Source organism: Notolepis coatsorum (genome assembly GCF_963971535.1).
Source record: "Notolepis coatsorum genome assembly, chromosome: 14".
Classification (NCBI taxonomy): Eukaryota; Metazoa; Chordata; class Actinopteri; order Aulopiformes; family Paralepididae; genus Notolepis; species Notolepis coatsorum.
Genome location: NC_140178.1, coordinates 54099292 through 54243470, shown reverse-complemented (window position 1 = coordinate 54243470; position 144179 = coordinate 54099292). Strand labels below are relative to the sequence as shown.

Below are 144179 nucleotides of genomic sequence, written 5' to 3'. Positions count from 1 at the left end.
TTACATTGTGTTTGTGTGTCTCTTTAACAGTTTTTTTTATTGTGTGCCTCTATTTCCCCTCTTGCAGGTTTCACTTTTTCCTCACAATACACAGTCGACTCGTCTCAAGCTCTGCCCTTTTTTCTTGACCCTCCAATCACAAGCTTTGCTTTCCTCTGTCAAGCTAAGAGAGGGTGGAGCTTGAGATAGGTCGGTTTACCTGTCTGTGTCCATCCATCCTCTGTAACAATGCCTAATTTATACTCAAAAGTTGTGGTTGCGAAGATTGTGGGAGCCTGCCGTGCTCCCACAAGCCTACAAGCAAAAATTGTACCGCGTCAAACGGATGTGAGCTGGCGTGGACAGCACGGAACTGTGATTGGCCACTGCCATGGGCTGCATTCACATTTACATTTAGTCATTTAGCTGACACTTTTATCCAAAGCGACTTACAAGTTTTGTACAACAAGACAGCAGGAAGGGTACAAGTCTATCAGGCTGCGCCTGAAGTACTTCCATATTTACTATTTATCATCTCGGGGAGCTTGGTTGGAGCATTCCATTATCGATCAGGATTAACTACATTACAAACATGGACCAAATATAAGAGACTGTCTGAGAAAATATAGCCATTTGTAGAACACACCCACCGGCCTTTACTCTGTCTCTGTATTCGTCTCTTGTCGCTACACAGAAGCACATGAGAAGACATCTTAAATACCACCGTCCATTGCATGCACAGTCCCACACAATAGGCCCTTTTCACAGCAGAGATATTGACGTGTCATAGATGGGTGAAAACGGCTGTACTAATAACATTAAAGGTCCCATGCATTATAAATAGCCTTTTCCAGTGTTTAGCATAGTTTCCTAGCAATGGGGGATTATATCAATGTGGTCTGTGTCGTTAATGATCATATTGACTCATCAGTCTAGTCTCGAGTAGGGGTGGGACGATACATCGATCCAGCTCGATATATCGATCTATTATCAATAATCAGTCATATCCGCCCAGTAGTCTGAAACTCCGTGTAGACATTACAGCAGAGCAGGGCTACAGAGCGTCTATTTTGCGACCGATATAAGTGTGCAACGGGTCAAATGCATCTAACATGCTTTGCATCGTCGCCATTCCTTTATGCCCAAGTCGAACTTGTCAACAACTTAATTAACGTTACGTTGGCTGCTTAAGCTAACTAAGCTAAGCAGCTAACCCTGAGAGAGAACAGGAGAGAGGAGAGGGGAAGGAGGAGGGGCGGGGCAGTCTACCTGTCTGTGTGTGGGGACTGGGGAGGGGCATTCTGTGTGTGTGTGTGTTACTGAGGATGGACAGATAATGTTGATATTTAAACATGAATACATAATAAATGTATTCATGATCATCATGCAACATAAAACAATTGTAGGAACAGTTTGGGAGAGGAGGGGGTTTTAGCTTGCATGTTGTGAGTTCCAAAACATTTTACTTAAAGTTTAATGCTCAATATATAAAGGTCTATTTGTATTAAAAACAATAGATTGTTTTTCATTTAAATGTCTGGAAGAGCTCAAAAATAAAAACGTCAATTGATATTTCCGTAGACTTTTTAGTTGATCTAAATGTGACTGATTGCGTTAAATGGGCATATAATATCGCCTCATATCGATTGCAGGCACCTGAATCGAATCGTATTGTATCGTGGCAGACTTTGTGATATCGGCAAATATCGTATCGTTGTCCAAAGAATCGATATCGTATCGTGATGAAACTGGTGATTCCCACCCCTAGTCTCGAGTTCACGAGATCTTCCCTCACTCAACTAAGCCGTTCTGATTTGACAGTATTGCTGACGTGAATAAGGTACTGATTTGCAGTAACGCCCCCTCTATGGTTATATAGCGCATAGTGTAACCTGACACTTCCTCAAACGGGTTTTGACAGAGAGGCAGAGAATGAGAGAGAGAGATAGAGAGATAGAGAGAGAGGGACCGGTGGGACCGCGTGCAGGAGTGTGTGTAAAAATGTGTGTGCGCCGTCTCTCCCTCGTCTGCGCATTTACACACAAACTTTACTGCGTGTGTGTCTGGGACGCTTAATCATTTTAGGCAACCAGCTTGCGCCTAGCCACGCCCCCGCGGCGACGCGGGAGCGGCGGAGCTCTGCTGCGGCATTATGCAGCCGTAATCCCCCCTCTTTTAACATCGACGGTTAGCTCAACTGGTTCGCCGCCTTGCTGTGGATCCTGCGGTGCGTTGGTGACGAGTTCGAATCACTTCAATTTTTTTATTTATTTTTTTTAACGTGCATTCTTTCGCCGGTTAAGTTTAGGCATTCTTTCGGAGTTGGTTAAGGTTAGGGTTACGTTTAGGCATTGTTTCGGAGTTGGTTAGGGTTAAGTTTAGGCATTGTTTCGGAGTTTGTTAAGGTTAGAGTTGGTTAACACTTTCACTGCCACACACAAGATATCTCGGGTTTCCGATAGTTATGTTGAAAGCCACTCACGAGATTTCTCGGATTTTTTTTTTTAAGCGATCTGAAATCATATTGCATCACGCGAGTCTACCCGAGCGCCGCCGGCGATCAGATGTGGAAAAAAGCGCCCCCTATCGTCTCCCAGATGACATAAGGGATTTTGGAATGGCCTCAATGAAAATGGATGGGGGAAAAAATCCTGTACTCCACATTTTCCAGTCCACTGATGCAGCCGGGGTTACCACAGTTCATTCTGGAGCCTCTCAGCCCCGCGGAATCATGTACTGCACTGTACACACGTTGGATCCATACACTTATTGATTTTTTCGAATGGTGATCAGGAATTGGAATATACCAGTTGGATACCATCTGATGTCGGGTAAGGAATCTATGTTATCAGTGTTAGGATAATCAGACTAATTTTGATGAAGATATAGGCTGTTTTGTGAAATGGGCTCTTTCGGTTTCACTGTAAAAGTCCAAGAGGAAATGAACACAGCGATTATCCGTGCGCGGCTCGAATGTGCTTGCGTGCACGTATAATATTGATCATCTAGTGTTTATTTGAAAACGATTCATAAATAGGCAGACGAATATCAACGTTCTGGAATATTCCAGTAAAAGACGATTATCATAGAATGGTCTAGAATGAACTGTTTTTTTTACCTCAAAACGTGTGCTTTTCAAAATGCTCTCAAACGGAAATGAAGCGATAAAAAACCAATCTGCCTTGACAGCACTGACTGGAAAAGGATTCTTTGATAAGCGACGGGCAGATTAGACACATAGCCATAATTTAAAACATAGATTAGGCGATATTAAGCGTAACATTGGCGCCGATGGTGGCATTGAAGCGCTACCTCTGGCGCCACCTCGTGGCATTCAAAGTGTTAAGGTTAGGGTTAAGTTTAGGCATTGTTTCGGAGTTGGTTAAGGTTAGGGTTAAGTTTAGGCATTGTTTTGGAGTTGGTTAAGGTTAGGGTTAAGTTTAGGCATTGTTTCGGAGTTGGTTAAGGTTAGAGTTTGTCGCAGAGCATGGCAATAGAATGCAGCCTATTTCCGCACTGCCGCTCTCTCGCGCTGCCGCGGTCACATGGGCGTTGTGGTCAATCAGAGAAACGCTGAACACAAGTTGGTTGCCTAAAATGTTGACACATCTCTCCTCTCCCTCTCTCTCGCTTGCTCGTTCTCTCTCTCGCTCTCTCTCGTATGTATCACGCTGTGTGTGTGACTGTCACTCAAAGCGCTTATGGGCGGAGCCCATCCAATAACAGCCTGAAATCCTGAGGCTGAAAAATGATGCTTTTGAGTATTTGATTAGAAATGTAAAACAATGCATTTTTTGGAGAAAATAAAACGTACAGATGTGTTCCATAGACTCACAGGAAAAGTTGCCCAAATAGTCCAAGGAATAGCAATGCATGTCCCCTTTAACAATGGGTTTTTTTATTCAAGTGTGCCAGTGAGCCATGCCAGTTGAGCCAGCATGCACAATACTGGTTATTTTAAAGGAGACATGCTTTAGTCCTTTTGAACAAGTCTTAATAGGTCTTTGAGGTTCCCTTAACATGTCTTTGAAGTTTTTTGCTGAAAAAAACCCACTCCGATTATGCATTCTTATCTATACCGCTCTGTTTCAGTCCTGTTCTCAATGGGCTGTTTCTGTGCCTGTAACGAGCGTGCTGCTTTTGTCGTACAAATACAATAATTATTGTGCATCTAGCAGTGGTGCATGAGCCTGTACCATTGAATGAAATTCATATTCAACTTTCAGACTAGACGTCGCAGATCAAATATGACTCAAGTTCCAGCAATAGCATAGCAATACATTTTAGATTCAACTTTAGGTAGAAAAGAGAAGATTTACACACGAGCCGCCATCTTGTACACATGCATTTTATCAAGATATCTTCACATGCACGTTATTAACCACGCGATTGTGACTCCCATTCTGAATGGCTTGTTTCAAGGGTGAGGGTTTTTGTCCCAGCTTAACTGCAGAAAAGGCACAATGCACATATTTAAAATGTTCTCAGTGTTGGGACAACCCCTCATTCTGTAAAAACAGTGCAAAACACAGGAAAGTGCTATTTTCACAATAGGTCCCCTTTAATATAAATGTCCTCTCTACCTGTGTGTTGTAAGGTTACGAGCTGTCTAAGCTAGAGAGCACTGTGGGCTCCCCAGAGAAGCCTCTGTCTGACCTGGGCAAGCTGAGCTACCGCAGCTACTGGTCCTGGGTGCTACTGGAGATCCTGCGAGACTTCAGAGGCACGCTGTCCATCAAAGACCTCAGGTACACGCACACACTCTGTATCAGTAGGAAAAGATGGCAATGATGTTTAGAAAAATAGATATGAATGAAATCTAGAAAAGGGTAAATAAGAACACAAAATACATTCGAAAATAAAAGTACTAAATTATGCATAATATATTTGCATTTGCTAACCTAGTGTACAGGTAGCTACTGAAATGTATAGAGCAATGAGTGTGTGAGTGCTGGCTATTATCTTTTCTATGTGTTTTTGCACCTACTGGTGGCATTTTGAATTGAGCACCTCTAGTTTAAAATGTTGGGCCCTTGATAGACTCATCATGTCATGCTATTGTGAACCCTCCACCATACCCCCCTCCCTCGGGTAGATGCTAGATCTACATTTTTATAGGGGGTTGTCACTTCTTGGCCAAGCTGAAAAGCCACAACTTGTCATAATTCTCACTTTTTTTTTTAAACAATATGTTTAGTTCAAGTTTCAAGTTCAAGTTTCTTTAATAGTTGTCATACAGAAGTACAGAATACTTTTATACAAAATGCTTCTTACTGTTACGCTCCAGAGACTGTGCAAGACAAGATAAGTATGAAATAAAATAACATAGTATAGCATGTAAATTAGAAGTAAAAAATGAGGTCACAGTGTTCAGTATAGATTATGTACAATGTTGACGTATTGTTTTTTTTTTTTTTTTTCAGTTTTACAGCATCAGTTCAACAACCATACAAAAGGAAATGCTGCCAACTGCCCCCCCTCCCCGAGTTACAGAAAAATAGATACAAAATAAACCACCCCCCCCCTGAAAAAATAAATAAAAATCAATATAATAATAATAAAAAAAAAAAAAAACTCTAGGCCAGACCCCCCCCTCCCCTCCCCCAGACCAGGACCTCAACAAATTCATTTTTTCTTTTTTTCTTTTACACATTTTGAGAATTTAGTAAACCCAGTTACACCCGTCTTAACAGGTGCCCATACTTCTACACCAAACAAATAAATATCTAACGTTACATCTTTTCTCTTCAAAGAGCAACTAATAACATTTACAGTATCATTCATCATAATTCTCACCTTAAGTTGTTTATAAATCTATCCCTAACCTTAAACACACTATAAAAACTATAATAATAATTAACAAAAGAAATGTAAAAATGTTCTTCCGGGTTGTTAGATCTAGCATCTACCCTCTCCTTATCTCATTTCCAGCCAGATGACCAGCATCACCCAGATTGACATCATCAGCACGCTGCAGTCTCTCAACATGGTGAAGTACTGGAAAGGCCAGCACGTCATCTGTGTCACGCCCAAGCTGGTGGAGGAGCACCTCAAGAGTGCCCAGTACAAGAAGCCGCCAATCACAGGTACACTCAGAAACACCCTGCTGCTGGCAGGGGAAAGCCTGGTGTCTCTAAACAGGTACACTCAGAAACACCCCGCTGCTGGCAGGGGAAAGCCTGGTGTCTCTAAACAGGTACACTCAGAAACAGCCCGCTACTGGCAGGGGAAAGCCTGGTGTCTCTAAACAGGTACACTCAGAAACAGCCCGCTACTGGCAGGGGAAAGCCTGGTGTCTCTAAACAGGTACACTCAGAAACACCCCGCTGCTGGCAGGGGAATGCCTGGTGTCTCGAAACAAGAATGGGGTTTGATGGGCGGCTGGGTAGCGCAGTGGACTAGGCACTCCACAGAGACTCTGGGATCTAATCCAGCTGTCATCGGTACCTCTGGCTTGGTCAGTCGTCGCTACTAACACAATAGGCAGTGTTAACGGGTTGGGGTATAGGGATGGGTACTGAATCAGGTACTTTTAAGGGTACCGACTAGGGATGCTCCGATATTGGTATCGGCATACAGTTTATTAATTGAATGAATGAAGTTTATTTTCTGTCTTTGTTTACAACAAATCAAAAACACACTTGTGATCCTTTACAATTCTTAAAAAGAAAAAAATATTTTAACACATCCTGCGCCAAAAACGTCGTACAACGTGTTTCAAGGTCATGCTAATTCTTCCATTCCACGGCGTACGACGTTATTGAGATCATATTTCATTTTTTCGCCATGGTATTCAGAATGCCCTCACGGAGCCTGGTCTGATGCAGTGGGAGCCTGCACAGCTCTGCAACGCTTCAATACTGCCGCCTGGTGGATGATCGGCGAGTTACAACCGGAAATGGATCTCTGGTGATCTCGGTGCACCGGGCAAATGCGCTCACATATTGTTGCGGGACTCTAGACACACGTCATGTATATTGATCGCTGCCATAACTCAATAATCGATATGATTTGGGCGTTTATTATTATTATACAAACCGGAAATGGATCACGTCAAATAAGTGGGATCTTTTTCCTCCAGTCTCATTGGCGAACGGTAAGAGGACGCTGACGTCATTTTCAGCGTGAGTGTTTATTATTAATAATGCAAACTGCTCTGATCAATATATCACCCATACTACATAAAGCACTTACTGACGATCACGGAATTATAAACGACCCCCCCCCCCCCCGTTCATCCGTGCATGATCAGTCATAACGTTTAGGATCATGTACAGTTGAAATTTTTTATATAACGTGTATCGGCAACAAACTGCAGTTGATAATCTATATATGCGTTTATGCCTATAACTCACGTTCTAGGAATTACTGCAGAAAACGATAAAAACATATTTATATTCTAGACTGTATTTTCGTATGAATCTATGAATGAAAAAGTATAACGTTCCTACATCCTGAACGATAGATAATCGATGTTGAATGGGCCATAGTAATGTCAATTTAGCAATACAATTTAAAGTTATAGCCCTGCAAAGAAGGTGAACATCTCCATAGGCTTAGAGTGGTGGCAGAGAGTGGTATCAGACGGGCAAACTGCGTGGCAGTTAATGTGTTAATATAAATTAAAAAAAACATGGATTCAATTCTTTATTTTTTGAAGAAAAGAAAATTGACAATGGGTATCGTATCGGTATTGGCCGATACCCAAACCCAGGTATCGGTATCGGGACTGAAAAAGTCAGATCGGTGCATCCCTAGTACCGACCGAATCACGTCGGTACTACCGAGTACCGATTCACATGAGATCCGCCGGTGCCACATTTCGGTACTGTTGACGTCAACGTTTTGTTTACCGCGATACGAAACCTATTCAACAACAAAGCAGTCGGCAATGGCAAGCCGAAAACGGTTACAAGTGTGGTTACACTTTACAAAGCTAAATGCAGGCAACGCTCGCTGCAATATTATTATATATATATTAACACTATGGTCGCCAAAAACGCCGTACCACGTCATTCCCCGCCATGCTCATTCTGCCAAAGACACCGTACCACGTCTTTGATATCAATATTTCAAAAATCTGTGATCGAAATCATATTTCTCCCCCGGAGACTTGAGATCTACTGTTGATCCCCTCTCAACTCTCCAACGGTTCAAGAGCGCCATCTGGTGGCCGATCGGCGGATCGCCCAGAGCGGAAACAGGAAATGGAAGCTGGTGCTCATTCCAATTCGGTCCGATCACTCGCTAATAGTCCCAGGACTCGAGCTAGACACAACGGATAGCAATCCGTTACCAATAACTCGATAAACAACATGATTTGGACGTATATACTATTATACAACCTGGAAATGGATCGCATATTTCTACATCCCATAATAGGAATATTTCTGCTCCACGCTCATCGCCCAACGCTATGAGGAAGCTACGGTAAGATTCAGTGTTATTTTTTAACGTGTTCGATATAAACTGCTCTGATGATCATATCACCCACACTAGATGAATCATCTAACGTTGGCCACGGAATTATAAACGACCCCCCCCCCATCCGGTCAACATCAGATGATCAGTAGTAACTTCTAGAAGCACGTCCATTTGAATTTTTTTATCTCGCGCAGATTGCTATCAAACTGTATTTGATCATCAATATAATGCATTTAGGTCTATAAATCACGTTCTGGAGAAAGCTGCAGAAAACGATAAAAACATACTTATACTTTAGACCATATTTTAGTATGAATATGTGAATGAAAAAGTATAACGTTGCTACACCCTGAACAATAGATACTTGATGTTGAATGGGCCATAGTAATGTCAATTTAGCAATACAATTTAAAAAGTTATAGCCCTGCAAAGAAGGGGAACTTCTCCATAGACAAATAGAGCTGGCGGAGGATGGTATATTAAGAATATAAGCCTGGCGACTAAAGTGTTAACAAATTGTTCTAAATAAATAATAATGATGATAAATTATTTGAAGTTTGGAATTTCTTTTACAACTGAGGTAGGTAGATTACATTTTTAGAGACTAAAGTACCGAAAAAAGGTACCGTTATCGATTCACAGGTACCGGTATCGGTTCATGTGTAAGGTACCCAACCCTAGGTATGTGTCCTGGTTAGGGGTGTAAAGATGCATCGATTTATCGAAATGCATCGATTCTAATGTGTTAGAATCGATGCATAGATTTGAATATGTTAGAATCGATTATAATCTAAATTATTGTTTTTATTGACCTATAGTCCATTCATGCTGAGTGAATCAGTTCCCCCAGCCACATTTGTGTATTCAAAATGTTTTGGGGAATTAACTGTATAGAAAATTAATCGAATCGAATCGTGGTCAAATAAAGAGATTTCATGATGCATTGAATCGTTGCCTGAATAATCGTAATCGAAATTAATCGTTGTGAGGTCGCATCGTTACACCCCTAGTCCTGGTCGTTGTAAACGCCGACTCCTACTGGTTGGTCGGGCCGCCTGTTCAGCAGGGAGGGGATCTGGGGGAAATGGCGTGAACCTCTGCACAAGTTACGTTCCCCCAGTGAAACTCCTAGCTGTCCCCCCCCCCCCCCCACAAGCTGCCGCGCGGCACACCCGAGAGGGAAAAAAAGAAAGGAAGAGAGAGGGAGGGAGGGAGAGAGGGGGCCTTATCAATAACGGCCTGTCTGTTTTCTCTCTCTCTCTCTCTCTACCAGTCGCAGACTGTGTGGACTGACTGTCACTCAAAGTGCTTATGGGCGGAGCCAGGCTATAACAGCCTGAAATCTTGAGGCTGAAAAATGATTGTTTTGAGTACTTGAAATATAAAACAATGCATTTTTTTGAGAAAGAAAACCTTACAGATGTCTTCAATAGACTCACAGGAATTGTGTAAAGTTGCCCAAATAGTGCTAGGAATAGCAACGCATGTCCCCTTTAAAGAATGTGGTTTGAATGGGTTTGACAGGCTTAACACATTGGACGCCAGACCCGAGATAAGTTGGGTTAATCGCCATCGCTTGAGCGCCAAACCCGAGAAAAGTTATTTCTTTTATTAGCTATTTCCATTCATAATCCATCGAGGGAGCCTGATGTTATCATTGGGAATGGGTCTGAGATCGCAAACGTCCAATACCGCCACCTAACGCCTTGTGGCCGGTATTGCACATCCTTGGAATCTCTCTGGCTTGGCCTGTACGTCGATCTAAAAAGTCCGGTCCCGGTTTTCCGGGCAGGAGAAACGTTTATAACGCATGGATTGGGGAGAATCAAGCACCGCCGATTCATGTTTTTTGGTGGATTATGTTGGCAACGCGATCGACATCAATACTTGGAATGGCGATCAGATAATTGGATTATTTCGCCGCGATTGTACCATGTGTGCCGTGTCCCGTTGGCTGCGATCAAAGCACGGAAAGCACGGAGGGTCCTTTCGTGCATGCAACATGAAACATAATACCGATAATCTAGCGTTGATTTCAGAATTATTCAATAATCGGGCGAGAAATGGCACGATTTCTAATGAAATGCATTGAAGCGCTGTTTGCTGGAGTTTACTGGGATTACACAGGATCACTCTAGAACTACTCATATTCACCATGGTATAAAACAGAAATGTATGGATGAAAAAAAAAATTATCTGTTTTTTGTAGGGCTGTCTTAAATACTTCGAAGCTTGGGATTAGAATATGAAGATAAAATGCGAGTATTAAAAATATATATATGATTTTAATTTTTTTTTGCAAAATCAACTCTGCCTCTCTTTGTTAACTACAACAAGCAATGCTGTTTGTTATTTAAGATGAGGTCAGACTCGGCACCGACAGATTTGTGTTCATTGTGCTGCTTTTATAAAGCCTCAAATGACTGCTTACAATATTTCATGAAAGCAAAGTGTTTTGTTTGTCTAAGATTTAAAAAGGTTTAAACTTTACAGCACTGACAAAGTTGAACAAAGTGCTGTACAAGTCCCACAACATAAAACATTTTATTAAAATAAAAAATTTATGTTTATTTTATTTTATCTCGAAGCTTCGAATTAAAATCGAATCTCGGCCCCCGAAGCTTCGAATTCCAAAAAATAATTCGAAGGTCAGCCCTAGTTTTTTGCACGTTGACCGGAAGAAACTCTGACAATCGACGTGGTTATTAGATCCATAGCTATAATATTTAATATAGGTTTAGCACTGCAAACACCGGAACTTATTCCCATTGAACAGAGCGCTGGCACACAACGGCTCAACGCCCATAGCGACCCCTGGCGCTTAAAGTGTTAATTTATTTTCGGGGGCTTTTTTTAATTTATTTCAGGGGCACTGAATTTGTATGTGGCTGCGGCTCTCTTGGTGGCGCAAAGCACTGTATTTTTACAGTCTTCGTCCCGCCTACAAAAACACCCATGCAAACTGCTCCTCGCTCACTAGCCGTTTTTGCAGCCGGGGTCTCACGGCAATCTTTGCAATAATTGATGATCTGTTGACCGGCATCATCCTCCTCGACCCCTACCCAGTCTAATCCCCACGACTCCACCATACTCTGCTTTAAACATTTTTATTTGATGTCCTTCTTCGGTTCCTGGGGAATCTGCTACTCTTTTTGTTTCGTTTTGGTTATAACGTTAGTTAAAAAACGCTCTTGTTTTCCATCAAAGGCTGTTCGCCTAGCACGCTAATGTGAGATGGTGGGGAGTGACGTCGGCGTCTGATCAAACAGATTTAATAAACCACGTCTTTCACTTGCTGCTGTCAGTTAAATAAATTGTAATATACATTTTTTATACTATGTTTGATAACGTAAAGTTAACACATCCTGTGCCAAAAACGCGTTTACTCGTTATTGCCCGCCAATCTAATAACACCAACGACTTTACTCGTTTTTATGATCGTTATTTCCTTTATTCGCTATTGGCATTCATAATTCTTCCAGGAAGGCTCTGCGAGCCAGCTGGACTCTGGACTCTGATATTGCAACGCCTCAATACCGCCGCCTGGTGGATTTCGGGGCGAGTTGCACTCCACTCTAAACCGGATGTGACGCTCTGTGCATCGGGGAAAAATCTCCGGCAGAGCTATCTTGTTACGTGGATCCAGACAAACACCTTGAGTGCATTGGATCGCTTTCGAGACGCAAGAATCAATATGCTTTCGGCGTTTATTGCGTCGTACAAGCGTAAAATGGATCTAGCAGATCAAAATCAAATAATCTTTTTCTCCAGACTCATCGGCCACAGGTAAGAGGAATCTAACGTTAATTACAACTCGATTGTGCATTTATTTCATTGCAATCCATCCGATCAACGTATGATGTCGTACTAAAGAAAGCCGTTACTGACAATCAAGGAATCATAAACGACCCCCCCCCCCTTAACTTCACGCATGATGGAGCATAATGTATAGCGATCATATGCATTTGAATTTTTTAATATAGCGTGTATAAGGACGAAACGCCAATCGATTATGTATAATATGCGTCGGGCCTATAACTCGAGTTCTAGGAATTACTGCTCTACACAATAAAACATACTTATATTCAGGACGGTACTAACACAACAATGTATGAATGGAAAAATATAACGTTCCCACATCCGGAACGATAGATACCCGATGTTGAATGGGCCATAGTAATGTCGATATAGCTATAATATTAAAAAAGTTATAGCCCTGCAAAGAAGGTGAGCGACTCCATAGGGTTACAACACTGGCAGAGAGTGGTATAAGATGGGCAAACTGCGTGGCAGACAATGTGTTAACACTTTGAGTGCCAGCCATGAGATTCTCGTTAGTTCATGCCATGCGTTGAGTGCCAAGAACGAGAAATCTCGTTATTTAATCGTTGTTTTTTTATTATTGATTTCCATTCATTTTTCATCAATTTTGCCTCACGTTACCAGTGGGGATCTGTCTGAGCTTGAACAGGGAAAATACCGCCCCCTATAGTCTCTCCGGATGGTATTGCACCCATTGGATTGGACTGAATGAAATGGATGGGGGAAAAAATAGTCCGGAATCCACATTTTACTTGTCAGGCATGTAACCGGAGACTATCCCATTCATTGCCGAGCCGCAGAACAGCGTGGAATATGTGTTACCAGTACCCAGCGTTGGATCAATAAACGCGATCGATATTTGGAATGGCGATCAGGAATTGGATTAATCTTTTTGCAGAACATCTGATGTGAGGTAAGGAATTTATGTTACGAATCTTGGGTTAACACTTTGGCTGCCTAAGGTTAAATTCATGATATACCATAGATTGCCAGCGCTATTTGTCTATGGAGAAAGTCCCCTTCTTTGCAGGGCTATAACTTTTTAAATTCTATTGCTACATTGCCATTATTAGGGCCCATTCAAAGTCCTATATGTATTGTTCATTGTGTAGCAACGTTAAACTTTTTCATTCACATATTCATATGGTCTAATGTATAAGTATGTTTTCATCTCTTTCTGCAGCTTTCTCCAGAACGTGATATATAGCCCCAAATGCATTATATTGATGATGAAATACAGTTTGATGGCAATCAGCGCGATATAAAAAATTCCAACTAGACGTACTTCTAGAAGTTACTACACGTCATCTGATGTTGACCGGATGGGCGAGGGGGCGTTTATAATTCCGTGGGCAGCGTTATACCAATCATCTAATGTGGGTCAAATGTTGATAATAGCAGTTAGTATCGAAGACGGTAACGTTACACGCTGAAACTCACCCCAGTCTCCGCGCGCCGTTGGGCGATCATCGTCGAGTAGAAATCTTATCATTATGGGATATATTTTTACCCGGTCCATCTCCAGCTTGTATAATGGTATATACGTCCAAATCATGTTGTTTATCGAGTTATTGCCAATCGATCACCGTGTAGCGTGACGAGCCAGAGTCCCATGAACTATAGCGAGCGCCCGGAAGTACTACGGTCGTCATGACAACCTCTATTCAACATCCTGTTTGGCGATTGCGCCGATCGGCCACCTCCTGAACCGCCAGAGAGCTCAGTGGGTCCTGCTGGTGGATCTCAGGCCAGCGGAGGGGACATATGAATCCGATCGCAGATTTTTGAAATATTGATATAAGGACGCTGTACAGCGTCCCCCGGCAACTTGAGCATGGCCAGCAATGACGTCAAAACACGTTTCATGGCAGTCAAAGTGTTAATCAGATGTTCCTATCACCGTGTGTGTGTGTGTGTGTGTATGACGTTAGCGCTGAGCAAGTCACGAATAAGCGATTTTTCAGCCTGCTTTTGTATCGTGCATAAGGACACATATACTCTCGATAATCTAGCGTTTATTTGAAAACTATTCATAAATCAGCCGAAAAATGACAACGTGTTTTGTGTATTCCACTAAAGGGCGATTATCGGATTTCTCTGGAATTACTAGAAATCTCAAACTATACTCTTATTCAAAACGGTATAAAACGGAAATGTACCGATGAAAAAAAACAATCCGTTTCGTACATGACTGCAAGCAAGTCATTGATAAGCGAAGGGTGTATTAGACCCATAGCCATAATTTAAGATATAGTTTAAGCGTTCGCAAATTTCCTCGTCCTCCCATTGACTTCAGTGCTGAGCCGTACTGTATTGTACCCATTCTGCAATCTGTTAATAAAGTTTTCAATCAATCATGTGCAATAGTACATTAGGGCTGCAACTAATGACTAATTTGGTAGTCGACTAATCTGTAATCTGTAAGATATATATATATATAATTTTTTATTTTATTTTTTTTAAACTACCTATCTTTGTGAAAGTGGCTTCTCAGCTCTGGTCCAGCTGAAGACAGAGCAGAGGAACAGATTGGACATTGAGCATGACCTCAGAGTTGCTTGTCTACCATCACCCCAGACTTTGAGACTCTTGTCGGGACCAAACAACAACATCATAACATGATGATCCCATAGCAAATTAAAATAATGACTCATGAAACATTTGAATTTGGATCTTAAGCCACTTTAAATGAAAATGTATTTGAAGAACAATACAGCAATCACTCATAACAAGATAAATAAATTAAATAATACAAATTAAAGTGGAAGTGTACTTTAAATAACTAAAAAATAATAATAAAAAAGAAATAACTAGCAGCATCTGCCCCCAGAACCGCGGCTGATGGGGCTGTAACTTGGTCCAGGACCAGGAGGGTGACGTGGAACAGCTGTAAGGGGAGAGGGGGATGAGTCAGATCAGACAGACTTCTAGGTCTTTTGTTTGCTGTGTGTGAGAGGAGTCCGTGTGTATGTGTGTGTGTCTTACTCTGATCGCTGTGTGAGTGAGAGGAGTGCGTGTACTGTGTAATTTGTGACCCAGTCTGGTGATGATGCCTACAAGTCGCCAGGGTGAAATGACAGATAGACACAATCAAAATTTTTTTTTTTTTTGTGTTTTTTTGTGTTTTTTTATATATAACTACAGTTCGAGAGTTGAAGAACATATTTAGTACAACAGCGAACAGATATAATAACTCTAATTGTAAGAATTCTGTGTTTAAAAAAGGCTGTTTTGAAACACAGTTTGTGCTCTCCACAGAGGAGAGGTGGGGGCTGGTTTTATTTTTGCATCTGAATAGAGCTGCTTGTTGGGATTCAGATTCCCTGAGCCAGGTAAAGGCATTCACACAGAGAGAGTCATTAACGTTAACGATGGACGCATTCAGGTGAGGGTAGTTGTCCACGCCCCCCCCCCCTCAAACTAGCTGAAGTGTGAACATCTTTGAGAGACATTTTCTCCCCTTGAGTGTTTTAGACAACAGACTGAGTTACAAGATTTAAATGAATATATGATATTCAAAACATTCTCATATTTCAAAGTATGACACATCATTTGAAAGCTTACATTCTGTACTTTCACAATCTGGAAAAATCTGGAAAATGAAAATGGAGACATGTAGGCACAAACCCTGGACTCGGTCACATTTGTGTGTGTGTCTTACTCTGATCGCTGTGTGAGTGAGAGGTGTGTACTGTGTAATTTGTGTATGTGTGTGTGTTTTACTCTGATCGCTGTGTGTGAGTGAGAGGAGTGTGAATGTGTGTGTGTGTCTTACTCTGATCGCTGTGTGTGAGTGAGAGGAGTGTGTATGTGTGTGTGTCTTACTCTGATCGCTGTGTGTACTGTGAGTGAGAGGAGTATGTATGTGTGTGTCTTACTCTGATCGCTGTGTGTGAGTGAGAGGAGTGTGTATGTGTGTGTCTTACTCTGATCGCTGTGTGTGAGTGAGAGGAGTGCGTGTGTAATGTATTGTGTGTCTAGTCTGATCATCATCTCCTGCAGGGGAACAATGTTTTCAATGTCCAAAATTTGCTATGGGATCATCATGTTATGATGTTGTCTGGAACCCTGAGAAGCCACTCTCACAAAGATAGGTAGTGCACAAAAAAAAAAAAAAATTAAATAATTTTTTTTTAATGACTAATCGACGCAACAATTTCTCGTCGACGATTTTTTATAATCGACGTCGTCGATTATGTCGACTAATCGTTGCAGCCCTATAGTACATGCAGTACTGTACCACCAAAGTGACTGGCCACTTTGTGTGTATCTGCCTGTGCAACGGGAATGGGACACACATTTGTGCAATAGCACATACCACCAAAGTCACTGGTCCACTGTGTGCATGTGTGTATGTTCGTGTGCTAACTTCGCTAGCGTTATCAGCCGTCAATATAATAACGTTATCCGCTCAGTAACATTAGCTGCCTCGCCGGATTCCTCTTTCTCGTCTCTTTCGCTCAAAATAAAAATTAAAAGGCTTCTTGCCTGGCTGAATTTTTAGCGTTGTCTGAATATATAACTTGCCTATGGTACCGTGACTTTCTTTTCCAGCGTGTACTGTGTTCTCATTTCCTTTCTCTGTTTGAAAACAGTCGCGTTACCACAGGAAACTACTGTGATTGGAACTAGGGATGGGCATGAGTAATTGATTACGCGTCGTAGCTATGAAAAAAAACGATCTTAAATCATAATTTTTTTATGAAATAAATATATTTAAAATATATATATAATTTTTTTTTTACATATTTGTTTCACAGTAAGATTATAACTGTTTGTTGGTTTCCTTAAACATATACGTGAATGAAAAAAATTAAGTAAAAAAATATATATAATAATAATAATAATAAAATTTAAAAAATTTGAGTAATACACGATCACTCGAGTATAGCATGTGATCAATCGATCTGGATTCTTCTTAAAAATGCCCATCCCTAATTGGAACATTTATGCAGCTTGTGGAATGTTGGACTTGTAGTTTTTGAATGTTTAGCAGTGGAGCGAAAAAAGCACTGACTGTGAGGTTGTAATAATTTTTCCGGTTCGCACACACATATTTTTAGGGGCAAATGCGAGTGAAATTATATATATTATATATTATATATAATTAGTCAACTGTCCGGGGCTTTTCTTGCCCCCCTTAACTGATTTTCGAGGGCATTTGGTACATTTTCGAGGGCAATTTGCCCCAAGCCCTCGTTAACACATTCGGGGCCAGCCATTACATGGGCCCCACTCTAGGAAGGCCACCTTCCCATTACAAACATGTGGTGAATATGAGTGTTATTTCGGAATGATCTGGGATAATTCCTGCAAAGCTATTTATAAGGCGCTGAGCTAATAACGTTAAATCCATTGGTGTTTCGTCCCTACACACGCTAGAGTTAAAAATCCAAATACATATGATCGGTATTATGTTCCATCATGAATGCATGAAAGGGGGGTGGGGGGGTTGTTTGTGATTAATTGATTGCCAATAACGGCATTCGTTATTACCACAACATAGGCTGAGCAGGGGGATGGCTATGAAATTCTTGCACGATCAAATTGCTCTTACCTTTGGCCGGTTGGATTCCAATTTTTTTTTTCAATTATTTGATCGCCATCTGGTAGATCATATGTCCATTGGCCGATGCCATATTCCTTTACTGCGTAATGAATTCGGCGTCCCAAAAAGTATTCCATGCCATCTGGTGAAGCCCTCGCTTCAGGCTAACAGAAAAGTCCGCCCGGAACGTAAACAGTGTGACACCAGGTCTGCAACAAGGATTACTGCATTCTCGAGACAGCGCCAATAGGGAGGTGTAGTGGTTACGTCATTTTCGTTTTTTCCTGTTCCACTTAAAGGAAAACTCTAACATTTTGGGAAATTAGCTTATTTAACATCTTCCCTGGAGTTAGACAAGAAGATACATACCTTTTTTGTCTCTGTGCGTTTGGGAACAGTCGCTCCATTAGCGTAGCTTAGCTTCATCACTGGAAGTGGGGGAGGACAGGAGCCTGACGTTCCCTTACAGTGTATACAGTCACCAAATACACTCCAAATACAACTCCAAAACGTTCATGTAAACATGTTGTGACCTGTGTATTCACCACGTGGAGAAATAAAAAATAATTGAATTAGACAATTACGTTTTATAAGCAAATATACTCGGAACAATTTTTTGCCTAAGCACTCGTCTCTGCGCGCAGCCAGTTATTTCTACGTGAAGCCGTGTTTGTGGACATTCTCATTAACACTTTCTTCGCCAGGCTTATGTACATCATTATACCATCCTCTGCCAGCTCTATTTGTCTACGGAGAAGTTCCCCTTCTTTGCAGGGATATAACTTTTTAAATTGTATTGCTAAATTGACATTACTATGGCCCATTCAACATCAAGTATCTATTGTTCAGGGTGTAGCAACGTTATACTTTTTCATTCACATATTCATACTAAAATACGGTCTAAAGTATAAGTATGTTTTTATCGTTTTCTGCAGCTTTCTGCAGAACGTGATTTATAGCCCTAAATGCATTATATTGATGATTGTATACAGTTTGATAGCGATCGGCGCGAGATAAAAAATGTCAAATGGACGTGCTTCTAGAAGTTACTACTTATCATCTGATGTTGACCGGATGGGGGGGGGGGTCGTTTATAATTCCGTGGCCAACGTTAGATGATTCATCTAGTGTGGGTGATATGATCATTAGAGCAGTTTGTATCGAACACGTAAAAAAAAAAAACGCTGAAACTCACCGTAGCTTCCTCGTAGCGTTGGGCGATGAGCGTGGAGCAAAAATATTCCTATTATGGGATGTTGAAATATGCAATCCATCTCCAGGTTGTATAATAGTATATACGTCCAAATCATGTTGTTTATCGAGTTATTGGTAACGGATTGCTATCCATTGTGTCTAGCTCGAGTCCCGGGACTATTAGCGAGTGATCGGACCGAATTGGAATGAGCACCAGCTTCCGTTTCCGGTTTCCGGTTTGGGCAATCCGCCGATCGGCCACCAGATGGCGCTCTTGAACCGTTGGAGAGTTGAGAGGGGATCAACTGTAGATCTCAAGTCTCCGGGGGAGAAATATGATTGCGATCACAGATTTTTGAAATATTGATCTCAATGACGTGTTACGGCGTCATTGGCAGAATTAGCATGGCGGGGAATGACGAGTTTAGGCGTCCTTGGCAGAGAAAGTGTTAATTCAAAGGTCCGAACCGATTGAAGTTTATGGATACCATGACTTAAAATCCTCTTACCTTGACGATTAAAAGCCTCCCCAATTTAGAAAACAGTAATCCAATGGCTGGTATTGATAATATAATACTAACTACTGCACGCTCGGAGCTAACCGGAGCTAACACAGAACAGGATGGTAAAGCAAATATAATTACTTCCTTTTTGGGGTTTTCAAAATAAAAGTGCGACGTTTATAGCAGCGGAAAATGTTTATTTTGTACATTATCTAACGTTAACACGAACCTAAACTAACTTTAGGTTAGTTGTAACGTTAGTTTAGGTTCGTGTTAACGTTAGATAATGTACAAAATAAACGTTTTCCGCTGCTATAAACGTTGCACTTTTATTTTGAAAAACCCAGAAAGGAAGTCATTATATTTGCTTTACCATCCTGTTCTGTGTTAGCTCCGGTTAGCTCCGAGCGTGCAGTAGTTAGTATTATATTATCAATACCAGCCATTGGATTACTGTTTTCTAAATTGGGGAGGCTTTTAATCGTCAAGGTAAGAGGATTTTAAGTCATGGTATCCATAAACTTCAATCGTTCGGATCCTTTGAATTAATGAGAATGTCCACAAACACGGCTACACGTAGAAATAACTGGCTGCGCACAGAGACGAGTGCTTAGGCAAAAAATAGTTCAGAGTATATTTGCTTACAAAACGTAATTGTCTAATTCAATTATTTTTGATATCTCCACGTGGTAAATACACAGGTCACAACATGTTTACATGAACGTTTTGGAGTTGTATTTGGAGTGTATTTGGTGACTGTATACACTGTAAGGGAACGTCAGGCTCCTGTCCTCCCCCACTTCCAGTGATGAAGCTAAGCTACGCTAATGGAGCGACTGTTCCCAAAGCTAAATGCACGCACAGAGACAAAAAAGGTATGCATCTTCTTGTCTAACTCCAGGGAAGATGTTAAATAAGCTAATTTCCCAAAATGTTGGAGTTTTCCTTTAATACATTTCCCCATTGACCATTTCTAAATTGGCTCGTTTTAGATGAATAAAGCATTAACGTTGGCATGGTGTACCTTTCTGTGCGTATTCATCCACAATCTATAGCTCAACATGAAAATATTCGCAATTAATAACAACGTTTTTGTTCGCTGGGAAACTACACTGCTATTTGGCGCTGCTGACTGACGTCACCACAGCGTACCCCCTGCCTGTAGTCACAGACCTAGGATCAGATTTCCCTTACATTCCATAAGCTTAACAATTCGTACAATGGGAAAATAACTGACCCTGAATCTGTTGCTAGTATCTGTTTCACCCAACACCAGTTTATAGCCAACCACTATTTTCTTTTATATTTGTATTTATAATTTAAATCGTATAACGTTATTTCGCTGCATAGTAAATCACTGTAAATACTAATGTAAATCATTGTTTTGTTGTACATATTGTGTATAGTTTATAACGTTATTGTTTTTTACATAACGTTAGTAGCTAGCTAGCTTGCTAGCCGGCATTCCCGAAACTCGATTTAAAATGGTTCTCTCCTCTTTGTATACTTTTGTCCTCACAAACAAAGTATTCTGCCAGGGAACTTCAAGTTCAAGTTCTTTAATAGTTGTCATACAGAAGTACAGAATACTTTCATACAAAATGCTTCTTACTGTTACGCTCCAGAGACTGTGCTAGACAAGATAGTATCAAATAACATAATAACATAATATAGCATGAATTTAGAAGAAGAAAATGAGGTCACAGTGTTCGGTATAGACATATGTACAATGTTCTGAGTTACCATATAATATACAATACACAATACTATGCAGTGTACTAATGTACAGTACTATCTAGTGCAAAGCAGAAATGGGATGAGGTACAATTTTAGGTACAATTTACAGTAAGGTGTACGAGTTGTAGTGCAGTCCTTCATCCATAAATATAAAGTGTGGGGAGTGGGTGCTACAGTGTGTTTGTTTAAAGTGGGTGTGTGCTATAAAGTGTGTGGAGTGGGTGCTACAGTGTGTTTGTTTAAAGTGAGTGTGTGCGTGTGGATGTGTGTGCTATGTGTGTTTGGTGGTTGTTGTTGTGTAGTGTTCATTCATTGTTCGTTTAGCAGCCTGATGGCCTGGGGATAGAAGCTACTTCTGAGTCTTTCTGTGCTCGCCTTGAGACTCCTGTATCGCTTGCCTGACGGCAGCAGTTCAAAGAGGCAGTTGTTCGGGTGGCTCGAGTCCTTAATAATTCTCTTAGCCTTCCCCTTGCAACGCTTGTAGTAAATGTTCTGGAGGGTGGGGAGCCCCCCTCCAATTGTGCGTTCGGCTGAACGTGTCACTCTTTGTAGTCTGCTTTGGTCTTTTGCAGTGCTATTCCCAAACCAGGAGGTGATGTTGCCGGTCAAGATGCTCTCTATTGTACATGAGTAGAAGTTCTTAAGGATCTTCTGGCTGACTTGGAACTTCCTTAGGCGCCTGAGGAAGTAGAGGCGTTGTCGTGCCTTCTTCACCACACTGTTAATGTGTGTGGTCCATGTCAAGTCCTCGGATATGTAGGCTCCGAGGTACTTGAAGCTGTTGACTCTCTCAACCGGTGCCCCGTCGATGCTGAGGGGGCTGTAGTCCTTGACCCCCGACCTCCTGAAGTCCACAATCATCTCCTTTGTTTTGCTGACGTTCAGGGAGAGGCTGTTTTCCTGGCACCATCCCGCCAGGACCTTGACCTCTTCCAGGTAGGCCCTCTCGTCGTTGGCAGAGATCAGGCCCACCACCACTGTGTCGTCAGCAAATTTGACGATTGTATTGCTACTCCGCTGAGCCACACAGTCGTGTGTGTACAGGGAGTAGAGGAGGGGACTCAGAACACAGCCCTGGGGGGCCCCTATGTTGAGGGTGATGGATGAGGAGGTGCAGTTGCCTGCTCTCACCACCTGGGGTCTGCCAGTCAGGAAGTCCAAGACCCACTGGCAGAGGTCATAGCCCAAGCCCAGGTCCCTGAGCTTGGCTATGAGTATGGAGGGGACTATGGTATTGAATGCCGAGCTGTAGTCGATGAATAGCATTCTCACATAGTTCCCCTGCCTCTTGTCCAGGTGTGATGCTGCTGTGTGCAGCACATGGGATATGGCGTCCTCCGTGGACCTGTTGGGGCGGTATGCAAATTGCAGGGGGTCCATGTTGATGGGGAGGGAGGAGCAGATGTAGCCCTTTACTAGCTTCTCGAAGCACTTCATGGCTATGGAGGTGAGAGCTACAGGGCGGTAGTCGTTGAGGCAAGCAGGCTTGGATTTTTTGGGTACAGGGATAATAGTGGACTTCTTCAGGCAGGTGGGGATGACAGCCTGTTCTAAGGACAGGTTAAATATGTCAGTGAATACTGGGGCCAGTTGGTCGGCACAGACTTTTAGGACGCGGCCGGGGATGCCGTCTGGACCTGCTGCCTTCCTGATATTCACTTTTTTAAAGGTCCGCCTCACCTCATGCTCTGTTACCCTGAACACTGCGCCTCCATCAGCAGCCGACCCCCCCCCCCCCCATTGCCGAGGCTTGTGAGCTGGTGTTGTTATTACCAGCATCAAACCTCGCATAGAAGGTATTGAGGTCATTTGCTAAGGAGATGTCACTGTTCAGTTTGAGGGAGGCGCCTTTGTAGTCTGTCATCGTTTGGACTTATGGACACGACAGTAGTAGTAGTTATAACGGGTTTGAGCTTGTAACGTTAGCTATCGTGGTATCAAAGGGCCGTGACCTTGTAGCTAGCTAGCTTGCTAGCCAGCATGATGCGTGTGCAGTGCTTGCCCCACAGGTCTGAGAAGAGGACCTGCACATTTTACTCGATCCCGAAACTCCTCTACATGCCCCGGTTTTAAAATGGTTCACGAGTCACGACAGTAGACATAATGCTAACGTCTAGTACGTTTAGCGGGGAAACGTTAATGTTAGCTAGCTAGCTTGGTCAGCTGGCCGTGACAGGGATAAGGCGACAGCCTAACAGGCCAATAGCATAGCGTACTGAACAACAGGCTGCCTACTGGTAAATATAGTTCTTTTTTTACAACAAATTAAAAACCTTATAACTACCTTTTATTTCAACCAAAAATGCTTAAACAATAATGTTAGTGGTATAAGGGAACTCATTTTGTGCAAAAATGGAAAGCTTGCCAATGTTCATGCGGCAGAATTGTTACAATAGCCAATAATCCATTTTCCCAATGATAAATCCCTATACGGGTGGAACAACCAGTGACGTCAGACTACACCTCCCTATACCAGGATCTGGCCGGTACTGCACTTTCGGAGTCCCAATATGCCTTTTTCATGCAAAATACAGCTTGTGACGTGGAATAGGATATTAATATCAAATAAAAGAAAAAACGAGTTAAAAACGCATATATACGTTTTTGGCCGTCACGCGCTGGCTCCCAGTAACGTACGTGATTGGCCGGGAATGTGTTAATTTCTAACCCTGGCGTATGCCGTTGGTGACAATCGAAGCATAGAAACCCCCCCCACCCACCCTTTCATGCATGCATGATGAAACATAATACCGATAATATAGCGTTGATTTCAGATTGATTGTTGATCAACTAAACGCTGCTTAGCGACGTTTCCTGGGATTACACAGAATTACTCTAAACTATACTCATATTCACCACGGTATAAAACGGGAATGTATGGATGCATTTATTTTAATTTTTTTTCACAAATTGAACGAAATTGATACTCTATGTCAAATGGGCAATAGTTTTATATCCATAGCTATGATATTTAATATAGTTTTAGCCCTGCAAACACCGGCATGTATCCCCATTCATTAAATCGCTGGCCCACAGCGACCTCTGGCGCTAAATGTGTTATGGTAGATTAAAATAAATTCGATTAATTTGCAATTAATCGCGAGTTAACTCTTTGTCTTTGGGGTCATCTGGCCCATTTAGGAAATCCCTGAACATGATATTGCATTGGTTTGTGATAGATTATTAGTTACTGGGTATTTCAAAGTACCTCATATTTGGTACCATTTTGAAGCTAACAACTAGGGCTTTCCAATGATATAAAATAAGTGTATGATTATCATCATAATTTTTATTATTATGGTTCATATGTAGTTGCACTTGAACTTGTTGAAATTAAACTTGGAAGATAAAAATTAATTTTCAAGCACTTTCCTTGCTTATTTTAGATGTATGTGTAATGAATGTAATGTAGACAATCTTGTTGGCAATATAGAACAGCTGACATTAGAAATAGCATCTATTGTTCAAAAGTTATGAATTAATTAATGAAACTAGATTAGATTAAAAAAAAATATATATATTTTCTTTTTACATATTGTGATGGTAATTATAAAACGTTCATGTGTGTGTTAAAAATGTTCTTCGAACTTACCCCATTCTCTTCAGAGCCCTGTCTTCCTCCATACTCTCTGCCGCTCTAGACCCATCTTTCCTGGGTAGGGTGATAGCGTGAAGACCATGGCTCTCAGCTGATGTTGTTAGCCAACTCTAGCATGGGAGCTAGCGTCCAGCAGCTAGGGCTTGTCGTCAATTCTAGGTTGATAAAATGAAATATGTTACATATATGAATATGACCCACTAATGAATACACTAAATACAGCAATGTGGCTATTGTGGGGCGGCGTGGCTCAGGGGTAGAGCGGGTCGTCCAATGATCGAAGGGTTGGTGGTTCGAATCCCGCTCAAGCCCATGTCCATCCCACTGCCGTTGTGTCCTTGGGCAAGACACTTAACCTACTTGCCTCGTATGAATGTGTATGCATGTGAATGAATGTTGGTGGTGGTCGGAGGGGCCGTAGGCGATGATTATTCGCCACGCTTCCGTGAGTCTGCCTCAGGGCAGCTCTGGCTGCAATTGTAGCTTACCACCACCGGTATGACTGTGTATGAACGAATAATGGACTCTGTAAGCGCTCTGGGATCACTGGGGTGTCATGAAGAGCGCTATATAAATCCAATCCATTATTATTATTATTATTTGAAAACACTGCATTTGTGAAATAAATACGTCAATTGTGTCACGTGTTAGCTCAGCAGCTAACGCATGGTAGCCCGGGTGGAAATATTAGTACACAGCGGTACTTTTGAAAACAAGCTTTTTGAGTGGAAAATATGACCAGAATCTCTGGAAAAACATCTCACAAACACTATAGACGGTCATAAACATTAACGAATGCTATAATAAGTCCAACAAAATAGTATAAACAGTACTTACACTGTAGTTTCGAAATGCACAAACAAGCGCAGATTCCCCGGAGAAATTTATTCTTTGACCGAACGCTCTGGAAAAACCTATCAAAAAACTCGAACGCCGGCTTCGGGAGCCATATATATAGTCCCTCTAGGACCTGCAGACTAATACTTGCTGTGATGGTGGTGATGGGTCTTCCAAATATGGTGTAAAAAAATTGCCAGACGGGGCGGATCAGCATGACTACAGCGCCCTAGATCACGGCGCCGTGATGGGCGACCTGGAAGACGATCATCATGCGATTAATCAGATTAAATATTTTCGATTGACAGCACTAATATATACATGTAATGAAACATATATATATATATAGATATTTATACAAGCTAACAATGGTAAAAAAAACAATGGTAAAAAATTGCCAGACGGGGCGGATCAGCATGACTACAGCGCCCTAGATCACGGCGCCGTGATGGGCGACCTGGAAGACGATCATCATGCGATTAAGCAGCAGCACGCGGGCACAAGACATGCAGCTCAAGGCAACTGCGACAGGTGCGGCAACCAGCACGCCGAGAGTGATATGTGCGCAGCCAGACGTGCTGACTGTCGCAAGTGCGGTAAGAGGGGCCACTACGCTATTGTGTGTCGCACTCTACAAGTCAGTGATGTGTATGCAGAAGAGCAAACCGAACCTGATGATGATTATTTCTTGGGCTCTATCACTGTGCAGGACTCTAATAAGCCATGGCCAATAAAACTGCAACTCCGGGAAGGTGAGGTTGAGTTTAAGATAGACAGTGGAGCTGACACCAGTGTTATTTCTCAACACACCTATGACGCATTGGTGACAAGGCCGAAGCTGGTGTATACACATACTGTTTTGGATGATCCAGGGGGCAGACTAATTAACAAAGGCAAGTTCAAAACATTCACTTGTCACAAAGGGACAGAGTACTGCTTCGACATACATGTTGTGGAAGGTCCCACAGTCAACAACCTACTGAGCAGAGAAGTGTCAGTAGCCATGGGTCTCATACAGAGAATGGAAAATGTGACAAATGTGCCCAGTGAGGCAGTGGTACCCAGCGAGTCAGTGGGACTTTTAAAAACAACTCCAGTGAAAATAAAACTGAGGGAAGGTGCAGTACCCTACTCTGTCCACACATCTCGCAGAGTCTCTGTACCCTTACTCCCTAAAGTGAAGGAGGAGCTTCAGCGGATGGTCAAATGTGGAGTTATTGAGGAAATAACAGAACCAACTGAATGGTGTGCCCCGATGGTGGTTGTGCCACGAAAGAATGGTCGAGTGAGAATATGTGTGGGACTAAATCGCCTCAACGAAGCCGTGCAGAGAGAGAAGTATATCTTACCGACTCTAGATGATATACTCCCCAAGCTGGCCGGTTCAAGCATGTTCTCACTAAGGTACATAAGATTTTTTTTTAAATTAAAATAAATAGAGCTAAGGATAGAAAAAAAAAAGCATAGGAAAACTGAGGGAGATGTAGAGTGGACCCATAAATACTTGTAATAAGCATATATTATATGCATACATAGTAGCTATAGAATCAAGGTATATAAGAAAATTATAAAATGTAAGTAATAAATAGAACTAAGAACAAAGAGGCATATGTCAACTCAACTGAGGGAGATGTAGGGTGGATTCATCGCGTCTGACGTCTGAACCAGTTTGAGGATGAGTAGCCGCTGCAGTCGATGCTGTTAGCCATATCAAGGACGGCACAGGGATGGGGGCAGGAGAACCACTCGGAACAGATTGAAGTAGAGCGGGCATGGTTAGACATTGTTGATCGGAAAGAAGGCGGCATGAAGCGGATCCATGGCGCCAGTGGTGCTCATATCCAGTATGAGGTAGAACATTCACTGCAATCTGTATTATCGACACACTAACACTCGAGACATCCACTCAGAGAGACAGGGACAGCAATAAGCAGACAGTTTCAGAATATAAAAATATTAATATAATAAAATGTAATTATTAGTGCTGTCAATCTATTCAAATATTTAATCGCGATTAATCGCACGATTGTCCATAGTTAACTCGCGATTAATCGCAAATTAATAACTTTTTTTTGTATGGGTGCCGGAGGTTAAATTCATGCTATACCATGGGTTGCCAGCTCTATTTGTCTATGGATAAGTACCCCTTCTTTGCATGGCTATAACTTTTTAAATTCTATTGCTACATTGCCATTATTAGGGCCCATTCAAAGTCCTATATGTATTGTTCATTGTGTAGCAACGTTAAACTTTTTCATTCACATATTCATAGTAAAGTATGGTCTAATGTATAAGTATGTTTTCATCTCTTTCTGCAGCTTTCTCCAGAACGTGATCTATAGCCCCAAATGCATTATATTGATGATGAAATACAGTTTGATGGCAATCGGGGCGATATAAAAAATTTCAATTGGACGTACTTCTAGAATGATCTACGTATGATCTGATGATGACCGGATGGGCGGGGGATCGTTTATAATTCCGTGGGCAGCGTTATATCATTCATCTAGTGTGGGTCATATGTTCATCATAACAGTTTATATGGAACACGTTCAAGAATAACGCTGAATCTCACCGGATCTTCCTCGAGCCGTTGGACGATCAGCGTGGTGTAGACCGTTTTCGATTATGGGATGTTTATCCTGATGAACCATTTCCAGCTTGTATAATACTATATACGTCCAAATCATGTTGTTTATCGAGTTATTGGCAATGGATCGCTATTATATTGTGACGAGCCAGAGTCCCGGGACATGTACCGAGTGCCCGGAAGTAATATGGCCGACCAGCACAACCTCCACAGCACTTCCTGTTTGGCGATTGCGCCGATCGGCCACCAGATGGCGCTCCTGAAACGCCAGAGAGCTCAGTGGGTCCTCCTGGTGGATCTCAGGCCAGCGGAGGGGAAATATGAATCCGATCGCAGATCTTTTAAATATTGATATTAAAGACGCTGTAAAGCGTCCTTCGGCAACTTGAGCATGGCCGGGAATGACGCTGTAAAGTGTTAAACGGATCTTTTTCAAGTTCCAAGTTTTAATACTCTTATCAACATGAGAGTCAACAAATGCTTGCTTTATGCAGCCATTTAACACAAAAGGATGACCCTCATGCATTGCAAATTTGCATCAAATTCAAAACAGAGTGATGCACAAAATAACTTAAAAGAAAATAATAATTTAAAACAATGAATAAAGTGTGCATGAAATAATAGGGGAAAGAAAACGTTAGGAACTTGTTACATTCACCCACACAAGGGCTGAGTAATCACACACCCCCCCTCTCTCTCTCACACAGTCACACACACTCCCAGCTCTCTTTCTCTCTTGCCCCTTCCTCATTTCTCTCACCCCCCTCTCTCGATATCACACACACACACACACACACACACTTCAGAAACAAACATAGTATCAATGAGAGCATCAATTATACACCTGAGTGAAGTCTAGTAAAAAAAAAAAAATCCGTTTATTTTTTTTCTTAAAAGTTAATCGTGAGTTAAAAGAATAGTGGCGTTAATAGAATTTGGCGATAACGCGTTATTACCGTGTTAACTTTGACAGCCTTAGTAATTATTATTATTAAAAGCCAAAATAGGAGCAAGTAATGACACTCGCACGTCCACTTGACTTTGGCTGCCATGGGTTAAATTCATTATCAACCGTAGGTTGCCGGCTCTATTTGTCTATAGAGAAAGTCCCCTTCTTTGCATGGCTATAACTTTTTAAATTCTATTGCTACATTGCCATTATTAGGGCCCATTCAAAGTCCTATATGTATTGTTCATTGTGTAGCAACGTTAAACTTTTTCATTCACATATTCATAGTAAAGTATGGTCTAATGTATAAGTATGTTTTCATCTCTTTCTGCAGCTTTCTCCAGAACGTGATATATAGCCCCAAATGCATTATATTGATGATGAAATACAGTTTGATGGCAATCAGCGCGATATAAAAAATTCCAACTAGACGTACTTCTAGAAGTTACTACACGTCATCTGATGTTGACCGGATGGGCGAGGGGGCGTTTATAATTCCGTGGGCAGCGTTATACCAATCATCTAATGTGGGTCAAATGTTGATAAAAGCAGTTAGTATCGAAGATGGTAACGTTACACGCTGAAACTCACCCCAGTCTCCGCGCGCCGTTGGGCGATCATCGTCGAGTAGACATTTTATCATTATGGGATATATTATTACCCGGTCCATCTCCAGCTTGTATAATGGTATATACGTCCAAATCATGTTGTTTATCGAGTTATTGGCAATCGATCGCTATGTAGTGTGACGAGCTAGAGTGCCGGAACCTATACCGAGTGCCCGGAAGTATTACGGCCGACCAGCAAAACCTCTACTGCGCTTCCTGTTAAGCGGTTGCGCCGATCGCCCACCAGATGGCGCTCCTGAACCGCCAGAGAGCTCAGTGGGTCCTTCTGGTGGATCTCAGGCCAGCGGAGGGGAAATATGAATCCGATTCCAGATTTTTGAAATATTGATATTAAAGACGCTGTAAAGCGTCCTCGGCAACTTGAGCATGGCCGGGAATGACGCTGTAAAGCGTTTTTAGGCAGTCAAAGTGTTAAGAAGCTGTGTGTTCATCCCAGCCCTCATCGCTTTGCCAACTCCTACCTCTTAAACATAGAATGTAGCTTCATCTTCTCCCCCTGCAGGAGTCTTTTTCCACAGTGTTTTGTTTATACCCAGCTGCTCTGTATGTCTGTACGTGTGCAGTGTGCACACACCATGTGCATATGTTGTTGTCCTTTGAGACTGGTGTCCTAGTAACCTCTGTATCTCTGCCATCACACAAACATGTGTCCTAGGGTGTGTGTGAGTGTGAGTGAGTGTGAGTGAGTGTGAGCGAGAGATGGAGACGGATGGAGTGAGAGTGAGTGACATCTGAGTGACTTCTGTTCCCTGTCTCTTTTGCAGTGGACACAGTGTGTCTAAAGTGGGCACCACCCAAACACAAGCAGGCCAAGTTTTCCAAGAAATGAGAGGTGGAACTAATGACATCACGCCTGTCCATCAACAAATGTGTGCATGTCATTCGCCAGTATCCAGACTCCTCCCCCTGCCTTCATCCTCATTTGTGATGCTCTGGTGTTCAAAAGAGACAATGTACATTATTAGTGTCATTACTTTGTTTTTTTTTAATAAATAAGAATAGTGATTATTCATATCCGAGTTGTGTGATTACTGGTGTTACTTTGAAGGTTTTTATTTTCTGTCAGAATTAAATTCTCTACAATTCTCAAGCAGAGGATGTTTGCAAAAGGTTACCAATGGTATCATAGGAGAGTTATCTGTGTATTACTTTTCCGTTGCTTTTCTTAGCTCTGAAAAATAAATGATCATGGTATTTCCATCAAAACAAATCATGGAAATACCATCAGCATCATGGTTTAAATTGGATTATACCATTATTATTTTAGTACAAAAGTGGTACCATGACGATACATGGCCATGGTAAATTATTTATAAAATTGACATTTTCATCAAGCTACCATGATACATTTTGTAAGGGAAATATGTAAGAAATGGAGTAATGGTCTGCTAATGCCCTTTTGTAGAATAATAGTGTTCGTTGATGCAATGGAGAAATGCTGTCATCCTTGCAAAAAAATAATAATACGGGTGTTGACTATGCAGGCATTATCTAATTTTAAAGTGATATTTATTTATATGACGTGCTGCATGCAGGGGCGGCTACGTGGCGTAGTGGGCAAGGCGCTCGCCACGAATGCGGAGACGCTGGGCTCGCCTGTTCGAGCCCAGTGCTCCACATTGCTTTCAGTTTAGCTGGTCGTTCATACTAATACACATTGGCCGTATTAGGGGGTGGGAAACTGATGGGTGGGGATCGGGCGTTGTTGACAGCGACTCCTACAGGTCGGTTGGTGCGCCTGCGCAGTAGAATCAGGAAGTGTCGGGTGCAGCGTGAGCCTCCCACGCGTTACTCCTTGCCACTGAGAGATCGAGCTGCGCAGGTGAAAAGATGCGACTGCTGTTACCTCAAGTACCGGAGGGGATTTGTGCTATGTATGACTTAGTCCACATTGCAGCTGGCTTGTGGGAGGCAAGAAACAGCGTTCGTGACAGGGGAGGGTTGAATTGGATGATACGAAATTGGGATGGGAGAAAATATAGAAAATGGGAGAAAAAGTGGATAAAAAAAAATGACGTGCTGCATGCAGGATGAGAGAGCAGGAAGCACTGAACACCCAAGATGTATAGACTGTTTCACTGGAATTCTGGTAACGTTTGGATGTTCAAATGTATTTTTGTCCACTATTACATTAGCAAACATTGCAACATGATATAAACTTGGGTCCTTTTAGAATGTTATTGTCACTTTGAAATACTAGAGGGTTTTCTTCAACCCACAAACTGCACGAGGACGGAAGATGTGTTGCAGATGTTAACGTGTGAATGGCTGAATTAAACATAAGGCAAAAGAGTAGTTCCACTTTATGGGGGCATTTAGTATATTTTATTGTAAATAATTTACATCACGTGTTGATGTTTGGTTGTATTTCATTTATATATTTATTAGGGCTGTCAGTTTATCACGTTAATTAATTACACAGCAAATTATCGCGTTATGAAAATTAACTAAAAATGTATTACAAAAAAAAGTTTTTTTTTTTTTTTTTGTATCTCATTCATTCCATAAGAATGTAAAATACACATTTACAGACTCTTTTTTTTTAATATGGTCCATTTGCATGTTCTTGGTATCTGATTCTAGGGACATGAATCTCAGGGAATGTATTCCCAGTGTCAGAAATACTGTGGGCTAGAGCCACAAAGAATGGATTGCACAGTGCAAGTTGCACCCTTACTTACAATTCATTATGAATTGAAAATGGGGGACCCTGATGTAAACAAGACGAAAGTCTTTCTCTGGTCTGCATCCCCTTAACAATTGTGTGTATTGAGCCGTACTGTATTGTACCCATTCTGCAATCTGTTAATAACATTTTCATTCAATCAATCAATCTGCGCGGTGATTGATTGAATGAAAATTTTATTTTGAGTAAATTGTAATGAACCAAATGAGAATATCAATAAAAAAAATTTAATCTTTGACTGTGAATAACACCATGCTCAAATTGACCAGACCTGAAAAATCTAAACAAATTAATAGATGGAGATGATTAAACAGAAGGTTTTGTAGATACAGTACTGAATTCTGCCATCCGGACACATGCAATTTGAAATATGATTATAGAATATAGAATATCAGGCATAAAATGGTTATGCGATTAAAATGCGATTAATTAGATTAATTAATTACAAATCCTGTAATTAATTAGATTAATTTTTTTAATCGCCTGACAGCACTAATATTTATGTAATTTAGCACTGATCAGGTTTAGTGTGAGGTTACATATTCTGGTTTCTTAGTGATTTTTAAGGAGTTAATTGATGCATGTTCAGAGAAGGCCTGTGCACTTCTAAATGATACATTGATTTGTGTCAAAACATGCTAATACTTTTTTATATTAGTGGTGGGACTCGATTAAAAATGTTAACCGAATTAATTCGAGACTTTATAGTTAATTAATCTAAATCACATTTTAATCGCAATATTTAATGCGAAAAGCAAGATTTTTCAATTCAAATGAATTTTGGTATACGAGTGAATCAATGAATATACCTTATATACGTTTAAGCAGAAAAATCCTGTATTAGTTACTACACAGACAAACAGATCAATGCAATTTTTAACAAAGTGCAGCAATTTTAGGAGTTATATACAGCGCAATGGACCTTTTGTAAACTCAAGCACTTTCGAGGTAAAGGTAAAACACAGTACTTTCAAGTACATTTCAGAACAGTTGACCATTGGAAAAAAATTAAAAACCTCTTGATTGATCTCAATTTCTCGTATTTAATCTTTTTTTATGAACAAACCAGACTAAGAAAAAAGGTTATGTGATTTATTATACTTTATACTTATAGCACATGCATGAGTCTGGTCTCCTTAACACTTTGCCGCCCAACCACGAGTTAACTTGTGTTTCGATTCCACCCGTTGAGGACCAGAGCCACGAGTTAACTGTTATTGTTTTATTCCATATTAATAACGGTATTAACGTCGCCGATCGACTTGCAGGACCTACCCGCATATTTGATTTTCGACAGCTGGATTGGACATTGTTTTAAAACGCAACGTGATCGATCAGTGAAAATGGTTATTTGAACACACACTGTATTGCTAAACAATAATATTAATCGGCGTCCCCCGCCGCCCCCATTTCATCCATAGATGCTCTGTAATAGTCCGGATGCTACGCAGTTTGTTTTATTTCATTCGTATATATACAGCAGAAATGGCGTTTGATATAACCTGACTAGCCTTTAGCCTATTATCTAGCTCCCCAGAAAAAAGACGAGGCGAAAACCGTGATAAACCTTATATTTACGGCGCTATAAAATGACAACCAACCGATGGATTTCTATTTTCTTTAAGCCATTATGAAGGCACGGTTTATGCACTCAAGTGACAATGAGAATGGACAGATAGCAATACTATAAAGTATATATATAGCTGTTAGAAAGTACATCGGTTTGTTGACAACGCTCTGTCCTCTGGACTATAAATCGCCGCGGGACTTTGGTCGTCAATGTGTTAACATTCTTACACAATAAAGAAAAATCAGCATGCGATTAAATCCATAAATTTTTTTTAAACTTAATTCTTTCTGTAATTAATCTAAATTAATGCGATAAAGTCCCAGCCCTAATATGTATATGATCATCTCATGCATGTTTTAAAGCCTACTGATTGATTGCTTGATATATATTTTTGTAAGTGATTTTAATAAGTGATCATATATAGACCATGATGGCCACAAAAGAGAAATAAAAATAAAACAACAAGCTGTAAACAATGTACTTCAAAGAAACAAGAGCAATTCATACCAAAGGATATAGGATATAGTGTGTTTTGTCTCAAGTGCCATGCTTTCTCCAAAAATCCTGCAAAACTGAAAATCTCCACAAAAAAACAACTCAACATACAACTCTCAGACTTGATTGATTGAAAACTTTATTAACAGATTGCAGAATGGGTACAATACAGTACAGCTCAATACACACAATTGTTAAGGGGATGCAGACCAGAGAAAGACTTTCGTCTTGTTTACATCAGGGTCCCCCATTTTCAATTCATCAGGACTGCCAAAACAAATCCGGTTTACAAATTGAACTTTCTCAAATAAAACCCTCAAGTCGATGTACAAGCCTACTAGTGCACAACATACACCTTTAGATAAAAATTGTATAAATCTTCAGAATTCTTGAAGGAGGATTAAACATTGACATTGCAACATGTACTACATTTTTGCATCAGCTTTTTTGTGAATAATTTTCTTTTTAAGTCAGTTGGTGCTACAATGCAACACATTGCAACGCCAAATGTGTTTACATTCCATTGCCTGGTTTCTGCTCCTCCCAGTATATACTGCAGTGGTTCTCAAGTGGGGTCCAGGGGCCTGGAATGACATATCAAATGGGGGTCATTGGCCAATTACAAATTCATTTGGGGGTCCTTGACTTGAAAAGGGTTGAGAACCACTGGTCCACGACCACACCATTCAGACAGTTCATATTACTTCTTACATAATCGGTTATAAAAGAGTTTCCAACATAACCTCTCCATCCTGGAAGTATGCAAAACATTTCCTGGTTACATTTATGTGGGCATTAAGAGCTTTGTTTCCATTGGATATACAGTATAAAAAGATAATATACAGAGAAAAATATCATTTCCAAAGGTCTATATCCTTTTTTTTTTTTTTATAAAGTAATACTCAATCAATCAAACCTTTATTTATTCTCGAAAAGGACAATTGAGGTCACCCTCATTTTCAATGTTGTCGAGACATTTCAATGCATAATTTTTTTTTTACAATAATAACTATCTATATAGCACCCTTCACACATGGGCCGCAGCCCAAAGTGCCCCACAGCAAATAGCACAAAATGTATCAAATGCAGACATAAGAATAGGTATAAAAGACAATAAAAGTAGTGCAACGTAGAACGTGCAAACGTAAGAATATGCATAAAATACACCTATACTGTATGCATTAATAATGCAATGGAGAAATTGTCAGAGGGCCTCACTAAATTAACAATGGCGTTATGAGCTATGAAGGTGTTATAGTAAAGTGGTATTTATATGACGTCTGCTGCACGGGGTAAGAGTGCAGTACCATGTATTGGGTTTCACAGCAAGGGACCATTATGCTATAGACGCCCAGGAGACCTTCAGCCATTATGACCACACAAACAGCAATAATAACTAGTCTCAAAGGAACTGATTAAAGCATGTTTCGTTGAAGACGCACAGTTCTCAGTTCAGTGTAGTCGACCAGATCACATTGCACTGCTCACTATTCTGTCACAAAACCTGTTAATAACTATTAATACGTGGAAGTGCTGCGACTTGTTTTGTGAAATGTGTGAGAGAAGGGGGGGAGAGAGAGAGGCCAGGGGGTTGCCTCAAACGTCTTGGGTTCCTAGGATTAAATGGGGGAGGTTGTGAGAGGGAAAACCGAGCCTTCCGATTGGCTTATACAGCTCAGGTAGAGCTCAGGTAATTATGTACTCCTCCCTCTTTCTGGTTTGACCACATTTTCGTTCTTCCAACGGACTAAGTAGCGGAGCCTAAATGGATCTCCCTCTATTTTAACGTCATTTGGACTTAAGCCTGGACTTTCTTTTGCTGTTGAGAGAAAACATCTGCGTCTTGGAAGACAACTCAGGTATTTAAATCAAATGAACTCCATTCCGCATGAAAAAAATTCAAATTGTATGCACGACTTCCCCTTCTGAAAAACCAAGCAAATGTTTCCCCTTGTGCTTATCTTTTCGTTTTTGCATCTTATTATTTGGAAGCAGAATGCTGAATCCAGCCACATTCTTCATTGTTTTGGCAGCAACAAGTGAGTCTGCCTTTTGATAATGATGATGTTTGATGAAACTTTGTCTCTTGTAAATACAATATACAAACTATTTTATAATCACATTCTTTGCTCTCCATTAAGGTTTGCGGACATCGGAGGGACAAGGTAAAGTAAAATGTAGCTTAAAACATTTGAAAGAAGTCAGGCTGCATTGTTGTTGTTGCTATAAGCCTATGAACAAACAGAAAATGAGTGCTCTTGTGAAAGTTGTTTTTCGACCCCCCCCATACCTCCAGATAGTTAGTCACAAAACAATGCAAAGTCAATGGGGTCGAGCACCTTGGAGTACATTTCAGTGAGCCTGTACACAGTCAGGAGCCTGACCCCACTGACTTTGCATAGGTTGGTGGCCAACTAGCCAGAGCTAGTCAAAATGTCAACATATCCCTTCATACCCTCATGTAGCCCAAAGTCTTCCCCCACCCAGCCAGTCTCATGCCACACACACACACACACACCATTGTCCCTTTCAATGATGCATTGTATGCAGTGCTAACAGTAGGGGTTGGATGAGATTTAAAACTCCATTATAAGTGTTGTGAACTTACCTAACATCTAAAACCAATACAGTAGTGTGTGAAAACAGACATTACATTACAGTAGCGAGGCAAGTGGGAGGTTGTGTTTAGGATGCGTTTGTTCCAGTTGACTCCAACCTGTCCTTTACATATCCTCAGCATGTGGCCGAGCCCCCCTGGAGAACCGCATCGTGGGAGGAAGTGAGGCACATCAGGGGGCGTGGCCCTGGCAGGTGGACATCCAGATGGGGTCCAGTGGACATGTGTGTGGTGGTTCGCTCATCTCCAGGAACTGGCTGCTCTCAGCCGCCCACTGCTTCCTCAAGTAAGACTGACCCCACCAGCATGTCTCAGTTCAGTCAGTCTTTCTCTCTATATCTGTCTATCGTACATATGAAATACTAGTAAAGACTAGAAAAAGGTGAAAGATTCTGGTGCGGTTCTTCGATGTAGCTGTAATATCAACCTCCTGGGCTGCTGGGTAATCGGCTACAGGCAGCTGAGCCCAGACTGCGAATCCAAACTGGCCTCTGGGCTGATCGGGGAGCAGGCCTCTGGGACACGCATGCCAGAGCTGGGGACCGCCATTGTTGGGCCGTTCCTGGCCAGGACACCAGGGCTGGCTGGTCAGGCTGTTAGCTGCTAGAGCACAGAGGCTGGAGCTGGGAACTGCCGTCGGCCGAACTAAAGCCTCAGTCATGTTCTGTACCCGGTGTGAACATGCCGGCCGGTTCGAACGGAGCCCGGCCGGTGTGAAAGGCCTAATAATAGAGGGAGTTGGGCAGAACCAGCTGCTAGCTACTGGAGCGCAGTGCCCGGATGTTTGCCTCCTGGTGACCAGTGGCACGGAGGCTTGGCGTTTGCCTCTGGATGCCCTGGTTCGTTCGCCACCACTTGTGCGTCCAGTCTTCCTTCATGATCCCAGTTTTCCTTTCAGTCCACCAAGCCTCAGCCACTGATGTCTCCCAGCTGGCGAAAGAACAACTCCTCCTCAAAAAACGCTGGCGCATATTGCCAGCATGTGTGGCATTGGTTGAAGTGGGAGAAAAACAGAGGCTTTCGGTGACTAAACCGTCTTTCTGAAGAACAAAACGGCACGGAACAGAAACTCTCAGGTTAGCTCTGTTGATCAGTCTGTGAACAAGAACCCGAATGTAAACAGAGCTTAGCACACCTATGTACACCTGCTCTTTAACTAGGTGACTCAGGTCTGGCCTATGCCTCATTAGTGGGCACTGCAGTCACTTAACTCACCACTTAGCTCACTGCCAAGTTCCAACTGGTGGGCCTCTCCCACATGGTGATAACACAGCTGCCAGTTCATAATGGTGACTAAACTGTGCTTCTTCTGCTGTAATGGAGTGTAGGCGATTACAATCTTTTACACCGTTATTAGTTCATGCCATTATCTTAATTAATCATATACATATATTTATAAAGTGGGTAGCTCAAATCAAGCTGATTGGTTCATAGCTGTGGTATAATGAGCATATACCCACAGCTATAATTCTAATTCCTTTTCACAAGTCTATATCCTAACATTACTGTGGTGTGAGGATGGCTGTTTTAAGCAGCCACACCTGCCCTGGGTCAAGCTAATCAGACCTGGGAGCAGCTGTGGCTGCGTACTCCTGGAAAGCCACTTGTGCACACTGGTGGAGTGTGACACATAGTTCCTCAGTGGGTGCACAATAAATGACAACATACTGAATGTTTATAAATCATAATTATAAACAACAAAAAAGGGGGAAAAAGTGTCATTCATTTAAATTATAACGTTATTATTTACTAATAAAAACGACATTACATACTTTCATATTGCCATAGATTACTTGCTTCGCGTCGGGCCGAACTACACCCCTTAACTGTGATATAACCATATATCATGGCCTGTCATGAGCTATTGCTTACATACTGTATATATATAATATATACAAATGACTGGATTAATTTTTATTCCAGTTTTACAGATTGATGCAGTTAGATTTCTACATTCATGTTGATGCATCATGTTGTATGGATTCTTTTTCACACCCTGTTCTCTCTCCTGTCTTTATCTGCTTTATTTCTCTCTTGTCTTCCTCTCCTGTCTTCCTCTCCTGCCTTTCTCTAATGTTCCCCCAAGCCCGTCCGATGTCTCCCTCTACAGCGTCTACATCGGCCGCCACCAGCTAAACGGCTACAACCAGTACGAGAGCCACCGGTCGGTGGTGCGGGTGCTGGTGCCTGCTGCTTATGAGGACCCCCAGAGTGGCAGTGACCTGGCCCTGGTACAGCTGGCACAGCCGGTGGACTGGAGCGATTACGTGCAGCCCATCTGCCTGCCGGACGCTGATGTCTCTTTCCCTGGTGGCACCAAGTGTCATGTGACTGGCTGGGGTCACACACAGGAGGGGGGTGAGTGGGGGAAAACGTTGGGCTACATGAGGGGATATGTTGACATTTTGAATTTTAGTTACTTTTCCTCTTACTTTAAAAGGACAGTTTTGAGGCGGCTGGGTGGCGCAGCGGACATTGCACTCGTCACCAACACAAGAGACACCGGGTTCAAATCCGGCTGTCGGCGTTGCCTCCGGCTTGGGCCGGCCGTCATACTGGCTCAATTGGCAGAGTCAGCGGGTGGAAGTCGATGGGTGGTAATCTGGACGTTGTGGACAGCGACTCCTACAGGTCGGTTGGGGGACGCCTGCACAGCAGAGACAGGAAATAGCGGGGGTAGTGTGAGCCTCCCACACGTTACACCTCGCCGGTAGCAACGCAGAGAGCTGGGCTCGATACCAGCATATCCTGCGTTAGTGGCGAGCGCCTTGCCCACTGCGCCACTCAGCCGCCCATGATGCAAGGCTTCTATCCTCCCTACGACCGACCTGTGGGGGGCATATGCGAGCAACGTTCAAGACGGGGGAGGGGAGAATTGGAAACAGCGAAATTGGGATGGGAGAAAAATAGAAAATAATGAGAAAAAGTGGATTAAAAAAAAAGGATAGTTTTGATTTTTGGAACCCTAGCCCTATTGCTTTGGTAGAATCCTTTCTCAGCACAATCCAAGCTGCCTCATACTTTTTCATACTAGCTCTGGCTAGATAAGATAATATAAGATATTCCTTTATTGATCCCCTTGGGATGGAGTTGGCCACCAACCAATGCAAAGTAAATGGGTTGCGCTCCTGACTGTACAAGCTGACTGCGGCTCACTGAAATTTACTCCACGGTGCACACAATGTAGATTTCAGTGAGCCTCAGTCAGTTTGTACCTCATTGACTTTACATTGGTTTGTGGCTAACTATCCAGAGCTAGTATTCGGAACAACATGGATTGTGCTGGGAAAGGACTCTGGAATACTAATACTGCATTCGATTATAACTCGGGAGGTCGGCAATTAGGAAACTAGGAAAAGTCTAATAAAACGCTGTGTCAACTCGGAGTTCCTAGTTGCAAATTCGAGTGATTTCTCAACCCCCAGTTCAAACTTCAGCGTCATTTGATTACAACATGGCCACTCGCATCATATACATTTTAATGTTATTATTAGCCGTACATTTTTGGATTTATTTAGCAAATTTTCAAATATTATTAGCTGTTTTAAGAGTACATTTGTAAGTATATACAATTGCCTTTGAAGAAAAATATCACTACATTTACATTTAGTCATTTATCTGACTGTTTTATCCAAAGTGACTTACAAGTTCTGTACGACAAGTCAGCAGGAAGGGTACATCTCTTACAGCTGAGTAAAACGTCAAAATGTCCAAGTATCCCTTGAACCGTGACAATAAATAAAGATGGAGATTGATTGATAAAGATCAATATAGACCTGTTCACTGTATACGTCAGACTCGGTGTGTGTGCGCATCAAGGTGGCAAACGGGGACGTAATCCTGGTCAGAACAATGGGGCAGACTACAATAAATTTGTTAGCCATGCTAGCGATCTAAACAATCAATCCACACCAAAGCTAGATATGTAAAAGGTGAAATACTCACACTCATGCTGATTTGGCTAAATTACATCCAGCCGTTTTCGTTTTAAACAACTTTTAGTCAGGGGAGTGTCATGGTTTCTCCATATAGCCCCGTCATACTTTTTTAGCGCAGAAGCTCACGCAGGTAGGGGGCAACTTAGTCAGTTGGTATTACTGATTGGCTCGAACATGGTATGTTTGTATACAGCGAACAGGTATATTGCCTGTCAGCTTTTTATCTGACAAAATACTCAGACTGGAGGCAAATCAGCTGACATGCAAAGTCAACTGCATGCACACCATGTAGAGATAATAATTGCCTGGACCTGAATCTTGGTCTTTACCCATTGAAGTTCCTTTGATTTGTACTCTCTTAACTCTTATAATGAATGGTAATAAATCATGTTCCTCTTGAAGGGTGGAGACAGATAGTGAAGGTACACGGTGAACCTTTTTGTTTCATTTTTGCTTTTTTCACCTACAATTTCCACACTTTACAGTTCCAGACCTGAACACCACATGTGTAATATACATGTGTGTGGGGGAGGGGATTTGCTACAGTATGTTGGATAGAAAAGGACACTGCCAAGTGAATACACACACACTATTGGTAGGTGAACTCAAACTGTACAATCACAGATGTACAATCTCTTTAGCCTTCAAGCATACACACTGTTCTGTGCATCACCCTACCCACAGCCGTAAAATAATGTGAATCCCTACCTACCTTCAAAACCGCCCTCAAAGAGCACGGGAGGCTGCAATTCCAAACTGGCCCCCGTAAATGTCTCGTGGTTAGTTTTAGTTAACTTCAAGCATCCGATTATAACGCTCTCCTGTTTCTCTCCACACGACACCTCGTCCACCCTGGAATACAGTGCCTCTGGCAGGGGCGGGATCTCTACGGGAGGTGGAGGTGCCAATCATCGAGCAGACTTCCTGTCGCAGGATGTATCAGGCTCAGTCGTTTGACTCTGAGACGGTGGACATCCTGTCTGACATGATCTGTGCAGGCTACCAGGAGGGAGGCAAGGACTCATGTCAGGTAGGTCCTGCTTATTGCACATGCACACACACACACACACACACACACACACACACACACACACACACACACACACACACACACACACACACACACACACACACACACACACACACACACACACACACACACACACACTGAAATGAACATGAGGGAAGATTGTGGAAGGTTCTTCCTAGTAGAAGAGTCAGTATGCCTGTCATTTATCTATTGATCCTTTTTTTCGTCAACGTCATGTTATAGGTAAAGCTCCGCCTCTACTTCTAAACTGTGTGTGCATTTTTTGGGGAGAGACTCCTCAGACATTCTGAATGAAAGCACTTGACTAGGCGAAGGTACCCGAATGCACAGACAAGTTGTCGGACGTTGCATAGTTTCGTCCAGCCTGGGAGACGTCCATGGAGGCAAACTGTGAGCGCATCCCAAAAGCATCATCTAACTCAAATGGAAGGAATCTCGGCCTGTATGTCTGTCCTTCGGTTTTCTTGAACCATTCATCCGATCGACTTCACACTTGACAAGTGAATTGCTGAGAACTCAAGAAAGTAAAAAAAAAATAAGCTGAATTGTGAAGCCGATTGGATGAGTGGTTCTCCAGAAAGCTGCCATACCGGGCCAAGCAATCGGCCCATTCCGAATGGTTGTGTTTTAAACTAGTTGTTTACAAACACAAAAGGGTCTATTACCGCGACGATTTGAAGTCTGGACAGTTTACTGGGAAAATATAATTACATTTCCACCTCTAGAAGAAATATAGCAAGAACACTAAGGCTGTGACTTCACCTACAGCAGAAGAATAAGGAGAACTTGCCTAGCTGGGGAATAAACCATCATCACTCTTTTTGAATCCATACTCATCTCCCCTTTCCTATGCGTCTCTCTCTCTATCTCTGTCCGTCTATCCGTCTGTCTCTCTCTTTTTGTCTATGTGGCTCTTTCTCCATCTCTGTCTATCTATGTGTGTGTGTGTCTGTCTCCATCTATCTGTCTCTCTCAGGGAGATTCTGGAGGGCCATTGGTCTGCCCCAGAGGCAATGGGACATGGGTCCAGGCTGGTGTGGTGAGCTTTGGGTTGGGCTGTGCCCAGCGTAACCGGCCCGGTGTCTACGCTAAGGTGTCTGCCTTCGCCGGTTTCATCAGGTCCAAAGTCCCGGAGGCCCATCTCCTAGGCGGGGCCTTACCCGGCAGAGCCAGTTGGGTTCTAGTACTGGGATACACTCTGGCCTCTCTGCTACTGGGAAGTTAAGAAGCTACCTATTAACCCTAGTCTGGAAGTTGGTTCATGTTACAGTCTGGAGCTCCAGCTCTGCAGGCGAACCACTCAAGACGGTAATCTGCGGCTGCCATATTGTCTGTGTGTAATGTATGATGGCATATTTGTGCACACAGACATCACTTTTAACATGACTATGTACTGTAACTGTACTGTGACGATTAGGGATGGATACCATAGCCTGTTTCATTATATATCTTGGTTCAAATTAAACTGTAAAGGTTATGCATCATCAGCATACAGGGGTGAGTTTTTCTGAAAGGCATTGGCCATTATTCACACAACGGCCATTTTGCTCTTGTCATGCTCAGGTTGAGATTCCTTTCCACCCTGTTCCCACCCACGACACAAGAGCAAAATGACCACCGTGTGACTATGATGAACGGGAGCGCCGGAATATCCTCAAGTCGCTCAGTGAGACGTTTGTTTATTTCAAGACGGTTTTCTCCCCAATACCACTCTAGACTCAAATAGTGTGTGAAATCTCTCATTCATGGAACAACCTGGTGCTAGTCGTGAGACTGGGTGGTGTGTGGGCGAGATGATCTACCGCAGACAGACGTCAGTATCTGTATGACCTGCACTCCGCAACATGACAAGAGAATCTAGAGCGTTACCCATTGATGCCATCGTCCCACACTGTCAGCTGTTTGTCTTTAACCCAACACTGTCAGCGATCTGCTCCAAGAGAAACAAAATATCTGTTGCAGCTTCGTCCTTCAACCAAAGGGTGCATGAACTGGAAAAAACTATCAATGGAGAAAGATTTGGCAACTCTTTGGAGGCCGATGGATCTTCTAAAAATAATGTTTGTTATTTATACAATTAAAACCAACGCATTTCGGTTACATGACAAAAAAAGAACAATGGAGCTTAAATACCCATATAAAAAGGCCACCACAGGGAAAATGGCCATCAACAGACTAATCGGAAAACTTTCCTAGACTCACCAATGAAATGTCCTATCTACTCCAACCCATAACCTTTATTGAATTTGGGCCTAATGCTGTATACTCTTTGTTGCCATGCACATATATCCCAGAGTTGTACAACAGAAAAAGTATGGATTATGATGCCGAATACTTTTTTTCCCATGCATGAAAACAATGATGAATGAACAATGATCCAATGAGGCTTCTGTGAGAAAGGCATAGGATACTATGACCAAGCTGGTAATGGGCCATGTAAGTGTGGAGATTACAGAAGCCAACCTGGCATTCCATGGCGTCGATATAACGTTACATGCCGTGGGTCATTTGAGCAGTGGATGGCACACTTGTCCCCCTTCCCTAAGAGATCATATGATACACTCTCCTCGACATCCAAGGCATGTGCAGTTCTCAGTGCATGTGTTGACAAAGTGACCTGGGAGTAGCCTACCTGATGCCCGTTACACCCCTTCCTGACAGGGAGCGACGCGAGCGAGCGAAAATGATTAAAATGTATTCGTTTCAAACTGAGCGGCGATGTCGCTCCCCCCTCAAATATTCGCTCGCTGTGTCTCTAGTTGAGCGATTACGTGGCCGAGTCCCACCCCTAAACACTTTTTATTGGTCGGGAATCGCAGGCTGCTTTGCCCCTGTGCTTCCAGGTAAATACACACACACAGACACACTCGGACAAGCGCCGCATCATATCAGGACAGTGTCGCGCACGATTTCGTCTCCAGTTCGCTCGCTCGCTGCCTGTCAGGAACCGGTGTTACTGCCAGGATATGAAGTAGGCTATATTATCAGTGGACGACCGTGTATCAGGATATTTCTATTAGTCTTGTGTTAATAATTGCAACACATGTTTGATAGGTTAATTTGATGTGCATAACATATCTGTGCATATAGAATAGAAATACTTTAATCATCCTGAGGGAAATTTGGCACTACAAATCGCTCACAGTAAACATTTAGGTAGACAAAACAAATCACGAATACGAATAACAAAGAATTGCCTAAGAATAAGTGTGTCATAATAATGATAAACTACTGTCTGGGATTCACATTTCCTCTGTTATGTATGTACAATCTAATATAAAATATACAGAGATCTACATTAAGTGTACAGTAAGTGTAATATTGACACTGTTTTAAATGTAAAAGTCCAGGTAGATGGTACTGTCACTCTGTGCTCAGTGATTCAGTGAGGCACAGCGATGCATTGTAAAGTCTGATGGCTGTCGGAATGAAGGACTTCCTGTGCCGTTCAGTGCTACATTTTGTGAGTGTTAGTCTAGCACTGAACATGCTCCTCCTGTCAGCCAAGGGAGGGGTTTTCCCTGATCGCATGGAGCTTAGCAGGGCTCCTCCTCTCCGCCACCACCGCTAGAGAGTCCAGCTCCACCCCTACCACGTTACTGGCCTTCCTGACCAGCTTATCCAGCCTGTTTGCGTCCCCCGCTCTCAGTCCGCTGCCCCAGCAGGTCACAGCGTACAAGAAGGCGCCCGCCACCACCGACTCGTAGAACATCCTCAACTTCCTTGTACAGATGTTGAAGGATCTCAGCCTTTTGAGGAAGTAGAGTCGGCTCTCTGGCCCTTCTTGTAGAGTGCCTCTGCGTGTTTTGACCCGTTCAGTTTGTTGTCGATGTGAACTCCGAGGTATTTGTAATCCTTAACCATGTCCACCTCGACTCCCCTGATGGAAATGGGGGTCACAGATGTACTCCTCCTCCTCCCCAGATCCACAACCAGTTACCTGATCTTTGTCATATTTAGCTGCAGGTGGTTTTTATCGCACCATGTGACGAAGTCCACTACCAGTGCCCGGTATTCCCTCGCATCGCCGTCCTTAATGCATCCCACTATCGCAGAGTCATCAGAAAACTTCTGAAGGTAGCAGGACTCTGACCGATAGTGGAAGTCATTGGTGTTGACGGTGAAGAGGAAGGGAGAGAGGACTGTCCCCTGTGGGGCCCCGGTGTTGCTGACCAGTCTGTCCGACACACAGCTCTGTAGGTGCACATACTGTGGTCTGCCCGTCAGATAGTCAACAACCCAGGACACCAGGGGGGCCTCCACCTGCATCGCCTCCAACTTCTCACCCAGCAGCCCAGGCTGTATGGTGTCAAAAGCACTGGAGAAGTAAAGAAAAATGGACTCTGACAGTGCTCCCCGGCTTGTCTAGGTGAGTGTAGACTCAGTTCAGCAGGTAGATTACAGCATCCCCTACCCCCAGTCGGGGCTGGTAGGCGAACTGGAGTGGGTCTAGGTGAGGTTTAATCACCGGTCGGAGTTGCTCCAGGACTAACCTCTCCATGGTCTTCATTATATGAGAGGTTTGTAGTCCTTCCTTGGACGTGCTGGGATGCGAGCACTTAGGGACAGGGACCACACAGGAGGTTTTCCACAATGTCGGGACTTTCTGCAGCCTCAGGCTCATATTGAATATGTGCTGGAGCACATCAAACAGCTGAGAGGCACAGGTTTTGAGTACCTTTGGCCTAACGCCGTCTGGACCCGCGGCCTTACCTGCATTTATTTTGCTCAGCTGTTTATTCACCTGGTCTGCAGAAAGCCACACTATGGGGGTCTCAGGTGTTGTGGGGGGGCAGACCAGGCTGCACCAGGGGGGGGGGGTTGCTATTGAGATATACAGGTGCATCTCAATAAATTTGAATATTGAGGACATTTATTGGTTTGCCTCCATGCCACGCCACATTGATTCATGCAAAAGGAGCCCCGACCAAGTATTGAGTGCATATACTTTTCAGTAGGCTGACATTTATGTAATATATATTTTTCTTTATTGAACTTATGTAATATTAACATTTTCTCAGATACTGAATGTTGGGTTTTTATTAGCTGTAAGCCATAATTATCAAGATTTTAAGAAATAAAGGTTTGAAATATTTCACTGTGTTTAATGAATCTATATAATATATGATTTCCACTTTTTGAATTGAATTGAATTACTGAAATTAATTTACTTTTCCTCAATATTACAATTTATTGAGATGCACCTGTATATCCAAGTATTCAGAGTAAATAGATCAATGCCCAAGCCCCCTCTAAATTACAACGCAAAGCCTGCATGCAGATTCTGACCTATAAACATCATAGGCTTATAACTATATATTGAGTGCAGAGCAGATTATATGAGTATGGTACAAGATGATATGAGATGGTTAATTGACAAGCTAAACTACATAATGTAATTTGTATTCTATATTGCAAATCCAAAGAGCCCATAGAATGCAAACTATTTGGCTACACTGTGCTACAGAGCCAAATGTCACAAGGAATTAGGCTTTGAGTATTTTGTGTCATATGGATAAAAGAGATATGTGGAATCAAATAGTTATGTAGCTTACTTGTATATTTAAATATGTCTACACACTAAATCTACATGCAACATATGACGGAAGACAGGGTTTGTGTCAAACTCATGGAAGAAAGGGTTCATATCAAACTGATGAAAGACAGGGTTTGTGTAGAAGAATCTTATGCATTTCCAAAACCAGTTCCTATCGGGGAAAACCCACCCCAGTACAGTCCAGTTCTTCCCTCATTATTTTACAGAGCCACAAGGGGAGAGTGGGGATCCTAATAAACTCAATAAACTCCAGGCCCTGATGCTCAGCCCACACCACTCGCCCAGTTATAGGTTCAGCAATGGCATTCAGGTGAAAAGTGTTTTCTACTTCCATGTGCTTAGTCTTGTTCTGGTTGAAATGTTTTTCAATATAAAACATGTGGTTGCATGTGGTACTATTTGAGAATGTTCTGTTTATTTTAGTAATTGAGATAACGTCATGAATCAAGGTGATTTGAGATAACCCAGGTACTATGACATTTTCATATCAGCACATGCTTTAGGAATCCAACAATGATTTGATCCAATTATTTAGGCAAAGATTATATGCATGATAAACTCATTGAAGTGTGACAGATAAAGACACATTAATTTTGATTAATATCGATGATCAGTTTTACAGACTGATGCAGTTTTATGTGATTCAGTTATTTTTTTCAGCCCTAGTGATTTTTACTTTATCAATACAATGCAAGGCTACCAGTATTCCTGGCTCATGGAAGTAATGGCCTGAATACAATGTTGTATCATTCTTAGTGTGTTGAAGACATATGGCATTGTTCATTGGTAGGCTATTCATTTTGTGAATGTAACTAATTAGCACTCATAAAAGTGTTATGAACTGTGTGTGCTTTTTTTCTTCTGTAATATTTTGTTGGTCACATTTATTTTTTACTAGTAGCCTACTCAAGGTGGATGAAGGAATCAATTTGTAATACTGAGTTTTTCTAGTTACCAATCAATCAGACTATAACTCATTGTACCTGAATGCAAATCTACAGCAATTTACAGACATAGTACTTAGTTCAGCCTGTGGCCATGTCTGCGTTTTAGGGCACTGCAATTGTCAGTTTGGTTTGATAAAGATCTTTGACACATTAATGCTGTCCAGAGCACAAGAGTTACACTTTGAACAGAAATATGTCATATTTGCTCAGTAGTTGTATTTTTTGGGGACATGTTCATTATTTTAACCATGTGTGTGTGTGGTAGCCTATATGTATACGTAATGGTTTGTGTGTAAATACAGTATGTCAACCTATCCCAAGTTTGTCCCATTATTGTTGAAGATCGTGAATTTTGTAATTATAATGAATAGGCAAAGTTAAAATGAAGGAAATTATTTGGTGTAATATTTAGTTTCTTTTTCTTTTTAACATAAAGTCTTTAAAAATATATATATTATTTGTCTGTGGCTCCTTGCAATTATGTTGTATTATGTACCGGTACGGTATGTATGATTATGAATAATGTCTGCGATTGCATAACCTCGTTCCCAGTTTTATTTCCGATTGCATGACACACACACACACACACACACACACACCAATGATTGATTGAATGAAAATTGTATTAACAGATTGCAGAATGGGTACAATATAGTACGGCTCAATACACACAATTGTTAAGGGGATGCAGACCAGAGAAAGACTTTCGTCTTGTTTACGTCAGGGTCCCCCATTTTCAATTAATAATGAATTGTAAGTAAGGGTGCAATTAGGTGATAGCATGCGGGTTAAGTGATCATTATATGATTTTCTGTACCCGCAAAAAGCTAAAACAGAAGGCCGGCTGTCACAAAACAGTCACATCTAGAGACCTCAAAACTTACTCTAGAGAGGCCTTTAACCTAGAACTGGGGAGCTTGGACTGGTCAGATGAACTCAGTGGTACACAGGTTGAAGAAACATGGCTTGGATTCAAAACCAAATTCACAACAATACTCAACAACATGGCACCCCTAAGAACCACCAGGGTTAAAAATCGCGCTGAGCCATGGATGCACACTGAAATACTGGGCGCTATGAAAACCAGAGACAAAAAATGCTCTGAACTTCATAAAAGTCAGACAAAGCTTTCCAAAAGCTCAAACAGTGAACTCCAAGCCCACGTGGTTGAACTAAAAATTCAAAGAAACAGACTAAGAAATGACGTAAACACCATGATCAAAACCGCAAAAAGAAATTTCATCAACGACAAAACTGAGGAAAACAAAAACAAACCCTGCGAACTTTGGAAATTACTCAATAATCAACTGGGCTGCAGTAAAAAACTTAAAACCAGATTCTCAAACATAAACATAAAGACGGACAACACGCTCATCACAGACAAGCTGGATGTAGCCAATTACTTAAACATCTTCTTCACAAACATAGCCACAACACTGGTAAACAAACTACCCTCCCACTCAGGGCATTATGGGGTAGAACACATAGTAGCATACTACAAAAACCTAGGGGTCCACAAAGACGACTTCAAACTTGAAATGGTAACAACCGATGAGGTACTCAAATCACCCCAGTCATCACACACATAATAAACCTCTCTATAAAACAGGGACACGTCCCCAAGGACTTCAAAATTGCAAGAGTGACCCCTCTGCACAAAAAGGGCAGCAAATTAGACCCAGGCAACTACCGCCCTGTTTCTATTCTTACCTCCATCTCGAAAGTCATGGAGAAAATAGTCTACGAACAGGTCGAAAAGTACCTGGCGGAAAAAAATCGAATCTACGAATTCCAATCTGGCTTCAGAACGTCCCACTCCACTGACACATGCCTCCTCTATTTGAACGACCACATCAAACAAGAGGTGGACGCGGGCAAATACTGCGGCATGGTCATGCTGGACCTACAAAAGGCCTTCGACACTGTCAATCACTCCATTCTGATTGACAAGCTAAAAGCAATTGGTTTTGATAGTTTATCAGTGAGCTGGATGCAATCCTACCTGGAGGGGAGAGAACAGATGGTAGAGGTAAACGGTACTCTATCCCCCCCCCTCACAGTGAGCTGTGGTGTTCCACAAGGAAGCATACTAGGACCGCTACTCTTCCTAATTTATGCAAATGACATGTCGTCAGCCTGTGACTGCAACTTGTTCCTGTTTGCGGACGACTCAGCCCTGCTGGTCTCTGACAAGAACAAGTTGCAGGTTGAAAAAACCCTCAGCTCGGAACTAGGCAAAATCTGCATATGGCTCGCTGATAACAAACTATCATTACACATGGGCAGAGTCCATTCTCTTCGGTTCAAATAACAAACTCAGCAAGACCGACGGCTTCTCAGTTGCAGTGGGTGACAATATTGTCACAAGGAAAGATGAAATTACCTACCTGGGTTCCATCCTAGAGGCAAATCTTTCCTGTGACAAAATGGCATCCAATGTAATAAAAAAAGTCAACCAACGAACTAGATTCTTGTACCGGATCTCCTCACTGGTAAACAAGAATACCCTGAAGACTCTGGCAGGAGCACTCATTCAAGGGTACTACGACTATGCGTGCACCTCATGGTACCAAAGCACCTCAAAGGCGCTTAAAACAAAATTACAAACATCACAAAACAAACTGGTCAGACTACTACTTGACCTTACCCCCAGAACCCACCTCACCCCTGCCCACTTTGACAACCTAGGATGGCTTAGAGTAGATGACAGAGTACAGCAACTTGCAATGGGCCTGGTCTACAAGATACACTATACGACTAAGGTACCCATGTACATGTCAAAATACTTCCCAAAGGTCAGTGAATACCACAACCACTACACCAGAGGAAGCTCAACAAATCATGTTAAACCCAGATTCGGCTCAAACAAGGGACTAAACACGTTTCGCAATTATGCCACATCAATGTGAGCCGGAAAAAATTGTAAGAGACTTTATGTCAAAAAAACTCAAACTGTCCCCTGAGGTGGTTAGGGACATAACCTTCTCAAGGGTTCACAGACTGGGCCGACCTGTTGAAGGAAAAAACAGACCAATTATAGCTCGGTTTGAGCACTACAAGCATAAGGAGTTGGTGAAGAGCCGTGGTAAGGAGTTGAAGGGGTCCTCTCTGTGGTTAAATGACCACTTTCCTGTGGAGATCAATGACAGGAGAAAACAACTGCTTCCTATCATGAGGGAAAACAGGGCCCTGAATCACAGAGTGGCTTTGTCAGTCGATAAACTGTACATAAATGGACAACTGTATAGAGACTCAAAGGTGACCCCCTGGCTGTTTTAGATGGAGGATGTTGTGTTTTCATTTCATTTTTGTTTTTGTTTTCTATAAATTTCTATGACTACATCCAATACTGATATACCCTGCATTAAGTTAGGCCTTCACAAGGGCCTGGTTTTAGCTCATGTGGATGTATGTGGAGATGATGTGGATTTGACACAGTGGATTCTTGAACATGAAAAAATGAAACTCAAAACATTTGAATACACTGAGCACAATCTACAGGATATAGAAAATGATATTGACCCAGACAATAATATATTTTTCAACATCAACGACAACTGCTGCTACTATACTGAAGATCAGTACAACAGGACAATTAAGACAGTTAACAAACTATCAATAATTCACTTCAATTCAAGAAGTCTGTACGCAAACTTTAACAGCATTAAGGAATACTTAAACCAGTTTACACAACCATTTAACATAATTGCCATTTCAGAAACTTGGATGAACGAGGAAAAGGGAATGGATTTTGAAATGGTCGGATATGAACTCAACTATATGAACAGAAAAAATAAGAGTGGTGGAGGAGTGGCTGTGTATGTGGATAATAACTTGAATTATAAGATTGTAGAAAAAATGACAAATGTGATTGATAATTTCTTAGAATGTATAACAATAGAAATATGTGTAGAAAAAAAGAAAAATATAATTGTGAGCTGTATATATAGAGCACCAGGTTCGAATATTGAAGTTTTCAAGGACTGGATGGAAGAAATGTATATAAACAATAATCAAAAGGCTATTTTCATCTGTGGGGATTTTAACATTGATCTTTTAAATCCAAACAAACATAAAATGACTGAGGAATTCATCAACACATTGTATAGTTTGAGCCTTTATCCAAAAATCACAAGACCCAGCCGAATCACATCCCATTGTGCCACTCTGATAGACAATATATTTACGAACATTATAGAAAACAATACAGTGAGTGGATTACTAATAAATGACATCAGCGACCATTTACCAGTTTTTACAGTTTATGACAACAACTACACAGAAAACAAGCAGGACAATAAACTACAATTTAAACGAGTAAGGACTGAAGAATCAATGAACGCTTTCAAAAATGATTTGCTACTACAAAATTGGGAGATAGTATATAAAGAGGATGACACTGATAAAGCATATGAAACATTCTTATCTATATTTAACTTACTATATCACAAACATTGTCCAATAAAAGAATATAGCAGTAAACATAAACACTCAGACAGCCCATGGATCACAAGGGGATTACAGAATGCATGTAAAAAGAAAAATACACTATATAGAGAATTTATAAAACATAGAACTAAAGAGGCAGAAAATAAATATAAGAAATATAAAAACAAGTTGACTAATATTATGAGAAGATGTAAGAAGGATCATTATAGTAGAATATTAGATAACAACAAATATAATATTAAAGGTGTTTGGAAGATATTAAATGGTATTATCAGGAATGGATCAAGACAAATAAACTATCCTCAGTATTTTATGGAAGAGGATCAAACTATTAGCAATATGGATGATGTGGTTAACAACTTTAATAAATTTTTTGTAAATATTGGACCAGAATTAGCGGGAAAAATCCCAGATCCAGTGACTCCTGAAGACATAAAAGACAATTACATTGAAAGAAATCCTAGTTCAATGTTTCTGGAAGCGGTAGATGAAAATGAAATTATAGAAACTACTAATAAATGTAAAAACAAGACATCTACAGACAGTAATGAAATAGATATGAAAATAGTAAAAAATGTCATTATTGGGATTTCAAAACCACTCACGCACATCTGCAATTTATCATTCAAAACTGGTCGATTTCCGAATAAAATGAAAATAGCAAAAGTCATACCTCTGTTCAAGACTGGAGATAAACACCACTTCACAAATTATAGGCCTGTTTCTCTACTTCCTCAGTTTTCAAAAATATTAGAAAAACTCTTCAACAACAGATTAGATAAATTCATTGATAAACATAATTTACTCACCGATAGCCAGTATGGATTCAGAACACACCGGTCAACATCACTAGCGTTAATAGAACTCATTGAAAAAATCACAAATTCCATAGATCAAAAAAAACATGTAGCTGGAGTATTCATTGACCTAAAAAAAGCATTTGATACTATTAATCATGATATATTAATCAGGAAATTGGAGAGATATGGGATCAGGGGGGTAGTATTGGACTGGGTAAGAAGCTATCTAAATAAAAGACAACAATTTGTGACAATGAGAGATTATAAATCTGAATGTTTGGACATTGCTTGTGGTGTCCCCCAGGGGTCAGTGTTGGGTCCAAAACTGTTCATCTTGTACATTAACGAGATATGTAAAGTATCCAATATATTTAAATGTATTTTATTTGCGGATGACACTAATCTTTTTTTTTCTGGTGAGAATGTCCAGCAGCTTTTAGAGGTCATCACATCTGAAATGAAGAAATTGAAGGAATGGTTTGATAGAAACAAATTATCATTGAACTTGAGCAAAACTAAAATTATGTTGTTTGGAAACTGTAGATTGGATACTCAGGTACAAGTTAAAATAAATGATGTGATTATTGAAAGAGTTTATGAAAATAAATTCCTAGGTGTAATAATAGACCATAAAATCTGTTGGAAACCTCACATAAAACATGTCCAATCTAAACTCTCACGAAGCATTTCAGTCATGAGTAAAGTAAAGCACTTCCTGGATAGAAAATCACTCTACATTCTCTACTGTTCACTAGTTTTACCATATTTAAATTACTGTGCTGAAGTCTGGGGAAACAATTATAAGTCTACACTACAACCACTTTTTATACTCCAAAAAAGGGCCATAAGGATAGTTCACATTGCAGGTTATCGTGATCACACTAACATATTGTTTCTGGAGTCAAAGACATTGAAGTTAAATGATCTTGTGGAATTTAAAACGGCACAATTAATGTATAAAGCAAAAAGTCATGCACTTCCAAGAAACATTCAAGAATTGTTCTTTGATAGGGAGGGGGGTTATAATCTGAGGGGAGAACACAATTTAAAGGTGCTAAACGTACGCACTAACATGAGAAAACACTGCATCTCAATATGTGGAGTGAAACTGTGGAACAGTCTTAATGTGGTGTTAAAGCAATGTCCAAACATGAGACAATTCAAACTGATGTATAAGGAAATTATGTTCACAAGGTACAGGGATGAAGAAGGGACTTGATATTCACAGGTGTTTACATTTTTATTTTGTTTCTATTTTATTTTATTTTATACATATATAGTTTTTGTTTTTTGTTTTGCATATATATATATATGTTCTTTTTTTTTTCTTTTCTTTTCTTTTTTATGTTTAAAATAGTACACTCATTTGAGTAGTGGAAAGGGGGTAGGATTAAATAAGTGTATACTTCTTCCCAGTGGCGGACTGGCCATCGGGACGTTCGGGACGAATCCCGATGGGCCGGGACCAAAGTGGGCTGGTCAAAAAAAAAAAAAAAAAAAATATATATATATACTTTTTTTTTTTTTTTTTTTTTATTAACTTTTTAACTTTTTTTTTTTTTGGCCAGTGTGTGGGCCAGTGTGTGGGCCACTAATGTGGGCCGATGTGTGGGCCAGTGTGTGGGCCAGTGTGTGGGCCAGTGTGTGAGTCGGTGTGTGGGCCACTAATGTGGGCCAGTGTGTGGGCCGGTGTGTGGGCCAGTGTGTGAGTCGGTGTGTGGGCCACTAATGTGGGCCAGTGTGTGGGCCGGTGTGTGGGCCAGTATGTGGGCCGGTGTGTGGGCCGGTGTGTGGGCCACTATGTGGGCCAGTCTGTGGGCCGGTGTGTGGGCCAGTGTGTGAGTCGGTGTGTGGGCCACTAATGTGAGCCAGTGTGTGGGCCGGTGTGTGGGCCAGTATGTGGGCCGGTGTGTGGGCCAGTATGTGGGCCAGTGTGTGGGCTGGTGTGTGGGCCAGTGTGTGGGCCAGTGTGTGGGCCACTAATGTGGGCCGGTGTGTGGGCCGGTGTAGTGTGTGGGCCGGTGTAGTGTGTGGGCCAGTGTGTGGGCCATATCTGGGCCGGTGTGTGGGCCATTATGTGGGCCGGTGTGTGGGCCAGTGTGTGGGCCGGCAATAAAACAATAAACAAGTTGCATAAACTAAATCAAATTAAAAATGATCACAGTTCTGGTTTGCCTTAAGATGCAGTTTAAGATGGGTCTTGAACATGGAGTATGTTTGTAGGGCACTCTCTAATCACAACTGGCAGGCTATTCCAGTAGTTACCACTTTTAACAGAGAACACAGTTTTTGCAATGGTAGTATACCGAAAAGGCACCTTACAGTCCCCTCTACTGATGGCCCTGGTGGTAATGCCAGTGTCTGCTTTCTGTTGGATGAACTCATTCAATGGGGGAGGGGCAAGTCCATGCAGAACCTTGTACATGAAGCAAGTATATTTGAAAACTTGGAAATTCTCGAAACTTAGCATGTTATGTTTTTCTAAAACATTACAGTGATGAAATGAAATTTGTTTCCTATCAAATACTTTTATGGCTTTTTTGTAGAGTAATTATATTGGTGTAAGAGTAGTGACATATAAAAGAGACCAGTTGATAAAACAGTAGGCCTACTCGATGTGTGATAAAATCATTGAATGCAGAAACATCCTTGCAGCATTAACTGGCAGGCAGGGCCTGATCTGCCTGAAGTTTTCGATGTTAAACTTGACTGTTTGTCACTTTCTTCACATGACTTTTTGAAGGTCAATGTAGAGTCCAATGTGACCCCAAGATACTTGAATTAATGTACAATGTCCAGCTCCGCCTCTCCCAGAAACACATTAGAGTGAGTGACCTCTACTGGTGACTTTGTGAACATCATACACACTGTTTTCTTGGTGTTAAGTGAAAGACATGCTTTTGTTAGCCAGTCTTGAATGAGACATGAGACATCAGTGAATGAGATTCACGTTTCCTCCCAACCGCGAGTAGGCCTAGAAGCGCAGAAATGGAGAATGCAAAAAAAGAAAGGGTGGAGCCGCCGCCCTTGCACGCACAGGGTGGGGTGTGGGAGGGCCTAGGAGGGGGAAAGGACATGTGGCACTGCAGGAGCCAGGACATTGGACGAGAGGAGGAAAAGGGGAGGGATTTGCAAGTTCAGTCACAGTATCCCCACACGGAGCTAGTAAGGGTTTCGTTACTAGGATGAAATTGAGACTTTGAGTAATGAGGGGGCGTGTGCATGTGACGTAGGTTCTCTCTCTCTCTCTCTCTCTCTCTCTCTCTCTCTCTCTGTCTCTCTCTGTCTCTCTCTCTCTGTCTCTCTCTCTCTCTCTCTCTGTCTCTCTGTCTCTCTCTCTCTCTCTCTCTGTCTCTCTGTCTCTCTCTCTCTCTCTCTCTCTCTCTGTCTCTCTCTCTCTCTCTCTCTCTCTCTGTCTATATCTGTCTCTCTCTCTCTCTCTCTCTCTCTCTCTCTTGTCTATATCTGTCTCTCTCTCTCTCTCTCTCTCTCTCTCTCTCTCTCTCTGTCTCTCTATCTGTTTCTCTGTCTCTCTGTCTCTGTCTCTATCTATCTCTGTTTCTCTGTCTCTCTTTCTCGCTCTCTCTCTCTTTCTCTCTCTGTTTCTCTCTCTGTTTCTCTCTCTGTTTCTCTCTCTTTCTAGTATCTCCTGTTCATTAGAGTCTCCTGTCCATTAGAGTCTCCTGTTCATTAGAGTATCTCCTGTTCATTAGAGTCTCCTGTTCATTGAGTCTCCTGTTCATTAGAGTCTCACCTGTTCATTAGAGTATATCCTGTTCATTAGTCTATCCTGTTCATTAGAGTCTCCTGTTCATTAGTCTCTCATGTTCATTAGAGTCTCATGTTCATTAGAGTATCTCCTGTTCATTAGAGTCTATCCTGTCCATTAGAGTCTCCTGGACAGGATAGACTCTAATGAACAGGAGATACTCTAATGAACATGAGACTCTAATGAACATGAGAGACTCTAATGAACATGAGAGACTCTAATGAACAGGAGACTCTAATGAACAGGAGAGACTAATGAACAGGAGACTCTAATGAACAGGAGAGACTAATGAACAGGAGACTCTAATGAACAGGAGATACTCTAATGAACAGGAGACTCTAATGAACAGGAGATACTCTAATGAACAGGAAACTCTAATGAACAGGAGATACTAGAAAGAGAGAGAAACAGAGAGAGAAACAGAGAGAGAAACAGAGAGAGAAAGAGAGACAGAGAAACAGAGAGAGAAAGAGAGACAGAGAAAGAGAGAGAGAGAGAGAGAGAGAGAGAGAGAGAGAGAGAGAGAGAGAGAGAGAGGCTCTTGGAATGGGTGTCTGGGAGGAAGTGGGGGGTCTTTCAATGTTGATTAAACGGCAAGCAACTAATGTCATGAGTGCCAAATTAAAGGACAATAAATCCAATCTAACTGAAATTGTGTAGCACAGACCTTTCTATTAGGGATGCTCAATATTGGCTTTTTTACCTATACCGATATTGTCCAACTCTTAATTTCCGATACCGATATCAACCGATACCGATATATGCAGGGTTTCCCGCCCCAAGAAATGGAATAATTTCAGGTAATTAACCTTACATATCTCTTGTTGTGGAATTAACACAACATTATGCATACTTTTGACAATAAATAAAATCAGAATTGGTTCTTACTTGCTTGCCTGGGTAAATAAAGGTTATAGAAATGTAAATAAAATATTATTTCTTTAAAACCGATACCGATATTTTTCGATATCACATTTTAATGCCGATATCGGCCGATAATATCGGTAGGCCGATAATATCGGACATCCCTACTTTCTATGGATCAAAACCTCAATATTATTATGGTGTAGTTAATACTTCATGTATCCTTAATCCCTAGGCTAATGAGGCACTAAGATGTTAGTAAAAAAAAAAATATGCCAATGACGGGAAGTAACGGTATATGTATGTGTGTGTCTGTGTGTGTGTGTGCACTGTGCATGAGTGCACATCTACGGGCGGTGTGTAGATTTGGTCTCCCTGATGTTGACTCCTTAGCCACAGCCTTGGGTTGTTTAATACTGGACAAGTGTTTCATAACGCCCGTTGTGTGGGCCGGTTTCGGGGCCGGTGTGTGGGCTGGTGCGTCTGAATGTCCCGGGCTGAATTTGTGTCCCAGTCCGCCACTGCTTCTTCCTACTCCTTTTCGAACATGCAGATTGAGTTGTTTTTCTTTTTTGTTATTGTTTGTTGTATTCATTGCATGTTCGAAATAAAGACTTCAAATCAAATCAAATCAAATCAATGTGGAACGCCCTACAGCTGTAAAGGAATGTGAATCCCTACCCACATTCAAAACCGCTCTTAAAGAGCACCTACGGGAGGCTGCAATTCGAAACTGGCCACCGTAAATGCCCAAAACCCCCACCACCTCCTAATAGACAGTCTCCTCCCCACCGCATACTTATATTCCCTCCCCGCCGTATGTATATTTCTCTCCCACCCACCCACCCCCTCCTAATGTACAGTCCCCTCCCCCCATCATATGTATATACTCTGTCAGGATCTAGGGGTAACAGTACTGTATATTTGAAGTCACAAATGTATCAGTACTAAATACCTATATGTCCCTATGCCATAAATGTCATGTATGTTGTGTATGTCATAAATGTCTATATGAATTGAAAATGGGGGACCCTGATGTAAACAAGACAAACGTCTTTCTCAGGTCTGCATCCCCTTAACAATTGTGTGTATTGAGCCGTACTGTATTGTACCCATTCTGCAATCTGTTAAATAAAGTGTTCATTCATTCATTCATTCATTCATTCATTCATTCATTCATTCATTCATTCATTCAGCACCGTGCAATCCATTCTGTGGATCCCGCCCACAGTGAAACCGTCGTGTGTCGGTCATGCGCCTACTGCAGTGCAGTTGGTAAGAGCAACCACTGGGCGGCGCAGTTGATTGGTCAGCAGTAGCCAACGAGATTTTGCTAGCTTCTAGCGTTTGACAACAAACTCGTTTTCTTCTTGCCAAAATGTCGTCTAATGGTAAGAAACACACGTATAAACTGGTTGGATCTTCTTATATTATAGCATGTATTGACGTATGACGAGCTATCTAGCTAATGTAACGTAGATATTTTGTTCCAAGAAGCTAACGTTGCAAGGCTAAACTAGCCAGCTAGCGATATGGCTAAAGTGAGCTAGCATTAAAAAACAAACGTATCCCATTATACGCCCATAAAGCCTTCTACGAATGTTTTTTTCCTATTGCTATTTCGTGTATATTGTAGGTAACAACAGTACATGCCAATTTAAACCAGAGTGGCTAAAGTTAGCCAGTTAGGTTGTCTGAGTCACAAGACCACATAGCTAGAATGTTGCTGCTGGGTTTGGCCTAGTAACGAGCTACAGCTCCGTAATGGAGACGGCTTTCACACCAGTCACACATAAAGTGTCTCCCGCTTTATCACATTGTTAACAAGCTACAGTGATTGCACTTTATTAATTAATTTATGTATCCCCCTTCCAGATTATTCCCAAACACCTGCCCAAGGGTAAGTCATTTTACGTTTACGGATCCAAACGGATTAACCTCAGTCAAACCAAGCTCGTCTTTATAAAGCCAGGGGGTAGTGGACCCTGATATACAGAACGCGCAATTAATTTGATATCTTGGACCGTTCAGTGTCTAGACATGAACTGCTACTCTCGTCCTCAACATCAGTCTAATTGACTGGCAGTAGAGCAGTTCTAAAAGTAGCACTGGTCGACTACCCAACATGTTACTGTGTTCAACCGCATAGGACGAGGTTGGGTGAAAATGGCGCGCCGTAATGCAAATACATGAAATTACTTAGTTGGCTTTGTTATTACACTACCTAAGTAGCAATATTCAGTTGGTCGTTTGTAAAGTGCAATGTTTATAATGCCAAAATGTTCAATAGCATAAATCTGCAGATCCCAATGTCTGGGCGGGGCTTCGGGGCTTGTACTGTGCGTTGCTGTGCGTGGGCGGGGCTTCGGGGCTTGTACTGTGCCGTGCACTACTGCGCATGCGGATGATGGGGGTTGGGGGGGGGGGGGCTCTCGCGCGACATTTATGACATTCACCCTACTCAAAATGTTGCTCCCTATGGGTTTCCCTAATTGAAGTTACCTGCTGTTTCACATAATCACGTGTCGGATTGCGTAGCTTCGTTTGAGGAAAAGCCATTGTGCAAATAGTGCTGGGATTATAAACACTGCATTTTTACAAACATCGACTGAATATTGCAACTTCGCGTTGGCAACAAAGTAATTTCACATCTTTACATTACATCGCGTCGAGCATTTGTTTTCTGGCCTATGGTATTTTCACCCAACCTCGTCCTATGCACATTAGAGGTTGGGTATGAGGGATTCTGCCGAAAGTGTGCCATTTGCTAGTTGTAACTCTTCCAAATTATTTTCTTTTAGCTTTTTTTCAACATTAAATCTAAGAACATACATAACTATTTAAAATGTGTATTGGTCCATCTCGGGCAACTTTATTTAATTTCTTAGAAGGCTTCTAAGTGAATTCAAAGTCAAAATGGGGGACCCTGATGTAAACAAGACGAAAGCCTTTTGTGGTCCGCATCCCCTTAACAATTGTTTGTATTGAGCCGTACTGTATTTGTACCCATTCTGCAATCTGTTAATAAAGTTTTCAATACAATCAATCAAAGATGGTTGACATTTTCTCAGTCCTGTTACCAAAACTCATGTGTCATACTGTCATTTAAAAAGCGTTTCAAGTAATTCCTTTGCTTTCCCTTCAATTAATTGTTTATTTTTATTAAATGGTTGCTTACATGTTCAAATAATTAATATTTGTAACAAAAAAATTTTCATAGTGTAAATTATAATTAATTGGATAAATGGTGGACCAAACATAATTGAGATTTTTTTAGGTATTTCATTTTTTTTCTCAGTAACAGGAAGGACATATGGGAATGAGCACTGGATAACCGGAATGAGTGTCTGTATGTGAATCCCAGTGGTTCTCAATGTGGGGGTCTGGTACCACCGGGGGTCCTTCAGAAGGGCCCAGCAAACTGATAAACTGTTAATCTTACACATTATCCAGAAGTGAACACAAATACAACAATACAGCCGTAATTTACAGGTAATGGAATTATTGTGTTTCATCAGGGCAAACAATTTAACAACAATAGATACACTCAACAGTGCAAGAAAATAGTAACAAGTAAAAATAAGAGTAGAGGGTGGGTGCGTCATGCCCCTGGAACATGCCATGTGGGTGTTTCTGGCTGCTGGAACATGCCATGTTGGTGTTTCTGGCTGCTGGAACATGCCATGTGGGTGTTTCTGGCTGCTGGAACATGCCATGTGGGTGTTTCTGGCTCCTGCGCAGCTTGGGTCCCCTCCATCTTCAACAAAAGGGACATAAGACAACAGAGACAAACTGCTGAATGTATTAATATGTAAGTCATTAGACCTCTGCATTGACTACCACTACCTACACTACCAAAACAAACTTGCCTTGCCTAAGGAGCACTCTATAGTTTGGCCCAGACCTATAGGCCTGGAGGAGCATGGGTAAATGGAGGGAGTAACTATCGCTCTCTTAAGGTTAGCGCCGTCTAGTAGCCTCAGCTCTGGCACACTCCGGCAGGCGTGGAGGGATCTGGTAAAAATGGCAGAGGTGTACTCCGCTGGCCGACATTATAGGGTCAGGCTGGTCAGGTCCACCTCACCCGCGCACCGGCATCAGGCCCACAGCACCGCGCCCACCGTGCTGCTAAGGGTCGCAGTTTCGGGCCCTCTTTGGGAAAGGAGGGTTGCGTTGGGGATGGGTCTCAAATTAGTTATTTCTCGTACTGCCCAGTGGTTCCCGCCAGTAACGCCTCTACAACTGAGGCTAAATAGAGATTCCCTGCACTCAGATCCCCGGGTCCCGCTGGTGTGCGTGCGTATTGGGGCTGTAGTAGTTGTGATGGTTGATTGGTAAACCATGAAGGTGTGACCGAGCACTGTAAGACCGCAGGGCCTGGACACTGGACATCGATCGGTTGCAAATAACTCTATAAACAACATGATTTGGACGTATATACTATTATACAACCTGGAAATGGATCGCATATTTCTACATCCCATAATAGGAACATTTCTGTTCCACGCTCATCGCCCAACGCTACGAGGAAGCTACGGTAAGATTCAACGTTATTTTCTAACGTGTTCGATACTAACTGCTCTAATGATCATATCACCCACACTAGATGAATCGTATAACGTTGGCCACGGAATTATAAACGACCCCCCCCCCCCCCCATCCGGTCAACATCAGATGATCAGTAGTAACTTCTAGAAGCACGTCCATTTGAATTTTTTTATCTCGTGCAGATTGCTATCAAACTGTATTTGATCATCAATATAATGCATTTGGGGCTATAAATCACTTTCTGGAGAAAGCTGCAGAAAACGATAAAAACATACTTATACTTTAGACCGTATTTTAGTATGAATATGTGAATGAAAAAGTATAACGTTGCTACACCCTGAACAATAGATATAGGACGTTGAATGGGCCATAGTAATGTCAATTTAGCAATACAATTAAAAAAGTTATAGCCCTGCAAAGAAGGGGAACGTCTCCATATTAAATAGGGCTGGCGGAGGATGGTAAATTATGAATTTAAGCATGGCGATCAAAGGGTTAACACAATCAGTAACATTTAAATCAACAACAAAAAAGGCAATGGAAATATCATTTGACATTTTTATTTTTGAGCTCTTCAGACATTTAAATGAAAAACAATCTATTGTTTTTAACACTATGATCACCGTGGACGAGTTTAGACGTCATTCCTAGCCATGCTCATTCTGCCGAAGACGCCGTACCACGTCTTTGATATCAATATTTCAAAAATCTGTGATCGAAATCATATTTCTCCCCCGGAGACCTGAGATCTCCTGTTGATCCCCTCTCAACTCTCCAACGGTTCAAGAGCGCCATCTGGTGGCCGATCGGCGGATCGCCCAAACAGGAAGTGATGCGCCGGAAGTGGTGCTCGCTCATATTTCGTCCGGGCACTCGCTATCGTTAGCGGGACTCCATCTTGATACACTGGACATCGATCGGTTGCAAATAACTCTATAAACAACATGATTTGGACGTATATACTATTATACAACCTGGAAATGGATCGCATATTTCTACATCCCATAATAGGAACATTTCTGTTCCACGCTCATCGCCCAACGCTACGAGGAAGCTACAGTAAGATTCAACGTTATTTTCTAACGTGTTCGATACTAACTGCTCTAATGATCATATCACCCACACTAGATGAATCGTATAACGTTGGCCACGGAATTATAAACGACCCCCCCCCCCATCCGGTCAACATCAGATGATCAGTAGTAACTTCTAGAAGCACGTCCATTTGAAATTTTTTATCTCGTGCAGATTGCTATCAAACTGTATTTGATCATCAATATAATGCATTTGGGGCTATAAATCACGTTCTGGAGAAAGCTGCAGAAAACGATAAAAACATTATACTTTAGACCGTATTTTAGTATGAATATGTGAATGAAAAAGTATAACGTTGCTACACCCTGAACAATAGATATAGGACGTTGAATGGGCCATAGTAATGTCAATTTAGCAATACAATTAAAAAAGTTATAGCCCTGCAAAGAAGGGGAACGTCTCCATATTAAATAGGGCTGGCGGAGGATGGTAAATTATGAATTTAAGCATGGCGATCAAAGGGTTAACACAATCAGTAACATTTAAATCAACAACAAAAAAGGCAATGGAAATATCATTTGACATTTTTATTTTTGAGCTCTTCCAGACATTTAAATGAAAAACAATCTATTGTTTTTAACACTATGATCGCCATGGACGAGTTTAGACGTCATTCCTAGCCATGCTCATTCTGCCGAAGACGCCGTAACTCGTCTTTGATGTCAATATTTCAAAAATCTGTAATCGAAATCATATTTCCTCTCCCGAGCCCTGAGACACACTGCAAAGCTCCACTCAACTCTCTAGCGGTTCAAGAGCGCCATCTGGTGGCCGATCGGCAGATCGCCAACCGGAAATGAGCCTTTGAACCGGTAGTGCTCATCCATATGTGGTCCGGGCACTCGCTATCGTTAGAGAGACTGTCTTGACAAAGTGAACATCGATCGGTGCAAATAACTCGAAAAAACAACATGATTTGGACGTATATACTATTATACAACCTGGAAATGGATCGGGCATTTCTCCATCCCATAATAGAAAAAATTCTGTTCCACGCTCATCTGCCAGCGGCGCGAGGAAGCCACGGTAAGATTCAGCGTTATATTCTAACGTGTTCCATATAAACTGCTATGATGAAGATGAACATATGACCCACTCTGGATGAATCATCTAACGTTGCCCACGGAATTATAAACGATCCCCCGCCCATCCGGTCATCATCAGATGATATGTAGTAACTCCTAGAAGCACATCCAGTTGACATTTTTTATCTCGCACAGATTCCTACCAAACTGTATTTGATCATCAATATAATGCATTTAGGGCTATAAATCACGTTCTGAAGAAAGCTGCAGAAAACGATAAAAACATACTTATACTTTAGACCAGGGCTATTCAACTGGCGGCCCGCGGGCCAGATCCGGCCCGCGGGATGATTCTGACCGGCCCGCCAAAGATTACATGATAATAATAAAAAATTAAAAAAAAATATATTTTTTTAATATTTTTTTTTATTTTTATTTTTTTACTTTTTTCTTTTCATGTCAACGTTAACACGCACAATTGAGCCAAAAGTCACTAAATTAATGACAGATTTCATTGATAAATTGAGGGAAAACTTTGCAAGTCGATTTGATGAATTTGACATGTCCAGAGAATTGATGCATTTTGTGAGCAACCCATTTGCCAATGTAGCTGCTATTTCCACAAAAGGACAAGAGTTCCTTGCATCACTTCACATTGATGAAGGTCTCCTGCAACTTGAAATAATTGACATGCAAGCATCATCTGCTCTGAAGCAGGCACTTGAGAATGAATCCACCACAACATTTTGGATAAAGTGTATTCATGTCAAGACATTCCCCAAAATAAAAACGCTGGCAATATCTGTGCTAACAATGTTTGGCTCAACATACACCTGTGAATCCAGTTTCTCTCACATGAATGCCATTAAAACAAGCAACGTGCCTCCTTGACAAATGAGCATTTGCATCACTGTTTGCGGGTAGCCCTCACTTCCTATGAACCCTCTTTCTCTGCCATTGCCCAGTCAAAGAAGTGCAATCGCTCTCATTAGATGTGTGTATGTAGGCTAGGCCTGTCTGCCCCCCACCCCCCTGATGTTTGAGAGTTAAGAGTGGACAATAAGTGCTAATAAGATGCTGTGATTTGCTGTTGTTGCACAGACATGAAGCACTTTTTCATAAGCTCAGCTGCACTATAAATGTGTTTTTTTGTTCAAGTGTTGATGTTAGAATGTTCAGATGCACATCATGCACTTGTTTGTTTTTTATTTTATTTTTATATTGAAATGTTGAAGAGGAGATGTTGCAGTTGTTGCACAGTCATAAATGAAGCACTTTCTGCAGGAGATGTTGCAGATGTGGCACATAAATGAAGCACTTTTTTTGAAAAGTATACTACTTTTGCAATGTAGTTAAAGAAAAGTTGTGAAAATGTGGTTGCGTGTTGTGTCAAGTGTACATATATTCATAGCACGGGGAGGCTCCGTGGCAGTCCGGCCCCTGGCCCCATGGGTTTCTGACAATGTGGCCCCCTGAACAATTTAGTTGAATAGCCCTGCTTTAGACCATATTTTAGTATGAATATGTGAATGAAAAAGTTTAACGTTGCTACACCCTGAACAATACATATAGGACATTGAATGGGCCATAATAATGGCAATTTAGCAATAGAATTTAAAAAGTTATAGCCCTGCAAAGAAGGGGAACTTCTCCATAGACAAATAGAGATGGCGAGGGATGGTAAATTATGAATTTAACCCATGGCGATCAAAGTGTTAATACAAATAGACCTCCTGTTCACTGTTTTTGGTTCGTTTTCTTTTTTTCGATATTAATATCCTATTCACTGTCACAGAGCTGTATTAAGGTGCAGTACCGGCCAGATCCTGTTAGTGGGGCTATCCCGAGAGCGTCTATACTTTCCGCAACGGAGCTCGGTTTCCGGGTTCCTCTGATTGGCCGCGACCCCCACGTGACCCTAACCCTAACCCTTATCCACCGCTGCCGCTACAGCTCGCCTGTGTATTGACGCGCGCGCGGCATAAGCGGCATGGACTTGACTTTATGCTGCACTTAGCGCTGACTGAGAAAGTAAACATTACAGTTCTACTTTATAAAATGCTAATTGTAAATATGTTTAAGTCCACCACACATTACAGTTGATGCGTGATGCTGCTGAGGCGGTCGTTTCTTGACTGGCGTTGCATAAGATTTACATTTAGTCAGCTAGCTGATAACTGCATAAGCAGCATATTAAGATGACTGCGTTTCTTAAAGATTAATTTTTTTGGCGTTTTATCGCTTTATTACTACTGGGCAGTCCAGTAGGGAGAGACAGAGGAGAAACGGGAGACAGAGTGGGGGGAAGACATTCGGGAAATAACGACTGATTCGGGAATCGAACCCGGGTCGCCCGTGTCGCGGCTGAGCGTGCTATGTGGTTCGCCACTGGGGCGCCCATGACTGCGTTTCTTGACTCAGAGTGGCGGCGCGACAATAGCGTTTCTTGACTCAGCTATGCCAAATACAGCTGATAACTGCATAAGCAGCATATTAAGATGACGCGACAATATTATTAAACAAGAGAGCTCTGTCATTGAAGTGGGTGGTGTTACCAACAGCGCGTTTCTTGACTCGGGCGTCTATGCCAAATACAGCTGATAACTGCATAAGCAGCATATTAAGATTAAGATGACTGCATTTCTTGACTCGGGCGTCTATGCCAAATACAGCTGATAACTGCATAAGCAGCATATTAAGATGACGCGACAATATTATTAAACAAGAGAGCTCTGTCATTGAAGTGGGTGGTGTTACCAACAGCGCGTTTCTTGACTCGCGAGCATCAAACACAGCGGCGAGCGGCAGCGGTGGATAAGGGGGCGTGCTAGCGCGGGTCACGTGGGGGTCGCGGCCAATCGGAGGAACCCGGAAACCGAGCTCCGTTGCGGAAAGTATAGACGCATCCCGAGAATGCACCCTCCTTCCCAGTCCCCACTTCTCTCTGCCTATCAGGGTTTCCGTTAGAAAAAATTGTTGCCGGTCTCCGTGACCTGCAAGATTTCAATCTACCGGACAAATGAGATTAATTCCGGTCATAGTTTATTGAGCAACGACAACAAACGCAATGATTGTTTCGTTCATCGCATAGGCCACCCAACTCCAGCCCATCCAAATACAATTCAAATAATCAAACTGTGCCCAGAGGGAACTATTTTCACCGGACACTATGACCGGAGAGATTAAATATGTCGGACTTCAACAGATTTTGCCGGTCAAATACCGGTAATTACCGGCTAACGGAAACGCTGCTGCCTATGGCCCTCGGTTAGCTTGTTAGCTTACGCTAACGTAACGTCATCTTCGATCTTTAACGCGACGTGGGCATAATGGAGTGGCGAGGATTGCAAAGCAGGTTAGATGCATTGGACCCGTTGCGGAATAAAACAGCAGGGACATGTTTTGGGTCACAGAATAGGCACACTAGTCTTGCTCTAGTGACGCTCTAGACGCTACTGCTGTGTGCTGTTGATGTTAAATGGAGTTTCACAACACTGGGCGATGACGTCGCCGGATTTTCAAAATAAGAGTATCGCAATATGAATCAATCTTTTTACGTTGCATCGATCCTATTTGATTATTGATAATAGATCGATATATCGATCTGGATCGATGTATCGTCCCACCCCAGTGGCTTATACACGAGAATAGGCCAGAAGTTCATTGCGTATCACCTAGATGTCACTTCCTGTGGATGGAACACTTACAAACTGAAATGCCTCTTGTAGGCCTACATTTAGCCAGTGTTATGCCTACAGTATAGGCCTGTGGGAGCCCAGAAAGGAGTCAAAAACACCCGTTGGCTCCCTGTAAGGTATTAACATTGTAAAACTGATAAATGTAAACAACTTAAGTAATTACAACTGTAAAACATAAAGATCTCCTGTTCATATGAGTAACAGGACTGAGTTTTTAGCATAGCAAATATACAAAATATAGCTACATGGCATCTATGCTAACAGCATGAGGACACAGAGCACAATGTAGTGATTCACCAAAAATAATTACTTTGGTCTTCCCATGGTCTTCAGAACATTCAAATTAAGCAACTGCCTATTGAACATGTGACTTAAGGTGTGTTCCATTTATTCCAGATGGAAGAATGTGTCGGGGTAACAGGACTGAGTGAAAACCTGGGGACATGACTAAAATGTATATTTTAATTTAAATATTATGGACTTTGTCAATAAGATTTATGCAAAGCAGATATGGGATATGGAGTCACAAAAAAAAATTCAAAAATTCTGAAGGATTTTAATGATTATATTCCATGGTAAAGTGTAGTTAGAGGCTGGGGACAGGCCAAAAATGCAATTTTTCAAGTGTTCTAGGTAGATTATTTCAATGTTTTAAATTATATTAGTTAAATTTGCAATTGGACTAATGTGCAGGACACTTTGCTTAATAATAAAATGTATTTAACAGTAACATGGCACCCATTTGGTAGAATCCCTCGTATACCAGCTACTCTAGAATGTACTGGTGGTCGTGGAAGATGTCCCCGACTAGAACATTGTCTATTTGGAGAGATGTCCACAAAGCTAGGCTAAACTGTCCAATACCTTAGGAGAGATGTGTGTGGGCTCTGTTTTAAGAGGGACATTTATTTTTAACTACATTGTTCTTCTCCCTTGCAGCTATGGCTCCTATGGTGGTAGTGGGGTCAACCAGAGCTATGGGCAGCAGTCCTCTGGCCAGAGCTACAGTCAGCAGGGGTATGGAGGCTACGGCCAGAACACAGACAGTAGCTCTGGTTATCCCAGCTACAGCCAGCCTCCGCCAGGTAGGCCAACGACACAATAAAGGTCCCACATTGCACACGCAAGTGCACCACCACTCCTCAGGGTGTTGTCTCCCCATCACCTTCTTCCCAATAGGGACGATTCAAGTTGTTACTGAAGAGTTACAGAAATTACTACTGCTGGTGATAGCTTCCAATACACATGGTCTGACAGGGCTCTACGCTAACCTTTTTCCCAAGGAGCACATGTGCTCCTAAATGAACAAATTTAGGAGCACACAAAGAAATTTAGGAGCACACAAAAATATTTAGCACAGTGAAAATATTTCAATTAATGGAGTTTTTTTATTCTTTTTAAAAATAAATGTATATTTGTACTGTGCGTGCATGTGCAAACGGGAACGGGACACACATCTGTGCAATAGCACATACCACCAAAGTCACTGGCCCACTGTGTGCGTGTGTGTGTATCTGCGTGTGCAAACGGGAATGGGACACAGACATTTGAACTATTAAGTGATTAATGCCTACTGTGGCAAAGTTGTAGCCAACAACTAGGCCTAATAAAAAAAGGCAGTGACATTAAACAAAAAGGAGACACTGGCATTACCACCAGGGCCATCAGTAGAGGGGACTGTAAGTAGGGATGGGTACCTTTCACATTTGAACCGATACGGTACCGGTACCTGTGAATCGATACCGGTACCTTTTTTCGGTACTTTAGTCTCAAGAAATTTTATTTGCCTACCTCGGTCATGAAAAAAAAAATCCAAACTTCAAATACCGGTAACTACAATTTCGACAGTTTTCGGCTTGCCATTGCTCCGACTGCTTTGTTGTTGAATCAAGTCAAATCCTAGGTAAGCATTATTGTGCGTGTGAACGTTGACATGAAAAGAAAAAAGGTAAAAAAAATAACCTTTTTTTTTGTATCCCACTTGAATCGATACTCGGTAGTACCGGCGTGTTTTGGTTCGGTACCTCAAAAGTACCAAATTCGGTACCCATCCCTAACTGTAAGGTGCCTTTTCGGTATACTACCTTTGCTAAAACTGTGTTCTCTGTTAAAGGTGGTAACTACTGGAATAGCCTACCAGTTGTGATTAGAGAGTGCCCCACATGTTCAAGACTCATCTTAAACTGCATCTTAAGGCAAACCAGAACTGTGATAATTTTTAATCTGATTTAGTTTATGGAACTTGTTTCTTGTTTTTATTGTTGTTTTTATCGTTGATTGTCACAATGCTTTTACCCTAAGCAGGCTATTTATTTATTGAAAGAGTTTTGCTGTCTCCTGGTGTAAATTAGCTCTTGCTACAACCCTGCATGTTTACATTTTGTATTTTGTACTTGATGTTCATTAACATGTGCTGTCCCTATCAAATAAACTATTAAATCAAACTACTGCTACAAAAGTAACAATCACTTAACTTTAGCTTTTGCCCCTTTTATGCATACAATGCCTATGTTTTGGCTAGTGTTGCTCTTCTAGAAAAATAATCCTTTCAGGGTTGCCTATTGAAATACTGTACACCTCCAGTACAGAAACATTGTTTATGAGTTTGCGTGTCAGGTAGACCATTGATTGACAGTCGAGTCTGCCAATTACGTCACACCGCTTGCACCCACCTCTGCTGTTGATAACGCTAGCCAAGTTAGCACACACACATACACACACGCACAGTGGGCCAGTGACTTTGGTGTAGGGGTGTAACAATGCATCGCAATGCATCGATCCTAAGGGGAAAATTCAACTATCGATTTGAAAATGTTAGAATCGATTATCGCAATTTTTATGTGTACACAGTGTTATGTTGTTATGTCCGTTACAGCCAACACAACGGCATACGCTACTGCATCAACGTTATGATTAACAAAGCAAGGCATTCGTTTTGTTGCATTAACGTTATATTACTATTGCTATCGCTAAATATTAGGGGTGGGACGGTTCACAAAATTCGGTTTGGTTCGTATCACGGTTTTGGGGTCACTGTTTTCGGTTCGATATACGTAAATTTTTATTAAAAAAAATGTAACACTCAAAAATCTAAATATGCTTATCATTTATATATAAAAAAAATAGTTTACAGTGTTTACAGCCTTAAATAATGTTTGGCACACAAAGACCGAACTGACTGAAAAATATAGGCTACATTTGTCAAAGTATTAACTTAGTGCAAACAAACAATATGCTCAGCCAGCACTAGACTTTCCTTTCTTTAATATAAACACAAAAAAACAATATCAACCATGTTTAAATTCCCTGATTGTCAGTTCTTAATGGAAAGATTAGTTTTCTGCTTGAAATTAAAGTGCAGTATTTGAAATACAATGAAAGGAATATGGCTGGATTTCTTATCATACGTCAAACTAACACACACACACTGTACTGTTTAAAAACAACACTGCTCTGTTCATTCTATTTTTAAAATACGTACATTATCTGTCTACATTTATTTAGAGTAGACTAACATTATTTAAATATTGAGTGCAACTGTGGTGGATTACGTAATTCGGTGAGTTGGAACTATCTATGGGTTGGCGGGTCCGCAGGGACATTTTAGCGCGACGGACCTTCAGTTCAGGCAATGTTTTTTTTTTAATCCACTTTTTCTCCCATTTTTCTATATTTTTCTCCCATCCCAATTTCGTATCATCCAATTCAACCCTCCCCTGTCACGAACGCTGTTTCTTGCCTCCCACAAGCCGGCTGCAATGTGGACTAAGTCATACATAGCACAAGTCCCCTCCGGTACTTGAGGTAACAGCAGTCGCATCTTTTCACCTGCGCAGCTCGATCTCTCAGTGGCGAGGAGTAACGCGTGGGAGGCTCACGCTGCCCCCGACACTTCCTGATTCTACTGTGCAGGCGCACCAACCGACCTGTAGGAGTCGCTGTCCACAACGCCCGATCCCCACCCATCAGTTTCCCACCCCCTAATACGGCCAATGTGTATTAGTATGAACGACCAGCTAAACTGTAAGCAATGTGGAGCGCTGGGCTCGAACAGGCGAGCCCAGCGTCTCCGCATTCGTGGCGAGCGCCTTGCCCACTACGCCACGTAGCCGCCATCAGTTCAGGCAATGTTATCAGCTCCGGAGGAGTTCATAACATCAACATGCAGTGGGACAGCGGCAATAGTCCCGGTTGGAGTTAGTAAAACACAGTTGTATGTTAGCCTTCTTGGTTGTTGAATAAACGCCTATCATTGTCTTTGAAACACCCCGCCTCTCAGACTCCCATTTCCTCCTATGCTAGCTAGTAGCTACGGTAACCTTTCATTGACTGTACAGTAGTAGCTGGCGGGCTGCGTCGGGCTACCATAGTTAAAACGTGCGTTGTGTTGTACAAACTGCTAACGCTATGGCAAGATGTGTGTAGGCCTATGTAATGTTAATGGCTATGTTTTTAAAGTCGTAATGAAGATTGATTTATATTGTGCTTGCCATTTTTACACAAACTGACTAGCACCTGGCTGCAGTGCTGCTGCTGCTGCTGCCTGCAGCCAGTGCTCACCTCTCCCGGCTCCGCCAATTTTCTTTTATTTATTTGCGCGTCATCTGAACCGTACGATACACAGACGCCCCGAACCGCGGGGGTCGTACCGTATGGTACACGGTTCGAATGCGTACCGTCCCACCCCTAATAAATATAGGTGTTCTAAAATCTATTGCTATTGGTAAGACTAGAATAAGTTACTGTCTCGGGAAAGTCTCGCATATCGCAATGGCGGACTTTCAGGAAGTAAAAAAGCAAATAAGAGCTTCCGATTGGTTTCAAGGGAAATAAAGGAAATGACCAGTCACGTCACTCTACTGTGATTGGACCGTTGGCTTGAGTGCAATGTGGGACTTGTAGTTTTTTAACTTTATCAGTGGAGGGAAAAAAAAGCACGACTGAGGCTGTAATCTTCACTCTCACACCGTGCGAGTAATTGATTTTTCCGGTTCGCACACACATATTTCTAGTAGGGGGTGCACCGATGTATCGGTCGGGTATCGGTATCGGCCGATAAGTGCCTTGTTGACTGCAATCGGCCTATCGGCCGATAAGCTCAAATGTGCCGATGGCAGTAGCCGATAAATATCCATCAATTTGTGTCTCGTCAAAAGGCAAAAAAAAGTTCAGTCGCGTCCTGCACAACGCCGCCCCCAGTCCCCCACACACACAAGCTACTGCATCAAAGTTACTACTAAATATTCAACATTCTCTTTTGAGACTCCGCTTCAGACTCTTATCATTTGGCACTAAAAGCTAAACATTGTCACCGATATGGCTGTCCGCAACATGGCATTAATTGTGTACGCGAGGTGGTCGCTCAGTGACGACGCTAAGTCAAGTCAAGTCAAGAGTTTTATTTGTCACGGCATACAAGTATACAATGAAATGCGGGTGGTCTTGCCCGCAACGATGTGCAATACAGTGGTACAACATGTAATAGAATCCAATAAAAAACAACATTGTGCAACAAACGGGTAACAGGTAACATGGTGGGACATCTCGGTATCTGTACATAGTTATTTATAGGGCATATAGGACATGCTAGGTAACTTAGGTAGTGCAATACACTGTTACTGTTATACTAATATTAAAGTGACCTTTCCTTTTTGGCCATGAGTGTGGGCGTGTGCGGCATGAGTGTGTGTCTGCTCATGTTAAAGTGTTAAAAGTGGCTGCTGGTGTGTGAGCGTGCACAGCGTGCGTGTCGTGTGTGTGCTCATGTGTGCTTGTGTGTGGATAGATCAGTGTTCTGTGGCACTCAGTGTTCATTGTTCAAGGCTCTGATGGCCTGGGGGAAGAAGCTGAGCCTAAGCCTCTCTGTCCTAGTAGCTGGGGTTCGCAGGCGTCTGCCTGACCTCAGCAGCTGGAACAGGCTGTTATTGGGGTGGTGGGGGTCTTTCATTATTCTGCATGCTCTCGATTTGCACCTCTTGTTGTATAGAACCTGCAGGGGAGGTAGTGCAATACCCGTGGTACGCTCGGCTGAGCGCACCACTCTCTGTAGGGCCTTCTTGTCCTGTGCCGTGCTGTTTCCATACCAGGCAGTGATGTTTCCAGTCAAGATGCTCTCTACAGCTCCGGAGTAGAAGGACTGGAGTATCTTCCCCGATACTCTGAACTTCCTTAACTGTCTCAGGTGGTAGAGGCGCTGCTTCGCCTTTTTTACAACTGTGTCTATGTGTGTTGACCATGTCGGATCCTCTAACGTGAGCTAGGTTAGCTAGCATGAGCTACCGGGATATGGAAAGACTAACGTTACTGGTGAAAATGTGATTTACGTTGGAATACTCCTTTGCCAACTTGCTGTACTTTGCTTGCAGGTCTGCAGCCATTATTGCTAGATTATGAATAGCCCCAACTTTAGCCAAGGTAACGTTATGGCTAAACCTTTAACGTTAGTTAACGCTAGCTTTCGGTTAGCTGTTCAATGCTAATAACACAACCAAGCGAACCCATCAGAGCTCCCCGTCAACACCCCTCTCTCGGGAAGATGGCATTTAAGAAAGTATCTGCTGTTAAAATGACACAAACATTCGTTTTGTGGCATTAACGTTATATAGTTAGTGTTACACGTTCAATAACATCAGCATAGTATTTACCCGAACACAGCAAGTAGCCAGCATTACTCGTTCATACTAGCTCAGTTCCTTCCGTTGCTCATAGAGCCCTGAGAGTTGTACCCAATCCATTCTAAAGTTTTCAATCAGACAAATGTATAGAAAGGCTTTGTTTTATTATAACATTCGTTGCAGTAAAATCATTATGCCTCGTTTGGTCATCCTGTGGAGCGCGGGCCGGGGAGTTAACGTATTAGCTACGGTAAGCTTGTTGTGGTTCTCGGCTTCTCGCAAGCAGATCAATGGCGGCATGCCCGGAAGTAGAAAATGAATAAACGCTTGCCGATTGGTGGTAAGAACAGCAGGAGGTGGGTGCTAGCGGAGTGACGTAATTGGCAGAATCGACTGTCAATCAAAATTGTTCTATTGCATTGGTTGAGAGCTCTGGTTGAGACAATAGTATCCAGTTGCAGGCCGCCAGACCCACTGGGAGAGCGATAGTGCTACATGGCATGGTGGAATTAATACCATAAACATATTTCTTGATGTTTCCTTTTTTTAAGTAAGTAAAGAGGCCTACAAATACAAACATACAAATATACAGTAGTTTCATTAAAAAAAAGAAAAATAATTACAAAAAAATATATAAAAAGAAAATTACAAATATATATTTTTTTGCCACAAATATCGGTATCGGCCGATTGTGTTAGTTGAACAATCGGTATCGGTGGCAAATTTTCATATCTGTGCATCCCTAATTTCTAGGGGCATATGCGAGCAATATGGTCGCACTGTAGAGCCCTGTCTGATATGGCTATGCTTAAATTATGCAAACAGGGTGTGCGTGTAGGTCGAAATAATGCTAGGATGTGATGGGGGGGGGGGGGGGGGGGGGGGTAGGATGTGGTGGGTAGGATGTGGTGGGGATTTGACCCCTTCTCAAATAGGTCAACAACACCTCAAAAGGCTCTAATTGCAATCACCATGCCCTGAGGCAACGAGGTTACCAGAAAACGCAAATAAAGTACTAAACCACAGGAAAAAAGTACATAATGTACGTGTACGTTATGTTATAGCCATGACTAATATATTTCCGGGTTGTAGAAGTCATATATTAACTTTTTGTTTCAGCAAAAGTCCAAAAGTAACACTCAATGATTGTGGTCGCGGGCAAGTGCTCTCACAGCTAGACTAACCTTCCCACCCAGATACAAACACAGCATTACTATAATTATAGTTTGTTTTAACGGTTATGGTTAAGATATAAAGTTAGGGTTCAATGGTTATGGTTAGTTCAAGGTAACTGTGTGGAGTTCCCAGCAGGGGAACTCAAACGTTTTCTGAAAACGTTAACACATTGACGGCCACTGGGATTAGACGGGCCCCACTCTAAGGCCAGCTTCTCATAACAAGTTTTAACTATGCGTGAGGTTGTTTGTAGAGCTAAATCTATATTTTAAATTATTGCTATGTGTCTATTGTCATTGTCAATTGACACTATAAACCTTCCCTTCAATATGCCATAAAGAAATAATTGTTGCATCAATACGTTCCCATTTTATAGCGTCGTGAATATGAACGTTATATTGGATTGGTCTAGGCTAATTCCTGCAAAACGAGTTACAGGGCGCTAAGCTAATAACGTTAAATCGATTGGCGTTTCGGCCATACACAAGCTAGAGATAAAAATCAAAATGTGTATGATCGATATCATGTTCCACCATGAATGCATGAAAGGGGGGGGGGGGCGGGGGAAGTTGTTTCTGATTATTGATTACCAATAACGGCATTCGTTATTGAAGCCTCATACACTGATGAGAGGCTTGGCTATCGGAGCAAGGCCCGATCGGGCTGTAATTTACGCCGGTTGGATCCCAAAAAGGATTTCCCAGTTATTGATCGATATGTCCATTGGCTGATGCTATATTCCTTTACTGCATACTGAATTCGGCGTCGCAAAAACTATTCCAGGCGATCGGCTGAAGCCCTTGCTTCAGGCTAACAGAAAAAGTAGGCCAGAATGAAAAACGAATAACATCCGGTCTGAAAACAAGGAGTACTCTATTCTCGAGACAGCGCCACTACCAGGTGACATTGAGTAGGTTATTAAAATGCAATAAAAGCAAAAACAAGCTTATCACGTATATATACGTGGTTGGCCCTTTAACACTATGCCGTCCATCCACGTATATATACGTGTTTTGAAAAAGCGCGATGTGGACCAGAGCCACGAGTATATACGTGACGAGTTGTTATTGTTTTATTCCATATTTATAGCGCTTCTTAGGTACCCGATCCACTACCAGCATCTTTTCAGATATTTGATTTTCGAAACATGCAGTACCGGCCAAACCCGCTTAGGGGCGCCATCGCTCCACTGCAGTATCAATGTGAATTTAAAAAAAAAATGAAAAAGTACAATTCTGTGGGCGGATCATAGTTCCTTGATCCCAGCAGAACATCCTCCATCTTGGATTAGTTTGGCGAGCGGTTTTTTCAGCGTGGAATAATGGGATTTATGATTAGCCAATGTGCATATCGATCTACCAGAATCCGATGAGTGGTGAGGAAATGCTGCCGGCGATCACATGGCCTGACGGTAGGATAATATTACTCCAAATTACAGCTGGATTGGACATTGTTTTATAACGTAACGTGATTGGTCAATGAAAATGCTATATTGAATGCACACTGTATTGCGGATCAATAATAGTAATCGGCGTTCCCCGCCGCCCCCATTTCATCCATGTTTTATTTCATTCGTATATATACAGCAGAAATGGCGTTTGATATAACGGCGCCAACGTTTAGCCTATTATCTAGCTCCCGGGAAAAAAGCCTAGACGAAAAGTGTGTTATACCTTATATTCACGACGCTATAAAATGACAACCAACCGATGGATTTTTATTTTCTTTAAGCCATTATGAAGGCACGGTTTATGCACTCAAGTGACAATGAGAATGGACAGATAGCAATACTATAAATGGTATATAAAGCTCTTTGAAAGTACATCGGTTTGTTTACTTTCTGCTGTCCTCTGAGGCCTAAATCCGCGGGCCGCGCTGGTCGTCATAGTGTTAACACTTTGAGTCTTTGATTGATTGATTGAAAAGTTTATTAACAGATTGCAGAATGGGTACAGTACAGTACAGCTCAATACATACAATTGTTAAGAGGATGCAGACCTGAGAAAGACTTTCGTCTTGTTTCCATCAGGGTCCCCCATTTTCAATTCATCATAAAACTGGTGAACATGGTAAAACCCTGTTAAATGCCAGCACCCACTTCAATGATAGCGTTGTGAACGCATAATCTCTGTCTTAAATTATGGCTGTGTCTAATCTGTCCGTCGTTTATCAATGACTTGTTTGCAGTCAACATTGTCGAAAAGGATTGTTTTTTAATCGCTTCATTTCCGTTTTATAGCATTTTGAAAAGCCCTAGTTTTTCAGGAAAATATATAGATTCCGTGATAAACGGCATTTACTGGAATATTCTGGCATACACAAACGTTGTAATTTTTCGGCCTATTTATGAATCGTTTTCAAATAAACGCTAGATTATCGATAGTATATGTGTACTTATGCACGCTGTAGAAGCAGGCTGAAATATCGATTCTCTCATTTCCTGATCAGCGGCACACACAGACACACACACACACACATATGGGACACGTTGATATATCTGTGAAAAAAGCTCCGATTATCCCAAGACTGGTAAAATAGATTCCTTACCTCAGATCGGATGTTATCCAAAAAGATTATTCCAATTCCTGATCGCCATTCCAAATATCGATTGCGTTTATTGATTCGGCGTTGGGTGCTGGAAATACATAATCCACGCATTTCTGAGGGCCGGCGATCACTTGGTCTCTTCAGTTGGCTTGACTGAAAAGTAAAATGAGGAAACTGGCCCCCCCCTTCATCAGTCTAAACTAATGGAGTGCAGTTACACAGGGAGAGACGATAGGGGGCGGTATCTTCCCAATTAGCGAGAGAGACTGCAACACTAGCGTGAGGCTCGATTGATGAAATATGTATTCAAATCGCCAATAAAAAAAAATACGACAAAGGGCGGCTACGTGGAGTAGTGGGCAAGGCGCTCGCCACGAATGCGGAGACGAGCCCAGCGCTCCACATTGCTTTCAGTTTAGCTGGTTGTTCATACTAATACACATTGGCCGTATTAGGGGATGGGAAACTGATGGGTGGAGATCGGGTGTTGTGGACAGCGACTCCTACAGGTCGGTTGGTGCGCCTGCGCAGTAGAATCAGGAAGTGTCCCACGGAGTCCCACGCGTTACTCCTCGCCACTGAGAGATCGAGCTGCGCAGGTGAAAAGATGCGACTGAGGGAGCTCCCGTAGCTCACCGCATATCTCGGCGCTATTTCTGCGTCGGGGAAAACCGTGCTCGTCACGGATCTGGGGGACACGAGTTCGATTCCCGGACCCGCTGTCATTTCTCAGAATGTCTTCCCCTGCTCTACATCCCATTTCAACCTGTTTCTGTCGGTCATGCTTGACCAGAAAAGCGATAAACGCTAAAAAATTAAGTAAAAAAAATAAAAATAAAAAATGCGACTGCTGTTACCTCAAGTACCGGAGGGGACTTGTGCTATGTATGACTTAGTCCACATTGCAGCCGGCTTGTGGGAGGCAAGAAACAGTGTTCGTGACAGGGGAGGGTTGAATTGGATGATACGAAATTGGGATGGGAGAAAATATAGAAAATGGGAGAGAAAGTGGATAAAAAAAATAAAGATAAAAAAATACGACAAACAAACGCTATATGTCGTTGGCGGCACTCAACTGGCGGCATGAACTAACGACAAAACGCGCCGCTGGCATCCAAAGTGTTTTAAGCATGGCGCCGAATCACGTATATATACGTGGTTGGCCATGAATGTGTTAAAAGTGTAAATACTTTATGTGTAATATTTACTTATTTGTACACATTATACATTTTCGATAAAATATGTACATAATGCTACTTATGGTTATAATATAACATAAGTACCTTTTTTTTCTGTGGTCGATTAGTACTTTATTTACATACACAGTATTTGAAACTGGTCTGCTGAAAGGATCCTTTTCAAGTTCTTCTCAGTATAGGGCGGCTTAGTGGCGCAGTGGGCAAGGCGCTCGCCACTAACGCAGGAGATGCTGGGTTCGAGCCCAGCTCTCTGCGTTGCTTCCGGCTTGGCTGATCGTTCATACTACCGTAATACAATTGGCAGTATTAGGGGGTGGGAAAGCCGGTGGATGGGGATCAGACGTTGTGGACAGCGACTCCTACAGGTCGGTTGGTGTGCCTGTACAGCAGAATCAGGAAGTATCGGGGGCAGCGTGAGCCTCCCACGCATTACTCCTCGCCACTGATAGCCCTTTTACACCGGCCAGGCTCCGTGCTGGAGCCGGTTCCCGAACGTAATCTCGCACCGGCCGGCGCGTTCAGACCGGGATTAATTGGTTCAGAACGTGACAAATCGGTGCTCAGCTGGCACCGGAAAATAGTTGGTTTTTCTCGCAAACCGTGACATCATCAGTGGGCGTATCATATTCTAGGCTGTGAAGACGGTGAAAGTAGAGAGTCGGCATTGCACTCAACCGATTCATTCAACAGGAAGCGATTTGCGAGTACAATACACCATCCAACCAGAGCACACAAAAGCACACATGCATGATATCTGATTTATTAATGCCAAATAATGTATGGCGACCGCAATTGGCACTTGAAAAGTGTAAATGATGGATTAGGATTAGTCAGTAAGTAGTAATTCATGACGGCCCGTTTAGCTCAGCTGGTTAGTGTGCTGCCTGTGGAGCGAAAGGTCCCGAGTTTGAATCTCTTGCTTACTTTTTTTTTCTGTAACGTTAATTAATTTATCCACTCTGGTTGATAACATAAGATATTCCTTTATTGATCCCCTCGGGGAAATTCAGGCATCATAGCAGCATGGGGGGGTACACAGGTAGTAAAAACAACACAAGCAGTGTAAACAAATAAGTCAATATAATTGACTATCTAACCAACTGAAATATACAGTATACACATAAGGTGCAGTATGCATAAGGTGGTGTTATTGTCCTTTTTAGGACACCAGAGGATAAATTATTTAACGTAAAAAAAAAAAAAAAGTAAGCAAGAGATTCGAACTCGGGACCTTTCGCTCCACAGGCAGCACACTAACCAGCTGAGCTAAACGGGCCGTCATGAATTACTACTGACTAATCCATCATTTACACTTTTCAAGTGCCAATTGCGGTCGTCGTCCATTATTTGGCATTAATAAATCAGATATCATGCTATTATGTCATGTTCTACAGTAGGACTTACTACTGAGAGCGGCTGAGAGGAAGTATAGAAAGTCACGCCTCACTGCTGACATCGACACATATCACAACCTCTTGTTAACATTCTCCAAAACCATTACTAATGCCAAAGCTTCTTTCTTTCACCATAGGATCGAGGCCTCTGCCAAGAATCTTCGCAAACTGCATGCTACCATGTCCTCCCTCCTCACCTCCTCCTCCCTCATCTTTTTCTGCCGAAGACTTTGCGATCTTCTTTGAGGAAAAAGTGGAGAACATCCGCAGCTCCTTCTCCCAACCCCCACCCATTCCAAACGCTGAATCGAGAACCTCATCCTTCACTCTGTCATCTTTCTCTCCCATTACAGAAGCCGAGACCCTGACACTGGTAACGTCGAACCGTCCGACTACATGCCAGCTGGACCAGCTACCCTCCCCACTCCTCCAGACCATAGCACCGGACATCCTCCCATTCCTAACTGCAACCATCAACTCCTCACTCAACTCAGGGGTGGTCCCCACCTCCCTAAAACAAGCCAGAGTCACGCCCCTCATAAAAAAACCAACCCTGAACCCCACCGTCATAGCCAACTATCGCCCTGTCTCTCTTCTCTCCTTCCTTTCTAAAACACTTGAACGTGCTGTATCCAACCAACTTACTGCTTATCTCTTACAGAATGACCTCCTAGACCCCAATCAGTCTGGCTTCCGGACTGGCCACTCCACAGAAACGGCCCTCATTGCGGTCACAGAGGCACTTCACTTAGCAAAAGCGAAAGGCCTCTCCTCTGTCCTGATTCTCCTAGATCTATCTGCAGCCTTCGACACAGTCAACCATCAGATCCTCCTCGCGGCCCTCGCAGGAATGGGAGTGGCTGGATCTGCGCTGACATGGCTGACATCATACCTCAATGACCGCTTCTACCAAGTGTCATGGAGAGGGACTCTGTCGGCCACCCGCCCCCTCCGGACGGGTGTCCCCCAGGGCTCGGTCCTAGGACCCCTTCTCTTCTCCCTCTACACTAAATCACTGGGTAACATTATCACGTCTCATGGCTTCTCATATCATTGTTATGCCGATGATACTCAACTCTTCCTCCCCTTCCCTCCCTCAGATATCCACGTCTCTGAGCGGATCTCGGCCTGTCTGTCCGACATCTCCGCCTGGATGACGACCAACCACCTCAAACTGAACCTAAGCAAAACAGAATTGCTCCACCTGCCGGCCAAATCCTCCCCCCTGACCGACCTCTCCATCACAGTCGAGAATGCAGCTGTGACCGCGTCGCCGACCGCCAAGAACCTTGGTGTTGTCCTCGACGACCAGTTGAACTTCTCTGCTCACATCGCAGCGACAACCAGAACCTGCAGATTCCTCCTGAGCAACGTCAGAAGGATACGCCCCTTCCTGACAAAAGAAGCCACCCAACTCCTCGTCCAATCAACAGTCATCTCCCGCCTCGACTACTGCAACGCACTGCTAGCTGGCCTCCCGGCCACTGCCACCAAGCCTCTTCAACTCATTCAAAATGCAGCGGCCCGCCTGATCTCAAACCTACCGAAGTCGGCCCATGTCACCCCACTTCTTAGGGACCTGCACTGGCTCCCCATTGCTGCACGTATCCGCTTCAAGGCCCTCGACCTAGCATACCGTGCGGCAAAGGGAACCGCTCCCGCCTACCTCCGGTCAATGGTCTCTAACTACACACCCTCAAGACCCCTACGCTCTGCATCTTCTGGCCGCCTCAAATCTACTCCTATCCAAGCTCCCGGAGGGTCATCAAAGAGAAGCCGCCTATTCTCAGTCCTTGCCCCACAATGGTGGAATGAACTACCCATCCCAGTTAGGACAGCCGAATCCCGTCCAATCTTTCGCCGTCGACTAAAGACTCACTTCTTCAACCATTATCTGAAATGATAAAAAAATAAAATAAAAAATCTAACCCCGACTAACCTTAATGTCATGCACTTGTCCTAATAAACTAACCTACACTGTAACACGCAACACTTTGATGAACATTGTTACTCAGCTGATAGAGTTATACCCTTCTTGCTGTCTTGTCGCACAGAACTTGTAAGTCGCTTTGGATAAAAGCGTCAGCTAAATGACTAAATGTAAATGTAAATGATGATACCCATTAAAACAAGTCATTCGAATAATAGAAGCCTACTTTGCTGGAACGATTCATTTCAAACATATACAGCGTGTGTGTGCATGTGTGCTTTTGTGTGTGGCCTCGCGCTGAGACTCGCTCTCCACGCATTATTTTTACCTGAGTAACGCCCCCATTGATGACGGAGACGGTGGAATGTTGGTTCTGCTTAAATGGGTGTAAACGTGGAGTGGTTCGCCAGAGAGCACCAAGGTTCTGAGGGTTCAGAACGGAGCTGGAGCTTGAACCGGAGCCTGGGCGGTTTAAAAGCGCTATGAGAGATTGCGCTGTGCAGGTGAAAAGATGCGACGGCTGCCTCCTCGTGTACCGGAGGGGACACGTGATGCAAGGCTTCGTCCACATTGCAGCCGACCAGTGGGAGGCATGGTCTAACAACGTTCGAGACAGAGGAGGGTAGAATTGGATAATACGAAATTGGGATGGGAGAAAAATTGAAAATGGGGAGAAAAAGTAGATCCAAAAAAAAAGAAGTTCTTCTCAGTATTATAGAGGTTCAATAATTAATTCAGGGGTCCTAGAACTAGCACCTTCTCTCTTACCTGCACTCACCCACACTACGTTTTATATTTGGGGTTACCCCTGAACACACATTACCACAATTGATTATTCTTACATTTAAATTTGTTACCCTAGCTCCACCTCAAAGTCCATCATCCCAACCATGTCCCCTGGTCTCTCTTGTTAGGAGGATATACTTCTCCACCCCCTTCCCAGGGCGGAGGCGGCTACAGCCAGTCCAACCAATCCTACAGCTCTGGAGGCTACAATAGCAGCCAGCCCCCTCCCAGCAGCTCTCCATACTCCAGTTACGGCCAACAGCAGGCTCCCCCCTCTGCGAGGTAATAACACATGCACTACATGACTTACATTTTTTTCAGATTGCTGTACTGTTCACACACCACAGCTTTCTGTCTTGTAATCGGGGGTTTTGAAGTCGTCATGGTTTTACAGTACATGACTGATCTGCAACAGGGGGTAGACATTACAAGATCTTTCAAGATATTGTTCTGTTTTAAACCTGCTCCCCACCCTACCATCAACAGCTATGGTGGCAACTCCCAGGCCTCTAGCTATGGTCAGCAGCAGGGAGGAGGAGGAGGAGCAGGAGGAGGAGGAGCAGGAGGAGGAGCAGCAGCAGCAGCAGCAGGAGGAGCAGGAGCAGCAGGAGGAGCAGCAGCAGGAGGAGGAGCAGGAGCAGCAGCAGGAGGAGGAGCAGGAGCAGGTGGTGGCGGCTACAGCAGCAGCGGAGGGCAGAGTGGAGGCTACGGCAGCAGCGGGAGTCAGCAGCAGCATGGGGGAGGAGCTCCCTACAGCCAGGCTCCTAGCTACAGCTCCCCGCCCTCCCAGAGCTATGGTCAGCAGAGCCAGTATGGCCAGAGTGGAGGTAAGGAGCTTGGCCGGGTTATTGGTATACAAAACATTTAGGCTGTGTTTCGTTATTATTATTTTTAGGGATGTCCTGATCCGATCATGTGATCGGGATCGGCGCCGATCGCGTGATTTTCAGAGGATCGGGATCCAAAAAAAAATTGGCAGTCAAAAGATTTTTTTTTTATTTTTTTTATTCAACAAACATGACCATGTTCATGTCTTAAACTCATACTGAGGCCTTAGTTTTGGTTTTAAATTACATATAATATATCATCATTAATTTATTTATTGTCACACAGAGCAGAAGAATTTTCCACAACAAACTCATTCCCTTTAATTTACACCGTTGCACGACAGTGACGTATGCCGAATCCCTCAAGAGACCTACACGCTCACAACGCGTCGCTCCTGAAACACAGTTATCCACTGACTTGAGCAGCTAGACAAAAATGTCAGAGGTTTGGAAGCATTTTAAAATAGAAAGTCAAGCGAGTCCAACAGCCACTTGCAATGTTTGCAAGGAGGACATTCCGCATGGAGGAAAAACTCATGAAGCAGCAGGCTGGAGGCGTCATTGTGCTCGGGGTAGGAGGCGGAGTTTTTAGACTAACTTTTCACCTGGATAACGTCAATTATTTGCTGTGACTGAGGATTATCGTCTGCGTTTCAGACCAAAATGGAGCAAATCATTACCTAAGTCGAACACTGAATGTATACTAATGTGCAAACAGATATTGAAACTTTGAATATTTCTCATATGAAGCACATTTCTCAGGGTGAATGTAATAAGAGCCGCCGCGCTCGCGCCCCTCGAGAGACTATTAGGCAACAGAGGGGCTTGTCTCGCTCCGCCAGTTTCTGACAAAAATGCGTCAAAATGTATTACTAAAAGGGCCGCCCTCGCGCACCTACGCGGCCGACCCGGGTTCGATCCCAGCTCCCGTCGTTATTTGTCGCATGTCCTCCCCACCTCTCCTCCCGTTCGCCCTTTCCTCTGTCGGTCCTGCGTGACCAATAAAGCTGTACAAATGCTACAAAAAATGTATAAAATGTATTATGTGAAAGATCGGATCGGGAAAGATCGGGATCGGTAGATACTCAAAATCACATGATCGGATCAGGAGCAAAAAAGGTGATCGGGACATCCCTAATTATTTTATTTTTTATTAATTCACCAAAAATGTACTACATGCATACTAGGGTTTAATATAATATAATAAAAAATCTCACACACATCCAAAAGGTTTTGCATACGTTCATTTAGTTTTACATTTATTGAGAGTAAATACGTTTGAATATACCCATCAGTTATCGGGGACATTGAACCCTTGTATTGTGGGTTACAGCACCATGAAATGATATAGATGAAGAAATATCAATACCTTGTCTTATAGAGACTGCTACCTTATCATTTCATTGAGCTGAAAGTAACACAAGGATTCGATGTCCCTGATGACATTGATATTTTTTCATCTACATCATTTCATGGAGCTGTAATTAACACAATACAAGGGTTCAATGTCCCCAATAACATCACTGGTGGCCATATTCAAACTCAGTTTTTGGATGTGTGAGATTGTGTGCAAAATAAATCAGCATTGCTTTTTGGTGAAGTGCCTCTTTAAGTTGAGACTAGTGGGCTGTCTTAAATACTTCAAAGCTTCGTTCCATGGGCATGGGATTCGAATGGGAAAATAAAAATTGAATATAAAAAATAAAAATAAAACTATAATTTTTTACCTGCAAAATCAACTCTGCCTCACTTTTTTTATCCACTTTTTCTCCCATTTTCTATATTTTCTCCCATCCCAATTTCGTATCATCCAATTCAACCCTCCCCTGTCACGAACGCTGTTTCTTGCCTCCCACAAGCCGGCTGCAATGTGGACTAAGTCATACATAGCACAAGTCCCCTCCGGTACTTGAGGTAACGGCAGTCGCATCTTTTCACCTGCGCAGCTCGATCTCTCAGTGGCGAGGAGTAATGCGTGGGAGGCTCACGCTGCCCTCGACACTTCCTGATTCTACTGCGCAGGCGCACCAACCGACCTGTAGGAGTCGCTGTCCACAACGCCCGATCCCCACCCATCAGTTTCCCACCCCCTAATACGGCCAATGTGTATTAGTACGGACGACCAGCTAAACTGAAAGCAAATGTGGAGAGCGGGGCTCGAACAGGCAAGCCCAGCGTCTCCAGATTTCATGGCGCGCCTTGCCCACTACGCCCATACTCTAAAGTATTTTTTATAGTGTCCCGACCCATATAAAAACATGTCTTAATAAAAGATTAAGTCGAATTCTGCCTTTGTCTCTAATAACTACATATAATTGTTTGCTTTAAAGATGAAGGTTGCAACATAATTATGTAATGTAATGTTGTTGGCTGTGTAACGGAGAGCAGCCGCCATATATACGTTTATGGCGCTGAAACGTTGGCGAGCAAACACGTGGTTGGCCGTGAAAGTGTTAAAGTATTATATTTATAATAAAATAATATTATTATCATTTTTATCCTACATAAATTATGTTATCCAGTTGGAAGGCACAGTCATCTAAAACAAAACATAGTGCGAACCATAGACCGATGTAATCATTTTCTCGTCCTAAGGCTATGGAAAGGACAGTCCCCCACTGAGCAGCGGAGGGAGCAGGTACGGGGGCCAGGACGGAGGCTACGGAGACCAGGATAGTCGTGGTGGGACGGGCCGTGGAGGTGGATTTGGTGGGCGCGGATCCGGCGGTTTTGACCGTGGTTTTGACCGAGGTGGCCGAGGTGGGCCAAGAGGCAGAGGTGGCATGGGGTAAGTGTCTGTGTTCCCTGTCCCGTCTCCTATCACCATTAGATCCAGCAGCATCTGATCCTACTGGACTCATGTAGGCACATAAATCCTCTCGAGACATCAACTCTTGTCATGACCTTTTGTCACGCGTGCAACCGGGGCACAGCATTACATGGACCTTGTGTCTAAATATATCATTGTCAAATTAATTGAAGAACTTCCATCAGCACTAGGTTCTGCAGCCACAATGAGCTGGTTTCTTGTCCTGTCTACCAGAAAGGGATTTGCTGTGAATTGAAACCAGAGAACTGTCAAATGGAACCACAAAGCAATTCACTCTCTATGCTGATGACACTTGCATGTTTTCTTTTTGCTAGCATCATTATGTGTCGTCATAACCAATTTTAATAGTGAAATATGAATGAGAACACCTTACGCATTGCATCTCAAAAAGACGAGTACACACGCATTGCCAGCATCTCTTTATGATGGCACACTGCTCTGTTGAGGGTTAATCCAGGATATAGCCTGTGCTAAACTGTGTGCTTCAGTCTTGGGATTTGCATGCACACAGACCCATGTTGGACAGGGGGGAAATGTGACTAAGTTCATTGTCTACGACGGCGGGGGGTTAACTATTACTAAAGTCGGTAGGTACACAAGGAGTACAAACGGTACACTGGAGAAACGGTCATTCTGTGGAACTCTGAAGTTGACAAAAGAGCAAAAAAACAAACTGTTAATTTGACAAATGTCGTCTGTGGTGGTGTCACGTAACTCAGCAGGGGCTAACAACTCTAACGTAGCTTAAATATATGGTCTATGAAAATAATGTGTTTTATCAGTTGTTGGAAAGAGAAATTCAAGATCAACTTGCAGTACATCTCTCACAGCCGAACAACTGAAAGTGTGGTTGCCTGGAAACATTCTTCTGTGGCAAGCAAGTTGTTTCAGTCACCATTTTGAACCTATAAACTGTGACGAGTGTCTGAGAGTCAGCTGTGTGCCTCGGAGAGGCCACCCAGTAAGTTGGGTCTAAAGGTTTAGCTGAAGGGTTGGAGAAAAGGGAAACCTCTGTGTAGCTGCAGTGACCGACTGGATTCACCTGGTCAGGTGTGTGGACAGTCGAGACAACTGCCCCTTGGTCTTTGCTATAAAAAGTGAATAGGGAAACGACCCAAAGCCTGGACACTGACTGAATCAGGAGAAAGGGGATCACACATCACAGGATGGAAAAAGGCAAGATTCCACACTCAATCTCTTAACCCATTGCTAAGGTTAGGCCGTGTGTGTAGAATAATGGCACGCACAGTTCCATGAACCATGGATGCTTTTGCCTTTCTCAGTTAATTGGTGCTGCATTATCATAAGGATTAACATAGCTTTTTTGTTTTCTTGCTCCTCTGGTTATTTTTGGAATTCAGCTGGGTGATTTTGAGGAGAAAATGTTTGTGGACAGAATGGTGGCACTTATCTATTTTTGTTTTGATTTATGACATTATCTAGAAGAAAATGTTTGTATTTTAAGCAATACAAATCTTCCCACGATATTACACTGGTGGATAAGAGTGATTAATAGAATCCAGTTTATTGCTGTAATAAATTGTGAGTTAACGTTGTGGTATAGTCAAGAGTAGGGCTTCCCAACCTTTCTTGGCAGGTTACACCATGCTAATAATAATAATAATAGTGTTAATAAATGGTACTTAAATAAAGATAATAATAATAATAAACAGCGCATGGGATATGAGGTATAGCTAACTCTTGGCTGAAGAGTGCGTTATTTGAATGATTGTGCATATTGTATTGTGTGATGACTGAATAAAACTACTACTACTACTACTACTACTACTACTACTACTACTACTACTACATATAATAATAATCATCATAAATGGTACTTATACAATAATAATAATAAGAATAAATGGCACTTATACAATAATAATAATGAATTGGCACTTATATAATAATAATAATAATAAATGGTACTTATATAGTGCTTTTCACAGAACTCAAGGTTGCTTGAACGTATTGAAATCCGAAATTACCTGTGAACCATGGAGTTACTCTTGTGAAGGCCAGGGCGTGAACCATGGAGTTACTCTTGTGAAGGCCAGGGCGTGACCCATGGAGTTACTCTTGTGAAGGCCAGGGCGTGAACCATGGAGTTACTCTTGTGAACCAGGTACAACTCCTGTATCAACTTATCACCAGCACATTGTTATTTAAAATGTTTCTTTAACTCATTCAGCGCCAGTCATGAGTAAAGTCGGGTTAACTCGCCAACCCCGTTCAGCGCCAATCACAAGTAAAGTCGGGTTTTAATCGTTATTTCTTTTATTAGCTATATCCATTCATTTTTCATCCATCCAGCCTGATATTATCATTGGGAATGGGTCTGAGCTCACAAAAGGATAATACCGCCGCCTACGCCTTCCAGCCGGTATTGCACATCATTGAAATCCCTTCCCCTTGGGCTGTACGCTGATCTAACAAGTCCGGTCCAGATTTTCCTTCTCGGGCAAGAGTAACGTTTATAACACATGGACTGGGGAGACTGGGAGCAGTGTGGATTATGCCTTTCGGACATATAACGTTGGATCAATAAACGCGATCAATATTTGGAATTGCGATCAGGAATTGGATTAATCTTTTTGCAGGACATCAGATGTGAGGTAAGGACTCTATGTTACGAATCTTGGGTTAATCCGATGTTTCTTTCGCCACCATCGGAGCGTGTGTGTGTGTTTCTGACGTTGGCTGCAGGCAAAGCACTGAGAAGCGATTTTTCAGCCCCCGCTTCTGTTCGCGCATGATGACACATATAATACCGATAATCTAGCGTTATTTTCAGAACGATTCATGAATCAAGCGACAAATGGCACGATTTCTAAGGAAATACATTGAAGCGCTATTTGCTCGAGTTTCTTGAGATTAGACGGAATGCTCTGGAAATATACTCTTATTCACCACGGTATAAAACGGAAATGTATGTATGAAAAAACAATCTGTTTTGTGCATGTTGACTGGAAGCAACTCACTGACAATCGACGAGTGTATTAGACCCATAGCTATAATATAAGATATATTTTAAGCACTCGCAAATGTCGCAGTCCCCCCATTGATTAAAGCGATGTCGCTCTAGCGCCCTCTGGCGCCCGACCCGTGGCGCTGAATGAGTTAAAGGTCCTGTGTCTTATAAATGGCCTTTTCCAGTGTTATCATTGTTTTATAGCAATGGGTGTTTGTATCAATGGGTCTGTGTCTCTAATTCTCATTTTGGTGGATTGCTCTAATTTAATTCAGTTGAGACAATATCCTCCCCCAGTGAACTACGCTATTCTGATTTGATTGACGTGAATAAGGCACTGATCTGCATATCTAACGCCCCCTCTATGGTTGTAGCGCAACCATTCGCTCAACAACAGCGAGTGGAAATACCACACTTCCGACAGAGAGAGGCAGAGAGCGAGGGAGAGAGAGAGAGAGATATAGAGAGAGGGACAGGAGCTTCTCTCTCGGGGAAGCACACGCATTTACACACAACCTCGACCGGTGTGCAGGGATGGGGCTTCTCCCTGGGAGCACTCGCATATCACTGTCAAAATATCTTTGGCTTTGAGAGATAGAGAGAGAGGGACAGAGCATTTACACACAACCTCCAGCCCGCGCGCGGGAGTGTGTGTGAAAATGTGTGTGCGCACGGGGATGGAGCTTCTCCCCCCGCAGTCGGGAGCACTCGCATATCACTGTCAAAATATCTTTGCGCACGCTCCCACGCGCGCGCCTGTATGCCGATCCGTGCAATAATATTCTTATTGTCATTTGAAACAAGTTACCAATGCATTGTCCCGTGGGATTATGCCCCCCCCCCCCCCCCCCCCCGCGGCGAAATTAATTAGTATCCCCCTCCTCTATCTCTATCTCTCTCTGTCTGCCTGTCTGCCTCTGTCTGACTGGGTGACTTGTCACTCAAAGTGCTTATGGGCGGAGCCCAGCCCAAAACAGCTTGAAATCTTGAAGTGGAAAAATGCTGCTTTAGAATACTTGATTAGAAATACAAAACAATAAATTTTTTGGAAAAAAAACTTTACAGATGTGTGATAGACTCTCAGGAATTGTGTAAAGTTGCCCAAATAGTGAAAGGAATAGCAAGACATGTCCCCTTTAACTGAAGTTGCTCCGTGATTCATGGACTGTGTTGACTATGTAACCTCATAATGTTGATATGTCTCAATTGTCTCATCATTATGAACTCACCTAAAAAAAAACATTAGCTTGCGATTTCATTGTGCATTTTTACATCCATGATTAGGCTAGATGGAACATAACACTATGTTTTATAAACATCCCTTCCCTCCATTTTACAAGCCTTGGAAACAGGATATTTTATAATATTAGTTGAAGTACAAATGGGGAAGAGCACCCGTGTGTCTGTCTGATCACTCGGTTCACTTCTCCTTTACATTGTTAATACATTTCATCAACCGCTGCCTGTTTTATCTTCTGGAGTTGGATGAATCTTTGCCCTGAGGGCTTTGAATCTTTAAAATCACATTGATGTAACTGAATGGAGAGGAATCAGCTTCTTCTCTGACATGTAGGCCTGCTGTTGATAAGTACAGCAGATGATCAAACTAGGCCTTCTAATGAAACACTGTCCCTCACCACACCTCTTGGTTGTACAGTAAATGTGGTGCTGTGTTCTAATGATTTGTGTGGATGGGATATTCAAGCCTGTGCCGTTTGTCGAATAATCAACATGGTAATATGTCCAACGCTGTCCGTCCTCCTTCTCACACAAACATGACATCACCATCACCCTGCCTTCCCCACCTCTCCCCATCACCAACCCTTTACAGGATCACTGTGTGATATTCTGCTTTAATCAATCTTTGAATCTTCTCCTAGGCTCTTATCCTCTCTCTCCATGGGTGGGTTTCTGCTGTTTGGGGGGAAACAGTAGAAGGAAGAAAGTACATAATAGGCAGTTGATTTTATTTTGATATGATTTAACCTTTGTAACCAGGCAGGCAGGTGACCTTAAGAGCAAATTCTTAGAATTGCCCCAAATTGACCTTTTGAGGGGAGGGGGTGGGGGTGGGCGGGTGTGGATGGGATCCAATCCTTCCTGGTCGTATTTGGAAGAGAGGATGGGGAAAGGAGGTGCCATTTTTGGACACATGTTAGAGAAGACGTGCACTGGGTAAACAAGCTCATGCTGGTTTTTGTCCTTTTAATTTGAACCCTGCTGCGTTCTGCACTGTGAAAATGGTTGTGGAAAACGTAACCTTGTACCCAACTCAAGTCCGTGGAGTCAAAGAAATTAGGTGTTTGGTTTGGTTGATGGGATTCACGGGTACCTACCCCAGTCACCCCGAAGCCCATTTTAGATTTTTTATTTGTTACAAGCTACAAATTTCAGTCGCACTCAGTCATCGAGTAGACAAGGTCATTAAGCTGGCCTCTTGTCCACAGCCTCACCGTAATGGGACTCTCGATAACGGAGAACACAAAAGGTTTATTCCAGAAGGTGAAAGAGAAAAGGTTAGGGTTTGAACAGGGCCAAGGGGGGAAAAGGTTGGATGGTCTTTAAGGAGGGACAAAGAGGTTGACGGTTACCCGCCCCTCCACGCTGAGAGAAATTGCACCGTCAACACCAGCCTCCAATGCGTGTTGCTTTTCTCTCCCTCTTCATCAGAATGGGCGACCGTGGAGGATTCAGTAAGTTTGGTGGTAAGTGACAAAAAAAAGTTTGAACGAGAGGTTTTGGTGGGTTTCGAGGGAGCAAATGCTAATGGGTGGGGAGGTTAAAATGCTCATGATGGAAGAAGGGTCACTAGGCTGGTGAACATGTGTAGCATGGTAATGTATCCAGTGTTTGTAGTGGGACTGAAGATTATCCAAGAATGTGTCCAGCAAACGTAGAACAAAATGTTTGTTCTTCATCCTGAACACTTGGAGTAGGGCTGTAAATGCTGTTGCATCAGGGGGTATTTGGACACATAGAGACAAAAATAATATAATGGACCTCTCAAGTTTGTTGTAATTCTTCTGCCCAAATAAGGGAGTCTAGCTCTGCCCAAGAAAAGGTTGCTGTGTCACTGTGGTTCACTTCATACAGGCTCTCTCTGATAAGGTGGATGATTTAGAATTTCGAAGCGGCAATTAAAATGAAAAAAAGATTGCTGGCCAAAGCTAGCGTAGCATTCCAGCACAGGCTCCCTGACGTCACAAGCGACAGTGCATTCTCGTAGTGGGGGACTAATGAAATTGCAACATCGGCTCCTTTTAGTGTTAGAAATGTGGCTCTTAAAAATAGGCTAGTTAAAGCTAGAAACTGTAATGCCGTCAAACAGTGACAGTTTGGCATTTGTTTTGGTCTGATGTGTGTGTTTTGGAGTTGAGTGGGTAGCTATGCTATTGCTGGCCACCCCTCAGGCTCTGCCAAGAGAGGTCTGGAGAAAATCACAGTATAATAAGTTACTATATAGCTATATATATATATTTTTTTTTTAATTATTATTTTGTTCTCACTTTTTCTGTATTTTTGCTCCGATCCAAATTTAGTCGTTATGCCAATTCCCTTCCTGGTCGTTGCGCGCATTGCCCTACTGTCGGCCTAGGGAGGGTGTAGAACTACCACATGCCTCCTCCGATACATGTGGAGTCAGCCAGCCGCTTCTTTTCACCTGACAGCGAGGACTCTCACTGGGAGAATGTAACGCATGCAGAGGTTCATGCTATTTCCCCCCGATCCCCTCCCTGCTGAACAGGCGCCCCGACCGACCAGTAGGAACCGCAGTTTACAGCGACCAGGACACATACCCCGCCGGCTTCCCACTAGTAGGGACGACTGACCAAGCCGGAGGTACCGCTGACAGCTGGATTCGATCCCAGAGTCTCTGCGATGGTAGGCGAGTGCATTCTCCACTATGCTACCCAGCCGCTCCACTATATAGCTATATTAAGCTAAATCAAATTTGCATCCTTTTTTGTAAAAACAAAAGGCTTGGCATCTGCCTGTATCCTCCGTTTGTTGCATGTCATGTAGGTAACGGTTCAAGACAATTCAACTCTGGCGGCGGGTGTGAGGCATGTGAGACGAGCACGACCGCAACCATTTCTTGGGATCACACCCGCTTGTCACTCCACCTGTCAGCTTGCCCGCGCCTCCCTCCCTACCTGGGCGCTCGTCTTTCATTGAAAATGAATTACTTAGGATGGTAATTCTCTCCCCATCTGGAAAGATCTTAACGCTAACAGTTTACATTAGCGCTGGCCAGAGTGTGCTCTCGGGCACCGACACGAGACTAAACTGCCGGCCAGCCGTGATTTACTAAACATTGCGCAGCTCCTTTGACTCTGCAAAGATAATGTTCCACATTCAACATTATGCAAAAGCTCTGGCAGAAATCACACTAACTGGTTTGAGTTTAGTTGCATCAGTCTATAAAAGGGTTCTCAAAAAGGTGTTTGGGGCAGCATGGTCACTAGTGGGGCCTTTAGACTCTGGTTGTTCTCTAAAATACAGTAGGCTATATTACAGTACTAGGTGTACTCGTAAATCCTTAAAGGATCAAGTAGAACGAAGCATTATGGTACTAAAATATTATATACTACTAAAAACAGGACACATGGCCTCTCTTGATAGTAGCCTGTCTCAAATAAAGGCTTGGTTCTTTCTTCAGTTTAGGTAAATAAAGGCCCAGACTACTATTTCTTCAGTGAACAGCATTTACAATGTATAATATTAGGGCTGTCAGTTTATCGCGTTAATTAGATTAACCCATTCTCCGCCATTGACTGATTAAGACGTCATTCCTCGCCATGCTTAATCTGCCAATGACGGATTACGCCGTCATCGAGATCAATATTTTATTCATTTAACGTCGGTCATTGCATTATAAACGACCCCCCCCCCTCCGGTCAACCGTGCATGATGAGTCATAACGTCTGGGACCTTGTACAGTTGAAATTTTTTATCTGGCGTCAATCGGTATCAAATTGCATTTGATGACGTAATATATGCATTTATGGCTATAACTCATGTTCTATGAAATACTGCAGAAAACGATAAAAACATATTTATACTCTAGACCGTATTTTTGTATGAATGTGTGAATGAAAAAGTAAAACGTTCCTACATCCTGAACGATAGCTAATCGATGTTGAATGGGCCATAGTAATGTCAATTTAGCAATACAATTTAAAAAGTTATAGCCCTGCAAAGTAGGTGAACATCTCCATAGACAAATAGAGCTGGCAGAGGATGGTATAAGAAGGGTACAATGCCTGGCGAAGAATGGGTTAATTAATTACAGTGGGCTTATTACCGTGGGGGGCGTGGCTCAGGGGTAGAGCGGGTCATCCAATGATCAAAGGGTTTGTGGTTCGAATCCCGCTCAAGCCCATGTCCATCCCACTGCCGTTGTGTCCTTGGGCAAGACACTTAACCTACTTGCCTTGTATGAATGTGTATGCATGTGAATGAATGTTGGTGGTGGTCGGAGGGGCCGTAGGCGATGATTATTCGCCACGCTTCCGTGAGTCTGCCTCAGGGAAGCTCTGGCTGCAATTGCAGCTTACCACCACCGGTATGACTGTGTATGAACGAATAATGGACTCTGTAAACGCTCTGGGGTCACTGGGGTGTCACGAAGAGCGCTATATAAATCCAATCCATTATTATTATTATTACACAGCAAATTATCGCGTTATGAAAATTAACTCAAAATTAATTGCAAAACAATTGTTTTATTTTTTTTTATCTCATTCATTCCATAAGATCGTAGAATACACATTTACAGACTTTCTTTTTAATATGGTCCATTTCCATGTTTTTGGTATCTGATTCTAGGTACATCTATGGATCTCAGGGAATGTATTCCCAGTGTCAGAAATACTGTCTGTTACTAGGCTTGAGTATTGTAATGAACCAAATGAGAATATCAAAAAAACTTTTTTTTATCTTTGACTGTGAATAACACCATGCTCAAATTGACCAGACCTGAAAAATCTAAGCAAATTAATAGATGGAAGATGATTAAACAGAAGGTTTTGTAGATACAGTACTGAATTCTGCCATCCGGACACATGCAATTTGAAATATGATTATAGAATATCGGGCATAAAATGGTTATGCGATTAAAATGCGATTAATTAGATTAATTCATTACAAATCCTGTAATTAATTAGATACATTTTTTTAATCGCCTGACAGCACTATATAATATACATATTCCCCTATCCCTCTACTCCAAACTACATCGGACAATATATATATATATTTAAACAAATTAAAATACCAAGAACGGCACTATTGACTAGAGGTCATTGGTTTAACAGCATTACAGATTCTACCTTTAACGAAACGGAACTCTTTTGCAAAACGTCAGTTTCTCTCTCTCACCCCAACTGCACTTTGAAAGACAGACTTAACTGGTAAACGGGATTAACAGGGAAAACACGGTTAATTTTCATTTCATAGGCGCCAGAGCTCCTGTTCAGATGTATTTTAAAAATGACGACAATACTTGAGAGGTCTATGGGTGCATAGCATATTGAGGCGGAAGGGTTGCAGAGATGCAAAGACGATCATGACAATCCTGCTTTAAATGAGATTGATCTTGATGGCACGTCGTATTGTCCCTCAGTGTGGGACACTTGATGCTGTGTCATATTTTGGCTACTAAACATTAAACCTGGCTGGACCAGTGCAAGCACCTCAATACACTATGCAATGTAGAATGTGATGTACAGTTGTTTTGCATGCAAGCAGCTTGATGGGTCCTCGTGTGTAAATTGTGAATGTTCTAACTTCTAGTGTCAGTTTTCGCTGCAATGCCAAGTTCAGAGCAACAGAGGGAGACGCGTAATTAACCTTGTGTTTTGAAGTGAAGCTCTCCTGTGTACAGTCATGCCACCCTGGCAACTTCTTATGTTTTGATGGATTGGTCTTGGTGTTTTTTTGCCCAGAGCTTTAATATGCCTATATGGTGCATGAACCCGCAATATCTGATACTGCAGATAAGTGTCTGCAAGTTTAACAACTTGACTTCAGCTGGAAAGACTTACTGCTTATATTGTCAAATGTCAACAAACGTGACAGCTTGTTGATGAATGGAGGCACTAGTCTGTGAATTTATGTTTATGCATTTGTCAGAGATGAAGGTTGTTTGGTCAAAACTGGTTTGGTTGCTTTGTTATGGTAAGCCATGCGCCTACAATGTGATGCTCATATAGATGGTCTTACATTAAAGGTATGTTAGTCCCCTAGATGGCTACAATGGTCTGCATGAGCAGTAGAGGCCACATGGCATTTAGCCACAAACATGAACCTGAGCTCCATTAAGACCCTCAGGGGAGGGTTAGGTGAGGGACAACTCGTCCTCATTCATATGTTTGTTTGAACTATGTGTGTTCAGTGTTTCCCCTGAAAAAAAATCAACAGTGGCGCACGCTGCCTGAATCCATATTTGTGAGTGCGCAAAGCGCACGTGCCGCCGGAATACATATTGGCGCACGCTGCCAGAGAAATAACTTGAAACTACATTAGAATTGTTCAATAGGTTATTCATGTTCATGGAGTCATGTGCGTGTGAATTTATTTGCTAGGATGTTTTTGGTGTGTCCGCTGACACTAGAAGTGCTCTGGAGGCCCAGGTAGCTGCATATTTGTATTGTACACTGCAAAAAATGTAATCTTATCAAGTGAAAATATCGTATTTGGTACAATAAGTCCAATATTGAGTAGAATTATCATGAATTATCTTATTCCACTGGCAGATAATTTAGCTTATTTCAAAATGTTAATCTTGTTTTCTTAAAACAAGTTTAAACAAGATTAAATTGACAAATCAGAAGAAAATAAACTTGAAATAAGTAAAATTATCTGCCAGTGGGATGAGATAATTCAACATAATTCTACTCAATATTGGACTTATTGTACCAAAAACAAGATATTTTCACTTGATAAGATAAAAAAAATTGCAGTGTAGTTGTAATCAGGGTAAATGTCAAGATTAATGACGATCAATCAATCAGATTTATTTATATAGCACATTTAACATGACAAGTGTCAACCAAAGTGCTGTACAGAGGGTAGATACATACCGGTAGATACATATAGACAACAATCACAACTCCGTTTTATGGGAGGGCACACAGGCAAGCACACAGGAAAACAGGCCATGAGTCAGTGAACGGGAAAGGCTAGTAGGTAGAAGTGGGTTTCGATAGGCATCTATCGAGGGGGCAAGCCTAATGGAGGTGGGGATGCTGTTAACTGTGCAGGGGCTGCGACAGCAAAGGCACGGCCCCCCCTGAGCTTGAGGTTAGACCTCCGGACTGTCGGACTGATCGGCTGACCTGAGGGACCTGGTGTTGGAATAGGGGGTAGTGTTGTCACGATACTGGAATTTCGACTTCGATACGATACCTTGAAAAGTATCGATACTTCGATACCATTTCGATACCCAAAAATTTTTTTTTTTTTTTTTTTTTTTAATAAACAAATTTAGCTTTTGTTGCTGGTTGATTCTCCTCAGCTTCGAGTCTGGTACTATAAGAGAAGATAAATATAACACTTTTAAAACCCTTTGTTTATCTTTAGATCACACATTTAAAAATAACTGTTCATCTCACTTCAATCATTTTTATTGCAAATGCAGAACATGGTATTTTCTCAAGCAGTAAACACTGTAATCTGTGTTGCATGTACCTCACAAACTGAACAGTTAGTAACAGTTTCGATTTTTATTTAAAGATAACGAGAGCGAGAGAGAGAGAGAGAGAGAGGTATCGGTAGATAGAGAGAGAGACAGGTAGCGGTAGATAGAGAGAGAGGTAGCGGTAGAGAGAGAGAGAGACAGAGAGAGAGAGAGAGAGAGAGAAGCTATGCTTGGAGCATTTTAGTAACGTTACATTTTCAACAAGATTGCTGCTATTTAAACACTTGATGGAAACGGGGTAACGTTAACCTTATGTCGACTGTAGTATTGTATGACCTCGACATAACGTTTACACGTTAACGTAGCTTTTAAGTAGCTAACGTTAGCTGGTAGCTGTAACGTTACAACGAATCAGCTGTTGATATTATGCGCCATCAGTAGACAACGTATCATGTATTAAACTAGAGTTAATGGTTTAATGCTTCAGTCACAGTGACGTTGAAAGAGCAGCTGTCACGAACCTCTTTCATTTCTTTATGGAGATCCGCGCTGGCACTGCTCTAACACCGCTTGCAAATAGCATTGGGGAAGCTTTAGCTTGTCCTTCGTTGTTTACTTCAAACCCGAAGTACCTCCAAACAGCACTTCTGCTGTTTTCTTTATCCACAAGCACAAGTTGCGGAGGCTCTGCATTTGCCATCATTTTCAGCTAAAAGCTCTTGTTTACAAATACAAACTGAAGACTGCTCTGTGAGGGGGAGGGCTGGACTCGGAGCAGGCGGAACAGCGCGTCAACAACTTGCTGTAGAACACTCGCCAGCTGGTACCGATACTGCAGAAAGTATCGGTATTTCGGGAAATTAGTATCGAAGCCGTTTTAAATATTCAGTATCGATATGTATCGATACTTCGATATTTTTGACAACACTAATAGGGGGATAGGAGGTCTGAGATGTAGGAGGGGGGCTGACCATTAAGGGCTTTAAAAACAAATGGGAGAACCTTAAAATCTATCCTGTAGCGTACTGGAAGCCAATGAAGGGAGGCAAGGACAGGGGTGATGTGGTGTCTCTTACAGGTTCCGGTCAACAGTCTGGCAGCGGCGTTTTGTACCAGTTGTAAGCGGGACAGGGAAGACTGGTTAATGCCTATATAGAGGGAGTTGCAGTAGTCTAATCTAGATGAAATTAAGGCGTGGATAACTTAATGACATGCCTCAACACTTAAGAAAATGTACACTATTTGTATTGAACATAGATATAGATGATTTAATAGATAAAATAAATAGAAAACATAGAACATAGAAAAAATAGATACATAGATCATACTAACTGTCTAACATACACAAATCATAACACTACAACAGCACGTTACACCTAAGAAGTCTCAGTGGCATAGGCTACATTCTGCCTTAGAGCATTTAATTTTCCTGGGCTTTTGAAAGAAAAGCTCCAGGGCTCTTTGGTAGGGGAATTCACTGGTGGGGGGCCCATTGATGCTGAGACGCATACAAGCGGCCAGATGGTCTCCCTGCCGCCTGTTCCTCAGGTCAGTCTTCACCTGTAAATACGGAATCAATCACTAGACAATAAGGGGGGTGGGACCAATGAGGATGAGATTTGTGGCAAGTCAAATAACAAATCTGATTACAAATGACTAGGGCTGACCTCGACTAGTCGATTGAAAGGAGCCGTAGTCGACTGCCAACCTCTTAGTCGAATGCAAATTTAAAAAAAATAAAATCAATTATAATATATTATATATATATATATATATATATATATATATATATATATATATTTTATCATTCTTTCCAAAAGCAAAGTGGTCTAGAAGCGTGGCTAACGCTAATGGCGCACATACCAGCGAGGCTAACTGCCTAAGAAAACGGGCACAGAGGCGCTGAAAGAGGATTTCACCTGTCTAATGAACACAAATATCAAGATGTATCCATCAGTGGACCAATTGCATGCTTTTGCAGAGGACAATAAGCCCTCAGTCGACTCCTTCAGACATTAAACACCCCCCACAGCCCAAATGGAATGATAAAAAAAAAATTATTATTATTAAAAAAAAATTAGAGCAGCAGCGCTCATGATTTAGCAGCGGCGGAATGCATATAAGGGAAACACTGATGTTACTACTTTGGTTCTTGATGTTTGCGACCAACGACTTAACTCAGTTCTGCGCTGTGGACTGACTGCTGTCTGATCATCTGATCAGTGATGGCAACTGCGATTATGAACGCTATAATGCAATATAAAGTAGCATAAACATGAAGGTGACTGCAGATAACAGTGTCTAGCACTCGACAAAGTCTACATTTACATTTTGTCATTTAGCTGACTCTTTTATCCAAAGCGACTTACACGTTTTGTACAACAAGACAGCAGGAAGGGTACAACTCTATCAGCTGAGTAAGTCTAATATTTGTATACAAATTGTGCAGAAAATAAACATACTTGAAGACTGCAGCAAATGTTGAAAGTAACACACTGACTAGATGTTCAGATCGGTGGTGTCGATATTGTCAACAATATTTCTGTTATCCTTTTTTAGGGAGTTGGTATTACACTGGATAACAGACCAAGCTGTCTGAAGCCATGCCATTAAGAGTGAATTAGCAAGCAGGCTGTTTCTTTGTTTTCATTGTTGCAACAAAAAATAAAGGGATTATGTTACACGAACACAACAGGTTCTAAAGTTGAGCATGGGACAACCTCAATCCACCTGATTGACATCATAAGCGGCAACAGTGTTTCTGATCTTGTTTTGTTCTGGCTTCAACAAGAGCTGGAGAATGCTTAGTCATATCAGAGACAGTCTAGATAACGAGGAGACAGCACTGCAGGAGTTTTGAATGGAGGAAACCGTAACACTAAAGATGGTGGCAACAATGAAACTACTTGCTGCAAAACAAACGCATACAGAGAAAATAATTAAATGTGATGTGATTTTATGTTGAGTGAAATTATAATTGACAAAATCTTGAGGTGAAATGTGAGTTTTAAATATGTTTTAAATGAACCACAATCTCCAAAAGGCTGGGAATTGCACAGTGAGTGGTTCCCATGGTAGCCAAGGACTCTGTGGCAGAAACCACTGGGTGGTGCTGGTGTAGAAGCTGTTTTTTTTCCCACAAAATTGTCATATTTGACCAACTTAACCATTGGGTTGTCGGTAATTTACCAGTGAATTAAATGAAAAAAACAATGACATATGACAGATTCTTAAATGCGGATCACTCCCCATTCAAAGAGTTTGGGTCATGTCTTGTTAGTCACTGTTATCAAGATGGTGGCAGAGTGAAGCGGCTTCTCTTTAGAAAGACTTTGGTCATACGCTGCATCAAAGTGTTTGGTAGCTATGCAGAAAGGGTTGGGGGATATCCATTCACATTATATTGACTTGGCACTGACTTTCTCCATTCTGCACAAACGCATTCAGTTACACTCCAGGAATGAGTTACACACTGAATTGAGTTACACGCTGGGTTGAGTTACACACTGAATTGAGTTACACACTGGTTTGAGTTACACGCTGAATTGAGTTACACACTGAATTGAGTTACACGCTGACTTGCACTGTAATGTCAAGGTACGACTCCAATCAGGGCTGGAAAATGAAAAGCTGATGCACAACACAACAGGTATTATGGTATTATGTCGGGATGGGTATTGTGTGCACATCACTTAATTGTCCTCCCAATCCATCATAATCCCATGGTGAATCTGGGAAAAGAGTTGGTTGGAAAAGGATATAAATGGCTACTGTGGCATGCTTATCCCCAAGGCATCTGGGTTGGAAAAAGCCGGTTGAACGCCTTTTATAAACGCACTCTGGAATTTGTGTAGGTGGGTGTATCATTTCAAGTGGTTTAATGAAGAGCATTATGAATGGAATGAGGATTGGTGAGCACGTACACACTGAATACAAGAATACAATCTTGATGTTGTGACTAATAGGTGACTTAAGTATGACATCTGGAGAAATTCCATGTATGACTTTACTTGTGGGATTGAGAACAAAGTGCCGGTTGAGCAGTTCTGATGGTAGTGGTGTGTTCTGACAAATCTGAGTGCATGTCAACAACGACGAGTCATCCCGCGTGGCTCAATGGGTAGAGCATGACACTGACACTGCCGAGGTTAGGAGTTCCATTCCCACTGGGGCTGTCCATATTAAGAATACACCCATGGCATTGTAAGGTGCTTTGGATTGAAGCGTTCACCAAAAATGGCACACTTATATGTGTCATCTTGTTTATGAGCTCTCGGTCTCAAACCCTGTGGTTTTAAGATGTTATAGATATTTATACACATTCGGCTGTTCAACGTGTCCCATTTCATTAATCAAATCAAAGGTTGAGGATGTAGTGTTTGGATAATTCCCTGAAGGATGCGATGGAATGGATTAACGTGGCTGAAAGATGAGGATGGTAGACTTGAGGATTGTGAATGAATGGCAATCAGAAATCTGGTGACTTCATCTACTATTTAAAGAGGCTTAAGCTGAGTGATGCAGCTGTTGTCTGGGTATTTGCAGTGAATGGAGTAGAATGTACAGAAAGTGAGAAAGGTGTGGTTGTGTTTCATCCCTTATTTATCCATTAAAGTCTTGTCTGTTTTCTCCACATTAAGGACCAAGAGACCAGGATGACCACAGCTCCAGTAAGTACTGTCCATCTTATCTTGCCTGGTGTATATTTTGGAGTATAGTTTGATGGCAAAAGTATTAGTAATTCACTAATCAAGACTAGTGATAGGGATTGAAAAAAAGAACAGAAAAATAGAGACATTGAGAAAGAGAACTTTAAAAAAACAGTTTTAGGGTAAGGGGTATAGGGGTAGGGAATATGATACAAACACAGTTTAGGGTAAGGGGTCAGGGTGCAGGAGGACATTTTTAAAACTCAACGTGTAGAATAGAATAGAAATACTTTTATTATCCCGAGGGAAATTTGACACTGCAAATCGCTCAACATTAAACATTTAGACAGAACAGGTCACGAATAAGAATAACAAAACAAATCAAATGGCCTAAGATAAGAGTAGAATAGAAATGGAATAAAATATACAGTAAATAAATACAGTAAAAATATACTGAGGTCTACAGTAGGTGTAATATTGCACAGTGCTGTTTCAAAAGTAAGAGTCCAGGAAGATGGTAACTGTCACTCTGTGCTCAGTGATGCATTGTATAGTCTGATGGCTGTTGGAATGAAGGACTTCCTGTGCCGTTCAGTGCTGCATTTAGGTAGTGTGAGCCTAGCACTGAACATGCTCCTCCTGTCAGCCAAGTCTGTGTATAGTGGGTGGGAGGGGTTTTCCCTGATGGCCTGGAGCTTAGCAAGGCTCCTTCTCTCCGCCACCCTCGCTAGGGAGTCCAGCTCTACCCCAACCACGCTACTGGCCTTCCTGACCAGCTTATCCAGCCTGTTTGTGTCCCCTGCTCTCAGTCCGCTGCCCCAGCAGGTCACAGCGTACAAGAAGGCGCCTGCCACCACCGACTCATAGAACATCCTCAACATCCTTGTACAGACATTGAAGGATCTCAGCCTTCTGAGGAAGTAGAGTCGGCTCTGGCCCTTCTTGTACACTGCCTCTGCGTGTTTTGACCCGTTAAGTTTGTTGTCGATGTGCACACCGAGGTATTTGTACTCCTCAACCATGTCCACATCGGCTCCCCTGATGGAAACGGGGGTCACAGGTGCACTCCTCCTCCTCCCCAGCTCCACCACCAGTTCCCTGGTCTTCGCCACATTTAGCTGCAGGTGGTTTTTATCGCACCATGTGAGACCCAGCATATCACCAGGGTTATTAAGTGGGAAACTGGTGTTTCGTCAAGTTAGGCCCACGACAGTCTCAACCGTTAGTTCCAGCGCCCCAGAACTGCCCCTCTTCATGCTAGCTCCCCCTTTTCCATGATATTAACACGCCAGACCTCCCTATGTCAAAAATAAAACAATTCCCGTTAATACTTTGGTCGCCAGGCTTATATTCTTAATATACCATCCTCCGCCAGCTCTATTTGTCTATGGGGATGTTTACCTTCTTTGCAGGGCTATAACTTTTTAAATTGTATTGCTAAATTGACATTACTATGGCCCATTCAACGTCGAGTATCTATTGTTCAGGGTGTAGCAACGTTATACGTTTTCATTCACATATTCATACTAAAATACGGTCTAAAGTATAAGTATGTTTTTATCGTTTTCTGCAGCTTTCTCCAGAACGTGATTTATAGCCCCAAATGCATTATATTGATGATCAAATACAGTTTGATAGGAATCTGCGCGAGATAAAAAATTTCAAGTGGACGTGCTTCTAGAAGTTACTACTGATCATCTGATGTTGACCGGATGGGGGGGGGTCGTTTATAATTCCGTGGCCAACGTTAGATGATTCATCTAGTGTGGGTGATATGATCATTAGAGCAGTTAGTATCGAACACGTTAAAAAATAACGCTGAATGTTACCGTAGCTTCCTCATAGCGTTGGGCGATGAGCGTGGAACAGAAATATTCCTATTATGGGATGTAGAAATATACGCTCCATTTCCAGGTTGTATAATAGTATATATGTCCAAATCATGTTGTTTACCGAGTGATCGGACCGAATTGAAATGAGCACCAGCTTCCATTTCCTGTTTCCGCTCTGGGCGATCCGCCGATCGGCCACCAGATGGCGCTCTTGAACCGTTGGAGAGTTGAGAGGGGCTCAACAGTAGATCTCAAGTCTCCGGGGGAGAAATATGATTTCGATCACAGATTTTTGAAATAGTGATATCAAAGACGTGGTACGGCGTCTTTGGCAGAATGAGCATGGCGGGGAAAGACGTGCTATGGTGTTTTTGGCGACCATAGTGTTAACAATATCACACATGAAACGGCAACAACAGGGAAGAAAAGTAATACTATTACTCTTTGTTTACTTTGGGCCGCAGCTGACATTATTTATCCTCAACCAAATCCACTGACTGCCTTTCAATGCTTCTTCCGACATCTCATTTACCTTTTTTTTCTTTTGCAAACTCTGCCCACGAATCCCTAACTTCCAATAATGATAAAGTTGGTCGTGCTATAAATCCTCTGCATCCTACTTCCACCGGACAAACCCTAGCTTTCCATCCTAGTTTCTGCTGCCAAGTCTACATATGTCTAAGCTTCCTTTCATACACATCCACTGAATCCTCCCAAGGCACGGTCAATTCTATAAAATAAACAAACTGCTGACTACTGACTAAACGGACCATAATACTAGGTCGGGCCTCAAGTTAGTGCATAGATAGCATTCAGCCACTAGATGTCACACTAGAGCACTTTATACAATCGGGTGCATAATGTGGGGAAATGTGAAGTAAGGAGGGGATACATGCACACAACATGTAAACAACAACATTCATGTTGGACATTTTTTAAATGATAAATTAACACTTTGGCTGCCATGAAACGTCTTTAGACGTCATTGCCGGCCATGCTCAAGTTGCCGGAGGACGCTGTACAGCGTCCTTATATCAATATTTCAAAAATCTGCGATCGGATTCATATGTCCCCTCCGCTGGCCTGAGATCCACCAGCAGGACCCACTGAGCTCTCTGGCGGTTCAGGAGCGCCATCTGGTGGCCGATCGGCGCAATCGCTTAACAGGATGTGCCATAGAGGTTGTGCTAGACGTCCGTATTACTTCCGGGCACTCGCTATAGGTCCCGGGACTCTGGCTCGTCACGCTACACAGTGATCGATTGCCAATAACTCGATAAACAACATGATTTGGACGTATATACCATTATACAAGCTGGAGATGGACCGGGTAAATTTACATCCCATAATGATAAGATTTCTACTCTACGATGATCGCCCAACGGCGCGCAGAGACTGGGGTGAGTTTTAGCGTGTAACGTTACCGTCTTCGATACTAACTGCTATTATCAACATTTGACCCACATTAGATGATTGGTATAACGCTGCCCACGGAATTATAAACGCCCCCTAGCCCATCCGGTCAACATCAGATGACGTGTAGTAACTTCTAGAAGTACGTCTAGTTGGAATTTTTTATATCGCGCTGATTGCCATAAAACTATTGCATCATCAATATAATGCATTTGGGGCTATAGATCACGTTCTGGAGAAAGCTGCAGAAAGAGATGAAAACATACTTATACATTAGACCATACTTTACTATGAATATGTGAATGAAAAAGTTTAACGTTGCTACACAATGAACAATACATATAGGACTTTGAATGGGCCCTAATAATGGCAATGTAGCAATAGAATTTAAAAAGTTATAGCCATGCAAAGAAGGGGTACTTCTCCATAGACAAATAGAGCCGGCAACCTATGGTATATCATGAATTTAACCCAAGGCAACCAAAGTGTTAACTTATCAATAATAATTTTTGGGGAAAAGCAATACTTTTATTCTGCACCTTTCTAAAAGCTCTGTGGATGTATTATATATATAAAAAAGTTTAATAAAAATGCTATCGGCACCTGTAACGCAAGGATTATATAGCTAACATTAGAGAACGTAAGTTGAGCAATTTTGTGTCTTTTTTTTATTAACACTTTGGTTGCCTTGGGTTAAATTAATGATATACCATAGATTGCCAGCGCTATTTGTCTATGGAGAAAGTCCCCTTCTTTGCAGGGCTATAACTTTTTTAATTCTATTGCTACATTGCCATTATTAGGGCCCATTCAAAGTCCTATATGTATTGTTCATTGTGTAGCAACGTTAAACTTTTTCATTCACATATTCATAGTAAAGTATGGTCTAATGTATAAGTATGTTTTCATCTCTTTCTGCAGCTTTCTCCAGAACGTGATATATAGCCCCAAATGCATTATATTGATGATGAAATACAGTTTGATGGCAATCAGCGCGATATAAAAAATTCCAACTAGACGTACTTCTAGAAGTTACTACACGTCATCTGATGTTGACCGGATGGGCGAGGGGGCGTTTATAATTCCGTGGGCAGCGTTATACCAATCATCTAATGTGGGTCAAATGTTGATAATAGCAGTTAGTATCTAAGACGGTAACGTTACACGCTAAAACTCACCCCAGTCTCCGCGCGCCGTTGGGCGATCATCGTCGAGTAGAAATTTTATCATTATGGGATATATTTTTACCCGGTCCATCTCCAGCTTGTATAATGGTATATACGTCCAAATCATGTTGTTTATCAAGTTATTGCCAATCGATCACCGTGTAGCGTGACGAGCCAGAGTCCCATGAACCATAGCGAGCGCCCGGAAGTACTACGGTCGTCATGACAACCTCTATTCAACATCCTGTGTGGCGATTGCGCCGATCGGCCACCAGATGGCGCTCCTGAACCGCCAGAGAGCTCAGTGGGTCCTGCTGGTGGATCTCAGGCCAGCGGAGGGGGAATATGAATCCGATTGCAGATTTTTGAAATATTGATATAAGGACGCTGTACAGCGTCCCCCGGCAACTTTAGCATGGCCAGCAAAGACGTGAAAAGACGTGTCCCGGCAGTCAAAGTGTTAAATAGTATTTTATCGGATGCAATTTATTTTATATATTGTCCTCCCTGTCATCTAAGTATTAGCAGATGACATTGTAAATTAAATGTGTAAACTTAAGATATGGTTTGATAACAATAAGTTATCCCTACATTTGGAAAAAACGAAATTTATGATATTTACTAATCGAAAGGAGGACAATGTGGCATTATGTATTGACAGAGTTAATATTGAAAGAGTATCTGAGTAAAAATGTGTGGGTGTTATGTTGGATGAGAAATTGACATGGAAGCCACATATAATGTACATAAAAAAGAAGGTAGCCAACAGTGTTTTTGTTTTGAACAAGGCAAAGAATGTGCTTGATTATAATTCTATGCGAATATTATATTGTTCACTCATCCTACCATATTTTAGTTACTGTGTGGAAGTGTGGGGTAACACGTATGAAAGCAACATAAAGCCATTATTTATATTACAGAAGAGAGCAGTAAGAATAGTTCACAATGTAGATTCAGGAGAACATGCCAACGAATTATTTATTAAATCCAGACTATTGAAACTTAAAGGAAAACTCCAACATTTTCGGATATTAGCTTATTTAACACTTTGGGTGCCATGGGTTAAATTCATTATCAACCGTAGGTTGCCGGCTCTATTTGTCTATAGAGAAAGTCCCCTTCTTTGCAGGGCTATAACTTTTTAAATTCTATTGCTACATTGCCATTATTAGGGCCCATTCAAAGTCCTATATGTATTGTTCATTGTGTAGCAACGTTAAACTTTTTCATTCACATATTCATAGTAAAGTCTGGTCTAATGTATAAGTATGTTTTCATCTCTTTCTGCAGCTTTCTCCAGAACGTGATCTATAGCCCCAAATACATTATATTGATGATGCAATACAGTTTTATGGCAATCAGCGCGATATAAAAAATTCCAACTAGACGTACTTCTAGAAGTTACTACACGTCATCTGATGTTGACCGGATGGGCTAGGGGTTGTTTATAATTCCGTGGGCAGCGTTATACCAATCATCTAATGTGGGTCAAATGTTGATAATAGCAGTTAGTATCGAAGACGGTAATTTTACACACTAAAACTCACCCCAGTCTCCGCGGGCCGTTGGGCGATCATCGTAGAGTCGAAATTTTACCATTATGGGATGTCGATTTACCCGGTCCATCTCCAGCTTGTATAATGGTATATACGTCCAAATCATGTTGTTTATCGAGTTATTGGCAATCGATCGCTATGTAGTGTGTCGAGATCGAGTCCCGGGACCTATAGCGAGTGCCCGGAAGTAATATGGCAGACCAGCACAACCTCTACGGCACTTCCTGTTAAGCGATTGCGCCCATCGGCCACCAGATGGCGCTCCTGAACCGCCAGAGAGCTCAGTGGGTCCTCCTGGTGGATCTCAGGCCAGTGGAGGGGAAATATGAATCCGATCCCAGATTTTTGAAATATTGATATTAAAGACGCTGTAAAGCGTCCTCAGCAACTTGAGCATGGCCGGGAATGACGCTTTTAAGCGTTTTCCGGCAGTCAAAGTGTTAACATCTTCCCTGGAGTTAGACAAGAAGATACATACCTTTTTTGTCTCTGTGCGTGCATTTAGCTTTGGGAACAGTCGCTCCGTTAGCGTTACGACTAACCTAAAGTTAGTTTAGGTTCGTGTTAACGTTAGATAATGTACAAAATAAACGTTTTCCGCTGCTATAAACGTTGCACTTTTATTTTGAAAACCCCAGAAAGGAAGTCATTATATATGCTTTACCATCCTGATCTGTGTTAGCTCCGGTTAGCTCAGAGCGTCCGGTATAACAATACCAGCCATTGGATTACTGTTTTCTAAATTGGGGAGGCTTTTAATCGTCAAGGTAAGAGGATTTTAAGTCATGGTATCCATAAACTTCAATCGGTTCGGATCCTTTGAATGAGTGTCTGTCAACAATCACGAACGACACGTTGAAATCACTGGCTGCGCTCAGAGAGGAGTGGTTAGGCAAAAAATAGTTCCGAGTATATTTGCTTATAAAACGTAATTGTCTAATTCAATTATTTTTTATTTCTCCACGTGGTGAATACACAGGTCACAACATGTTTACATGAACGTTTTGGAGTTGTATTTGGAGTGTATTCTGCAATCTGTTAAACTTTTCAATCAATCAATCAAACTATACACTGTAAGGGAACGTCAGGCTCCGGCCCCCCCTCACTTCCAGTGATGAAGCTAAGCTATGCTAACGGAGCGACTGTTCCCAAAGCTAAATGCACGCACGGAGACAAAAAAGGTATGTATCTTCTTGTCTAACTCCAGGGAAGATGTTAAATAAGCTAATTTTCCAAAATGTTGGAGTTTTCCTTTAAAGAGTTAGCTGAAATACAGACTTTATTCGTTTTGTTTAGAGCAAAATGCAGAGTATTACCAGCAAATATACAGAGGTTGTTCGTTTCCTGTCCAGATGACAGCAGAAGGAAATTAAATTTTAAGCACCAATTTGCACGAACAACCTTAAAACAAAGGTGCACCTCAGTTATAGGTATCAAACTATGGAACTCATTGCAGAATGATGAAAAGAGTTCTACTAATATATTTCACTTCAAAAGGTTGTACAAAGAAAACATAAATAGATAGTATAGCACAGTTTAGTATAATATTGCAGTTTAGCATAACAGGATAACATAGCATATAATTGCAGTATAGGCCAGTATGAGTATAGTAATATAGTATATAGCAGCGTAACATAGAATAATAATATATTAAAATATTGTATAATACTGTATACCAATATGGTATAAATAGTATGATTTAGTTATATTATAATAAAAAAAAAATTATATAGAAGTATAATATAGAATAATACATTATATACATGTGTGTGTGTATAAATGAATGAACCTAAATATGTAGTTTGACTGATAGATACACAAAATGGGTTTATTTATGTTGATTTACCATAATTCCTCTAATAGTAACCGGGTCTCAAATACAAGCCGGGTCTCTATTAATGGCCGGGTGCGCTCTTGAGCTAAGCAATTATAAGCCGGCCTCCTAATACAAGCCGGGTTACTAATATACTGAGCTGCATACTGAGCTAGTTACTTGATTTCACTTTGAAAACGTTGAAATGACCAGTGACCACCTGTAATTGCACTGTTTACTATTTCATACAGTACTTGGTTTCAATAAATGAACCCAGTACATTTTACTGGGTTCAAACTGACACAAAATGTTGATTTATTCATTATGATCCGTTTGAAAATTTGAAATATAGGCCTCCCTCTTATACAGGCCTCCTCCTAATACAAGCCTGGTACCCGCTGCAGTTGAAACAAATACAAGCCGGGGTTACTATTAGAGGAATTACGGTAATTTAGTTGGGTTGATGTTTCCATTTTAGCAAAATGGGTATATTCTGTTTGGTTTTACGCAATAAGTCTATCGGTGTGTTGTATGTGTGTAGGGGCAGGTATATACTGCACATTTTGTTATGCAAAAATGCGAGAAACGCCTCTCCCATGACCCTTTGCCTTTTTTTTTTTTTCTTTTTTACTTTATTTTTTAGCGTTTATCGCTTTTTCTGGTCAAGCATGACCGACAGAAACAGGTTGAAATGGGATGTAGAGCAGGGGAAGACACTCTGAGAAAATACGGCGGGTCCGGGAATCGAACTCGTGTACCCCAGATCCGTGACGAGCACGGTTTTCCCCGACGCAGAAATAGCGCTGAGATATGCGGTGAGCTACGGGAGCTCCCCGACCCTCTGCCTTATTACATGCGTTTGCTTAGCGCTGGCTTACTGTTGGTTTAGCGTTGGCTTAGCATTGGCTTAGCGCTGGCTTAGCGTTGGCTTAGCGCTGCCTTAGCGCTGATTTAGCATTGGTTTAGCATTGGTTTAGTGTTGGCTTAGCGCTGATTTAGCATTGGTTTAGTGTTGGCTTAGCGTTGGCTTAGCGCTGATTTAGCATTGGTTTAGTGTTGGCTTGGTGTTGGCTTAGCGCTGGCTTAGTGTTGGTTTAGCATTGGCTTAGCGCTGGCTTAGTGTTGGCTTAGCGTTGGCTTAGCGCTGGCTTAGGGGCCTTTCTCACTCACCAATCGGGGTCGAATCAGCGCCCCCGGGGACGGGGGACGGGGTGTTCTCACTCAGACGGACACACCCCTTTTGGGATCGAAGCGGCGCTGATTCGTACTACCCCCCGCTGAACCTGGGACGATTGAAATGGGTGGTCTCGGGTGCGGGCCAGTGGGAGCGGGGGGCGTGACACACACAACGTCGTTACTGTAATGCTTTTCATGCTTGCTTTAATTTTGGGCAGATAAAACCACACAGCAACAACTGGACAATACCCACAAAAACGATATTTATGGGCAATTTGCGAGTTCAGACCTCAACCAAGAACAAGCATGTGGAGCCTCACAGCTCAGTGGATGAAAACATGAAGCCACGTTACACAAAGCACACTTCCCTGGCTCGCATTAGGCCTGGCAATTTTGTTTGCCATTGCTATGTCTATACATTGGTTTCTTGTTCCAATGCATTTATTTCTATTAGACCAGTGGTGCCCAACCAGTCGGCCGTGGTCGACCAGTAGATCAATGACGTGTAATATAATTGTCACGAGCGATGGGATGTTAGCTGCTGAACAGGCTAAGCTAACTAGAGTTAGCGTTAGCCATTGCTGTCTACTAAACTTTCTTGTTCGACTGCATTTATTTCAATAGACCAGTGGTGCCCAACCAGTCGGCCGTGATCGACCGGTAGATCAATGACATTCAATATAATTGCCACGAGCGATGAGATAATGTTAGCCGCTGAACAGGCTAAGCTAACTAGCGTTAGCCGTTAGCTTAGCATTAGCCCTGCAAAACGCTCAAAAGCGGACTCAACAACACCAGTTCCATTCGCGAGAAAAGGGGGTGTGTTATATTGACGAGGCTTGACAACAGAGGTTCAAATATAACTTAATATTTATTGGTTATTTGTTTATTTTATATCCGCATCCAGTCTCCACCACCATGTTAATACTCTTCTTCCTGTTTACATTTTCGAGCGTGACATCATCGCCTACGGCAAGCTACACGCTCAAAACGCAAACCGCAAACAGAACCCGGAGCGAACCAAGACTGCAGTGTGTACACAAACTAGAGGGGGGAGGGGGGGGGGGTAGTTCGCACTCTGACCCGGAATGAGGACGGTACGGACCGGAACGGACAGAATGAGTGAGTGAGAAAGGCCCCTGTTGGCTTAGCGCTGGCATAGTGCTGATTTAGTGCTGGCTTGGTGTTGGCTTAGTGCTGGTTTAGTGCTGGCTTGGTGTTGGCTTAGTGCTGATTTAGTGTTGGCTTAGTGCTGACTTGGTGTTGGCTTAGTGCTGGTTTAGTGCTGGCTTAGCGCTGGCTTAGTGCTGGCTTGGTGTTGGCTTAGCGCTGGCTTAGTGTTGGCTTAGCGCTGGCTTAACGCTGGTTTAGTGTTGGTTTAGTGCTGGCTTGGTGTTAGCTTAGCGCTGGCTTATAGTGTTGGCTTAGTGCTGACTTGGTGTTGGCTTAGTGTTGGCTTAGCGCTAGGGATGGGTACCTTTCACATTTGAACCGGTACCGATACCTGTGAATCGATACCGGTACCCAACGGTACCTTTTTTCGGTACTTTAGTCTCAAGAAATTTTATTTCAGTCGTAAAAAAAAAAATCAAAACTTCAAATAACTACAATTTCGACAGTTTTCGGCTTGTCATTGCTCCGACTGCTTTGTTGTTGAATCAAGTCAAATCCTAGGTAAGCATACTGTATATTGTGCGTGTGAACGTTGACAAAAAAAATATATATTTTTTTTTTGTATTTTTTTTCGGTATCTCCCTTGATTCGATACTCTGTAGTACCGACATGTTTCGGTTCGGTACCTCAAAAGTACCGAATTCGGTACCCATCCCTACTTAGCGCTGGCTTAGCATTGGTTTAGTGTAGACCACATAACGGGCTTAAAGGACAGAATTACTGCTAAATGGGAGAGGGAAAGATCATCCATTTTCGCCATAGGTGAAAGAAAAAAAACAGATTTTCTGGATTTGAGTGGCTGATAATAATAATAATAATAATAATAATAATAAACTTTATTTGTATAGCACCTTTCATACAGAAACTGCAGCTCAAAGTGCTTCACAACAGAAAAAAGACAGGCATAAAATGAGCACATAAAGTGCAGACATATAAAATCAGTTTTTTACATTAGGATCTAACATCCCAACAGGCCACCTTGTTTATGGTTTGATTCAGTTTTAAATAGACAATAATAAAAAGAGTAAGATAAAATAGACAGAGTAAAATAGTGCAATAGTGGGGCGGCGTGGCTCAGGGGTAGAGCGGGTCGTCCAATGATCGAAGGGTTGGTGGTTCGAATCCCGCTCCAGCCCATGTCCATCCCACTGCCGTTGTGTCCTTGGGCAAGACACTTAACCTACTTGCCTCGTATGAATGTGTATGCATGTGAATGAATGTTGGTGGTGGTCGGAGGGGCCGTAGGCCATGATTATTCGCCACGCTTCCGTGAGTCTGCCTCAGGGCAGCTCTGGCTGCAATTGTAGCTTACCACCACCGGTATGACTGTGTATGAACGAATAATGGACTCTGTAAGCGCTCTGGGGTCTCTGGGGTGTCACGAAGAGCGCTATATAAATCCAATCCATTATTATTATTACAATTGTAGAATAGTATAGATTCAAAAATATATATATTTTACAGTGCAATAAAATAGTTCTGGATTACTGTTCAACAGTTCAAAGTCGTCTTTACCTTCTCTGTTTGGTATCCACAGTTTAAAACTTGACAGTCTTCCCTCCTGTTTTATACCCACTTTGACCCTGTGAACCTCCCACCCAGGGCAAACCTCCCTTTCAGGGCGCAGTTCCCTCTCTCAGGGTGCAGTTCTAGGCCTGGGTCCTACACAGTTTTAAAGCCTGACAGTCTCTTGTTTGATACCCACACAGTTTAATACCTGACAGTTTTGAATCTGTAATAAAAAGCAATAGACAGAGTAAAATAATACAGTGCAATAATAGAATAGTAGAATAGAATAGATAGTAAAATTATGCAATAGAATGGACAGAGTAAAATAGTGCTACAATACAATCAACAGCGGGGTGTATTAGAAGGCTATGGTGAAGAGGTACGTTTTTTTAGATAAAGGCATGGATCCGTTTTTCAGCGTCTTTTTGATTTATAAACGGCTTAGCTATGTTTCTAAGGTGGAAAATGTATGTTTTTGTCACCTTGTTGATGTGTGATTTAAAGCTTAGGTCTGAGTATATTATAACACCAAGACTTGTAACTTCGGGTTTGATCCAAGGAGTAAGTTGCCCCATATTGCTCTGTAACATTTCTCTTTTTGTTATAGGACCGACTAGTAGTATTTCAGTTTTGCCCTCATTTAATTTTAGGAAGTTGTTCGTCATCCATTTGTTTATTGCTAAGACAGTCGGAAATGGAGTTTATAGCTGTGTGATAATTTGGTTCAGCGGAGATGTACAATTGTGTGTCATCTGCGTAACTATGGAAACATACATTGTGCTTTCTAATGATGTCTCCGAGTGGCAGCATGTATAGTGAGAATAATAATGGACCAAGGCAGCTCCCCTGTGGAACTCCGAAGTAGGTGTCATGTTTCTCAGAAGAATGATCTCCAGGATGACATCACAAGTTGGAGTCTTGATACCCTGAGCCAACGTTTTCCACCAACACTAACATTCTGAAAGTTGTCAGTCGATGGTAGTAATAGCGGTTTTAGAAGTAGAATTATAAAAAATAAAAGATAATGTCAACTTGAAAAAAAAGAAGGAAAAGCAACATTCTCCAGCGGATGCTGTACATTACGCATACTGTCCGAACACTGTTTGTTATTTGCATCTGTAATATTAACTGTGAGGGACTAAGGGCAGCCGTTCATCCGTGCCAGAGTGGAAAGTCTGCCCGTTTAGAATAAAACATAGATTGTGCTAACGGAACTAAACAGTTGCTCATGGTCAGTATAGCAATACAATATATGAACTGTGCATCTGGGTATCTTCCTACAGTGCAAGACCAGGATAACTCGGACAATAACACCATCTTCGTGCAAGGCCTGGGAGATGACTACACTGTTGACTCTGTTGCTGACTATTTCAAACAGATCGGCATCATCAAGGTAACGCTCACATACAAAGCAAGAATACACCAATACTGATATCAAATGTAATATTGGTATCAGAGAAAGTGTTTTCTAACATGCCAGAAATCAAAGCAAAGTGACTTGATTTGTTGCATTTTTGTCACGTTAACTCTAATGGAGAAAAATTTATTATATCTCAATCTTTGTCTAATGTCCAAGTCTGTACTGTTCATTAAAAGTAATGGATCGGTACTCAATAGCTGCAAGCCAGCCTATTAGCTAGGAGTTAGTGGTGCCCACCGCCTAAATATTAAAGGCAACCAACTTGTGTCTAGCCACGCCCAACTTGCGTCTAGCCACGCCCCCGTGGCGACGCGGCAGCAGCAGAGCTCTGCCGCGGAGCTCTGTCGCGGCAGCATTATGTAGCAGTAATCCCCCCTTTTTTAACATCGACAACTAGCTCAACTGGTAGTGCTGCCTTGCTGTGGATCCTGCGGTCCGTTGGTGACAAGTTCGATTCCCTTCAATTTTTTTTTTATTTCTTTTTTTTAACATGCATTCTTTCGCCGGTTAAGTTTAGGCATGTTAACTTTAAGCATTGTTTCGGAGTTGGTTAAGGTTAGGCATTGTTTCATAGTTGGTTAAGGTTAGAAGGGTTAAGCTTAGGCGCTGTTAAGGAGCTGGTTAAGGTTAGAGTTTGTCTTAGAGAATGGCAATATTCTTTCGGAGTTGGTTATGGTTAAGGTTAGGCATTGTTTCGGAGTTGGTTAAAGTTAAGGTTAAGGTTAGGCATTGTTTTGGAGTTGGTTAAGGTTAGAAGGGTTAAGTTTAGGCGCTGTTAAGGAGCTGGTTAAGGTTAGAGTTTGTCTTAGAGAATGGCAATAGACAGCCTATTTCCGCGCTGCAGCGCGAGGCAATAGACAGTCTATTTCCGCGCTGCAGCTCTCGCGCTGCCGCGGTCACATGGGCGTAGTGGCCAATCAGAGAAACGCTAAACACAAGTTGGTTGCCTAAAATATTCACGCGTCCCCACCAGGATCCAGGTGGTAATGCTAACGAGAATTTTTTAGGGTTGATGAAGGACAAATGTTGAAATGTACATAATCTGACATGCCTGGTGGAGAAAGATAACCGTTTAACATGTTGAAGGATATTCCTGGAGTGGTGAATGGTGAGACTAGAGCTGTTGATCAGGAAAAAATACAAAGGTTTTCATTCAGAGTAGCGTATATATTTGAATTAGTAATTAGCCTGTTTACTTTCTTGATGATCCCAACAAGAAAGAATTCTCTTCTGCTTTTATAAATAAGCCAGCTTTGTGTTGTTTTTGTAATTGGATTTAATGGATTATCAAATTGTGTCTCTCTCTCTCTCCCTCCCTCCCTCTCTCCCCCTTTAATCCATCCTTTCAGATCAATAAGAAGACAGGTCTACCTATGATCAACCTGTACACAGAGAGAGATTCCGGGAAGCTTAAAGGCGAGGCCACGGTGTCCTTTGATGACCCTCCCTCCGCTAAAGCTGCCATTGACTGGTTTGACGGTAAGTCTCTTGTCTGACCATCATCCTGTTACCCTGGGGTCCATACCTGGCTCTAAACATAGACCTGATAGGTGTACCATATTTGAAGGTATACCAGCATGGAAACAATCAAATGTATGCATTCTATACCATACTGCTGTCAGTGATATTGTGTTTATTTATTTTATCCAACAAATTCAACATTAAAAAAGCATGTATTAAAAATAATTAAGAAGGGAAATTGGATGATAATTAACTATTTAAAATTAAAGCCTCACCGTGGGGATTTCCTAACAAAAGCAGACATCAAAAGGGCATTTTTATTAGAGAAACGAAATACAATCATCATTATATCATAACATATTATGATGATATATTGTGGCTCAGCCTGAAACACTATATATTTATAGGCCAAAGCTTAAAGCCTTTCCTCTGTATCAAGCCCCGCCCACTTTCTCTTAATCTTCTGTAGTTATGATTGGAGGATTAAGAAATGAGGGCGGAGTTTGAGAGGGTACATTTTAAATCTTGAGTGGCCATTCAATGTCACATTCAAAGTCGCACAAATTCATTGACCATTAACACTTTCAGAGCCACCAGGGGGTGTCGTACTTACCTGGCTGAATGCCAGCACCCACTTCAATGATGGCGTTGTGAACGCATAATCTCCGTCTTAAATTATGGCTATGTATCTAATCTGCCCGTCGCTTATCAATGACTTGTTTGCAGTCAACATTGTCGAAACGGATTGTTTTTTAATCGCTTCATTTCCGTTTTATAGCATTTTGAAAAGCCCTCGTTTTTCAGGAAAATATAAAGATTCTGTGATAAACGGCATTTACTGGAATATTCTGGCATACACAAACGTTGTCATTTTTCGGCCTATTTATGAATAGTTTTCAAATAAACGCTAGATTATCGATAGTATGTGTACTTATGCACGCTATAGAAGCGGGCTGAAATATCGATTCTCATTTCCTGATCAGCGACACACACACACACACACATATGGGACACGTTGATATATCTGTGAAAAAAGCTCTGATTATCCCAAGACTGGTAAAATAGATTCCTTACCTCAGATCAGATGTTATCCAAAAAGATTATTCCAATTCCTGATCGCCATTCCAAATATCGATTGCGTTTATTGATTCAGCGTCCACGCTGTTCTGGGGTCGGCGATCAACTTGGGTCTCTTCAGTTGGCTTGACGGAAAAGTAAAATGAGGAAACTGGAAAATGTATGTATGTATCCTGTAAAGTAATGTATCCTGTCCTCAATTGTTCTCCTTTCTCTGTTTACCACTGTGTATTCAAGAAGTTTATGTAGTTGATAGGGTTATTGTATCTCAGATGAGATTGTGGCTCTTAATGCCCGTTCCTGTCTCTACATTCTTAACAGGTAAGGAGTTCAATGGAAACCCCATTAAGGTGTCCTTCGCCACCCGCAGAGCGGACTTTGGAGGCCGGGGTGGCATGAGAGGAAGTCGAGGGGGAGGAGCAGCAGCAGCAGGAGGAGGAAGAGGAGGAGGAGGTGGAGGAGGAGAAGGAGGAGGAGGAGGAGGAGGAGGAGGAGGAGGAGGAGGAGGAGGTGATTGATTTGATGTTTTCCTCTTCAGTCATATCTTAGATTTAAAGCAGTGTTTCTCAACCTGGAGGTCAGGACCCCGTTGGGGATCGTAAATTAGATTTTGGGGGGATTGCGACAAGATATACATATATTTATTTTATTGTGTTTATAATAATAGGGTATAGATGTGTTTTTCCCCCTCGTGAAATAATGAATATTTGTTATCTAAATAACCTCACTAACTGTACATTAGGAGTTGATGCGTTGGAGCTTGTACATTAAAGGGTAAGATCAGAATTTTGGGCCCTTAGTCCTATTTCCTACTTGCCAATGATGTTGTTAATTGTTACAGTAGGACTGGGCGATTAATCAAAATTTCTTTTCAGTTGCGATTTTAAAATCATTGAAAACAAAAGATAATCGAGATACAACTATTGTGGAAAGCCACTGTTTAAAAAAAAATATATATATTAACTTAAGTCAATATTGCATGGTTTCCAAAGTCAATGAGTAATCGCGTTTATATAATCGTGATCTCAATATTGACCAAAATAATTGTGATTATGACTTTTGCTACCTTGGAGTCCTTCCTCAGTACAATCCATGCTGTGCTTCATACTGCCTACCCACTGCTATGGTTAATAAATGTTTTATTCTTTTGTATATAAATAACCAAGACCCCAGTACTTATGTTAGTTTTGTAGCTAACTCTGTATCTTTAAGTGCATTTTACAGTGGCCCCAGTACTTTACATTTGATTTGTAGCTAACTCGGTATGTTTAAGTGCATTTTATAGTGGCCCCAGTACTTTACATTTGATTTGTAGCTAACTCGGTATGTTTAAGTGCATTTTATAGTGGCCCCAGTACTTTACATTTGTTTTGTAGCTAACTCAGTAGGAGCTGGTGGTTCTCAAGCTTAATGAGACCTTAGTGAGGAATGCCTGAGAGGCTGAGACCCAATGTGCTCAAGCAGAGACAGAATGACCCCCAACATGGCCAGGCAGAGACAGAATGACCCCCAACATGGCCAGGCAGAGACGGAATGACCCCCAACATGGTCAAGTAGAGAAGGAATGACCCCCAACATGGTCAGGCAGAGACAGAATGACCCCCAACATGGTCAGGCAGAGACGGAATGACCCCCAACATGGTCAGGCAGAGACGGAATGACCCCCAACATGGCCAGGCAGAGACGGAATTGATTGAAACCAAAGATTATAAACATGATGATTTGTATAACCCCCAGTTGAGAACCACTGGTGTGGATAACGTATTTTTATTTTTATTTTTTGCTTTATTTACTCATGCTATGTACTGTCTCCATAGGGCCGATGGGTCGCGGTGGGTTTGGAGGGGGAAGAGGTGGAGGCTTCCCAGGGGGCAATGGGGGAGGAGGAGGGGATGGAGGAGGTGGACAGCAGAGAGCAGGAGACTGGAAGTGTACAAACGAGTGAGTAAAGACTTGGGATGTGTGTGTGGAGGACGTACCGTCGCGTGACACATACTGTTTACCCAGCCATGCATGCAAGTGGATGTATAGGTATACTACTGTAGGGATGTTTTGGTCTTAGTTTGTATGACAGGCTTTCTGAGGAAGTGGAACATTTGGACAACAAACAAAGGGCACAGTATGTTGCAAAAATGTTGATTGTTGGGAGGATCCTTAGATGGATCCTCAGAATTTTCCCTCAACCATGCTTCAGCCTAGCCCCTTTCGTGACTGTGATGCAAGCCCACGCACGCTGCAGGGTTTGAAAGCTCGGCGTTGCTAATAAACATTTTAAATAATTTTTATAAACTGGTCAACACTGCATTATTTCCGGCGTTGGGTGCATGATGCGCATGCGCTGTGATCACAGCGCAGGCGCACCAGGCAGCCAAATACGGAAATACAGCAGTTTTGAGCAGTGTTGACCAGTTTATAAAAATGATTTTAAATGTTTATTAGCAACGCCGAGCTTTAAAACCCCGCCGCGCGTGTGTGTGAAACCCTAATGCAACGGTGAGTACCTTTGAAATGTCTATGTGATATATTTTGGACCCACCGCTCGCTTTTAAGCAGTGCTTGAGGTGCACATTAACATGGCTAGTAACGTGGGAACCAGTGACTGCGTATTCAAGCAGGGCTTACATCACAGTCACGAAAGGGGCTAGCTTCAGCCAAAACAGACTTGCCAGACAGGTAAATCTGCCTGACAGCATAGCACAACTACAACTTATTGGTCAATTGGCAGTCAGTATTTCACTGGGAAGGCTCTGAAGGCATGTAATAGTCTTGAGGCTTACAAATACTTTGTTTCAAGCTCTGGAAAACGTCAACAAGTTGATATTCCTCTGATGTTGGCTACATTTTACACTTAGCCTAGAGGGACTACCTATTCCTAGCACTATTCCAAGCAATGGGTAGCACTGTGGCAGAGACCATGTTCTATTCCGATCCGATGTATATATGACATATGATCTATGGATTCAAATGAAAGTATTCAAAATGTACAGGATGTGATTCAGCCGAGTGATGTGTCTCTGCGATTGACCGCTGTTGTTTTCTTGCTGTTGTCCATTGAGACTCTCCTCTGCTTGTTTCTCCTTAGCGATTGTGGTAACATGAACTTCTCTTGGCGAAACGAGTGTAACCAATGCAAGGCAGCTAAACCTGAGGGTAGCGATGGGATGCCCTCAATGGACAGAGGTAATGGGGAATTCATACTTCAAATCGAGTGGTTATTTAGGGCGGCTAGGTGGTGCAGTGGGCAAGGCGCTCACCACCAATGCAGGAGACGCTGGGTTCGAGCCCAGCTCTCCGCATTGCTATCGGCTTGGCTGGTCGTTCATACTAATACAATTGGCAGTATTAGGGGGTGGGAAGCTGATGGGTGGGGATCGGACGTTGTGGACAGCAACTCCTACAGGTCGGTTGGTGCGCCTGCGCAGCAGAATCAGGAAGCGACGGGGGCAGCGTGCCCTCCAAACGCAGACCCCCGACGCTGAGAGATCGCGCTGTGTAGGTGAAAAGATGTGACTGCTGCTTCCTCGAGTACCGGAGGGGACACGTGATGTAAGGCTTAGTCCACATTGCAGCCGGCTTGTGGGAGGCATGGCCTAACAACGTTCGAGACAGGGGAGGGTAGAATTGGACGATACGAAATTGGGATGGGAGAAAAATAGAAAATGGGAGAAAAAAGTAGATAAAAAAATAAAATAATCTAGTGGTTATTTTGGGGTGGGGTTGAGGGCACATCTGCTATTTCCTTCTGGCCAGCTCAATTTGTTCTTTTCATACAAAAAAAAGGTTCACAGAGCACAATAAGGACTCTGTGCAATGTTGATGAGCCGCCACTAGGGGCAGAGCGGCTAACCGTAAGTTGAGTGAATGAGTGACATTGCCAGTCATAGATAGAGATGCTTCGCATCTCAAAAGAAAAATGTGTCTGTGCCTTGTATCAAAATCAGTATTACATATCTTAAAAGTGCTTAAAGGGAGAGCTCGGAACCCGACCAGAACTCCCACCATGGAACTCTGTCAGTAAGCTAATAGCTTTGCATCGACTACACATCATTGATACATGTCCAAAAATCTAAACTATCCCTTTAATAAACGGGAATCCTTTGACACATGACCTGTTTTGCAAAGTCCATCTTTGAACGTGGATATTGAAAATGTTCTGAGTCCAGTAGAGCATAGTTCTCTTGCCAGGCAGGTTGACGTACGGTGGTAACTGAGATCCTCTCAAACTCTAGTCGTTTATTTTAGCTTTGTTGTCAAAATGACATGCCCGAGAACAGTAACCCTTTCTCTGCCACGCTTATGTACATCCTTATACCGTCCTCTGCCAGCTCTATTTGTCTATGGAGAAGTTCCCTTTCTTTGCAGGGCTATAACTTTTTAAATTGTATTGCTAAATTGACATTACTATGGCCCATTCAACGTCAATTATCTATCGTTTAGGATGTAGCAACGTTCTACTTTTTCATTCACATATTCATACTAAAATACGGTCTAAAGTATAAATATGTTTTTATCGTTTTCTGCAGCATTCTGCAGAACGTGATTTATAGCCCTAAATATATATAGATCATCAAATGTAGTTTGATACCGATTGACGTTATAATAAAACTTTCAATTGCACAAGGTCCTAAATGTCTTGCCTCAACATCTGCTGGTGACCGGGGGGGGGGGGGGGGGGGGGGGGGGGTTTATAAGTCCGTGGCCGACGTCAAATGAATCATGTAGTATGGGTGATATATTGATCATAGCAGTTTGTATCGAAAATGGTAAACAAACAGGCTGAAACTCACCCCAGTCTCCTCGTAGCGTTGGGTGATGAGCGTGGAGCAAAAAGATTGCTATTATGGGATGTTGATATATGCGATCCATTTACAGGTTGTATAATAATATATACGTCCAAATCATGTTGTTTATCGAGTTATTGGCAACGGATCGCTATCCATTGTGTCGAGCTCGAGTCCCGCGAGCGATGGCGAGTGGCCGGACCGAATTTGGATGAGCACCACTTCCTGCCGCTCATTTCCTGTTTGGGCGATCCGCCGATCGGCCACCAGATGGCGCTCTTGAACCGTTGGAGAGTTGAGAGGAGATCAACAGGGGATCTCAAGACTCCGTGGGTAAAATATGATTGCCATAACAGATTTTTGAAATATTTATCTCAAAGACGCCTTACGGCGTCATTGGCAGATTACGCATGGCGGAGAATGACGTGGAAACTCGTCCTTGGCGAATAAAGGGTTAAACATTGACATTACTGTCAGTGAGTGGAACACTACTTTTATATACAAAGGAAAGGGTGCGGAAACACAGCCTTGATGCTTCATCACTGAGCTCAGGCGGACATATCATCTTTCATGACAGACCTTTTACCTTGTTCCCCATGTTGTGAGACATACAACCACATATAAGGGCTAGTATAATTGTCTACAATAAATCACCACTATCTAAACTTCAAGACCGGACGAGTCATTACTATCTTTCAGAGACTGTGCCCTGTGCAAGTATCATATGAGAAACAAGAGACTTTCAGGAATCCGTAAATGCCAACCAAGTTTTGTCAAGTCAAACGAAGTCACGTTTGCTTACCTGGAAAGGGGCTAAAGTTAAACAACATTTAACTGTATTGCCATTTTCAGAGTGGTCCCATGACCTTTCACCTCAAGGTATCTGAATGACAATGGGCTTGTTGGAACCACATTACACCCATGTGCTGGTCCTATGTAGTTTAGGATCAAAGCCATGCAGATTACACATTTGGTTGTTAACACTTTCAGTGCCACGCCTCCGGTGCCCCGGAACCCTGTTGCGTGCCACCACCCACTTCAATGACGGAGCTCTCATATTTGCGAACGCATAAACTATATCTTAAATTAGGGCTATGTGTCTAATATGGCCGTCGCTTATCAATGACTTGTTTGCAGTCAACATTGTCGAAACAGATTGTTTTTTAATCGGTTCATTTCCGTTTTATACCATTTTGAAAAACGCTAGTTTTTTTTTAGAAAAAAAAAAAGATTCTGTGATAAACACCCTTTACTGGAATACACTGGAATACACAAAACACATTGTCATTTTTCGGCCTATTTATGAATCTTTTTCAAATAAACGCTAGATTATATGTGTACTTATGCACGCTATAGAAGCGGGCTGAAAATCGATTATCTTATTTCCTGATCGCACACACACACAGACACACACATACACACATATGGCACACGCTGATATATAGGTGAAAATAGCTCTGATTATCCCAAGACTGGTAAAATAGATTCCTTACCTCAGATCAGATGTTCTCCAAAAAGATTACTCCAATTCCTGATCGCCATTCCAAATATCGATCGCGTTTATTGATCCAACGCTGGGTACTGGAAACACACATTCTCTGCTGTTCTGGTGGTGGGCGATTACTTGGATCGTCTTCGGTTACTTGTCTTTTTTTTATCAAGTTTTTTTTATTTGAGATTTTGTTTTTACAGGTGGTCCCACATGGGCCAAAAGAAAAGAGAAATAAAGTAAGGCCCTCCCTCCCCCCACCCCTATACCAGACAAAATCATTCTACAATATCTTAGATCGTAGAATCTTGACTTGACTAATCATTGTTTTTCCTTTTAGCTTTTAAATCACCCGACAGCAGTCACATATCCCTTGTATTCTGCAGATAGAGAAGAGGAAAAGTAAGAACATAATAGGAAAAATAAACCGTAACAAGCTGAGAGACCAGAGAAGCCAGTCAGATCGCCTCCGTCACATTATCCGCTTCCATACCATCAAAGAAAGTTAGGAAAGGATCCCAAATATTGTGGAATTTTTCGGTACAGCCTCTGATAGTATACCTGATCTTCTCCAATTTAATATGATACATGACCTCTCCCATCCAGTGGCCGAAGACAGGTGGTCCCGGGTCCTTCCATTTGAATAGTATCAGCCTTCTGGCCAAGAGTGAGCAGAAGGCCAACTTTCTAGATTCCCACCATCTAAAGTGGATGTCCGCTGGGGCCACTCCGAACAATGCAATATATGGTGATGGCTCCACTTCCTTTCCAAATATCTTAGAGAAGGTGTCAAAGATGGTCTGCCAGTAGGTGTGCAACTTTGGGCACGTCCAGAACATGTGGAGCAGGGATATATCTTAGAGAGCCTGTCTTTAGACCAATGCAGTCGGTGTACAATTTTAAATTGGATAACCGCATGTTTAAGGCAAATGGAAGAGGAGAAAATCCCCTGTATTATCTTATCTCATGTGACCTCTGTGATTGGTTCACCTAAGTCAGTCTCCCATCTGCCCCTGAGGAGGTCTAAAGGTGTCGAGTTGCTTCTATTAAGTAGTTCATAAATTCTGCTTATAGCCTGTTTCTGGATCAGTTTACAGTTCAAGATTGAGTCTAAAAGGGAGGCCGGAGGGCACACTGGGTAGCAGTCCGAGTTCGAAGTTACGAAGCTCCGGAGTTGCAAGTATCTATAGAAGTGTGACCTAGGGATCTTGTATTTCTGTACTAGCTGATCAAAGGAGGCAAAGTTGCCGTCTATATAGAGGTCAGACAGCGTAATCACTCCACTCCCAACCCAACTGTCAAAGGCCTTATCCATCGTTGATGGGACAAACATGTGATTTCTTGTGATCGGAGCAGCCAGTGATAGTTCCCTGAGGGAGAAGGTTCTTCTAAATTGGTTCCACACTTTTATCGAGTGGATGACAACTGGGTTCGAGGTAAAGCTAGATATGGGCTGTGTGAACGGGAGCTTAGCACATAACAAGGCAGCTAGGGAGGTGGATTTAACCGACGCACTCTCCAGTACTGTCCACCAGGGGGCTGTGTCCTCCCCCCTTACCCAGTATAATAACGATCTTATGTTTGCTGCCCAGTAGTAGTAAATAAAGTTTGGAAGCGCCATCCCACCCATTACGCGGGGTCTCTGCAGCATAGATCTTTTGATCCGGGGCGTTTTTTTGTTCCAGATAAAGGAAGATATCTGGTTGTTTATCTTGGAGAAGAATGTTTTGGTCAGAAAGACTGGAAGACTCTGAAAATACATATAGAAATTTCGTCAATACATTCATCTTTATTGTGTTGATTCTCCCACCCAGGGATAGTGACAGGGGGTCCCAACGTTCAATATCTCTCGCCAGGTTGCACAGTAAGGGTTGATAGTTAGCCATATATAGGTCCTTATGTTCATGCGTGATCCATATCTCGAGGTACTTGAACTTTTTAGGGCTAATTTTAAACGGAAATGTGCTCAGAGGTATCCGATCCGCCGAGGTGCCAACGGGCTTTTTTGAATGTTGATTTTGTATCCGGATATTTTGCCGAAGTCCGCAAGTAGGGTCATCAACCGAGGAAGACTCGTTTGGGGTTGTGATATGTACAGCAACATGTCGTCCGCGTAGAGCGAGACTTTATGCTCCGAGCGCATGATCCCTTTGATATCGGTATTCTGCCTCAGAGCCAGCGCAAGGGGCTCCATTGCGATCGCGAAAAGGAGTGGAGATAAAGGACATCCCTGTCTCGTACCCCTATGGAGTTCAAAGTAGGTGGATAGATTGTTGTTGGTGCGAACGGCAGCCATCGGACCTATATAGAATTTTAATGAGGTACTCAGCCTGTCGCGTTGACAGGAGGTCAAACTCAGTTCGCAGCGATATACGTTTTTTCAACGTGTCGGTTGATGGCGAGTGGCAATGTAGTCTATCTAGCTCCCAAATCTCGTCCGTCAGTTGCTTAAGGCGTGCCGTGTTTATCTTCTTTTGGTTGGCGCAATATGAAATCACCTGTCCCCTTAACACTTTGATTGCCTAAGGCTAAATTCATGATATACCATAGGTTGCCAGCTCTATTTGTCTATGGAGAAGTTCCCCTTCTTTGCAGGGCTATAACTTTTTAAATTCTATTGCTAAATTGCCATTATTAGGGCCCATTCAATGTCCTATATGTATTGTTCAGGGTGTATGAACGTTAAACTTTTTCATTCACATATTCATACTAAAATATGATCTAAAGTATAAGTATGTTTTCATCTCTTTCTGCAGCTTTCTCCAGAACGTGATTTATAGCCCCAAATGCATTATATTGATGATCAAATACAGTTTGATAGCAATCGGCGCAATATAAAAAAATCCAACTGGACGGACTTCTGGAAGTTACTACACGTCATCTGATGTTGACCGGATGGGCGAGGGGGCGTTTATAATTCCGTGGGCAGCGTTATACCATTCATCTAATGTGGGTAAAATGTTCATCATAGCAGTTAGTGTCGAGCACGGTAATATTACACGCTAAAACTCACCCCAGTCTCCGCGGGCCGTTGGGCGATCAGCGTGGGGTAGACAGTTTTCCATTATGGGATGTTGAAATACTCGGTCCATTTCCAGGTTGTATAATATATACGTCCAAATCATGTAGTTTTTTCGGGTTATTTGCAGCGATCGATGTTCACTGTGTGAAGACTGAGTCTCTCTAACACTAGCGAGTGCCCGGACCACATATGGAGTGAGTCCTGCTGGGTTAAAGGTAACATCCGTTTTTTAGATCTGCCGATCGGCCACCAGATGGCGGTCTTGAACCGCTAGAGGATTGAGAGGAGATCACACTTGTGTCTCAGGGCCCCGGAAAGGAAATATGATTCCGATCACAGATTTTTGAAATATTGATATCAAAGACGAGTTACGGCGTCTTCGGCAACTTGAGCATGGCGGGGAAGGACGCCTAAACACGTCTTCCGGCAGTTAAAGTGTTAAGTACGCCTTCAGTGATTCCCAAATGGTTAAAGAAGACATTCCCGGAGTCTTATTAAAGTCGAGAAATAATGTAATTTCCGAGGTGATGAAGCTTGTGAAGGCTTCCTCCGACAGAAGCAACGGGTTGAGTCTCCACTGGCGGTGGCCGAGCCGTGTATTCGGGATACTCATTTTCATAACTAAGGGACCATGGTCCGAGATAACTATCGCTCCGTATTCGCATTTGGTTACGAGGGGAAGGAGTCTCTTATCCAGGAGAAAGCTGTCTCGAGAAGGTATTATGGACCGGGGGAAAAAAGGAGTATCCTCTGGATGTAGGATTACGAAACTGCCACACGTCAGCTACCCCATATGATTTAAAAAAGCGCCGGATTGCACGGGACGAGCTAGACTGGGGGGCCTTCCTGGGCGAGCTACGGTCCAGCACCGGGGAGAGTGCACAATTCATGTCGCCGCCAAAGATGAGATGGTGCGAGGTCATATCCGGTAGTCGGGGAAAAAAGGCTGGTGAAGAACGTAGGGTTGTCCCAGTTTGGTGCGTAGATATTAGCCAAAATGACCGGATATGAATGCAGTTTCCCCACCACTATAATATAGCGCCCTGCAGGGTCGGCCTCTACACTTGACATAGTAAATGGCGTGTTTTTATCTATCAAAATGGCTGCTCCTCTGGCCTTTGTGTGGAAGTTGGAGTGATACATCTGTCCCACCCATCCTCCCCCCAGTCGAGCATGGTCCGCAGTTTTTAAATGCGTCTCCTGTAAAAACGCTATGTCTGCATTGAGTTGTTTTAAATGTGTAAGTACCTTCTTACGCTTTACTGGGTGGTTGAGTGATTTAACATTCCAACTCACGAAATTGACAGAGCACCCTTCCAGCCCCATGGTATCACCCGTGTCGATCATAGTAGTTGAGAGAGGCCATGCATCTGGAACCTATAGAGCTCAGCACAACTGCAGGTGAAAAGCAAAACAGACGTCTGATCAGTTAAGCATGTTGAATGTACAAGTCCGGTAACCCCCCCCCCCCCCTGACACCTATAAAAAACAAGGTGCCCAAAATACCCTTCAGAAACTAATCCACACATAATGTGCTTATGTTGGAGGTGTTCTACCTATGGAGCCAGCCGCTCAGGCCCCCGTCGAGCCCCTTAGGTAAATGAAAATAATAAAGAGAAAGAAAAGAAAAATAAGATTAAAAAAAAAAACCTTACTCAGATCTTGGTATTATATAAGGTCTTCAGCTGTCCAGTGGGATACACCCAACCAGGTAGGGTAATATAGGTGGCAGCGGTGAACGGTAAGCATAACAATAATACATTAACATTAACAACCTCAAATCAAGCAGGCCCTGAAATAAGGCAAAACATCTTACTCCTGAGCAAGGGCAACCAACATGCCCTGTTAAACACAAAAAAGGGTGCCTGATTGGGTGATATAGAATAAAATAAATTGGAAGAGGTGTGGGAGTGCGTGTGTCCATGCGTCTACAAATGGGTGTGTACCTGGGCATATGCCCTTCAGTGTTTGTGCATTTGCGTGCACGTGATCCTATGTGTGTGTGTGTATGGATGTATCGGACACAGCCAAGTAAACGTATGGGTGTGTAGGCGTGAGTGTGTGGGTCCGTGCCCCTGTGTCTGTATAATGTGTAAATGTGTATGCCAGGGTTTCTGTTGTCCGGTAATTACCGGTATTTGACCGGCAAAATCTGTTGAAGTCCGACATATTTAATCTCTCCGGTCTTAATGTCCGGTGAAAATAATTCCCTCTAAGCACAATTTGATTATTTGAATTGTATTAAAATAGGCAAAAATTAAATAGCATATGCGATGAACGAAACAATCATTACATTTGTTTCATCGTTACTTCACCAAGCAGGTCTGTCAGCGGGAGCTTAGTGCTGGGTTTGCGAGTGCATGCAGCTGCAGAGCCACATAACCCACCATCAGTGCCAGCACAGTGCAGTACTCCAATTCAGCCATTGGCAATTCAGCTGTTGGGTGGGGGGCGCTGCTGAGCGGTCCCCAGATAGGGCCTGAAAACAGCTGAATCTGCTGCTCTGCAGCGGCATACTGTCGCAAATAAGTCGTTGGGAGGTGGAGAGTCATCACGCAAACCCACGATAATGTTGCCGTCTCTCTCTGCCAAATTTCTCAGTTCTTCGCTTGATATAATTAATGCAAATGTCCAATATAACGGAATTCGTTAGCTCATAAAAATGTGATTATAACAGACTGCTGTTTATTAATGTCGGGCCGACTGCCCACAGACACCTATTTGATATAAAGTCAGCAGCAGCACGGAGTCTCAGGACTTATTTTATTTGGAATATAATGACTGTATACGCAAAAGTAGCCTAGTTTTAAGTTAAAATATTATAAATCTACATGCCTTGAGGATGTCATTCTTTATATAGCCTGCCTATCAATTGTTTTTAAGCTCAATAAACTCTGACCGGAATTTCTCTCATTTGACCGGTAGATTTAAATCTACTGGACCCTGAGACCGGCAACAATTTTATTTTTAACGGAAACCCTGGTGTATGCATGTCCATCCGGACTAACAGTAGGGGGGGGTGCGCAACAACCAGGAAGGGGGTTGGGAATTGGCATAACGACTAACAGTGGGATGGGAGAAAAATCGGAAAAAAGGAGGGAAAAAAAAGATAATAATGAAAAAGAAAAAAAATTATGCTAATAAATATTTTAAAGAGTAGAGACACGTGTGATTATTACTATGATTCAAAATCAATTTAGACGAAGACATACAAAGAAGTAATTATCACAATTACACAATTTATTTTTGGCTGGTAAAAAATCTGTGTGGCTGGTAAAAAAAAACAGCTACTCGCCAGTTGGATGGTAAGCCAAAAAGTTAGTTTGCTCCCCTGGATGTGCATTACCATCCGGGAGACGATAGGCAGCGGTATTTGCCCTTTTCGAGCTCAGAGCCATTCCCAATGATAACGTCAGGCTGGATGGATGAAAAATGAATGGATATCGCTAATAAAAGAAATAACGATTAAATAACGAGAAAACTCGTCATTGGCACTCAACGCATGGCGAGTTAGGACGAGAAATCTCGTCGTTGGCACTCAAAGTGTTAAGGGGGCAGTAGGCAATTAATTTACTCAGTGGATGCCTGAACACAGAATGACACCAGTATCACTGACTACCACGGCAAGCCTATAGAATATTATTCTATTTAATAATAATAATTAGAATAATTATTATAAATATATAATAAATATTTGTTTCCTTTTGTACCGAACTCGTATCAAACCGTGACACCAATACCGAGGTACGTACCGAACCGTGGCTTCTGTGTACCGTTACACGCACCCCTAGTTATTAGTAGGGGTGCACGATATTGATTTTTTGACCCCGATATCGATACCGATAACTTTCTGCTCCTCAAGGTCGATACCGATAACCGATAATATATATATATTTATTGTATTATAATAATTTTTTTTAATGTATATTCCTGTAGTTTTGACCTAACCAGATTTATCATGACATGAGCGTTACTACTATGAACAAAACAAAGCCAAGAGAACAGTTTTGACTCTTCAAATAAAGTGACTATATTTATTTTTTACAAATAAATATAATTTGAGTCAATCACAAAATTCACAATCCGTCAATGTCATTAACAATGTGTTTCCCTGAACAATGAGTGAACTAAAAACCAGGCATGAGAAAGGGAGCGCTGGATTTGTGAAAAACTCCCTCTTCCTAAACCACACGCTATCAGTCGTACCACAGTACTGGCAAAACGGGAGGAGCCTACAGAAAAAACAAATGCCCTTCATCCCAATCCACCCACACCGGATTTCTTTTAACCAAAAAATTTATTATATATTATCGGAGCTATCAATAATGTTATCGGGTTTATCGGGATGACGTCATAATTGCTGATATCGGCCCGATAATTATCGACCCGATAATTATCGTGCATCCCTAGTTATTAGTGTTGGATAATCGTGTTTTCAGCCTTTCGTTGATGGTTATCAGCTTCCATCTCCTCTCCTGGCCATCTCTGCGTTGTGTACTTGTTTGCTATTGTTGAGGCAATCATTCGGTGGAATTCTCACTCCCATACTCTGACTGCCTAAAAACACTATCTCTTCTCCCTGTTGCATGAAATTACGTAAGTATTTACATAAACGAAGGTTCTCGTACAGAATGAACGAATTGAAAGTCTTTAGAGGTATAAGAAACTACCGTAGATTAATAAATTCAATCTCCTTGGTTGTGCGGCCTATCTGCTAGCTCGCTAGCTCTCTCCTCGTGGTCCGCCCATTTCCCCTCCCCCAGCCCCGCCAGGGCTGGTGTTCTCTCTCTCTCTCTGTTTGTCTGCTCCAAGAACACAACTGCCCTAGCTAAGCGATCGACACTGCCTCTTAATGAGCGGTCTACAACTTCCTTTTCTGTGACTTGTTATCTTTTAAGGAATATAGCTCTGTTGCTAGGCGACCGGCTCCCACTATCTGAAGTTGCCTAGCAACCTCACCTATCCGACTGGCCTCCTGCCCCCACCACCCCCAAGTCAGAGGCAGACTGCTATCGTGGTTCCACTTGTGGCCATGGCCCTCATCCACACTCAGTTATGGCACTATAGTTATATAATACCTATTCTGTCCTAATCAACGAAAACAGCCATATCCTTCATTAGCTAAATATGAGCTCATAAAGAATCTCTGCACATTGCACCAGAAAACGAATGATTTAGACGCGAGAACAAAAAGCACTCATGAAATCGTTGAAGACCAGAGAAAGAGGAGACCCAGGGCTTTCGATGGATGTCTAAATTTCATTGACTGACATATCATGTTTATATCTCACGGGTCGAACAAACCTCAACGTTATTGCCATAAAATACAACGTATATTGTTTCTTTACCTTTCTGTGAACGTCTGAGAGAAAAAACGTGACCCAATCCAGTAATTTTTTATGCAACTGGCCCCATTATACAAAAGTAACTTACAGTAGATTTCATTCACGGTCTTTGCTGCACTTTACTGGGCACCTGGTGGTACTACATCCAGATTTAACCCTGGTATTCAAAAGAGGAGATCTTGGCCTTTCAAAAGATGTATCACTTGTATAAAGCCGTTTATAGGCCTGGCATTTTATAATCTATATTCATATTTCATATTGCATGTGTCCAGATGGCAAAATTCAGTACTGTATCTACAAAAAAACCTGTAAATGATCTGCCCTTTGTTAATTTGCTTAGTTTTATAGTATAAAACTAAGCAAATACTTGTTCTCAAGAAGCAGCAGAATGAGCTCAGTTGCATCTTTTTGCTTTTGGTCATTATAGCATGGTGTTATTCACAGTCAAAGATTGGTTCATTACAATTTACGCAGGCATACACTGGGAATACATTCCCTGAGGTCCATAGATGTCCCTAGATAGATACCAAGAACATGCAAATGGACCTTGTAGTTGTGGAGCAATTCTTCATTTACTTGTGTATATACTCTTAACACATTGGGTGCCATGCAGTATGCCCATCTTTACCACTCTCTGCCAGTGCTGTAAGCCTATGGAGTGGCTCACCTTCTTTGCAGGGCTATAACTTTTTAAATATTATAGCTATATCGACATTACTATGGCCCATTCAACATCGGGTATCTATCGTTCCGGATAATAATATAATAATAACTTTATTTATATAGCACTTTTCATACAAGATGCAGCCCAAAGTGCTTCACATTACATGATAAAAGAAAGATAAAACAATGAATAATAACATATTAAAAAAAGAACAAAGTAAACCACACAGTCTAAAATCACAAGTAAAGAAAATGGATAAAATCGATTATTAAAGAAAAATAATAAAAAGAGTTGCTAATTAAAAGCAATATTAAAAAGGTATGTTTTCAACTGTCGTTTAAAAATGTCCACTGAGCCAGCCTCTCTAATATTTTTTGGGATTGTGTTCCACAGCTGTGGTGCATAGAATTTAAAAGCAGATGCCCCAATTTTCCTTTGGGGCACCCCAGGAACAATTAAAAGACCAGCTGTGGAGGACCTTAGGGCTCGTGAGGGGACATAAAAGGACAGGAGATCGGAAAATGTACGAGGGTGCTAAATTGTTAATAGCTTTAAAAACAAGTAGAAGGACTTTAAAATCAGTTCTAAAAGATACAGGGAGCTAATGCTGGATGTGGGAACGTTATATTTTTCCATTCATACATTGTCGTGTTAGTACCGTTGAGAATATAAGTATGTTTTTAGACTGTATAGCAGTAATTCCTAGAACGTGCGCTATAGGCCCCGACGCGTATAATACATTATCGATTGGCGTTTCGTCCCTATACACGCTATATTAAAAATTTCAAATGCATATGATCGCTATACATTATGCTCCATCATGCGTGAAGGAAAGGGGGGGGGGGTCGTTTATGATTCCTTGATTGTCACTAACGGCTTTCTTTAGTAAGACACCATACGTTGATCGGACAGACTGCAATGAAATAAATGGACAATCGAGCTGGAAATAACGTTAGATTCCTTTTACCTCTGGCTGGAGAAAAAAAAATCCAATTATTTTGACGTCGATCTGCTAGATCCATTTTCCGTTTGTATGACGCAATAAACGCCGAAAGCATATTGATTCTTGCGTCTCGAAAGCGATCCAATGCACTCGAGGTGTGTATATTGACGTAACAACATATCTCTGGCGGAGCTTTTTCCCCGATGCACCGAGCGCCACTTCCGGTTTAGAGTGGAGTATTGAGGCGTTGCAATATCAGACAGGGTCCAGCTGGCTCCCGGAGGCTTCCTGGATGAATTATGAATACCAATAGCGAATAAAAGAAATAACGATCATAACAAGTTTGCTCGTTGTTGGCACTCAATGCATGGTGGCAATTAATGTGTTAATAGAAAGTATTTTCTGAAAATATGGCTAGGGTTTAGACACTTAACTTACATTTTACAGCCGTCTGTCATCTGACAGCCAGTATCACCAGCCAGTCATGTCAAACATGCTGTATTCTCAGCTGCGCTGTCTGGCAAAGTTGTTACAGCTCTCTCTCTTCTCTCTCTCTCTTTTCGTTCCCAGGAGGGTATGGCGGAGAGCGTAGCCGCGGGGGATACGATCGTGGCGGTTTCAGGGGCCGGGGCGGCGACAGAGGGGGCGACAGAGGGGGGGACCGAGGGGGGTTCAGAGGAGGCCGAGGCGATAGAGGAGGATTCGGACCCGGCAAGATGGATGAGAGGTGAGACACCACCCCAGTGACCTCACCACAGGCTGACGCCAGAACGCATCATAACCTTCACCTGAACAGTAGTTTTAATAGCCTTGTCACCAGGGGCATCATGCCTAACCATAGCCTCACCAAGAGGTGCATTTTTATTTAAAATTGTTTTGTTTATAAACAATTTCGGTCATCATTGATTTGTAGATAAAGCAATTTTTTACTTTTCAGCTTGGCCAATAAGTGAGAACCCGCACATCAGCCCGCTTATAGACACATTATATTACCCAGACACGACATGTCACACACACACACACACACACACACACACACGCGCACACACACACACACACACACACACACACACACACACACACACACGCCCCCACACTTTTGGCCACTAAGGAAAGGTCACTTTAAAAATAGTATAGTATAACCTGAGATTGTATAAAATAGCATGTACAGAAAGACCCAGTGCCTCATCCGTAGCCAACAGTGTATTGCACTACCAAAGGACCTAGCATGTCCTCCATGCTCTGTAAATAACTTATGTACAAATACCGATATGCCCTACTATGTTACTTGTTTATTGCACAATGTTGTTTTATTGGATTCTATTATATGTTGTTACTACTGTATTGCACATCGTTGCGGGCAAGACCACCCGCATTTCATTGTATACTTGTATGCCGTGACAAATAAAACTCTTGACTTGACACACACACACACAACTTCACAAAATACACAATACACATGCGTTCCATCAGTTTTCTAGACTTTGTTCTTTTAGTGTCTGATAGTGTGAAGATCAACAAAGTGGCCCTTTATGTTAATATGATGAATGTGTCTCTTCCAGAGGGGACCACAGACAGGAGCGGCGAGAACGGCCATACTGAACAGCACTCCCAAGTCCCCGGACCAGTACCCCCCCTGCCCCAGACTAGGACCAGTGCCCCTCCTGCTGCCCCTACACTCCCACTACCCTTTTATACACAGTGTTGGAAGCTGTTACTTTGATTCTGTTGATTATGTAGAAACGTGACTTTTTGTCCCTTACTGTTTCCACTCTTCCTCCATCTTTCTTTATTCTTTGTTGACACACCCATGTCTCTATGTATGCGCACACACGCACACACACACACACACACACACACACACACACATATGCACACGCTCCCTGAAGTCCCCTCCCTTGTCTCATAAGTTGTGGTTTAGAGTTGTTCTTGCTTTTATTTGTTCTGAAAGAGCTCATGACATTAATTTGTATAGCCGTGAGTTTTTTTGTATTGTGTCACTGTGTGCTTTAATAAAACCAAACTGTGAGTGTGGACTGGAGTTCTAAGTGAGTTTGACTGGATTGGTAATATAACCCTAACTCTAGGTAATAACCCTAACCCTATAGGCAATAACCCTAACCCTCTAGGTCAGGGGTCGGTAATTGGGTCTGGCCACGGGCCAAATTTCCCCAAGCCATTGACTGGCGGGCCAGCACCAAAAACAATGGCTAATTTAATATAATGATAGTGAAAAATGCAGCACTGCGGCGGGTGCATACACATAATAATAAAAACTTTATTTGTATAGCACTTTTCATACAGAGGTTGCAGTTCAAAGTGCTTCACAACAGTAAATAATACTTGCAAATGGGGGACCCTGATGTAAACAAGACAAACGTCTTTCTCTGGTCTGCATCCCCTTAACAATTGTGTGTATTGAGCCGTACTGTATTGTACCCATTCTGCAATCTTTTAATAAAGTTTTCATTCATTCATGAACAGCAGATCAGCGCGGCGAGTGATGAACAGCAGATCAGAATGCATGAAAACACGACTCACCATAACTGCCCTGGGCTTGTTTCAGTCCTCCAAAATCCCTGCTAATGTTTGAAACATGTCAAATATCCACTCGCCGCCCTCCAATTCCAGATTGGCGTTGAATGCAGCTACTTTATCTGCCAACTTGAACACAGTTGTCATCATTGCCTCGTTGTTGTTGTCGCCACATATTATGCAGAGGACGTGTTGCGATAAACCCGTATTTAAAAGAAGCTTTATGTGTCTTGGACCTCCTCTTCTGGTTCCTCAGTTGGTATTTCCCCGTTGCAAAGAAGCTATCCAAAGATGTTTGTTTTGTTTTTGCACAAAAAACAGTAATCCAATGGCTGGTATTGTTATATACCGGACGCTCTGAGCTAACCGGAGCTAACACAGACCAGGATCGCAAAGCATATATAATGACTTCCTTTCTGGGGTTGTCAAAATAAAAGAGCGACGTCTATAGCAGCGGAATACGTTTATTTTGTACATTATCTAACGTTAACACGAACCTAAACTAACTTTAGGTTAGTTGTAACGTTAGTTTACTCTCGTTATCTGCTTGAGTGTCCGGTTAGCTCCGTTAGCGTGCAGTAGTTAGTAGTATATCAATACCAGCCATTGGATTACTGTTTTCTAAATTGGGGAGGCTTTTAATCATCAAGGTAAGAAGATTTCAAGTCATGGTATCCATAAACTTCAATCGGTTTGGATCTTTTGAATGAATGAGAATGTAAACACACAGCGTCACGTTGAAATCACTGGCTGCGCTCATAGAGTAGTGGTTGGTCAAAAAAATTGTTCAGAGTATATTTGCTTATAAAACGTAATTGTCTAATTCAATTATTTTTTATTTCTCCACGTGGTGAATACACAGGTCACAACATGTTTACATGAACGTTTTGGAGTTGTATTTGGAGTGTATTTCGTGACTGTAGGGAACGTCAGGCTCAAACCCTCCCCCACTTCCAGTGATGAAGCTAAGCTACGCTAACAGAGCGACTGTTCCCTAAGCTAAATGCACGCACAGAGACAAAAAAGGTATGCATCTTCTTGTCTAACTCCAGCGAAGATGTTAAATAAGCTAATTTCCCAAAATGTTGGAGTTTTCCTTTAAGGACAAGTACATTTAGCAAATCAGCCCTCTCCGTGAAAGCTGCCAAGACCTGGAACTCCATTCCAAATTACATGCCGCCTGGGCATAACACCGGATCACCTGAGGCCAAGGGCTTGCTCTACGAGGGCATAATGAGACTGAGTCAGAGTTAATAAAACCGTGGAAACTTTTTAGAGCTACTATGTACATTGTTTTCAAAGCATGATGAGATCCAAATTACGGAAAACGTTTCCTTCATTGCCGTCGGCACCGCAACTTGTGAACGGCCTTTCCCAATGAGGCGCATCCGAAACTTTTGTTGCATTAAGGTAAGACGATGGTTAATCATATTGGATGCCTTCATTTGAACAATTAATTTGCACTATATGAAATGAGTGGGGCTCGCTGTAGTAGCCTAGTAGACGTGGGTGTGTGTATTGTATGACATCAGAACCTGGACAGCACCGTTTGCGTGCAAGCAAAAAAGAAAAAGGGAACATTTTGCCTGCTCCGCGCGAATCCCATCCCACTTTGATCGCCGGGGTTAAATTCATAATTTACCATCCCTCGCCAGCCCTATTTAACATGGAGAAGTTCCCCTTCTTTGCAGGGCTATAACTTTTTAAATTGTATTGCTCAATTGACATTACTATGGCCCATTCAACGTCCTATATCTATTGTTCAGGGTGTAGCAACGTTATACTTTTTCATTCACATATTCATACTAAAATACGGTCTAAAGTATAAGTATGTTTTTATCGTTTTCTGCAGCTTTCTCCAGAACTTGATTTATAGCCCTAAATGCATTATATTGATGATCAAATACAGTTTGGTAGGAATCTGTGCGAGATAAAAAATGTCAACTGGACGTGGTTCTAGGAGTTACTACGTATGATCTGATGTTGACCGGATGGGCGGGGGGTCGTTTATAATTCCGTCGGCAACGTTATATCATTCATCTAGTGTGGGTGATATGATCATCAGAGCAGTTAGTATCGAAGACATTAACAAATAACGCTGAAACTCACCGTAGCTTCCTCTCACCGTTGGGAGATGAGCGTGGAACAGATTTTTTTCTATTATGGGATGTCGAAATATCCGATCCATTTCCAGGTTGTATATACGTCCAAATCATGTTGTTTATCGAGTTATTGGTAACGGATCACTATCCGTTGTGATCAGCTCGAGTCCTGGGACTATTAGCGAGTGATCGGACCGAATTGAAATGAGCACCAGCTTCCACTTCCTGTTTCTCCCCTGGGCGATCGGCCACCAGATGGCGCTCTTGAACCATTGTAGAGTTGAGAGGGACTCAACAGTACATCTCATGTCTCCGGGGGAGAAATATGATTTCGATCACAGATTTTTGAAATATTGATATCAAAGACGCTGTCCAGCGTCTTCGGCAGAATGAGCATGGCGGGGAAAGACGTGTTTCAGCGTCAACAGCGATTAAAGTGTTAATGTCCAGCTCACCCGCCGCCTATGGCTATAGTGACAGACATAGATATGATGAATAGATAGATACAGCTTCACAAAGACACTCTGGCGTCACGAGTGAATATTTCCAGTGCGTAAAATAAATATCATATTCTCAAAATAAACTGACTGGCCAGAAATTATTGCTGACGGGCCAATGTCGGCCCGCGGGCCACCTATTGCCGACCCCTGCTCTAGGTAATAACCCTATAGGCAATATCACTAACCCTATATGTAATAACCAGTGGTGCAGTCGTGGTCACACGCGGTTACACGCCGTGTTACTAGATGATCAGTATGCGTGCACAAAGATGCGCTCTATCCATTCGTTGTGCGCTAAGTACGCGCGTGCGTGGCGTGTTACCAGTTCCCATATTACGACTGCACCACTGGTAATAACCCTAACCCTCTAGGTAATAACCCTATAGGTAATAACCCTAACCCTATAGGTAATAACCCTAATCCAACCTTTTTTGAACCAAGATCTACTTTTTAATTTACCACCTAGCCGAGAGCTACCAGCCAAAATTGTATATTGTAAGCCGTCATTTGAGGCTTTATAAAAGCAGGATAATGAACACAAATCTGTCAGTGCAGAGTCCGACCTCATCTTAAATAACAAACAGCATTGCTTGTTGTAGTTAACACTTTAAGTGCCGAAAACGTGTTTAGGCGTCCTTCCCCGCCATGCTCAAGTTGCAGAGGACGCCGTAACTCGTCTTTAATATCAATATTTCAAAAATCTGTGATCGAAATCATATTTTTCCTCCGCAGCCCTGAGACACAGTGCTGGCCTCCTCTCAACCCTCTAGCGGTTCAAGAGCGCCATCTGGTGGCCGATCGGCAGAAGCGCCAAACAGGAAGTCATGTGGATGAAGTGCTGATCGTCCATATTACTTCCGGGCACTCTCTATAGGTCCCGGGACTCGATCTCGACACAATACATAGCGATCTGTTGCCAATAACTCGATAAACAACATGATTTGGACGTATATACTATTATACAACCTGGAAATAGATCGTGTATTTCTACATCCCATAATAGGAATATTTCAGTTCCACGCTCATCGTCCAACGGCGCGAGGAAGATACGGTAAGATTCAGCGTTATTTTTGAACGTGTTCGATATAAACTGCTCTGATGATCATATCACCCACACTAGATGAATGATATAACGCTGCCCACGGAATTATAAACGATCCCCCGCCCATCCGGTCATCATCAGATGATACGGTGAAACTTCTAGAAGTACGTCCAATTGAAATTTTTGATCTCGCACAGATTCCTACCAAACTGTATTTCATCATCAATATAATGCATTTGGGGCTATAAATCACGTTCTGGAGAAAGCTGCAGAAAGAGATGAAAACATACTTATACTTTAGACCATATTTTACTATGAATATGTGAATGAAAAAGTTTAACGTTGCTACACAATGAACAATACATATAGGACCTTGAATGGGCCCTAATAATGGCAATCTAGCAATAGAATTTAAAAAGTTATAGCCCTGCAAAGAAGGGGAACTTCTCCATAGACAAATAGAGCTGGCAAGGGATGGTATATCATGAATTTAGCCTTAGACAATCAAAGTGTTAACAAGGAGAGGCAGAGTTGATTTTGCAAAGAAAATAAAAAATCTTTATTTTTATTTTATTTTTTATAGAATTTTATTAATCGAGATCTACCTGTCGATCGCGATCGACTGGTTGGGCACCACTGGACAATAACCCTAACCCTATAGACAGAGTCAGCATTGCCTTGGCTTGGGCTGATCGCTATACTAACTCGTTTGGCTGGGTTAGGTGGAGGGAAGCCGTGGGTGGGAAACTGGCGTTGTTGACAGCGACGCCTACAGGTCAGGTCTGGGCGCTTGCTCAGCGGAGGCATGACTTGAGGAAGGCAGCGTGACCTCCCACGCGTTACACTTCACCAATGAGAGCCCTCGCTGCCAGGTGAGAAGAGAGCCACTGGCTGTCGCCGCACGTGTCGGAGGAAGCGTGCGGATACTTCAGGGTTCCCTTGTACCGACCAGTAGGAGAACATGCGCACAACAACCAGGTAGGGGAGGGGGGGGGATTGGCACAGCGACTAAATTGGGACGGGGAGAAAGAGAGATACAAAAAAATAATAATATGGCAGCATCCCCATTGTCTGTGCTGAATGTTTGTTATAGGTTGTGTAGCTCCGCTCTGCGTCTACTGGAATACATCCCTGTATCAGTACTAGCACTGAATAAATCTCCACATGCACCTTTACACACCCATCCACCTGGCCACACCCCCATCCGCTCCTCTACATAAACAGGAGTGTGGTCATACTAACAGCTCCTTCTTTGTTTTCACCACGGCGAGTGTCTGTATACACCACTTTGAGATTAGTGAAATATTGAAGAGGAGCTGCGTTGACATTATTTCTTGTTTTCCGCCGGGGCGCAGATCAGCTGTTTATAGAACTTAAGTTTATAGCTTATAGAACCCCTCTGGCATCCCTGTGTACGTCCCGGTCCGCCGGGCTCTGGTCTGAATTTGTTTTTCGTCTACCTGTTGGCCTGGGTTAACCCCTTCTTGAAAACTGAAACACTTGTACTGCTGTATAGCCAGTGTATACCCGCAGTTGTGTTTTGGAGTTTTTTCTTGGGGGGTTATAGGAACAACCGCCTCGTGTTAGAACCAAGTGGTGGTTGGTTTCCTGGTGTGTTGGTAGTGGAGTCAACTCTCTGGGTAGGCCGGGTTTGGCCCCGTCTGCCTGTGAGTGTGC

The 144179-nt window shown here is 42.4% G+C and overlaps 3 protein-coding genes across 5 annotated transcripts in view; all 3 read left to right on the top strand.

Annotated features, from left to right (window-relative positions):
• The window catches only part of kat8 (K(lysine) acetyltransferase 8), a 42260-nt gene extending 11452 nt beyond the window's left edge, over positions 1–30808 (top strand). The window contains exons 9-11 of the mRNA XM_084328681.1: positions 4577–4727; positions 5911–6065; positions 30575–30808. Of these exons, the coding sequence (XP_084184807.1) occupies positions 4577–4727; positions 5911–6065; positions 30575–30639 (371 nt within the window). The 3' untranslated portion in view covers positions 30640–30808. The remainder of the gene's footprint in view (positions 1–4576; positions 4728–5910; positions 6066–30574) is intronic.
• Positions 30809–36284: 5476 nt separating this feature from the next.
• LOC311240218 (serine protease 27) lies at positions 36285–46936 on the top strand. 3 transcript variants are annotated; one of them, XR_014620478.1, is made up of 8 exons: positions 36285–36420; positions 36557–36600; positions 36703–36726; positions 37299–37464; positions 39265–39536; positions 41980–42146; positions 43144–43475; positions 43731–46936. XR_014620478.1 is itself a non-coding variant. In XM_084328765.1 (7 exons), the coding sequence occupies exons 2-7, from the start codon at positions 36558–36560 to the stop codon at positions 43390–43392; spliced, it is 921 nt and encodes a 306-aa protein (XP_084184891.1). In that variant the 5' UTR covers positions 36285–36420; position 36557; the 3' UTR covers positions 43393–46936. The 3 variants fall into 3 exon arrangements, 2 of the variants coding, with proteins under 2 accessions (XP_084184891.1, XP_084184892.1); XM_084328765.1 differs by having other exon boundaries at positions 43144–46936; XM_084328766.1 differs by having other exon boundaries at positions 36286–36420; positions 36554–36600; positions 43144–46936.
• Positions 46937–59827: 12891 nt separating this feature from the next.
• fus (FUS RNA binding protein) lies at positions 59828–138357 on the top strand. Its single transcript, XM_084328767.1, has 15 exons — positions 59828–59944; positions 60429–60453; positions 69859–70004; positions 84694–84847; positions 85052–85392; positions 87988–88180; positions 93864–93898; positions 104475–104504; positions 117405–117514; positions 118891–119020; positions 120401–120532; positions 121897–122020; positions 123162–123259; positions 136894–137050; positions 137886–138357. Exons 1-15 carry the CDS (start codon positions 59932–59934, stop codon positions 137923–137925), a joined length of 1728 nt encoding a protein of 575 aa, XP_084184893.1. The 5' UTR covers positions 59828–59931; the 3' UTR covers positions 137926–138357.
• Positions 138358–144179: the final 5822 nt, after the last annotated feature.

What these genes read in the sequence shown, in the direction of transcription:
- LOC311240218 (XM_084328765.1), top strand. Translation starts at nt 36,558, where the DNA reads ATGCTGAATCCAGCCACATTCTTCATTGTTTTGGCAGCAACAA. An exon ending in GCCGCCCACTGCTTCCTCAA is followed by an intron (nt 37,465 to 39,264) that starts GTAAGACTGACC and finishes TGTTCCCCCAAG; the next exon opens with CCCGTCCGATGTCTCCCTCT. An exon ending in GGGTCACACACAGGAGGGGG is followed by an intron (nt 39,537 to 41,979) that starts GTGAGTGGGGGA and finishes CCTGGAATACAG; the next exon opens with TGCCTCTGGCAGGGGCGGGA.
- fus (XM_084328767.1), top strand. An exon ending in AGGAGGAAGAGGAGGAGGAG is followed by an intron (nt 120,533 to 121,896) that starts GTGGAGGAGGAG and finishes CTGTCTCCATAG; the next exon opens with GGCCGATGGGTCGCGGTGGG. An exon ending in GACTGGAAGTGTACAAACGA is followed by an intron (nt 122,021 to 123,161) that starts GTGAGTAAAGAC and finishes GTTTCTCCTTAG; the next exon opens with CGATTGTGGTAACATGAACT.